Here is a 144,179-nt window from a genome sequence, read left to right on the forward strand (position 1 = left end):
ACAGGAAATAGCAGGCACAAAAGGCACACAATCATCACAGAATTAGCAGTGATTTGGGCGAGAATCGCCACAAACAAAGTCTTAGGAGTTTCTGGCTGCTGATCTGCTGCCAGTTTTCGTTGAGCCGTGGCGACCAATGCTTTTACTGCTTCCCATGTTACGGGCTGGCTTGGGACGTTACGCCTCCTCCGTTTCCGTCCCGCCGTTGTCGACTCGGGGGGCAACGCGGTCTCCTCCAAGGTCAGCTGAAACTCTGGTATGGGATTCGACAGCCCCTGGTGCCATGCCATGTTGTTTAAGTGCCGGTCGCACACACCGGGCTGGAACCCACAACGGTCCTGCAGGGAGAGACACAGCAGCATATCCCCGACCCCAAGTGATTAGAGGTGCTGGGCCCAGCCACTGTGGATCGGGCAGCTGACGGTAAAAGACACGCGGTCTTTCCAGTACCTCAGATTTGTGAAAATGCCGATCCGCAGGGGTCTGCTGATCTGCATTCAGTGTTAAATTATTTAAAGTAAACAAGAGGATATGCATTTGTTGTTGAATGTCTCCTAAGGTTCGGAGACACAGCTCCCCTTGTTTTAATTGTTTATCTAGCAAGGTTTTGAGTGTGCGATTGGCACGTTCAACAATGGCTTGGCCCGTGGAATTATAAGGGATTCCGTGTTTAAGACGGACGTCCCAGCGGGCACAAAAGGTGGAGAGGGCTGCAGAGCAGTAGGCTGGGGCATTATCTGTTTTAATTTGGCAAGGGCGACCCATAACAGAAAAGCAGGCCAGCAAATGGTGAATAACTTTGTTAGTGGCTTCCCCACGTTGTGGGGTTGCCCAAAGGAAGCCTGAATAAGTATCAACGGAAACATGTAAAAATGAATAGGGGCGGAATTGTGGCACATGAGTAACATCCATTTGCCACAGCTGATTTGCTGCGGTACCTCGGGGGTTAACGGCATAAGAGAAAGTAGGAGCAGCAGCAGCACAGTGGGGGAACAATGGAACGAACAATGGAATGTGCATGATCAGCAGGAATGTGAAACTGCCGGGCCAAAACAGAGGCAGACTGATGAAAAAAGGCATGGCTTTCAATGGGGTCAGAAAAAAGGGAATTTACCTGACCACGCAACGCGCGATCAGCGCGTGCATTGCCCTCAGTGAGTGGCCCAGGCAGAGGGGTATGACTGCGAATATGAGCAACAAAGTAAGGGAAATGACGAGTGGCAAGAAGATGCTGTAAAGACAAAAACAGGTGAAGGAGGTCTGCATCAACCTGAGGGGTAATGAGGGCAAGGGGTAAATGATCAATTACCTGATAAACATAATGGGTATCCACAATTAAATTAAAGGGACAATCAGCAAAAGGTTGAAAGGCCAAAATAACAGCAGCTAATTCTAAGGGCAAAGGGGGATGGTAAAAAAAAAATCTTTAAAATCTAACACACAAAGTTGATCGGTTTGAGGAATTAAATTTGGATTTGGTAAGCCAAATTGCAAGGGGCCCATAGGTTGGATGCGTTTATTTATTTCCCTTAAATCATGTAACAGCCGCCAAGCACCTGATTTTTTCTTAATAACGAACACCGGGGTGTTCCAGGGACTGGTGGAGCTCTCCAGTCGTTGTGCTTGCAAATGCTGCTGCACAAGTGAATGAAGCGCTTTTAGCTTTTCTAGAGGGAGGGGCCACTGGTCAATCCATACGGGCTCTAAGGATTGCCATACCAAGGGTAAGGCGGAGGGCACGGTGGGTGAGGGAGGGTTTTGGGCCATCAGATGTTAATATCGAGGGTGGTGTCTAACTTTGTAAGTAAATCACGGCCCCAAATATTGAGGTGGACAGGGAGCACAAAAGGGCGGATTGTAGCAAGGGCACGGCCTCCTGGTTTAGAGACCGTGACCCAAGACAAACTTTGGCGCCCGGGTTTGCTACCCCCAATCCCCCACAACTCTTTAGAAGGAACTGTAGGCCAACTAACCGGCCACTCCAAATCACGAATCACTGTAACGTCAGCTCCAGTGTCCACCAGCCCTGTAAAAGGAACATCATTTAAGAGAAGTGTTAACTGAGGTTTCGAGGGGCGGACTGACATTGTCAGAGCAACAAGTGGAGAAGACGCGCTGTGAGACGGCGAGTGAGACAACGTCGATCCAAAGCCGCCTCCGCCCCGAGTTCGATCCTCAGCAGCTGGCACCTGATAGGGGATTAAAATCAACTGTGCAATTGACCGTCCACGCGGGAGTGACTGTGGAAGATGAGTCCACACCTGAACCTTAATAATGCCAGTGTAATCAGCATCAATGACCCCTGGAATGACAAAAAAGCCCTGTTTCCCAGCATGTGAGCGAGGGAGAACAAGACCTACAAAGCCGGCAGGGAGAGGTCCCGTCACCTGTGTAGGTATGGCACAGACCTCCCCTGGCAGCCGAAAGTCAGTGTCCTCCTGCATGATCAAATCAAGCCCTGCACTTCCAGCAGTCGCTGCCCTCATAGAGTCTACGGATTCCAAGGCAGAGGAGCGATTGCCTGAGTAGGAAACACCCCCGTTTGGCCCTGGGTTCGGGGGGGACCCGTCGCGCGGTTTCCCGACCCGCTACGACACTGATTAGCCCAGTGATAACCTTTCCCACACTTGGGGCACTTCTTTGAGGGTCGGGCTGGTGCCTTAGATGAGCGGCACTCCCGCTGAAAATGACCCTCCTTACCACAGCGGTAACAGCGCTTCCCCTCCTTCCCAGTTTTTCTGAGGGCGGCAGCCAGAACTCCAGCCTTGTGGGCTTGTGTGCCAATGTTCTGGCACGCCCGTAGCATGTCTGAGAGCTCTAAAATACCAGAGGCTTGTGCTGCCTGGAGAGCACGGTGGCAATCCTCATTTGCATTTTCAACTGCCAATTTTAACAGGAGCTCGTGAGCTGCCTCAGTGTTATCCACCTGTCGGAGGATAGCCTCCTGCAATCTGTTGGTAAAATCCAAAAAGGACTCTAAGGCACCCTGACGGATACTGACAAAGCTTTTGGTAGGCTTGCCTGAATCCGGGACCTTCTTGAAAGTATGCTGGGCACAGGTGGAAATAATGGGGAAGACGGCCTGAGGGAGTTGAGACTGCATCTCAATAGTAGCAAACTGGCCCTCCCCTGCCAAATGCTCATAAATGATACCTTGCTCTCTATATACCTGGGCTTGGCGTTCTGCCATCTGCCGATACTCACTAAGCCAAATAACATACTGACTGGGTGACAACATCATGCGCAGCAGCGTTTTCCAATCCTCAGGGATTAGGGAGTACCCAGTACCCATCCCTTCAATGAGACCATGCACAAAGGTGCTAGTCAGGCCAAATTCACGAATTGCTTTCTTTACCTCTCTAACCACCGAGTATGGCAGAGTGGTCCAGGTGCCCACGGGGTTGCCCTGGTCATCATTCTGCCAGGTCACCGGGCAAACGGAGACCAGATCAGCCAGCTCCTCTGCCGTAAGATCTGATCGAGCTTTCGCTGCGTGAACCATTTGTTGCACCAGCGAAAGCTTCTGAGCAGATGCAGATGACCCTCCGGGGGGCCCCACGGGGGGAGGGTGATCACACACCGGCTCCGGTGGGGAAGGCCAGGGAGGCGGTGGTAATAGAGGCACTGGGGGCGAAGCAGGGGGAGGGATGGCTGCAGGAGCGGACGGGGGTGGCAGGATCGGCAGCTCCTCTGTTGGTGCTGAAGAGGGCCTTTCCGAGGCGACACGCTGTGTCGCATCGCCAGGAGGGGGGATGGCTGCAGGGGCGGACGGGGGCGGCGAGAGCACCAGCCTCGCGAGGGAGGGTCTGTCCGAGGCGACACACTGTACCACGTCGCGGCAGAGGTGCCAGGCATGTAAAGCCTGCACGGGCGCCCGAGGCTCTTCGTGCAATGTCTGGCCCAATCGCTCCCAGTCCGCTAGCTTAAGGCTTCCGGCTTCAGGATACCACGGGCACTTGGCACGCACCTCCTGTAGCAGGAGAGTGAGTTCTCGAGCCGGGCAGTCATGCTGAGCCTTACGCAGCAAATACTGCAGCTCATTGCGGTGTTGCACTTGCAAAGCAGAGAGGGAGCTTCCCATACTTACCACAATGAAAAATACTCACCGGGATCCACGAAGCGGATGAGTGACGCGTCTGAAACCCTTGCCGGGCGAGGTGAGTGCTGAGGACCCCACGTTTGGGCGCCAGTTGTTGCGGTTCAGTGATGAGACAGAACACAGCTTTATGCAAGCAAACAGGCTGGTCAGCGGAGATGGGCTGTTCTGCCCCCAGCCTTCCACCTTCTCCTTTTATTATATTTCTCCCCCTAAGCATTACACACTGCTACACAAAGGAATGTATGACGTTGATTCATATGCTTAGTTACCATCCTCTATCTACTAAAATCCTGGTTCTCAGGCCTTGAGCCCAGGCTAAAAAAACCTCCCACAGTTGCTGTCCAAACAATCAAGTTCTCAGGGTTCATATCTAGCCCTTGTCCTTGGATAGAGCAATGTGTGCATTGCTCCTAGGAAACAGTCAGGGTGTGCCCCGCCTGCTTCCAGGTGGAATAGCTAGACATTAACCCTTCACAGTCCTGCAATTGGGTGCTCCAGAGGAGAAGACCGACCCCAGCCCTTCCTGTTGCAACAGGAATTGTTGGCCAAGGTTCCTCCCTGTTTGTGGGCTGAGCATACCAACCAGGTAGGCTGCATCAGGACTGCCCGACCAGTTCAAATTTGCCTAGATCCGGCAAAACCCCTTCCTAGAGTTCAGCAATACCCTCTCTCAAGGGAGGTCGAGGAGGGAATCTTCCCAGGAATTACCTCCCTAATTAGGAAGGGAGTTATTATTCCCACAGTCAGTAAATGTAACACCCCCATTTTATCCTTAAGGAAACCTGGCAAGCAGACTTGGTGCTTTGTCCAGGATCTCCGTGCTGTCAATACCACTGTTCTCCCTACCTACCCAGTTGTCCCGAACTCTGCTATTATTCTCTCCTATATTCCTCCCTCTGCCATTTATTTCTCGGTTGTTGACCTCTGCTTGGCTTTCTTCTTTATCTCTGTCCACAGAGATAGTCAATATCTGTTTGCTTTTACCTACCAAGGGTGTCAATACACTTGGACCAGGTTACCCAAAGGTTACACCAAATCGCCCACCTTGTTCTCACAGATCCTCAAAAGGGATTTGGATGACATTGAGTTCAAAATGGAGTCCACTCTGGTCCAGTGTGTAGATGACCTGCTGTTGGCATCACCATCTTTAGAGGCCTCCAAAACTGATTCCCTTACGCTATTGTGAGCTCTAGCCGAGAAGGGTCATAAGGCCTCCAAATCCAAACTGCAGCTCTGTCTGCCCAAAGTCCACTATTTGGGACATGATAATTCAGCTGGAGAGAGAAGCTTGTCCTCTGCACAAATGCAAGCCATCCTCCAGGTCCCTAAACCAACCACTAAGGAACAAATGCATGGCTTCCTAGGTATGACCGGGTATTGCCAACAGTGGATCCTTGGGTATACAACTATTGTTAGGCCCCTGCAAGAATTAACCCTTGATAAGTTCCCTGAACCCCTTCCATGGACCCCAAAAGCCGAGGAAGCATTTACTAGGATTAAGGAAGCTCTTACCAGGCCCCCTTGGGCCAACCTGACTACCAGAAGCCCTTCACTCTCTATTGCCACGAAAATGAGGGAAAAGCCTTGAGGGTCCTTACTCAAACTCATGGTGACAAACGATGCCCCGTAGCTTATTATAGCTCACCTTTGGGCCCTGTGGCTGCTGGACTCCCTCCTTGTCTTCAGGCAGTAGCTGCAGCCGCTTCCCTTGTGGAGGCTTCTGCTACTCTCATCTTGGGTTCCCCCTTATGTGTTGCCGTCCCACATGCTGTGACCACCCTGCTTCTAAAAAGCAAAACCCAGCATCTCTCTAACTACAGACTAACTAAATATGAAATGCTGCTTTTAAATGCTTCAAATGTAACTCTTACTCGCTGTCCTGTCCTTAACCCCACTTCCCTACTTCCCACGGCAGCTGAAGGAGAACCCCATGACTGTTTAGCTGAGACAGCAGAACTCTCCACTCCTAGAATTGATCTAAAGGATACCCTGCTTCATAATCCTGATCTACTATTCTATATAGATGGGTCCTGCCTCAGAAATCCTGCAGGCCTACTTGTGGCCGGCTATGCTGTTTGTTCCCAACACAAGCACGTGGAGGCCCACTCCCTTACGGGAGCACACTCAGCCCAAGTCGCAGAACTTGTCGCCCTTACCCATACTTGTACTTTAGCCAAGGACAAGTCTGTTACCATCTACACAGACTCTTGATATGCCTTTGGGATGGTTCATGATTATGGGCAACTGTGGAAACACCGAGGATTTCTCACTTTGGGGGGGGCGGGGGTGCAAAGATTAGTAATGGGCCCTTTGTTGATGCCCTTCTCTCTGCTCTTCAACTCCCTTCTGCCATTGCCATTGTAAAAATGTACTGCTCCCCAGAACCCTTATGATGATGTTACCAGAGGAAATGCACTGGCAGATGCTACTGCCAGACAGGCGGCCCTTTCTGGGTGTCCAGCTCCATTTGATTTTATTTTCTTCAGTTCACAGTTCCCCTCCATGCCTGCCTCTCTCCACGATTTAGCTCTTATGCAAGATTCATTCCCAGAACCAGAGAAGGACAGACGGAGGCGGGATGGATGTACTTTGCATCCAGATGCCTTTTGGCACTCCCCAGATGGCCCCAAGGCTATGCTCCCCTACCTCACTCGTGTGTCCCATGGATTGGCGCATGTGAGCAAAAGGGAGATGATCGCTTCAGTACTGCGTCATTGGTATGCCCCAAATTTCTCCATTATGGCACAGCAGTACTGCAATTCTTGTCCGACCTGCCTAGCCCACAATACAATACCAGTTCAGACAAAACCTGCTGTGCACCCGACTCCATGGGGACCTTTTGTAAATATCCAGATCGATTTTATCAATATGCCAAAGTGTTGTTCTTATGAATATGTTCTTGTTTGTGTCTGTATGTATTCTGGATGAGTAGAGACCTACCCTTGTGTTAAGCCTGATTCTCTCACCGTAGCAAAAAAATTGTTAAGAGACTTTATTCCTCGGTTTGTCTACCTCTTTCTATTAACAGCGACCGAGGTACCCATTTTACAGGCCAAATCATGCAACAGATTTGCAAGACTCTTAACATCACCCAACACTTGCATTGTGCCCATCACCCCCAGAGTGCAGGGGCGGTTGAGCGCAAGAATGGGGAACTAAAAAACAAAATCTCTAAGATCTGTGCTGAAACCAGCCTTAAATGGCCTGATGCCCTATCCCTTGCTCTCATGTATATGAGGAGCACACCTACACGCAAACATGGCCTGTCCCCATATGAAATCCTTATGGCCAGACCTATGCATACGCCAGCATCCCCTCCCCCACTGCCTCGCCAATTGGACCTGCAACTAAACGATGATACTGTTATAACATACAGTCAGACGCTAATTCGTTGTGTTAGGTCTATCCACTCACAGGTCCAAAGTGCCCTGGTAGAACCAGCTGACACACCGTGCCACCCCCTTCAGCCTGGAGACTGGGTTTATATTAAGGTTTTTCAGAGAAAGACTTATTTAGAACCTTGCTGGAAGGGCCCCGACCAGATCCTACTGACCACCCATACAGCGGTCAGGTGCATGGGATTTGTCAGCTGGATCCACGCCTCCCACTGCAAGAAAATAACTCCACCCTGGAACCCAGACTCTGAGGATTTTCAACCACCAGATCCAGTTCCCAAAAACAACCGGAGTGATCATGATGGCAACCCTGCTTCAGGCCCCAAAAGGGAACCTAGTACAACCTCAGGAAGAGAAAGTGATATCTCCGGTGATTCGCGTTTATAGCCAGCTAAGGCTTCAGGCCTGCTGGTAAAGGGGACTCTAGAGATCAAAGGCCAGAATAAAGCCTTTAGAAGTCCAGTGGAGAGCCTAGAGCCTGCTGGCACACAGTTGCCATGACCAATCCCGTGGTCAGAATAAAGGAATCAGCCATGGTGCAAAAATGGCTTATGCCTTCTGTTTGGTTCCTATGCATAATTATGTTCTTGCTACTATTGCTGAACTTTCATGATACTGTTATGTTCTTTTGGATGCACAAAGACACCAGCAGTTTGCCAATAAAAGACCCCTTTGAAGAATCGGATGCAACACCTGTAACTACTCCCTTGTATGATGCTAAAACAGGGACGTTCCAAGAAAGGAAAAGGAACATCTGCTCCGCTGGAGCCAAGGTACAAGAATTCCTGACCACAAAAGACACTGAGAACTGACCCTGGTGGAAGAGATGGAGTGTTGTACACTGGCAAGGAGGAGGTTGTGGATTCTTTGCTTGGGATTTTGGTGTTACTTGGTATTTAGGGTTTCTCCTGGGGGCCGCACAATGCGCTGTTGTGCAAGTACCCTGGGGATGTACTGCTCTCCCTAATTGGCTTCCAGACAATTAATATGAAAAACGCCTTGCTACCACAACCATCACCCCCACCATCCCTTCCCCCATTAACCTCACCACCACCCCCCATAACCTACCCAAATATAGACAATACCATATATTCAAATGAAACCCAATGGCCAAGACCTTCACATTTAAGTGATTTATGGAAATTTTGCTCAGAGAAATTATTTTTTAAGGTTCAGGACCATTCATATGAGCAAATGACTGAGTGGAGAACAGATGGGTTGGTGGAAATAGAAATATGTGATATCCCTGCAACTGAGCCACAAAAGTCAGAGATTGAAATTGATGGGGCCCATAGCGGGACAGATATGGCCATTCCTGGAGTTTGTAGCATGATAAGCAAAAAGGGCCCGTATTGTTATTTGGTCACCCAACTGATAAATAACCAAACAAATACAAAAAAAGTTTGCTCTTCTGCTAAAAAAATTACCAGTACTGAAAGTGTCCCAATAACTGATCATTTAAACTGTACCATATTGCAGTATGCCCCATCCTATGCTATTGATGCTGAGGCCTCTCAAAAATATATTAGAGTGTTCAGCCATCAAAGCTGGTACAATAGTTCATCAAAAAAAAAAAGGGTTGGAGTTTTGATGGACTGTAATTAATGCTACACTAGGGACTGTAAAATTTACACTATCCTTATCTAGTTTTCAGATTACCTCTATATATCCTAATTGTTCAAAAGGAGCTGCCATCAGGCTAGCAAAGCAAAGGGCCTGGGTTTCCTCTAGAAAGAAAAGGGACTTGACTGGACACATATGGGATGGTGCAAATAGTATAACAGCAATCTGGGATATCCATAAAGGCCAGCAACATGAGGAAAAATTGGGACAGTTGGAAAAAGCCACGGGCCTTATTACTGGAGCACAGCTAGCCCAGGTTCAGGCTGGTGTTGGTGAATTATCTGTTATCTCCACCCTTAGTTCAATGACCCAAAAGCTGTTAACAGAGATGGTACTGGGCATCGCGAATGCTGGAAAGACGTTGCAGTGGGATCAGGCTTGTTCAGAGGTTCAGGATTTTCTGAATGACCAGCTTATGGCCATTCAGAGGGATCTTGAACATCAGGCGTGGCCTACTGCCCTTATAGGTACCTCAGAAGTTCCATCTAATCTGTGGCCATGGAGACATACTTGGAAATTTTCTGAGTGGAAATATAGATGTTCAAAGTGCTCCTTCCAAGCATATGGGCCGGTCCATGGGGAGGATGCATGTGGGACTGGATAATTTGCTGAGACATTTGGGAACTTAAACTGCCTGGTATGCCCAACCGATTTGTAGTCAGTGCTCCTGAAGTAATGTCCGACATTTGAATAGGGATTGGAAGCCAATGGACCCTCTGGCCATTGGAACCCCCCCAACTTCAGTGTGTACATGAACTAAAACCAGGAGACATTGTCGCTGTTCATGACAACATTTGTTGGGAGGGTATGGGACACGGGACTACCCTGACAGGACACCTACTTTTCCAGGCTAATAATAGTTGTGTGCATGTTGAGATCACTACCCTGAATGATGTACATTTTAATCTCACCACAGCCGCAGGCAATCATATCATTTATTGGCCTGCGGATAAAACTCTACAATTAGCCCTCAGTTTCCAGATACCTTTAACTGGACTGCTTTAGTACCTGACCAATTCCAAAATTTTCTTCAATCTTACCTGAAGTTCAGAAAATTTCCGAATTACAGGGACAAATTCACATGCTCCAAAATATATATCAAGCCAAAAAATGCCTTTTATACTGCCTATTGAATGTCTACTTTGTGTACCAAAACTGATGTATTGTGTTTTCTAACTAAAGCTATTCGACAATCCCAACCACATCATATTATCGCCATGGGCATGTTGTTGCCTTTATTGCTGTTTAGCAAAGGATTGTGTTATTGTTACTATAAAAGATGTATTTACCATTGCCTGTCCAGCCCTAAACCTGCCAACCTCGATTCAAGAAAGCAGGTGGCACTAAAGATTGTAAATGAGATGTATGACACAGTTTGGGCAGAAGAACAGGAGAATGAAAAGGAGGAAATTAACAGGCTTATGGCTATGGAAATTTAGGCCCAATTAGTGGTGCCAAAGAAAGGCACCAAAGGGGGGAATGTGGAGGAAAAATCTAGCAGGCCTAAACTTATAGGCCTAAAACTTTGGTCAAGCTAACTGTGTAAACACAGCATAAGAAGAGGGTGAGGAAAATTCTATTGTAGGGCAGTTACAACAGCACAGCTTAAGAAACGTAACCACAGCAGCTAGAAATTAGGAAAGACCGTTAACCTCAAAAGAACAAACCTGTCAATAACAGGAAAAGCTTGTTTTGCTGTATTCCAAATAAGGCAGAGCAACTGTCAAAAGCTTACATTATATGCCAAATAAGGGAAAACGCAGTTGGTGCAAATGTGCTTGACCAATTGTGGTTTGGGGACAGAACAAATTTGCAATAGTCAAGCTTATGAAATATATAGCCGCAACAGTTGTGTTAGAAAGGCTGCTGACCGCAAAAGAACGGACAGTGAATAACAAGAGGGGCCTAGTGAGGGAGACGCTTGTTTTTGCTTTTGACCAGTGTTAATTTTGCAATGTATTCCAAATAAGGTAATTAATACAGAAGTATGTGTAATTTGTCTGTGGTTTTAAGCTTTAAAAAGCTGTGTGTGCTTTGCATCGGGGGGCAGCTACTTCGAGCTGTTACCCCCCTGCTCTTATAATCAATAAAGGGGCCTCAGGCCTGTTCTGATCCAAATACAAAGCGTGGTTAATTTTCCACCACACTGCCCCCTTACCATACCACTCAGAGCAGCATGTCTGGCAGCCATGCTGCCCAGCCAGAGCCAGCCATGCTGCCAGGCAGTGGTCTGCGGGGGAGGGGAGACAGCAGGTGAGGGGCCAGGGGCTAGCCTCCCCGGCTGGGAGCTCAAGGGCCGGGCAGGACGGTCCCGCAGGCCGGATGTGGCCCACAGGCTGTAGTTTGCCCACCTCTGTCCTAAACACTCATTTAAAATACCCCTAACCAACCACTTGTTGTTTTACTTCCCTTCATATTTTTGGTGTTGTCACTTGTTTGTTTGTAGTTTTGTTTGCTGTCTGTGCTGCTTTATTACTTACTTTTACTGTTTTGTGTGTGTGCAGTGTTACTCAAATTAAGAGTTGACATCCCAGAGAAATTGTATAAGCCTGAGTGAATACCTTTTACTCTCCTCTCCAGTATCAGAATATATTGTATTAATATTTGTGATGAGAGCATGACTATTTCTAGATTTCATAGATTTGTTTAGCATCTTAAAGCTGAGCTATGTGTGCAAATAATATGTCTCTGTGCCAATACATCCTGAGGTTGCATCTGACATCATATAAATGAATTCCCAGTGAAATAGTTGGTGGTACAACAGTGTGGCTCAATAGTTAATTAATTAATGTTTATAAAGCACTTTGTAGAAGAAAGCTGCTATATACATGCAGTATTATAGATTGCCAGTCTTTTTGCATATTTCAGCAGTGCAAAAATGAAGCAGGTGGGAATGATGAGTAGGTATACTCACTGTGGAGTCATTTACAAAACACATAATAAAGCAGGCACTCATAAAGTCACCCTGCTGAGTAGGAAACCCATTATGCATTACCACAGTTCGTAAATAAAGAAGCTATAAAAAACCAAAAATACCCAAATCCCTTAAATACATCATTAAGAAATGTACTTTGTTCATTTCTTTTGACAAATGTAATTCAGTTTCAATTATTTATAATACTTTTTACCAGGATAGGTGTAAATTTACTGGAGTATGTTTTGCCTAAGCAATGGAATTGTGGCAATACAAATCTGCATGACAGCAGCTGCCATTAAATCTTTGCTGAGAAGTGCCTAGACCTGAGAGCTGACTTTTTCTTTTAAGTGGATATTTATAGTAGCTGAAGATGAGCAAAATTAAAATTCAGTGAGGTTGTATTGTAGCTAGTTCAGTGTTGCCAACTCTCACACTTTTATCATGAATCTCACTATATTATTTTTCTTGAAACCCCAGCTCCTAGAATTATGTAATTGTGAGTAAATCTCATCTTTCTTTTTTTTAAAAAAGTACATTTCTAGCCTTCATGGTTGTGGAGAAAAGCTTGAAAACATGACCCAAGTGCAACCTCAATGTTCAAAAACCAGAAAGCATATAAAAACAACCTAACAAAACATATATTATTTTTTTAAACAGTTATGATTTTTTAAGCCAATCTCATTATTTTTGGGGACCTGGCTCATGATTTTTTAATGCTTCGAGTTGGCAGTACTACAAGTTTTCTTATAGTAACATGGAATATGAGAGGGAGTGAGCTATGTGCATACTAAATATTTCTTCCATGTATAGAAATTTGCTAGTGAAAAAATAATACTAATGCATTCTAGAAAAAGAGGGAGTGTTTCAGGAAAATCACTAAGGGGCAAATTTTGGAGGGCTCCTGTGAAGCAGAATGGGTGTGGGTTTGGTTTGCTGGGACAGGGGTTTTTGAGCTACACTGATCCTCCCTTTCCTCATCAGTGTGGAATAAGGGCCATGGTTGTAGTTAGTAGAGCTGCTGAGAATCAGAATTGCTGTCCCCCAAGAAATTCTGGTATTTAGACATCTGTTTCTGTCTCAAATTGGGATGGGAAGCAAAATATCAATTTTTTTCATGGAATGGAAAGCTCTGAAAATTTTTGATTTGAAACAGCTTGGTTTTGCTTCAGCTTGGTTTAACGTTCAACTGCATCAGCTTGATATGCTACAGTGCCTCACACCCTCATTCTCTTCTAAGGGCTGGGATCCCATGATGCGGTGTGGCAGTTCAACCAGAGGAGAGACCATGGCACATCACAGGAGATGCAGTCCAGCCTGGAAGCCTAACCCACAGAGAAGAATGAAGGGCTTGAGGCACTTGAACTACAAGTCTCATGAGGCACCATGGCAACTCATGCAGACACAGATTAAGTCAAACTAACCTGAAATGGAACATTTTATTTTGATTTTCCTGGGGGAAAATCAAAAAGATTCTGCAGAAACTTTATTTTCCATCAAAAAATATTGTGATGGAAAATTAGTGAGCAAACAATGGGGAATTCTGAGACTAGTAGACAGTCAGAGCACAGGAATTTATGGTAACTAATCAGAGCACAAGGGTGAGACGAGGTAGAGCCTTTTTCAGAATAATACTTGTGTGCCCCATGTTCCTTTTGTTCATGGGGCAGAGGTGTGACATTCCCCTCTGGTGTTGTCTAGACCGGTGATCTGCTAGGTCACTCCAATCCTTGACTCTGGGAGCCAGCCCTACCCTGCTCTGCTGTGAGAACCCCCACTCCTGGGCTGTTCAGGCACAGCCTCTGGCATGTAAGCTGCTCCTTGCATTGTGCAACTGAATGACACTAGCCAATACCTCCGGTTCCAAACACAACCTTAGGAACCTCCGTCTTGCAGTGTCCAGTTATACCTGCTCGATGCTGCAAGCTTATATGAGTTCATCAATTTAACAAAGAAATTGATATGCACCAGCTTGTTATCACAAGAGGAGTCTCTGTCGTGCTTCAAACCAAATGCACTGCTTCAGGTAGAATCAACAAACAGATTTATTAACTATAAATATAGATTTTAAGTGATTATAAGTCAAAACATAACAAGTCAGATTTGGTCAAATGAAATAAAAGCACAATGCATTCTAAGCTGATCTTAACACTTTCAATGCCCTTACAAACTTAGATGCTTCTCACCACAAGCTGGCTGGTTGCTCTTCAGCTGGGCTCTCTCCTTTGATCAGCATTTCAGCCGCTTGGTGTGGTGTCTGTAGATGTAGGTGGAAGAGAGAGGAAGAGCATGGCAAATGTCTCTCCCTTTTATCATGTCCTTTCTTCCTTCTTGGTTTTGCTGCCCCCGCCCCTTCACAGTCAGATGAGCATTACCTCATTGCAGTCCAAAACTGACCAGTGGAAGGGGGGTGAATCACTCAGAGACTAACAGATCCTTTTGTTGTTGCCTAGGCCAGCGTCCTTTGTTCCTGTGAGGCTGGGCTAGGTTTGTCCCACACATGCTTTGATGAGGTGTGAACTGCCTCTCTGTTCTTGGAGAGTTTTTGCCTGGGCTTGCTTTAAGCCATGAGGATACATTTTCAACCTCATAACTATATACATGAAATTATAACCTATAACCTTACTGTAACAATTACTATAACATCTCTATAACAATCATGCTCAGTGCATCATGAGCCTTCCGAAGATGCCCAATATGACAAACTTTGCATTGGATACCACACAATCATGTTATAAAGATGAACATGGGGATGAAGGGTGTTCCCCTGAGGTACAGAGCGTCACAAGAAGTGAGCTGAAAACCATAAATTTAGCTGAAATAGGGCACGATAGGTGGAAGAGCTATCTCAGTCAAAAGCTCCATAATTCCCTGTAACGCTAAGAAAGGCACACCATGAGACCCACACATTGTGAAGCAACTGAAACTGGTTGTTCCATCCTTTATCCTTCTCCCAGTTTCACAGAGCCAGGGAGCGAATGAGGCCAGAAAGCAGTGTGGAGCCATAGGGTTTCTTTGCTGGTGACCCTAATCAGTGGCAGATCTTAGGGGAAATCAGTTGATTTTCAGGGTGGAATTTTAGCTTTCCACATAGAGAGAGAGGATTTTGCTCTCCAAATAGAAGAATTAAAGGGGAATATAGAGGCCATGTAACTTGAAGGTGTACCCTGTAAACTTGGGTAGAAAGAGTATACTATCCTGGAGTAATAAACTCTGAGGCCCTTATTATCTCACAGGTAGGAATGTCTGAAGCTATTGTTTAAATACCAGCAACCTCGTATAACTGCAGAAATTATTGCCTACATTTGCATCAAGCTATCTGTTTATTAATCAAGCAGATTTACGCATTTAGCAGCTCATTTGGGAAAAAAAGTTCATTATTCTGAGATAGATAGATTAGGTTAGATTAGATTAGATTAGATGTTTATCCAAATTATTCTCAGGAACCCAGTGTCATATTTTTTTTCTTTTCCTTCCTTTTGAGATTACTTGATAGATACTTGTATATAGTGCAATTTGGCTGTATGAAGACTGAGCCCTTCCCACTGTGTAAAATTTCAGCTTGGGTTTGGTTTTTAAGGCTTAAAAATGAAGGGATTTTAATGAAAGTGCTGGCAGACACTTAATTATACAGCTAGAATAATACCTACAGCTATAAAAAGAAGACACATCCATAATAATATTGCAGCTGAAATCTCACAGACAAGACAGAAAGCAAATGCAATTTTCTACTGAAGTAACTTTGTACTGCAACGGAATATGTTTATTGACACTGACAACATGTAAAATTAAATGGCAGTTGTTTATTCAGCTGCTCTGTGTGTCCCACATCAACACAGGAAAAAGGCAAGCATGTTATTTTGCTTACAGAGCAATTTAAATGGTAAAATGAATTTTTAAAGCCTAGTATTCACTTGAAGCTGGCTAGGGCAGTGCACACACAAAGAGTCTTTTTTCTTGTCAAATCTGATTGTCTTGTTCATAGAATCAGAGAATCAGAGAAGATTAGGATTGGAAGAGACTTCAGAAGGTCATCTAGTCCAACCCCCTGCCCCCAATCCCCTGTTGTGTTAGTAGCCTGCAGGACCTCATCTTCGGTGAGCTTAAACACAAAAAGGAAGCTTACAAGAAGTGGAAACTTGGACACTAGGGAGGAGTATAAAAATATTGCTCGAGCATGCAGGCGTGTAATCAGGAAGGCCAAAGCACAATTGGAGTTGCAGCTAGCAAGGGATGTGAAGGGTAACAAGAAGAGTTGCTACAGGTATGTTAGCAGCAAGACGAAGGTAAGGGAAAGTGTGGGACCCTTACAGAATGGGGGAGCAAAACATGATTCCAATTTCCTTACCCCCATTCCCTGTTCCCATTTCCCCCTTTAGCAAAACATGATTCCAATTTCCCCACCCCCATTCCCTGTTCCCATTTCCCCCACCCACACACACCCCCACTTTGTGATTGACTGCAGACTATATAGTAAAACTTGAGTTCTGCTTTGCTATACCTTAACCAATCATTTTCCTGAAATTTAACTAACCAATCCTAACATGATTATGTAACCAATTATAGCCCACCACCTTAATTAGTTTACACCCAGCAAAATTAATTATACAGCAGACAGGAACAATCACAGAACCAGACAGAGATTATATAGAGACAAACAATAGCAAAGTAGGAACTATAATGACAAAACAATACAGAAGTGAGGATTTCACATCCCAGCTATTGATAAGTGAGTTCTTGCCAGACAGGATGCTATCAAACTAAGTTTCCTTTTACATCTTCTAGGCACTTCCCTTTCTCTGGAGGTGATAGGCATTATCAGGACAGGATTGTATTCCTAACAGCCCAATAGCACCTTCTTTCAATGTGACTAGTTTGGAATGTGAGGATGTGACCGTTCACTTCCCAGCTTATGGCTGCCTCTGTTGCTTAGCCAAAGGCCTTAATCTAAGAACAGGGCCTCAGACTGTCACAGTCAGAGAAGGACCTTACACTGGCAGACAGTGATTTTGATTCTTTCTTTTATACCTCTAACAAGCCAAATGATAAGAATACACCTAAATTCTTCGAGTACAGGCCTTTACTGACAGGCCTGAATATCTATATCCTAACAGCAACCTAGTGATAGATGATGTGGATAAAGCTGAAGTACTCAATGCTTTTTTTTTCATAGAATCATAGAATATCAGGGTTGGAAGGGACCCCAGAAGGTCATCTAGTCCAACCCCCTGCTCAAAGCAGGACCAATTCCCAGTTAAATCATCCCAGCCAGGGCTTTGTCAAGCCTGGCCTTAAAAACCTCTAAGGAAGGAGATTCTACCACCTCCCTAGGTAACGCATTCCAGTGTTTCACCACCCTCTTAGTGAAAAAGTTTTTCCTAATATCCAATCTAAACCTCCCCCACTGCAACTTGAGACCATTACTCCTCGTTCTGTCATCTGCTACCATTGAGAACAGTCTAGAGCCATCCTCTTTGGAACCCCCTTTCAGGTAGTTGAAAGCAGCTATCAAATCCCCCCTCATTCTTCTCTTCTGTAGACTAAACAGTCCCAGTTCCCTCAGCCTCTCCTCATAAGTCATGTGTTCCAGTCCCCTAATCATTTTTGTTGCCCTTCGCTGGACTCTCTCCAATTTATCCACAACCTTCTTGAAGTGTGGGGCCCAAAACTGGACACAGTACTCCAGATGAGGCCTCACCAATGTCGAATAGAGGGGAACGATCACGTCCCTCGATCTGCTCGCTATGCCCCTACTTATACATCCCAAAATGCCATTGGCCTTCTTGGCAACAAGGGCACACTGCTGACTCATATCCAGCTTCTCATCCACTGTCACCCCTAGGTCCTTTTCCGCAGAACTGCTGCCTAGCCATTCGGTCCCTAGTCTGTAGTTGTGCATTGGGTTCTTCCGTCCTAAGTGCAGGACCCTGCACTTGTCCTTATTGAACCTCATCAGATTTCTTTTGGCCCAATCCTCCAATTTGTCTAGGTCCTTCTGTATCCTATCCCTCCCCTCCAGCGTATCTACCACTCCTCCCAGTTTAGTATCATCCGCAAATTTGCTGAGAGTGCAATCCACACCATCCTCCAGATCATTTATGAAGATATTGAACAAAACCGGCCCCAGGACTGACCCTTGGGGCACTCCACTTGATACCGGCTGCCAACTAGACATGGAGCCATTGATCACTACCCGTTGAGTAGTTTTTGCCTTGGTCTTCACAGAAAAGGTCAGCCCCCAGACTGCTGCACTGAACAACACAGTATGGGGAGGAGGTGAGCAGCCCTCAGTGGTGAAGGAACAGGTTAAGGACTATTTAGAAAAGCTGGACATGCACAAGTCCATGGGTCCAGATCTAACGAATCTGAGAGAGCTGAGTGAGTTGGCTGATGTGATTGCAGAGTCATTGGCCATTATTTCTGAAAACTCATGGCAATCAGGAGAGGTCCTGGATGATTGGAAAAAGGAAAATATAGTGCCCATCTTTAAAAAGGGGAAGAAGGAGAATTCAGGAAGAAAGGAAAGAAGGTGAATACAGACCCGTCAGCCTCACCTGGGTCCCTGGAAAAATCATGGAGCAGGTCCTCAAGGAAACCATTTTGAAGCACTTGGTGGAGAAGAAGGTGATCAGGAACAGTTGACATGGATTCACCAAGGGCAAGTCATGCCTGACCAACCTGATTGCCTTCTATGATGAGATAACTGGCTCTGTGGATATGTGGAAAGCAGTGGACATGATATATCTTGACTTTAGCAAAGCTTTTGATACAGGGCGAAGGATAGCTCACTGGTTGAGCATTGGCCTGCTAAACCCAGGGTTGTGAGTTCAATCCTTGAGGAGGCCATTTAGGGATGTGGGGCAAAAATTGGGGACTGGTCCTGCTTTCAGCAGGGGGTTGGACTAGATGACCTCCTGAGGTCCCTTCAAACCCTGATATTCTATGATCTCCCACAGTATTCTTGCCAGCAAGTTAAAAAAGTATGGATTAGATTAATGGATTATAAAGTGGATAGAAAGCAGGCTAGATCGTCAGGCTCAACAGGTAGTGATTAATGGCCCGATGTCAAGTTGGCAGCCGGTATCAAGCAGAGTGCCCCGGGGTCGGTCCTGTGGCCGGTTTTGTTCAATGTCTTCATTAATGATCTCGAGGATGGTGTGGAATGCACCCTCAGCAAGTTCACGGATGACACTAAACTGGGAGGAGTGGTAGATACGCTGGGTAGGGATAGGATCCAGAGTGACCTAGACAAATTAGAGGATTGGGCCAAAAGAAATCTGATGTGGTTCAACAAGGACAAGTGCAGAGTCCTGCACTTAGGACGGAAGAATCCCATGCACTGCTACATGGGACCGACTGGCTAGGCAGCAGTTCTGCGGAAAAGAACCTGGAGATTACAGTGGATGAGAAGCTGGATATGAGTCAGCAGTGTGCCCTTGTTGCCAAGAAGGCTAACGGCATATTGGGCTGCATTACTAGGAGCATTGCCAGCATATGGAGGGAAGTGATCATTCCCCTCTATTCGGCTCTGGTGAGGCCACATCTGGAGTATTGCGTCCACTACAGAAAAGATGTGGACAAATTGGAAAGCATCCAGTGGAGGGCAACAAAACTGATTAGGGGACTTGGGCACATGACTTATGAGGAGAGGCTGAGGGAACCTGGCTTGTTTAGTCTGCAGAAGAGAAGAATGAGAGGGGATTTGATAGCACCCTTCAACTACCAGAAAGAGGGTTCCAAAGAGGATGGAGCTCGGCTGTTCTCAGTGGTGGAAGATGACAGAACAAGGAGCAATGCTCTCAAGTTGCAGCGGGGGAGGTTTAGGTTGGACATTAGGATACACTATTTCACTGGGAGGGTGGTGAAACACTGGAATGCGTTACCTAGGGAGGTGGTGGAATCTCCATCCTTAAAGATTTTTAAGGCCTGGCTTGACAAAGCTCTGGCTGGGATGATTTAGTTGGTGTTGGTCCTGCTTTGAGCAGGAGGTTGGACTAGGTGACCTCCTGAGGTCCCTTCCAACCCTGATATTCTATGAGTCTATGGAAAAGATGGAGACTATCGTCTGAAGGCTCTGCTGATGGAGGCAGCCCTCAGACCATCCTTGGAGCCGTCCTGCTCTGAATTGGCACTGATAACTTCAGTTTCGGTGTGTAGTGCACCACCAGCACTGTGCCCTTCTCAGCACCATTCTCCATCCCCGGTGCCAAGTAAGACACACAAGAAAGAGGGCACTTTCCGGCACTGAAGAGGGAAACAAGGGGAACTACTGATGTGGTGAGACCTGTGCCGGGCTACTCATCCTCCCCAGAGACATTATCAGCTCCAGTGGCTCTGGCGAGGGCACCGACCGCAATTCAGGACCCACCTCTGACTCCTGGTAACAGTTGTGGTTCCTCACGCCTGTGGGCCCCCTCAACTTCAGAGGTCTTCCGGGTTGCAAATGACTTAATGTACCTCTCGATACTGCTCATTCCCCAAGGGCCCATACCAGCCAAGGCCACTGGGGACCTTTAGCAGCACTGGCAGTAGCAGCACCTTCCAGGAGGTGCATGGCCCAGCTTCAGCAGTCCCTGACCCAGCATTGGTCACTGAGTCCCTGACACCAGTCCCTGACAGGCAGAACTGGGCACAGTGCCTCCATGGTCTCCAGCTGGAGAGTCCTCGTTGGGGTCCGAGGTGGAGTCCTTCGTGCCGTGGAAGAAGAACCAGTACCTAATTCACGTACTGGAGTTTGACACCTGCACCACAACTGCTGCTTTGCCACTGGGTTACTGACCTACACAATGGCAGTATTGGAACACATGGGGGTTTTCCCTGGCACCAGGGCCACCCTTCACAGCAGTCATACTCGGTTGTATCTGAGAGGCAGACCACAGCACTATTCCACCCAGCACCAGATACTGATTATGGCACTGATCTCGGCCCCAAGGTCACCAAAATGGGCCAGATGGAGACAGCACAGGTTGAGGAGGAAGTAACAGGCCCTCCAATAGTGCTAGCCTCCTCATCGTCATCAGAGGAGGCAATGACAAGTCCCTTGAACCCACTCCCACCAGATGATATCAGAGCTTGCCTGAAGTGGGTCACCAGAGACTTGGGACTGGAGATGAAGGAATGGGTCAATGAGGTGGTATTGGGACCAGTAAAGACATTTTGCCAGACCGCTTCCTCTCTGCGTCCTACCTTCAAAAGGATGGAGAAAAAGTACTATGTGCCATCCACTGGGTTTTTAGTACTTATATTCCCATCCCCCTCCTAGATCCCTAGTGGTATGGGCAACCAATGAGAGGGACAGGCAGGGACAGCCCAACACCACCCCAAAAAATAAGGAGGCCAGGAGACTGGATTTGTTCAGGAGGAAAGTTTATTCCACAGGCATCTTCCAGCTCCATATCTCTAACCAGCAGGCCTTGCTGGGGAGGTACAACTTTAAATTGTGGGATTCACTGGCCAAGTTCTGGGACTCCATGACACAGGAATAGAGGCAGGAGTACTCTGCCATCCTGGAGGAGGGCAAGATGGTGGCTATGGCCTCCCTTCAGACAGCGCTGGATGCAGCCAACTCGGAAGCCAGAACAATGGGGTCAGAGGTCATCATGAGGTGCTGTTTGTGGCTCCAGTCATTGGGCCTCTCCCACAAGGAGCAGCAGTCGGTCCAAGACCTCCCCTTCGAAGACAACGCTCTGTTCTCTGAACAGATGGATGCCAAGCTGCATGGCCTTAAAGATTTGAGGACCACACTCTGCTCTCTGGGCCTACCCTCGGCCTCCAGGAAGCATTTTAGGCCACAACAACCTCCCAGGTTTTCAGGGCTCCTGAAGCAGGAATTCTATCAGAGAAAAGGGAAGGACTATAACCTTCGCCAGCCCCTGCCTTCTACATCGGCCTCCCAGTCGGGCTCAAGTAGATACCCCGGAGACCTTTTGAGGGTACGCCCAAGAACGGCTTACCAGACTTTGTCCAGGATCCTTCCCCTTTTTTATTTTTGGACTGCCTGTTTCCCTTCCACACTGCATGGTCCCACATAACATCGGACTGTTGGGTGTTCAGTACTGTGACTATTGGGTACACCTTGCAGATTTCCTCCACCCCTCTTTCCCACCCCCAACCTCATCCCTCCTCAGGGACCCTTTTCATGAGCAACTTCTCATCCAAAAGGTGGAAGCCCTTGGGATCTGAAAGGGAAGGGGTTTTACTCCTGATATTTCCTCATTCTGATGGCCAAAGAGAACCTATGGCCCATCCTGGACCTGCATTCCCTCAACAAATATCTCAAGAGATTGAGGTTCTGCATGGTCTCCCTGGCCTCCATTATTCCCTCCCTGATTCCGGGAGACTGGAACGCCACCCTTGGCTTAAAGGACACTTATTTCCACATTTCTATTTCCCCTGGATACAGGAGATTTCTCTGATTTGTGGTGGGCTGATGCCACTACCAGTTCACTGTGCTTCTCTTTGGCCTGGCTGCGGCCCCAAGGGTTTTTATGTATGGCAATGGTTGCAGCTTACCTGAAATGTCGAGGTGTACAGATCTAACTGTTTCTCAATGATTGGCAGATCAAAGGCCGTTTGCAAGATTAGGTTTAGTGCAGCGTGGATATAATATGGGCCAACTGTTGGGCACTGGGTCTGTTGATAAACAAACAGAATCAACGTTAGTCCTGGTACAGAGAATCGAGTTTATACGGGCAGTGCTCGACTCTACTCATGCCTGGGCCTACTATTCTGTGCCTCAGTTACAAAACAGGATTAATGGTCACAGTTTGTACTTTTAAAATAATCACTATCACCTTACTTTGTAAGAACAATTAGCCCTATAGTCCTGGTTCTGGACTATGTCAGATCTGACCCCCGCATCACAAACCAGCTGCTTACCATCACTCAGGTATTGCCTCAAGCTGCTAGGTTACATGGCAGCATGTACTTATGTAGTTCAGCACATGAGGCTAGGCCTCAGACCCCTACGGTTGTGACTGGTATCTGTCTACTCCCTGGGCAGACACCACTTGGACTCAATTCTCATGATCCCGCCAATAGTCTTAGCATCTCTGTCTTAGTGGGTTGACCCACGCTTTGTGATGAAGGGGGTTCCTTTTGTGGCAAGATGCCAGTCAGTAACCTTGGTTTTGTATGCATCAGACCTGGTGTGGGGAGCTTACTTTGGCAGTCTCAGAACCCAGGGTCTCTGGTCTCAGGAAGAGCTCTTCCTGCACATATACATCAGGCAGCTCAGGGTGATATGCCTGGCCTACCAGGTGTCCTTTTTCCAGCTGTCAGGCAAGGTTCCCCCATGGGACTTAAACATGGTCTTGTCAAGACTCATGGGCCCCGCTTGAGCTGTTAGCGTCTTGTTCTCTACTGCTCCTCTTGTGGAAGGTTGCCTTTCTCGTGGCAATTACTTTGGCCAGAAGGGTTTCCATAAACAAGTCCCTGATTTCAGAACCCCCTTATACTGTGTTCTTTAAAGACAAGGTCCAGCTGCTCTCCCACCCGGCCTTCCTACCAAAGGTAATGTCACAGTTCCATAACATAGTTTCTCCCTGTCTTCTTTCCAAAGCCCCAGAGCACCAATGAGGAATGTCAGCTACACACGTTAGACAGGCCCTAGCTTTCTATGTCAAAAGGACTAAGCCCTTCCACCAGTCAATGCAGCTTTTTGTGGCAGTGGCGGACAGGATGAAAGGACTTCTGGTGTCATCCCAGAAGATTTCGTCCTGGATAACCACCTGCCCCCAAGCTTGCTACGAGTAGGCAAAGATTCCACCTCCAGCCATTGTGACAGCTCATTCTACCAGAGCCCAGGCTTTGTCAGCAGTGTTCCTCACACAGGTACCAATCCAGGACATCTACAGGGCTGTGACATGGTTGTCCATCCATACTTTTGCATTCCACTATGCCATCACCCAACAGGCTCATGACAATGCCAGTTTTGGGAGAACAGTGTTGCAATCAGCACATCCATAAACTCTGAGACCAGGGATACTGCCTGTGATTCACCTAGCATGGAATCGACATGAGCAAGCACTCGAAGAAGAAAAATGGTTTCTAATCTTCTGTAAATGTTGTTCTTTGAGATGTGTTGTTCATGTCCATTTTATGACTCACCCTCCTATCCCTCTATCGGAGTTACCAGCAAGAAGGAACTGAGAGGGTGCGGGGCTGGCAGCACCCCTTATACCACCGCATATGCATGGAGCTCCAAGGGGTGATAGGGCTGGTCCTACAGATACCACTAATGGAAAAATCTCCAGCAACTGTGCACATGGCACATGCACAGGTAGTATCAAATGGACATGATTTAGTTGGGGATTGGTCCTGCTTTGAGCAGGGGGTTGGACTAAATGACCTCCTGAGGTCCCTTCCAACCCTGATATTCTATGATTCTATGACATGAGCAACACATCTCAAAGAACAAAAATTAAGGAAGGTTTGTAACCCTTTTATCCTGTTCCATCTCCAAGAATATGATCCCAGCAGCCCCTCTGTACCCATCAACCCTTAAGGACTGCTACAGATAAACACAGAGAATGGGGGAATTATTGCCAAACCAAATATACCCAATTTATAGATCTTCATTTTTCTGTTATTTTAAAGCACTACAAAGTAAATGTAGAAGAGAATGGAATGGAATGGACTGGGAGGGTAAAAATCAGCATGTTTCCTGCTGCCTTTGATTGAGTTATTAGGTGTTTAATTTAGCAGATGATCTTCACATTGGACTTCTGTGGGTTTAGAAGCTAAAAAATAGCAGAGGAACTTGTTCTCATCAAGGCCAATTTACCATGACTGGAGTTGACTTCACTAATTTAAAGAGGAGTAGAGTTGAGTTTATCAGTTTAATAGTAGCCATAGTGATTCTAGCAACAGGAAGAAGTGTTTTGGCAGAGGACTATCATATCGTATTTGTTACCATCAAAACTGTCATTTTAAAACTATTTTAATGTATTTCTACTGCAAACAATCAATTAGTAATATTCAGCCATAACAAAGCCCTTGTCACACAATTCTTATTGCAGCTTTGTACAGCACAGCAATAATAAAGCCAAAGAAAAATGTTTTAAAGCAACATAATCCACAGTTACAGTTAAACACACATCTGGCAGACAAATACTATACTCAGTGCAAACTCTTAATATCAAATCATTTGTGTTCAGAAATCTTAAACTAAGATTTGTTTAACTTCTGAATGATGAAGATGAATCCTTGTCACTTTTGGCCCCTGTACTGTGGCTCTCATCTGTGGTCTTTCCATGATCAACCATGAATTGTAATAGTATTGTTATTATTGCCTAATTCTTAAATATAGTGCTTTTTCTCAGTAGAGCTCAAAATGCTTTGGATTATCCCTATTTTGCATATTAGGAAACAGAGGCACAGACAGATAAAGTGACTTGGCCAAGGTCACCCAGCAGACTAGTGGCAGAGCCAAAATGAAAACCCAGATCTCCTGAGTTGCAGGCCAATACTTTATCCATGAAACAACACTGCTCCTCCGCACCCTGTCCCCTTTGTACTAACTGTAGCCCTGGAAATAATTACTCTCTTATGAAACAGATTCCTCTGGTCCTTGATTTTCAGCCAAGCATCATGTGCAGAGTTGGTTCCAGATCTTGCCTCCTTTTGTGATCTTTTCTTAGAAGCCAATAGTTTATTTAGGTCTATGGGACATACAACATGAATTTTCACCCCACAATCTCTAACCACAAAGATCTCAAATAAAACCAAGTTTTATAGAAAGAGAAAATATCATATCAAAATAAAGTGTATGAAAAGAGTACCCTTACCTCAGTAAATCTAGACAGCTACACAAAAAACTGTTGATGATAGAGAGATAAGAATAAAATGCTTACACCTTTAATGTGTTTTATTGGTCCCTCATGGTCTGTTAAAGGCTCACTATTGCTTAGGGTTACCATACGTCTGTATTTTCCTGGACATGCCCAGCTTTTTGGTTCTTAAATCGCTATCTGGGAGGAATTTTTAAACATCTAAAAACGTCCAGGATTTTGCCATTATTATTTTTCCCCAAAGAAGAGTTGATCATTCAAGAAAGAGAGTGAATGCTGATCATTTGAGAAAGAAAGTGAATGTTGATCACTCGAGAGAGTGCCCACTTTTCCCCAGCTCCCAGCGCTTGCATTGCGAAACAGCTGTTTCATGCAACTGGGAGGGAGGGGTGAGGAGGGGGAACACGGCGTGCTCAGGGCAGGAGGCAGGGCCAGGGCAGGGATTTCGGGAAGGGGTCCAATGGGGCAGGGAGGGGGCAGAAGAGGGATGGAGTTGGAGCGGGACTGGGGGGGGGGTGTGAGCACCCACCGGCGCCGGGGAAAGTTGGCACCTAAACCTATGGTTCCAGACAGGTATGATCATTTTTCGATAGTGGTGATAGCGCAACATCGACAATTTCAGTGTCTTTTCTGAGTTCGTACCATGCACGGTAATGTTTCCTCAAGCGCTCTTTATTTGATATTTTATTTTACTACCCCCAAACACAATGCCAAAATGAAAGTGTGTAAATTCACTGCAGAACTAAAGATGAAATTCCCGTGTTTTTGACGTCATAGAGAAGAATGGGAATCTGAGTGCTTTGTATGTAGACCTGGTACTTATGTCTCTGTGAAAAATAAAGGCGCTAATGATTTACAAACTTATGTGGACTCAGACAAGCACAAAAAAGTAGTTTGAGGAGAGAGCTCATCAAGAAAATTGACAGATTATTTTGTAAAACCAGGCAGCAAATCAGAGGATGTTGTTACTGCAGCAGAGGGTGCTTTTGCATTTCACACCATAAAGCATCATAATACTGTGACGAAGCTCTGTCCTTGCCTCCGTGGGTCCCGCGTTTCCTGGCGGATTTCGCTAGCCTCAGAGGCTCACTGTGACCCTCCACGTAACCCTTCTCTCTCTAAAGACAAGGGTCACAGTCTACTGAGCCATTTTCATCATAAGCCAGTGAGGGAGGTGCAAGGAATTATCCTTCCTTGCACAGTCTCTGTTGTCTCCCAGTCTCAGTGATTAATCAGGGGACACAGCGGGGTGGGGGGGAGCCTGGGCCCACCCTCTACTCCAGGCTCCAGCCCAGGGACCCTAATAGTATCAGCTATGGTAGCTGACCTTTTAGAAACATAACATGTACAATTCCCTGAGCTATGATATAATTGGGGATCGGTCCTGCTTTGAGCAGGGGGTTGGACTAGATGACCTCCTGAGGTCCCTTCCAACCCTGATATTCTATGATTCTATGATACTTTCCCCACAGCAGCCCTCACTTCCTCAAGCTCCACTTCACCCTTACCTCAGGGCCTCCTTCCTTGTGCCTGATATGGTGTGTACTACTCAGTCTCTCCAACAGCGCAACTTCCTCCCACAGCTGCTGACATGCACACCCACCTGACTCACTGGGAGGCTTTTAACTAGTTTCAGCCAGCCCCTGATTGGCTTCAGGTGTCCCAATCAACCTAGCATTCTCCCTGCCTTCTGGAAAGGTCTTAATTGGCCCCAGGTGTCTTAATTGACCTGGAGCAGCTGTCATTTCACTTATCCTGGCACCAGGGATTTGTTTAGCCTGGAGCTAATATATCTATCTCCCAGTACTTTTCTATAGCCATCTGGCCTTGCCCCATCGCAATAGCTTTAAGTCAATGGATTGCACATCTGTCTTATTGAAGAAGACATTCCCTGATTCTGAAGTAGCATGGAAATTTTCAAGTGCTAGAACCAAGACAAAAGCAATTGTTATCTCTGTGCTTACACCACATTCTGTTGATGTTGTTCTGAAAATGTTTGAAGAAAATGACATAGCTTACTGTGGAGTTGCTGCAGATGGAAGCAATCATGGGTCAGTGAAAATATTTCCAGTAATTATTCAGTATTTTGATAGGAAGAATGGCAGTTTGCAGTCAAAACTGATTGAGGTCCAGAACACACCTAATGAGACTGCCGACACGATTGCTCATTACGTAAAAGAAACACTTGAAAAAATGGTTTGTTCGAGAAATGTATTGCATTTACAGGTGACAGCTGCAATACAATGTTTGGAGGACTCCGGCATGATGAAGATGGAAAGAATGTGTTTGCAAACTTAAAGAAGTTGTTGCAGAAGAGAACATTAATTGGTGTGGGTTGCTCAGCACACATTTTGAACAACTGTGTTCACCATGCAGCAGAAAGAATGACAGTTGACATTGAGAACATTATTTTTAAAATTTACCAGTACTTTCATATCTCCACTGTCTGAACTGAGCAGCTGAAGGAGTACTGTGAGTCTGTTGATGTTTAATACAGAAAGCTGCTTTCTCATAGCAAGACACAATGGCTGTCATTATTTCCAGGCATTACAAGGCTGATACAGATGTTTCCAGCCTTGAAGTCATTCTTTCTGTAACAGGACAAACCACCCACAGAGCTTAAGACATTTTTTGAGTATGAATTAAGTGAGATTTACCTCTGGCACATGCATTCACTCATGAGTGTATTCCAAACTTACATCCAAGAAATCGAAAGGGAAAGCAATTCTGTTGTGGAAGTGCTGAAAAGTTTGAACTCGGTTCATACTATCCTTCTTGAACGCAAGACTCACAACTTTATGTCCCTGAAAGTTAAGGGACTACTGGCACAAAAGCGCATGGAAGGAATTGATGAAGAGTGTGACAAATTCTGTGCTGAAGTAGATAATATGTACAGCCAATGCTTGGAATATTTGGAGAAGTAGCTTAGACCCCTGGAAGACTTCTCTTGTTTCAGGTGGATTATCCTGAGTGAGACACCGAATTGGAGTGATGTGGAACCTTGTATCAAGTACCTGATTGATAAGGGGGTGCAAATTGATGACGTGAAGTGTTTTGATCATGTCAGCAACCTGAAGAAGTTTATGGAAAGTTGCAACAGTGATGAAGAGTTCAGTAATTATTTGCTATCACACCAGAAGTGGACCAAATATTTTGAGAAATCCAAAAACATTGAGTGTCATTCAGAACTGTTAAAGATTGCACAGTTCTTCTTTGCTATTCCTTCTCACAATGCAAATGTAGAGTTAATTTTTTCACTGATGCAAAGCCAGTGGACAAAGGAAAGGAAAAACTTGAATGTTGAGTCGCTGAAAGGAATTCTACTGGTACAGTACAACTTCAGATAAACTTCTTGTAAAGATTTTCATGCCTTCTTAAAGAGCAATCAACCACTGCTGAGAAAAATGCGATCTGCAGAGAAGTATGTGTGGGCACATGAGGAGAAAGAAAACTGAAGAACTAGTGAAAGGAAAGGACTCACTACATATAAAGAAGTACAGTAAACTTTAAATAATTAAACTTCACTTTTGAGGCCATACCACTTTTTCTTATATATACACTCAATATGGACATGTAGCGCAAAGCATATATAACAGTATAACACCACATTAATACAACGCGAGTTGGTAGATACTGGTGCAAATACCTCCCCCCATGGAGTGTGCTCTTTTTTGAATGTTCAAATATGGTAACCCTCCTATTGCTCCCTCACTGGTAAGTTGTGGTTGAACCTGTGAGTTTCTCAGTGTGCCATGGCACAGTGAGCTCCCGTGACTTCTTCCTATCAGACTCATGCAGCCTGAAATATCCCAGAGTACATTTGACGTGATGGTGTTAAGATGTATTGCCATATTAATCATTAGGGTCGTGGGGACCCTAATGTTTGTGAAGGTGCACTTAATATTTGTGGAACTGGAGTAATCTCCCTTTCTGGGCAATTCGGGGTCCCTCTTCCATCCCAATACCCAATAGTATGTGCCATTTCATTCAATATTATGTAGAATTCCATTTCCATGTATGAGACATATGGAAATATTTGAATTTACATGACCATGTCTGAAGCCCCACACCATTAACACTAACAATATAATTAGCAGTAGTGTCTTCTTTGAACCTGCAGCTCTGCGGAAGCTGATTCTGTTAACATGTAAATAGTTCTTACTCATTGGGGCTGAGATAACATGCCACCTCTTCCCTCTTTCCCACTGACTGTGTCTTGGCCAAATTGTATTGACATCTGACTTTATCTGACCTCTCTAGGGTTTCAGTTTAAAGATATTAGGTCCTATTTTCCAGTAATTGTATTTTAATAAAAAGAAAAGGAGTACTTGTGGCACCTTAGAGACTAACAAATTTATTTGAGCATAAGCTTTCGTGAGCTACAGCTGTAGCTCCCTCCTCCCTCCAGGCCAGTTGGGTTCAGCAGAGTAGTCCTATTGGGATCCGAGAAGTGGGCGGGCAAAGCCTGCCCACTGCTAAAGGATTTCCCCCCCCACCCCCCAGCCTAAGAGGGGGATCCACAAGACCTGGACACCAAATAAATACGGGGGACAACTAATGAAATAACAGGGACAGGAGTGCGGTTAAAGGGTCAGATGAAGGGAACTGGACAGGGACATCGAGCAGAGAACCCCGGACAGCGCCCACTGCTCCTCAAAGGCGTCAAGGGAGTCAGTGGATGCTGCCCAGAGGAACTCTGCTCGGATACAGGAACGGACGGAGGATCGGAAATAGGCCCTACAGTCACAGGAGACTCCCTCGACCAACCTCCTCACCCTGGTTTTATAGATGGCCACTTTAGCCAGGGCCAGGAGGAGGTTGACCAGGAGGTCCTGTGACTTAGTGGGGCCAGAGATAGGGTGTGCACAGATAAGGAAGTGAGGGGAAAAGAGCAACCAAAATCTTAACAAAAGGTTTGCAAGAAGCCGGAATAGGGGCTGCAGCCTGGCGCACTCCAGGTATAAATGCGCCAGGGTTTCCCTCATGCTGCAAAAGGGGCAGGTGTCTGGGATTGGGGTGGACTGCACCAAGTACACGCCCGTGCTCACGGCTCCATTAAGGAGCCGCCAACTGATATCCCCGGTGGGCCTCGGGACCAGGGTGGAATATAGGCTGGCCCACCAGGGCCCCTCACCCTCTAGAGGTAGCAGGAGGTACCGCCACTTTGTGGCAGGGTGGGACGTGAGGGTGAGGATGTGAAGAGTGTGGCGCACGAGCATGTATAGATGTTTCCTTGGTGCGGTCCGGAAACAGACCAGCTGCAACTCATGCAGCCAGCTCATGGTGAAGGGGCGGGAGGGTGGGGGTCAGTCAGGTCCACAGGGCAGGGGCCCGATGAAAATTTACGGAGGGCCCAGGGTGGAGGGTGGGTGGGGCATGCAGGACCCGGTCAAGGTAAACTCGAGCAGCGGGCAGCAAACCGGCCCTCACCTCCTGAAGTACGCACCAGGGAGTACGAGGTCTGGAAAGCCCCATGCGCTGAGCGAGCATCAGGGGATCCAGCCAGCCTCCCCAGACGTAGTCCAGGAGGTCTCTGACTCTGGTGACTTCTGCCAGGACCAACCTCTGGTGCACTGAGGGGGACTCCGCCACCTGCACACTGAGCTGGGGGTTGTGTACCAGGGGCTCCGTGAGGAGATCTTCCACCACAGTGGCTACCATGGACCTGGTCATGGAGAACGGTTTCCAGGTCCGGAGGAGGTCCTGGTTAGAAGACCGGCAGCCTAGAGAGGTCTCGCGGAACACCTCTTGGATGGAGATAAAGGAGCTGCCAGTCATAACGGAACCCTCGGAAGTGGCACAGGAAGGCGTGCGCCAGTACGCTCCATGCCGGACTACCTGCACCATAAAGGAGCCTCTGCAGGGCCTGGAGGCGGAAGACATGGACCTGAGTGTGGAGACACTTCAGGCCCTGCCCTCCCTCCTCTAGGGGTAGATGGAGAACCCCTGCAGAGAGCCAGTGCAGTCCTGACCAAAAGAACTCCAGAATCGATGTCCAGAGGGTGGCCAGGACCAGGGTGTTGAGCCAGTACCAGAGCATGGACAGGACTAGTTGATTAAGCACCAGTGCTCTCCCTCGAAGGGAGAGGCACCGGAGTAGTCCTGTCCATCTCTGGAGCTGCTCTATCACCCTGCCGTCTAAATTTTGCCAGTTCTCCAGTGGAGACGGATGCGTGGCAGAAAGGTAAATGCCGAGATAGAGCAGCGGACCCGCGCTTCACCAGATGGCCTGAAGTGGGGGTGGAAGGGAGCTCCCCTGCCACCAGTCCCCTACCACCAAGCCAGAGCTCTTGACCCAGTTGACCCGGGCGGAGGAGGCTGCCGAGTAGATGGCCTGGCAAGCCTCCACCCGTGCCAAGTCACCCAGGTCCTGGACCACAAGGAGCACATCGTCAGCGTACGCCAACAGGACCAGCCGCAGCTCCTGCTACCGCAGCACCAACCCTGTCAACCTCCTGCGGAGGAGACAGAGGAAGGGCTCAATCGCCAGAGCGTACAGCTGGCCCGAAAGGGGGCACCCCTGCATACTCCTCACCCAAAGGTCCAGTTGAGCGTGACCAGACACTCTGCGGAGGCATACAGCTCCTGGAGAAAACACACAAACTGGGGTCCCAAGCCAAATGCTCTCAGAGTGCTCAGGAGTTCCGTGGTTCACCTTGTCAAATGCCTTCTCCTGATCCAGGGACAGGAGGGCGAATGACAGACCATCCCTACACCTGAGTTCCAAGAGGTCCCGGACCAGATATAGGTTGTCAAAGATGGTGCGGCCCAGGACAGTGTTAGTCTGGTCTGGGTGGATCACGTCCGCCAGCACTGACCCCAGCCGCAGCGAGATGGCTTTCACTACGACCTTCTAGTCCGTGCTGAGGAGCGAGATGGGACGCCAATTTCATAAATTGCGGAGGTTCCCCTTCTTCGGCAATAAGGCGAGCATGGCTCGCATGCACAAAAGAGGGAGGACCCCGTTCTGCAAAGACTCGGCCCAGACAGTAACTAAGTCTGGGCCGAGGACGTCCCAGAACGCGTGGTAGAACTCCACGGTCAGCCCGTCCATGCCCGGAGATTTATTGGTGGGCATGTGACAGAGGGCTTCCAAGAACTCGGCCAGAGTGAGAGGCAGCTCTAGCCGGTCTCAGTCGCCCTCGTTGACCGTCGGGAATTCATTCCAGAGCACTCTGCAAGCATTAGGATCGGTCAGAACTGGGGAGGAAAGGCCTACGTAGAAGGCCCTGGCCCTCCTGCACATCTCCGCCAGATCCGTGAGGGGGATGCCGTCCTCTGCTAGGAGGCAGGTGACGTGCTTCTTGGCCCCCTCTTTTTCTCCAGGGCGTAAAAGAAGTGGGAGTCGCGATCCATCTCCCAAAGGAGGCAGATGCGGGATCGAGCAAAGGCACCTTGGAATCGATGGTTCTCGAGGGCCTGGAGCTCCTCCTGCTTCTCCCGGCATGCCCCGCAGAGGGATGGATCCTCAGGGCTGGCAGCCAGACTCCGCTCCAGCTCTAAGACCTCCCATTCCAACTGCCCTATAGCCGCATCCCTCCCTCGGCTGGCGCCCCAGGTGTAGTCATGGCAGAAGAGCCGGGCACGCACACCTTCCCCAGGTCCCACCACCACCGCGCCGAGGGAAAATGCATATCACTGACCCCGCCAGGCCAGCCAGAACTCCCAGAAGGACGCCACGAAGCCCACATTCTCCAACAAGCTGTTGTTAAAATGCCAATAGGCCGGCCCCAGCCTCTCTGCGCAGAGAGAGGCTGTCACGGTGGCTAAATGTTGATGGGAAAACAGGGCCGGCCAGATGCTGGAGGAGCGGGCCCGTGAAAGGTGGAAACGTGATAAGTAGATGCAGTCCAACCAGGAGTGGCGCAACTGATGGGCCTCCACCCGGATAAAGTTGAATGTCGAGATGTCGTCCGGGTGGTGGTCGCATAGGACGTCCACCAGGGAATGATGGTCGACTATCTCCCAGAGGACATCCGCGGCGGCTGGGCACTGCTCGGTTCCCAAGTGGTCCCGCTCCTCGAGGGTAGTATTAAAGTCCCCGCCCAGGACCAGGCACTCTTGAGGATCCAAGGTGCCGAGGAAGGCGGACGCCTGCTGAAAGAAATGCAACTGCCCCAGGCCTGATGTTGGGACGTGGACGTTAACAAGGTTGACCAAGAGCCCCTCCACACGGATCCGGAGGTGCAGCAGGCGGCCCGACACAGCCTCGGTGACCCCCAGCACCTCGGGCCTTAGGTCAGGGGAGAACAGGGTCACCACTCCAACCGTACAAACTGTGAGATGGCTAAAGTAGACCCTGTCCCCCAATTCCAGCCACCAGCTGTCTTCGGTAGCCGGATCCGTATGGGTCTCCTGCAGGAAAACCACAGAGTACGCCCCCCCCCCCACGAAGGAAGGGGAGCACCTGGCACCTGCAGAGACCCATCCTACAGCCCCAGGTGTTCAACGTTGTGATGGTGAGAGGTGCCATGAGGAGGGCTGGGGGGATCCTCGCTGGCAGGGACGCTCGCGGCTCTCAACGGACGGCACAACAGTCTATGACCTACCCCATAGGTGAGTAAGGAATCACAGAAGAGGCAGACCCGCTGGTAGGCCACGGTGGCCTGCTTTCCGGCCCTTTTACCCTTCCCCATGAGGGCCCTCGCGGCCCGGAGGATTTGAGGGAAGTCCCCCCATCACTGGAGAGTGAGCTGCACCCTGTTATGGGAGCCACGGACGTTCTCAAGGAACTCCCGCAGCTCCTCTCGCAGTGTATGGGGGGCCGGGGTCACTAGCCCCTGACTTTTTTCCGGAGGGACCACTGACACAGCCCCATGGCCCACCAAGATGGGCAGGCAAGGGGCGGACACCCGACGTGGCGCCCGATGGGCTGGCGCCTTGCGGCCCCCCTCAAACCCTGGCTCAATTGGGGTCAGCAGAAGGAAGATAGCACCCCTGGCGAGTCAGGAGAGGGAAATACAGAGGCCGCTCCCTGGGGGCTATCCTCTGGGAGTGAGGAGATGACGGCCCCATGGCAATGGTATCACGGGAGGTGGAGGGGACAGGGACGGGGTTGGCATCAGGGGCAGGGCAGGGATCCAGAGTAGGAGCAGGGCAGGGGTCGGGAGCAGAGTCAGGGAGAGGGGCAAAGGCAGGATCCTGGTCCCCAGTAGCCAGGCCGTTGGAAATGGCCCCTCTTGGTCAAGCTCAGGAATCTGGGGGATGGGAAGGGGTCCTCCATGATGCCGGGCTCTGGCTCCATGGCCAGCGTAGTAGCTATGGCATCAAAAGGTGGACAGCCTTCAGTGGAGTCCCCGCCCAGGAAGGAGGTTGGTTGCCCCACGCCCATGAGAGACATCCCATGAGGGCTCGGTTCCCAGCCGCATGGCACCGGCCATCACCTAAGTAGGCTCGGCAGCCATCAGCAGGGTGCCACCCATGGACGGGCAGATGAAGGAGCCCAGGGAACCCTTGGAGGCAGGAATGGAAGCAGCGGTTAGGGGGAGGGAGCATGGAGAAGGGGGGGGCCGGGGTGAGGTAGCTCAGATTGAGGCCCGCTGACAGAGGGTCGTCCTCCCCCTGGGTGACTGGGGTCAGACCGAGGACCTCAATCTCCTCATAGATGGAAGGGAGCTCACCTTCCACCACCCCGGAGTTCTCCCTGCCAGTGCCAGGAGCAACGCTTACCTCAGGGCTCACAGGGGCTCCAGATGATAACGGGGCAGGAGGGGCTCCATTTGGGGCCTTGGAGGGAAGGGACTCCAATGGAGGGATGGTACTGCCCTCCCATGCTGCCACGTCTTCCCCAGCTGGTACTGGTGGATGGAACGCACCCAAGGGCAAGGCAGAAGGCTCGGCATCGGAGCCCCATTTCTGGTCTTCCAGGGGGCTTCCGCATCGACGGAAAGGAGCGGAGCTCGAGCCTTCCACTTGCCCCGCTTCCCCTGGACTAGGGCCCAGCCCTCCATGGCATCATCAGGGGGCCGATTAACAGGGATTGGGTCAGGGGGCAGGGGCGATGGCTTGGGGACTGTGGGAGGCAGCGGCGGGGAGGTATGAGGGAGGGAAGATTACCCCTGGGGCGGGCCCTCTCCCATGATTGGCGGTATCCCTGCCGCACCCTCCTCTGGGGACCCCGCCGGATTGCAGGCAGCAGAGGCAGGGCTCTCCCGCTCATCTGGGCATGCTGGGGGAAGCACCCCTTGGGCCCAAGCGGGAGCACTGGAGGACTGAGTAGGAGGAGGGGCAGCTCCGGGCACTGGGCAGCCACGGGCACCGGCGATGACGGGGCCGGTGCCCTGCCAGGACTTCGGGGTCCCGGATGTCCCTCCTTGCTGGGCCAAGGGGCAGTCCCTCTGGACGTGCCCCATCGCCCAGCAGAGGCCCCCTCCGCCGTGGAATAATACACCCCAGTAATGGGCCCCTGTTAGGGGACCAAGAAACCCCTCAAGCACCTCTCCGCCACGTGCCGCCAGCGGCAGTTGAAGCTGCACTTGCCAGTGGAACGAGAGGACGTGACGGAGGGTGGGGTCCTTGCAGCCCAGTGAGAGAGGGCTCACGACAGAAATGGGCTTCCCCAGGGTCAAAAGGGCAGGTAATAGGGCAGCATTGGGAAGGACGGGAGGGACGAAAGTCAGGACCAGGCAGACGCCCAGGTCCTCTAGCGGCTCCAGGAGAACGAACACCCTCCACCCCCCCGGCCACTGCCAGGCCCTTCTCCACTGCCTCCTGGGCAGCGGCCTCTGATGCTAAGAAGAAGACGACCTTGCCATACATTTTGGAGGCTGCCACAATGGCCATGGGCCCCAGCACCCTCACCAACGCCTGCACATAGGTCTCCACATGGGGCAAGGTGGGCACCAGGAGGCAACGGACACCGTGCTTCTTGGTCATGGTGGGAAAGGGGCCCCGGCCGCTATAGATGGTAGCAGAGGTGGTCGGTGGGAGAGATGACGTAGCGGCAGGCGGGGTGGGCTGCCGCCACTTGGGTATATGCCCTGGGGGCCGGGGGAGGGGCACCTGCAGATTTGGTGGAGGAAGCAGTGGGTAGGGATGCCGTGGCAGTGCCTGCCATGAAGGGCCTGGCTTTCTTAGTGGGGCCCTTCCTCTTCTTCTTACCCTGGCCCTTCCTGCCAGTTGGGAGGGCTCCCCCAGAATCTGAGGGGGCGAGGGACGTGGCAGCAGCAGAAGTCACCCCTGTGCCTGCCGCTGCTGGCACCCCAGAGGGGGCAGTGGCAGGTGGTTTGGCAGCGGCGGTTGAGGTAGAGTCTTGGGGGGGTGATGGAGGGGCAGGCGAGGGAGGGGCAGCTGGGGCTGCTGGAGGGGCCCCACCTGCCATGTCCCCCGCCATAATGAGCGGGGAGGGAGGGGAAAACACCAACACCAGAGAGGAGGGGAAAGGGGAGGCAGGTCAACCACTTCTCCACACTAGGCTGCAGGCAGAGGAGAAGGGCGCCAAAAGGGGTGGGCTGGACAGGGGGGCTATCAAGGGATTGTAGGGGACAGTCACTGACTCAGGATAGGAATCCAACTCCTCTAGCTGCACTAGGGGTGGGGGATCATAACGTTAGGGGGATGCAGTGAGATAGGGGCATACTCAAACAGGAGAAGGGCACAAGCGCATGGAAGGGGGCACGGGCGCACTGAGTAAGGGGCCAATCAGGGTAGGGGTACCACGTGGGGAGGGGGGAAACAAGGCTGGAGGTAGGACAGGGAACCAAGGAGATAGCTTCAGAGGCCAGGGTGGGGCAAACAAACAAAAGCTGCAGAGGGAAAAGGGCAGGGCAGGTAACAAACTGAAGCTAGTGAGGTGCTGGGGTAAAAGGGAGGGCAAAAAGGCAGCAAGGGGCAAAATGGGGCAGGTAGCAAGGGACAAAGCTGGGGACTTGCTGAAGGGGGCCAGTCTGTGGGGGGCACGTGTGCCCACGTGCGCTTGCAAAGAGTCAGTGCAGGCTGGCTGCTGCTTCAGGCCCAAAAGGTAGTGAAAGGGCATGGCAGGCCAAGCAAGCAGCAGAGTCCCAGAGGCAGGAGCTTGAGGCAGATGGTAAGTGTCCACTGGGAGTGGTGGAGGGGGCAGCGATGACGGTGGTGGTGGAGGTTGGGGGGGGACACACAGATGGACTGGGGGGGGGACACAGATGGACTGGGGGGGGGCAGGCTCCATGCCACACCCCCTGTGTCCCCACAAACACAGACAAGACCCCCACCACAAGAGCACAGTTCAAATGTTACTCAGCCTTAAGGCCTCCTCCAGAGTGGTCTGCAGAGTCCTTGTGTGCTCCCCCAACAACAGATGGCCTCCTCCCCTCCTCCTTCAGGGTCCAGCAGCTCCCAGGTAGCAAATGCAACAGCAGCCCCAGGCAGCAGCCCAGTGGCCAGCCAGGCAGAAAGGACCCCTCACAGGTGGTGGTGGTGGTGTCCACAGCAGCAGTAGCAATAGCTTGGGTAGGGGTCCCTCACTCCCCCCCCTGGGGAGCAAAGCAGCCCCCCCAGGGGCTGTAGTTAGAACCAGCAACCAGGTAGCAGAGAAGGGGGGTGGGGGGTGTCTGGCCCAGCCAGGGGAGCAGCTGGAGTGATGACGGCAGCAGCAAGAGCCCAAGGTCCAGCAGCAGCAGTCTCCCTCCTTCCTCCAGGCCAGTCAGGTTCAGCAGAGGAGCCTTATTGGGATCCAGGAAGTGGGCGGGCGAAGCTCGCCCACTGCTAAAGGATCCCCCCCAGCCTAAGGGGGGGGATCCACAGGATCTGGGAAACCAAATAATTACGAGGGACAACTAATGAAGAACAGGGACGGGAGTGCGGTCAAAGGGTCAAATGAAGGGAACCGGACGGGGACACCGAGCAGAGAACCCTGGACAGCGCCTACCGCTCCTCAAAGGCGTCAAGGGAGTCAGTGGACACCGCCCAGAGGAACTCTGCCTGGAGGCGTGAACGGACAGAGGATTGGAAATAGGCCCCGCAGTCGCAGGAGACTCCATCGGCCAACCTCCTCACCCTGGTTTTATAGATGGCCACTTTAGCCAGGGCCAGGAGGAGGTTGACCAAGAGGTCCCACGACTTAGTGGGGCCACGGACAGGGAGTGTATAGATAAGGAGGTGAGGAGAAAAGTGCAACCAAAATCTTAACAAAATATTCGTGAGGAGTCAGAATAGGGGCTGCAACCTGGCGCACTCTAGATAGACGTGCGCCAGGGTTTCCCTCACGCCGCAAAAGGGGCAGGTGTCCTGGATTGGGGTGAACCACGCCGAGTACACGCCCGTGCTCACAGCCCTGTGAAGGAGCCACCAACTGATATCCCCGGCAGGCCTCGGGACTAAGGTGGAATAGAGGCTGGCCCACCGGGGCTCCTCACCCTCTAGAGGTGGCACGAGGTCCCGCCATTTTGTGTCAGGGCGGGACACGAGGGTGAGGACATGAAGGGTGTGGAGCACGAGCGTGTAGAGATGTTGTTTTGGCGCGGTCTGGAACCGGACCGGCTGCAGCTCAGGTAGCCGGCTCACGGTGAAGGGGTCGGTCGGGTCCACGGGGCAGGGGCCCGATGAAAAGGTCCGGAGGGCCTGGGGTGGAGGGTGGGCGGGGCATGCCCTCTCGCAGGACCCGGTCGAGGTAAACCCGAGCAGCGGGCGGCAAAGTGGCCCTCACCTCCTGAAGTACGCGCAGGGCAGTATGAGGTCTGGAGAGCCCCATGCGCTGAGCGAGCGTCAGGGGATCCAGCCAGTCTCCCCGGTTGTAGTCCAGGAGGTCTCTGACTCTGGTGACTTCTGCCAGGACCAACCTCTGGCGCACCGAGGGGGACTCCGCCACCTGCACACGGAGCTGGGGGTTGTGTACCAGGGGCTCCGCGAGGAGATCTTCCCCCACGGAGGCCGCCACGGACCTGGTCGCTGTGAACAGTTTCCAGGTCCAGAGGAGGTCCTGGTAGAAGACCGGCAGCCTGGAGAGGTCTCACAGAAGACCCCTCGGATGGAGATAAAGGAGCTGCCGGTCATATCGGAGCCATCGGAAGCGGCGCAGGAAGGCGTGCGCCAATATGCTCCACGCTGGACTACTTGCACCATAAAGGAGCCTCTGCAGGGCCTGGAGGCGGAAGACATGGACCTGAGTGTGGAGACACTTCAGGCCCTGCCCTCCCTCCTCCAGGGGAGGATGGAGAACGCCTATAGAGAGCCAGTGCAGTCCTGACCAGAAGAACTCCAGAATCAATTTCCGGAGGTTGGCCAGGAAATCCGGGGTCAGAACCAGGGTGTTGAACCGGTACCAGAGCATGGACAGGACTAGTTGATTGAGCACCAGTGCCCGCCCTCAAAAGGCCAGACACCGGAGTAGTCCTGTCCATCTCCGGAGCCGCTCTACCATCCTGCCCTCTAAACCTCCTTCCACCACCCCGGAGGTCTCCCCGCCAGTGCCCGAAGCAACACTCGCCCCGAGGCTCACGGTGGTTGCAGATGGTAACAGGGCAGGTGGGGCTCCATCGGGGTCCTTCGAGGGAAGGGACTCTAAGGGAGGGACAGCACTGCCCTCCCGTGCTGCCACGTTTTCCCCAGCCAGCACCAGGGGATGGTGTGCACCCACAGGCAAGGCAGAGGGCTCGGCATTGGCACCCCCCATTCTGGTCTTCCGGGTGGCTTCCGCATTGGTGGAAAGGAGCGGAGCTCAAGTCTTCCGCTTGCCCGGTTTCCCCTGGACTAGGGCCCAGCCCTCCATGGCATTATCGGGGGGCTGGCTAACAGGGGTCAGGTCAGGGGCAAGGACGATGGCTCAGGGACCGTGGGAGGCAGCAGTGGGGCGGAATAAGGGAGGGAAGAGTCCCCCTGGGCGGGGGCCTCTCCCACGCTTGGCGGTATCCCTGCCGCACCCTCCTCTGGGGGCCTCGCCGAATTGCAGGCAGCAGAGGTGGGGCTCTCCTGCTAGTCTGGGTATGCTGGGAGGAGCGCCCCTTGGGCCCGAGCGGGAGTAGTGATGGACTGAGTGGGAAGAGGGGCAGCTTCGGGCGCTGGGCAGCCAGGGGCGCCGGCGATGACGGGGCCAGCGCCCTGCCGGGGCTCGGGGGTCCCGGATGCCTCTCCTTGCCGGGCAAAGGGGCAGTCCCTCCGGACGTGCCCCATCGCCTGGCAGAGGTAGCACCGGGCCTCCCCCGTGGAATAATGCACCCGGTAGCAGGCCCCCTGGTAAGGGATCAAAAAGGATCCCTCAAGCGCCTCTCCGTCATGCACCGCCGGCGGCAGATGCAGCTGCACTTGCCAGCGGAACGAGAGGACGTGACAGAGGGCGGGGTCCTTGCAGCCCAAGGGGGGAGGGCTCAAAACAGAGATGGACTTCCCCAGGGTAGAGAGGGCAGGTAACAGGGAGGCATTAGGAAGGAAGGGAGGGAGGGACAGAGGTCAGGACCAGGCAGACGCCCAGGTCGTCCAGCAGCTCGAACTGCCCCCCACCGCCAGGCCCTTCTCCACCGCCTCCTGGGCGGCGGCCTCCGATGCCAGGAAGAAGACCACCTTCCTGTACATTTTGGAGGCCGCCACAATGGCCGTGGGCCCCACCGCCCTCATCAACGCCCGCACGTACGTCTCCACGTGGGGCGAGGCGGGCACCAGGAGGCAATGGACGCCGTGATTCCTGGTCATGGTGGGAAAGGGGCCCCAGCCGCTATAGCTGGTAGCGGAGGCGGCGGGCGGGAGAGATGACGTAACGGTAGGCGGGGGGGCTGCCGCCACCTGGGCGTATGCCCTGGGGGCCAGGGGGAGGGACACCCGCAGAGCTGGTGGAAGGAGCAGCGGGGTGGGAGGCTGCAGCCGGTGTCGGGGTCGCGGCAGTGAGGGCAGTCCCTGCCATGGAGGGCCTGGACTTTTTAGCAGGGCCCTTCCCCTTCTTCCTACCCTGGCCCTTCCCACTGGCTGGGGGGACTCCCCCAGAATCTAAGGGGGGGAGGAACGTGGCAGCAACGGAGGTCACCCCGGTGCTCGCTGCTGCCGGCACCCCGGTGGGGGCGGTAACAGGTGGTTTGGCAGCGGCGGCTGAGGTAGAGGCTTGGGGGGGTGACGTAGGGGCAGGTGGGGGAGGGGTAACTAGGGCTGTTGGAGGGTCCCCCCCCGTCTTATCCCCCGCCATAATGAGCAGGGAGAGAGGGAAGGACACCAGAAAGAGAAGGGGGAGGCAGGTCAACCACTCCTCCCCGCTAGGATGCGGGCAGGGGAGGAGGGCGCCAAAGGGGATGGGCTGGACAGGGGGGCTTTCGAGGGCTTGTGGGGGACAGTCACCGACTCAGAGTAGAAAACCGGCTCCTCTAGCTGCACTAGAGGAGGGGGGTCATAACATTCAGGAGTGCAGTGAGATCGGGGCAAACGCAAACGGGGGAAGGGCACAAGTGCATGGGAGGGGGCATGGGCGCACTGAATAAGGGGCCAATCGGGGCAGGGCTATCACAGGGGGAGGGGGGAGAACCAGGCTGGAGGCAGGACAGGGAACCTAGGGGCTGACTTCAGAGGCAAGGGCGGGGCAAACAAACTGAAGCCAGCAAGGTGCTGGGATAGAGGGGAGGGCAGAAAGGCTGCAAGGGGAAACTTGGGCAGGGATCCAGGGACAAAGCTGGGGGCTGCTAGAGGGGGTCAGTCCAGGATGGGGCGGGGGGCATGTGCGCCCACGTGCGCTTGCGAAAAAAGTCAGTGCAGGCTGGCTGCTGCTGCAGGCCCCAAAGGTGGTGAAAGGGGCAGCAGGCCAAGCAAGCAGCGGAGTCCCAGAAGCAGGAGCTTGAGGCAGATGGTGAGTGTCCACTGGGGGTGGTGGAGGGGGCAGTGCCGACGGTGGTGGTGGTGGTGGTGGGGAGGGGGGGACACACTGATGGATTAGGAGGCAGGCTCCACACCACACCCCCCGTGTCCCCGCAAACACAGTCAAAACCCCCACCACAAGAGCACAGTCTGAAAGTTACTCAGCTTTCTGGCCCCCTCCACAGTGATCTACAAAGTCCATGTGCGCTCCCCCAGCAGCAGATGGCCTCGTCCCCTCCTCCTTCGGGGTCCAGCAGCTCTCAGGCAGCAGCAGCAGCTCTAGGCAGCAGCCCGATGGCCAGGCAGGCAGAGAGGACCCCTCACAGGTGGTGTTGATGGTATTCACAGCAGCAGAGGGGCAACAGCTGGGGTAGGGGTCCCTCACTCCCCTCCCCCCGGGGAGCGGGCCAGCAGCCCCCCCCCAGGGGCTGTAGTTGGAACAGTAGCAACAGCACCCAAGGGTGGGTGGATGGGGGGGGGAGGCCAGCAGCTGGCCAGCAACCAGGTAAGGGGAGATGGCGTCCAGCCCAGCCAGGGGAGCAGCTGGAGCAGGGGCAGTGGCAGCAGCAGTCTCCCTCCAGGTCAGTCAGATTCAGTAGAGGAGTCGAAGGCAGGGCTACTGGATGAGCAGGTTTCTGTTCCCTGACTGACCAGAGCAGGAGCTGCTCCAGGCTAGGGTGGACACCTGACTCCAATTAATCTGCAGAGACTCAGGTGAGGCCATTAAGTTAATGTGAACACCTGACTCTAATTAAGGCCCTTCCAATACTATAAAAGGGCTCACTCTAGCCTCAGGCTGAGGAGAACCAGGGGAAAGGAAATGTGACTGGAGGGTTGAGTAATGAATAGACTCTCAAGTCATCAGTAAGGGAGCCCTAAGGTAAGAGAGAAGCAGGAGAGCTGTGGGGAAGTGGCCCAGGGAAATGTAGCAACTCTGGCAGTGAAAGGTTGGCTGCCAACAACTGCTACCATTAGGATCCCTGGGCCAGAACCCAGAGTAGAAGGCAGGCCTGGGTTCCCCACAACCCATCACTACAGAAACATCTCCTGGGAGGAGAAGATAGGCCCCTGTCAGGACAGGAGGCTAAACTATTATGGAATAAGCCCATAGGGACAACAGAGACTGTGGGAGTTCTCTCACCAATCTCCTTGCTGGTTTATGATGAAAAGGGCTCAGTAGACTGTAACCCTGGCCCTAGAGAGAGAAGGGCTATGTGGAGGGTCACAGTGAACTAGAAGCATAGATCTCAGAATTTTAAAAGGACACATTTTTCCTTTCAGCAGCCTGCAAAGCCAGGGAGGTGGTTTCTTTCTTTTCTTTGCTTCCTGAGGGAGAACAGGCACACAAAGTGTTCAGCCTGCCAAGCCAGGGAGTTCAACAAGTAATTTATTTTTTTTCTAGCTTCATGGCCATGAAATAGCTATGCTAGAGTAGAGTAGGGCAGCCCTCTGCATGAGGTTGAGGTTGGGCACAGAAACCATAGAGAAACCAGTCTTCCCAAAGTGGCATGCCATGGAGAAGACAGACCCAGATGAAGCCCAGCCATCCAGCTCCATGATGGAAATGCAGGAAGGGGATGGGGGAACGGATACTTCCCAGGAGGGAAGGGTCAGCCTTCCCGCAACCATGATCCCGGTGCCAGGATGGAGGGATACCCTTAACTCGGGCTGAGTCCTAACTGAGGAAGAAAGGAATTTCTTCATAGAGGTGAGGCACTTGGAGGCGGAAGCTGAGGTGAAGCGCTGGAAGGAGGAAGCGGCAGTAAAGTGCTTGGAGGTGGAAGCAGAGGAGAGAAGAGAGGCGAAGCGCTTGGAAATGAAGCACTTGGATGTGGAAGCAGAGGAGAGAGGCAAAGCACTTGGAACTGGAACTGAAGCACTTAGAGCTTGAGAAGGCTAAGCTGGATCAATCAGGTAGCCCTAACAATCCTTCTCCAGGTACCGCTTCCCATTACAAAAAATTCCCCTCATACAAGATAGGCAATGATACAGAGGCCTTCTTAGAAAATTTTGAAAGGGCCTGCCTTGGGTACAGCATACCTACAGACCAGTATTTGGCAGAGCTGAGGCCACAACTCAGTGGACCCTTAGCAAAGGTGACAGCTGAAATGTCTAAAGAACACATGAACAAGTACCAACTTTTTAAACAAAAGGCCAGAGTTCAGATGGGACTAACACCCAAGCATGCCCGTCAGTCGTTCAGAGCCCTAAGGCAGAACCCAGATGTGGCATTTTCCTGACACGCCTACCACATTGTAAAAAAAATTGGGATGCCTGGATATCAGGAGCAAGTGTTAAATCTCTGGACGACCTGTCTCTTCTAATACAAATGGAGCAGTTCTCGGAGAGTGTTCCTGAAGAAATAGAAAGGTACATCCTAGATGGGAAGCTCAAAACCGTAACTGAGGTGGGGGAGACCGGAGCGAAATGGGTGGAGGTGGCAGAGAAGAAGAAAGCTAGTAGCAGTTGGTGCGGATACCAGAACGGGCAACCTGAGATGACACCCCCACCATCGGAGTCAGCCCAAGGTCCCACCTCGCAAGGAGGAGCCCTTCACACAGCCAGGGAAACCCCAGATACACTCTCGTCCCACAACCCCACTCTCCAGCCACCCACCTCATCCCAGCCCACAGTCAGCTGGGTGATGCTTTAAATGTAATGAGCTGGGGCATGTGAAGGCCAACTGCCCCAAGAGCACCAGCTGACTGCAACTCATAGCCCCAGGGTCCCACCAAGAGCCTTCAGGCCCAGATGCCTCACAAATACCCCCAGAGCAAAGGGAAACTGAGTATGGGTGGGAGGAAGATTACTGTGTGGAGAGACACTGGACCACAGGTGTCAGCTGTCCACCAATCCCTGGTGGACTCCACATTCATTGATCCAGAGGCCCAAGTGATGGTGCAACCTTTTAAGGCCAACTCTTAACTTGCCTACAGCCAGGTTGCCTGTCCAGTACAAGGGCTGATCAGGAATATGGATTTTTACAATCAATTATCCCATTCCATGCTGCTGTGAGAAGACTTAACCTCACATGGTTGGCTAACAAAAAGGGTGGGGATGGTCACCTGCAGCCAGGCTAAACAGGCCTGCACACCTAACTCCTTTCCTGAGCCCCCTACAGGGACCCAGGCAGAGGTGGTGAAAGCAGACCCCAGACCAAAGTCTATGGCAGCAGTTGTAGATCCAGTTCCTGAGACCCAGCCGGAACCAACCCAAGAATCGGAACTGGCAGAGCAGTCAACACCAGAGACCCATGCTTGCAACCCTACCAGAGTCAGGGGAGCTAGCCCCAAAGGGCACCACAGAGCCTGCACCTGCAGCAACACTAAACCAGTGCAAGAAGCTCAACCGGAGCCTGAAATACAACCTAGGGCACTAGTGGAAAGCAGCTCACAATCTATGGAGACAACCCCATCACCTGCATCACTTCCAGTGGGACCAAGTCCACAACCCAGCAAGGAACTAATGTATCCAGCATCAAGGGAGCAGTTGCAGGAAGTGGATAAAAGCCTCAAGGGAGCATGGAGTGACCCACTGCCTCTCAGCTCTTCCAATAGGTCCAGGTTTATTGTAGAAGGACTCCTCCTACAAGGAAACCCTTCTTGTGCCCACCAGAAAGGACTGGCATCCTCAAAGACAGTTGGTAGTTCCAACTAAGTATAGGGAAAAGCTCTTGAGGGCCCATGATTACCCTAGTGGTCATGCTGGGGTGAACAGGCCCAAAGACCACTTGGGGAAGTCATTTCACTAGAAGGGACTGGGCAAGGACGTTTCTACCTACGTCCGGTCTTGTGAGGTGTGCCAAAGGGTGGAAAAGCCCAAAGACCAGGTCAAGGCCCCTCTCCAGCCACTTCCCATAATTGAGGTTCCATTTCAGTGTGTAGCTGTGGATATTCTGGGTGCTTTCCCTAAGAAGACACCCAGAGGAAAGCTATACATACTGACCATCATGGATTTTGCCACCCGATGGCCAGAAGCAGTAGCTCTAAGCAACACGAGGGCTAAAAGTGTGAGCCAGGCATTGGCAGACATTTTTGCCAGGGTAGGTTGGCCCTCCAACATCCTTATGGATTCGGGAACTAACTTCCTGGCAGGAACCATGAAACGTCCTTGGGAAGTTCATGGGGTGCAACCACTTGGTTGCCACCCTTTACCCCCATCAAACAGCCTTGTGACGAAGTTTAATGGGACTTAGTGGGCCATGATATGCAAATTTGTAAATGAGCACTCCACTGATTGGAACCTAGTGTTGCAGCAGTTTGGGGTTTTCACCCTTTGAACTTGTTTATGGCCATGAAGTTAAGGGGCCATTACAGTTGGTGAAGCAGCAATGGGAGGAAGTTACATCTTCTCTAGGAACTAACATTTTGGATTTTGTAACCAACCTGCAAAACACCCTCAAGGACTCTCTAGCCCTTGCTCAAGGAAACCTACAGGATGCTCAACAAGAGCAAAAGGCTTGGTATGATAAACATGGCAGAGAGTATTCCTTCAATGTAGGTGACCACATCTTGGTCCTGAAAGCACTCCAGTCAAATAAGATGGAAGCATCGTGGGAGGGGCCATTTAAGGTCTGAGAGTGCCTGGGAGATGTTAATTACCTCATAGCATTCCCAGTCCCTACCATAAAACCTAAAGTATACCATGTTAATTCTCTAGACCCCTTTTATTCCAGAGAAATCAAGGTTCTCCAGTTTACAGCCCAGGAGAGAGATGACGCTGAGTGGCCTGAAGGAGTTGATGATGAAGGAAAGCCACGGTGGCATAGAAGAGGTGAGCCTTTCCATCACTCTTCGGTGTAAGCAGTGACTGGAAATCCAGGAGCTGTGCACCAGCTTTGTGCCAATGTTTTCAGCCACCCCAGGATGGACAGAACAGGCATACCACTTCATTGACAAAGGTGATGCTCACCCATTTAGAGCCCAACCCTACCAGATGGCTCCAAACCCAAACTGCAATAGAAAGAGAGATTAAGGACATGTTACAGATGGGTGTAATCCGCCCCTCTGAGAGTGCATGGGCCTTCCCATGGCTTTGGTTCCCAAACCAGATGAGGAAATCTGCTTTTGTGTGGACAACCGTAAGCTAACTCACCCAGAAAACTATCCAATGCCATGCACAGATGAGCTATTGGAGAAACTGGGACATGCCCAATTCATCTCCACCTTAGACTTAACTAAGGGGTACTGACAAGTGCCACTAGATGACTCAGCCAAGGAAAGGTCAGACTTCATCACCCATGTTAGGGCTGTATGAATTTAGTGTGCTCCCTTTTGGACTGCAAAATGCACCCTCCACCTTCCAGAGACTGGTGGATAACCACCTGGCTGGATTTGGGGAAATTGCAGTAGCTTACCTTGATGATGTGCCGATATGCCAGGTGTTCCCCCCATGAATCTGAGAACAGGTCCATGGGTCCAGATCTAATGCATCCCAGGGTGCTGAGGGAATTGGCTGATGTGATTGCAGAGCCATTCGCCGTTATCTTTGAAAACTTGTGGTGATCAGGGGAGGTCTCGGACAATTGGAAAAAGGCAAATATAGTGCCCATATTTTTTAAAAGGGAAGAAGGAAAACCCAGGGAACTACAGACCAGTCAGTCTCACCTCAGTCCCTGGAAAAATCATGGAGCAGGTCCTCAAGGAAACCATTTTCCAGCACTTGGCGGAGAGGAAGGTGATCAGGAACAGTCAACATGGATTCACCAAGGGCAAGTCATGCCTGACCAATCTGATTGCCTTCAATGATGTGAGAACTGGTTTTGTGGATATGGGGAAAGCAGTGAACATGATATATCTTGATTTTTTTAGCAAAGCTTTTGATACGGTCTCCCACAGTATTCTTGCCAGCAAGTTAAAAAAAAGTATGGATTGGATGAATGGACTGTAAGGTGGTGTGACGAGGCAAGGCCAGATGGCTATAGGAAAGTAATGAGGAACAGGTATGTTAGTTCTAGGCTAAACAAATCCCTGGTACCATGGTAACCAAATGGCAGTTGCTCCAGGTTCATCAAGACACCTGGGGCCAATTAAGATCCTCCTAGAAAGCAGTGGAGATAGCTAGGTTGATTGGGACACCTGAAGCCAATCAAAGGCCAGCTGGATCTAGTTAAAAGCTCCCAGTAAGTTAGTGAGGCACACGTGTCACGAGCTGTAGGAGGAAGCAGCTCTGCTGGAGAAACTGGGCAGTACAAAATCTAACCAGCACAAGAAAGGAGGCCCTGAGGTAAGGGTGAAGTAGATATTGAGGAAGTGGGGGCTGCTGTGGGGAGTGGCCCAGGGAATTATACTTGTCCTGTTTCAGAAAGTCAGCTACCAATAGCTACTACTATTAGGGTCCCTGGCCTGGAGTCCTGACTAGAGGGTGGGCCCAGGCTCCCCCCCCCCACCCCACTCTCCACAATTAATCACAGAGATGGTGAGACAATGGAGACCGTGTGAGGGAGGGTTGCTTCTTCTGACCTCCCTTGCTGATTTATGATGGAAAATGGCTCAGTAGGCTGTAAGCCCTTCTCTCTCTAGAAGTAAGGGTACGTGGAGGGTCACAGTGAGCCTCTGAGGCTAGCCTAAATCTGCCTGGAAGTGTGGGACCCATTGAGACAAGGTCGGAACTTTGTCACAGTGGATAGAAAGCTGGCTAGATTTTTGGGCTCAATGGGTAGTGATCAATGGCTCAATCTCTAGTTGGCAGTCAGTATCAAGTGGAGTGCCCCAGGGGTCGGTCCTGGGGCCGATTTTGTTCAACATCTTTATTAATGATCTGGATGATGAGAGAGATTCCCCCCGGCTTAGTGTCATTCGCAAATTTGCTGAGGGTGCAGAGGTAGATATGCTGGAGGGTAGGGATAGGGTCCAGAGTGACCTAGACAAATTGGAGGATTGGGCCAAAAGAAATCTGAGCTTCAACAAGGACAAGTGCAGAGTCCTGCACTTAGGACAGAATAAATCCATGCACAGCTACAGGCTGGGGACCAACTGGCTAAGCAGCTCTGCAGAAAAGGACCTGAGGATTACAGTGGATGAGAAGCTGGATATGAGTCAGCAGTGTGCCCTCGTTGCCAAGAAGGCTAACAGCATATTGGGCTGCATTAGTAAGAGCTTTGCCAGAAGATTGGGGGAAGTGATTATTCCCCTCTATTTGGCACCAGTGAGGCCACATCTGGAGTACTGCATCCAGTTTTGGTCTGCAGAAGAGAAGACTGAGGGGGGATCTGATAGCAGCCTTCAATTACCTGAAGAGGGGTTCCAAAGAAGATGGAGTTTGGCTGTTCTCAGTGGTGGCAGATGACAAAACAAGGAGCAATGGTCTCAACTTGCAGTGGGGGAGGTCTAGGCTGGATATTAGGAAACACTATTTCACTAGGAGGGTGGTGAAGCATGGAATGGGTTACCTAGGGAGATGGTGGAATCTCCATCCTTAGAGGTTTTTAAGGCCCGGGTTGACAAAGCCCTGGCTGGGATGATTTAGTTGGGGTTGGCCCTGCTTTGAGCAGGGGGTTGGACTAGATTCCCTCCTGAGATCTTTTCTAACCCTAATCTTCTATGATTCTATAACACCTCCAAGCTGTCTTCCAACACATAAGGGAGGCAGAAGTAACCATTAAGGCCCAAAAATGTCAAATAGGCCTAAACAGGGTAACATACCTTGGAGACCAGGTGGGTCAAGGAACTATCAACCCCCTACAGGCTAAAGTAAATGGTATCCAAAATTGGCCTGTCCCTAAGTCAAAGAAGCAAGTCCAATCCTTCTTGGGCTTGGCTGGGTATTAACAACGATTTGTATCACACTACAGCCAAATTGCCACCCCACTGACAGACCTAACCAGGAAAACACAGCCAAATGCAGTTCAGTGGCCTGAAAAGCATCAAAAAGCCTTTGATCAGCCTAAGGCAGCCCTTTCGTATGACCTTGTACTAAGAGCCCTAGACTTCGACCAACCTTCTGTCATAACCACAGAGGAGTCTGACCATGGTGTAGGAGCAGTTTTATTGCAGGAAGGACCAGATCAACAATTCCATCCTGTCATGTTTCTCAGCAAAACTTTCTGAGAGGAAAAGCCACTGGTCAGTCTCCGAAAAAGAATGTTACACAATGGTATATGCTCTGAAGAACCTACGCCCATACATTTGGGGACAGCGTTTCCACCTGCATGCCTCACTAAAGAGGCTTCACGCAGTCAAAGAGATTAACAAAAAACTTATTGTGGTGGAGTTTAGCTCTGCAGCACATTTCAGGAGCGTCTAACAAAGTGGCTGACGCACTCTCCTGGGAAGGTTTCCCAGAATCAGCCAGGTAAAAATGTCCTGTATTCTAGAAATGTGAAAAATACTCTAGTCCTTCATGTAATTAGTAGTAAAATTAGAGGTGCACGTATCTTATTAACTCTGTTTCCTAAACCTCCAGGAAGAAAACCCAGCTTGTGTGGACCCGACCTGAACCAGGCTGGCCAGCACTGTCTGTGATTTGGGGGGCGTGCGATAAATGAAGGGCGGGGGGTTGCTCCTTTTTATGGATACCCAGCCAGCAAGTTAGCTATAAAATCCCTCTTGGTAGCTGTTCTCTACTTGCTTTATCTGTAAAAAGTTAGTCTGACTGCATGCATAGATAAAAGGAAGTGAGTGGGCACCTGGCCAGAAGAGCCAAGGGGAAGGCTAGAACTTTTTAAAATTGAAACAAGACTCCCCTTTTGTCTGTGTGGCTCTTCTCCCGGGGAGCAGGGACTGGGCTGGACTATGCTGTAAGAGCTTGCACCAGGTATGAAAAGTCATTAAATCATACCTAGAAACTACTCATTTGAAACCCCAGATATCTAAGTAGATTAGGAAATGTCTAGGAAGACGTGATTAGGTTTCTCTTTTATTTCTTTATGGCTTATGGACTTCTCTGTGCTAACCCCCAGATGCTTTTGTTTTGCTTGTAACCACTAAGTTGGACCTCAAGAAAACCATTCTTGATGCTTAATTATTGTTTGTTTTTTTTAAATCTAGCAGTAGCCTAAGTTCCAGATGTAGTTTCTTTCTTTTTGTTTTTAATAAAATTTACCTTTTTTAAAAACAGGATTAGGATTTGTGTCCAACATGCACAAATATTTTAGTTTAATTAGCTGGTGGCAACAGCTGATTTCCTTTGTTTTCTTTCTCAGCTATTCCCCAGAGCAGGTGTGTGAAAGGTACCTTACAGGGAGGAATTCCCAAGTGTGCCTTCCTGGCTTTAATGGTTTTTTGGTGTTTTTTTTTTTTCCACTTGAGTGGTGGCTGGATCTACCTATCCAAGGTCAGAGAAGCTGTAACCTTGGGCGTTTACTACAAGCCTGGAGTGGCCAGTATTAATTTTTAGAATCTTTGTGGGCCCCCACCTTCTGCACTCAAAGTGCCAGAGTGGGGAATCAGCCTTGACGATGACAACAACATGTCATGTTTATTATTGTAATAAATTTCACAGTGCTAGTGCTGCTGGAAAAAAAAGGTAGAATGTAAAATAATGGTACAACTTGTACCAGAAAAGTGTTCCCAGAATAAATAGTTTAACCTGTTTATTTGTATTCACGCAATTTCATAGCCTGCTTTTGCACACACCTCGTTTATCATATAGCTCACAGAGATTTATAAATAGCCCACATTGCATAAACATAAATTGTATACTTGTACAGCTCTTGGAACATTGCAGCCCCAAGCTCTACCATAATGCATATAAAAGATTAATAGTAATAGCAGCTTTTTCAGAGGGAGTCATGCTGAATAAACTGCCCCAGACAGTGCTGGTGCTAGTCCATTGGGGACCACAAGTAGGAATATTCTGGGGGGGGGGCCCACATAACAATAAGTGAATAGGGGGCCTCTTGAGCTGCATAAACCCTAAGCAATTGCTTAGTCTGCTTATGCTTAGCACAAGCTTTGGCCCCAGATCACAATGTACCTGTTACGTGCACATTCTACTGAGGGTCTCCAAAACAGCAGCAGGAAGACTTCATTGAACAGACTGGCTGCCACCCTAAGGACTTAGAAACATGTCAAAAAAAAATTTTAAATTTTTAATGAGCACGTGTGCTGCTAAACTGAGTTACGGTAACTCATCTAACACTTTGATGGAGAATTACCAATGGTTATTTTCTCTGGAGTTGACTTAGGTATAGTAAAGGTATAAGGGAATGAGACAATATTTATTTGATCTCAAGATAGTTTAATATGTAGTGATTCACTGGGTTTAATTTAATTAGCACTGTGGATGCTAACTACATTTCTCAGTATTTCAGAGAATGTTCTACTAATTTCAATAATACAGCACATAGGATAGCATAACAACTATGATGAATATACAAATAGTTTCAATCTTCAGGAAATTCTCCGGGGGATAGTTCCTGTAGGATAGTGGGGAAACTGTCTAATTGGGTGTCTGATTTGCAGGTATAGACTGTTACATGTTTCTTAGGAAAATTAATCCCTGGTTTTAGTTGGCTGAATTATTTAATTGTATCATCAGAAACTTTCTTCTCTAGGAGCTAAATTCACCTTGGGAGTTCTATTCAGTTACACCATTAACACTGATGACCTCTTTGTGACAGAAGTAAAATTAGCCCCTGGTGTTTGTTTTGTTAATCCAATTCTTCAAATCTCTGAATATTCACACATTTCCACATGGTGGTACTGGTAGGCAGTAACTATTCATTCTGTGCTGTCCATATAACTTGTCAGTATTTTAGGAATTGTGTGTTCATTACGTTACATTCAAGTATCTCAGAGAATTTGTAGGAAATGTTGGATAGAAGGAGCCATGGTAGTCTTATTTTTAGCATATTATGCTAAAAGTCCAGCTACCCAGTGATCCAGTTTACCTAGCGGTATTTAAAATTTAGGCAGAATGGCCCTATACTCATTCATACAGAGTGAAATGCTATACATATTGATAAAGAAAACTGTTAATTTTAATTCTATTAAATATAAAATCACCTTGATAAAAATATCCAATAAAGGAAAAGAAAAAAAATTATAGTTTGAAATACAACTTTAATTTTAAAAAATCAATATGCTGTGTACAATGTTTTGTTACAAGATTATCAGCTTGATTTGTTTTGTACTTATATTGACTGAACAAAATGATATTTTGAATTAAGAATAATATTGATTCAAAGTTATTTATAAATGATCAAAATGATAGCTGAATATCACTAATGTCAGTAATTAGAACTGTTGGTCAGCAAAGAAAAATACAGTTAAAACAGATATATGGAAACTGGTACTGTAATTGAGTATTATGTCATATCAAGTAGGCTTAACTAAAAGGAACACTTGAAAGCATTTTTTTTTCAAATGTCATCAGCTTTGTACACTTTAGTGTTTCATAAACTAGAAACACAGCAGCTTGGCACAACAATTAATGGAATGCATTATCAAATTGCTCTCTACAGAAGGGCAATAGAAATGGCAGCTAGAGAACTATCCACAATCATTACAGGGTTTCTAAATGGATATCCAGTAACAATCAGTTTCCTCTCTTGTTCTCTTTCCTAGATGAACCACACAAGCATTGTAGGATGTTTATTTACAAGCCCCAAGAATTTTCTGCTGTGCATTTTTGTCCATAACTACTACTATTTGTTTCTCTCTATTGTTAGAGACCCAGATCCAACTCCCATTTTGTCAAAAATTTCCATTGACTTCAATGGAAGTTTGACTGAGCACATAACTACAGTATGTCAAGTGCTCATCACACATAATAATGCTGTGAGAAGAAATCCAGCTTGTTATCAGCTGCTTGAGAAAACAGAACTGGTGTACCTGTTGTAAACAAACAGATCTAAAAATTTTATTAAGCTAATGTTAGAAAAATATATATAAAATACATAGGTTGGGAAAAGAGTGTTTGTACATCTGGGTATAGTGCTTAGATTCTCCACAAATATAAAATTTGTTTTTAAAGTCATATGATACATAGAGTACATAATCAGCAATAACCCAAATTTAGGTGAATAGATTTAACAATACAGTTTAGATATTAGAATCCGAATACTTGGGTACATCACTCATGAAAAGTTGTACAGAGATTTGGTTGTGGAAAGCAAAATATATCAATGAGTGGAGACTGTCACTCAGTAATTGAGAATTAAGTTGGTTGTCCATTTAGAAAATGCAATCCATAAAGGAAAGTGTTTGTTACTTTCCTGACTGTGCTTCTCATCAGCACTCCAGCTCATCCCTCCTGGTATTGCAGATGTCCAGTGATGTGTTCTTTGTAGATGTCCCTCGACCACCTGATGGCGTCTGACACCATGAGTTGCCGCATCAGCCGAGTGTAGGGTTGACCGATTCTGCATTCTCACAGCACTTGCTCGTTACTGGGGTCCCATGCACCTAAGGCTCCGACGATCAGTGCATTTGTCTGGACTTGGTAACCCTTAGCTCTCAAGGTTTTGGCCAGAAGGACATATTTCTCTACTTTTTGAGCTCGGGCATCGTGGAAGGCTAGGGTCCTGTTCTCAAATGGCACTGTGATATCCACCATGATGATCTTCTTCCAGTCTTTGTTGGTGATGACAATGTCCGGTAGCAGTTGGCTGTTGGTTCTGGAGATGACAGAGTTTATGGCAACCTTCCCCATGGGTGATGGGATGGCTGTGGCCAGGCGATTTTGGATGGTGTTTTGTCGCAGCTGAATTACACTAAGAAAATACCCTACTCTGCATCAGTGATTTCTGCTCCAAATGTAAAACTGACCTGCAAGATCTCAAAATTCTGTTTCCACCTGGCAAAGAAGCAATAGTAATTGCTCTTTGGTAATGTTATTAAATGTTGACATTTTAAGTGAACAATGTAGTTGGATGAGTTTAAGTGCCCACAGCATTAGCTAGAGCCGAGCATAAGGCAGACATGCTGTGCTAGCTTCCCCATACAATTCTGTCAACATAATCAGTGATGACTTGTGCTTCCAGTCCTGAGAAACTGTTGAGTAAACACTGATCATCATGTATGATTATACAAGTGGTCCCTAGTGTGTATTCCCTCCAGCCCCAAGCCACATATGAACCAGGTAGCTTCAATGGACATTTTAAAACAATTAAGCCTTAAAAAATCAGAACTTTGATCATAACAAAATAAAGCCAGACCAAAAAAAAATCTGATTAAAAACCACAAAATTCCTGAAGGATATAAATCCCTAAAGCCTGGTATATAAATATAACCATCAATTTTCCTCTGTAGCCAATTCCTTTATAGATGGCAATGTAAGAAAAAGTCTTACTTTCTCTGTATGTTTACATTCCCCTCTGCCTTACAGTTCAAGGCAGTGATGCCATACAGGCTCTAGTTTCAAACCAACATCTGGAACTTGAGTCTTGAAAGACATCCACAAAAAACAAAGGGTAGTGATTAGCCACTTTTATAACTCATAAGGCCAGATGTCAACTGGTGTAAATTGGCAAAGCTGCATTGAACTTAATGGAGCTACGCTGATTTATGTCAGCTGAGGGTCAGGCCCTGTTCACTCTCCGAGGCACTGAAATAGATTAGCCTCACCTTGGCATGGGAATTTCAATCAAGACTGTCTGAGACTTTGCATTGAACAATCCTAGAGGAAACAGTGAGAGAGCAACATTTACAGCCCCTGGAGGGAGAGAATTAGGAGTTTTATTCCTGAGGAAGTTCTCTCACTCTACGTTATGTGGAAACTCTTAATGGGAAATAAGCGTATGCTTGTGCTGTTCACAAACATGGAGACGATCATATTTACAAACTACATTCAAATGTGCAACTGATCCTGCTGTACCCTACCCAGGTTTGTGCCATAAGTATTTTGGATGTTTTTATTGTTAAATATCGATATGGCAAACAGACAATTCTTTTAGAATAGTAACAGTTCTCAACATGGAGCATGAGACCGTTCACAAGTAATAGGTACTTTGCAGATAAATATATCACAATCTGTACACTAAGGGCTCAGTCCTGCAAACTTACAACTGTACAATCAGTGCTTACTCACACCAGTAATCCCATACTGGGCTGCACACTTGAATTAAGGCTAATTACATGACTAACAATTTGCAATATCAGACCCAGAAGCATTACAAAAATTGTGAACAGTGGATTTTCAACTGCTGCATTTATTATACACTAGATCAGGGATCTCAAACTCAAATCACTACGAGGGCCACATGAGAACTAGTACATTGGCCCGAGGGCCGCATCACTGAAACCTTTTCATACAATGATACAAAAGTATAGTCAAAAATGAAAAAAATGAAGAGTAATATAGTATGCTATTAAAAGTCAATGTATTAACTTTTTTAAAACTGTAATGCGAAGAGGGGTTTTAATAAAATATAAACACTCAGTAATGCACTTCACTCAAATGACAAAACACGCATTTACTTTTAGAATTACTTCAGTTAAAGCCCCCCACTCTGCCCCCAGCCCTGCCCCCACTCCATACCTTCCATGAGGCCTCTTCCCACCCTACCCCCATTCCAACCCCTTCCCCAAATCCCTGCCCCAGCCCTGCCTCTTCTCCGCCTCCTCCCCTGAGCGTGCCATGTCCCCAGTCCTCCCCCCTCCCTCCTGGAAAGTCCAAACAGCTGTTTGGCAGCAGGAAGCACTGGGAGGTAGGTGGAGGAGTGGGGACACGGTGCGCTCAGAGGGTGGGGGGGAGGAGAGGCGTGGGGGAGGGGAACTTGGCTGCCGGTGGAGTTGGCGCCTCCTAGTGGGCCACAGGAAATAATTCTGCAGGCCATATGTTTGAGACCCCTGCACTAGATCATTGCACTTTTTCTTACAATAACAAATATTTACTATGGAAATTAATTCCCACTAACATTTTCCTCCATTTTTTTCATATTTAAAGAACACGTAACCATGTATTACAAGTGCCTCGTCTCCCTTTACTGCATTAGGCAGGTGCTAGCCTTATCTGGGTCTTCTCCATCAAGCCTGATCCACTTCTTTTCAATTTCAACCTATGGTTAGAAAATATACATGTACAACATTAGCAAATGACTAGGTATTAGAAGCATGACCATGCATTACTGAAGTCAATGGGATTTTTAACATGGACTTCAGTGGGTGCAGAATCAAGCCCTAGAGGTAGAGGCCTGAAACACAGGACTCAAGATCCAATGAATTTCAAATCACCACACCCAAAATTTGTTTGGTAGGGAAATGGGAAGTTGGTTTATCAGGTCTGGTTTGGGCCCCATCTCTAAGAATCATGTGTTCAGATCAAGGATATTCTTTTATTAAATAATTACTGTGTTCAAAGCCATTAAGCCAACAAAAAAAATGCATGCAAGCTCATATGCTTCAAAAGTAAATCACACATGCTAAGGGCCTGTCAAGGTTCCTTCCCCACTCTGAACTCTATGGTACAGATGTGGGGACCTGCATGAAAGACCCCTAAGCTTATTCTTACCAGCTTAGGTTAAAAACTTCCCCAAGTTACAAACTTTGCCTTGTCCTTGAACAGTATGCTGCCTCCATCAAGCATTTTAAACAAAGAACAGGGAAAGAGACCACTTGGAGACATCTTCCCCCAAAATATCCCCCCAAGCCCTACACCCCCTTTCGTGGGGAAGGCTTGATAAGAATCCTCACCAATTGGTACAGGTGACCACAGACCCAAACTCTTGGAGCTTAAGAACAATGAAAAATCAATCAGGTTCTTAAAAGAAGAATTTTAATTAAAGAAAAGGTAAAAGAATCACATCTGTAAAATCAGGAGGGTAAATACCTTACAGAGTAATCAGATTCAAAACATAGAGAATCCCTCTAGGCAAAACCTTAAGTTACAAAAAGACACAAAAACAGGAATATACATTCCCTCCGGCACAGCTTATTTTACCAGCCATTAAACAAAAGAAAATCTAATGCATTTTCTAGCTAGATTACTTACTAACTTAACAGGAGTTGAAAGGCTTGAATTTCTGATCTGTTCCCGGCAAAAGCATCACACAGACAGACAGAACCCTTTATCCCCAACCCCCTCCAGATTTGAAAGCATCTTGTCCCCTCATTGGTCATTCTGGGTCAGGTGCCAGTGAAGTTACCTTAGCTTCTTAACCCTTTAGAGGTGAAAGAGTCTTGCCTCTGGCCAGGAGGGATTTTATAGCACTGTATACAGAAAGGTGGTTACCCTTCTCTTTATATTTATCACAGGGTCTTACCAAAATCACTGTCCATTTTGGTCAATTTCATGTTTTTAGATGTTTACATCTGAAATTTCAGTTTTTTAATTGTGAGGGTCCTGAATGAAAATGCAGGCATGGAGGGGTCGTAGGGTGAGCACGGGATTGCCACCCTCACTTCTGCACTGCCTTCAGAGCTGGGCAGCTGCAGAGCTTCCTGCAGCTGTGGAAGATAACCAGAGGTGGGTCTGATCTCCCCGCAAGAGTGGCCGTGCAGGGGAAGAGGAAGTCCTGTCCCTCCCCAGCCCATGAACTGGCAGCTGGAGCCTGGTGAATGGTAGGAGCACCTGGCTGGGGCACCCACCCTCTCCTTCCCCTCCAAAAACTACATTTCATGGGGGAGGTCTGATTTCACAGTCCATGGTGCGTTTTTCATGGCCGTGAATTTAGTAGAGCCCTACACATACTTTGTAAATGGTGTATTAGAACAAAAAGATTGCAAAAAGCAAAGAAGTGAAGAATACCTGGCAGTTGTAGCAAGTTTTCTGGTTCAAATGTTTCTGGGGCTGAACATCACACTCTATGCCCAGCGATTTTACTTCAGTCCCTGAGGCACACGCATCAAGCATGACAAACTGTACAGTTGCAAATGGATACCAGTCAGAAGGTATTTCCTGGTCTGATCCAAGTTCTAGTTTGTAAGACAGACTGTATGGATGATATGGGCCTTTGAAAGGAAAAATCACAGTTCATTATTTTCTCTCCATTTTTAATACATGGTTAATCTGTTAACTGGGTATGGTAGTGCTATCTTTTAGTAAACTGTAGTTATTACATAATGCAAGATTACTCTATCATCTGTCTAGCTATTTATAAAGTGCCTAATCACTTGGTATCTAGGCACAAGATTATACCGGTTATCATTTTCTGCCTATTTCAACACATTTCTATAGCAGTCATCATAGTTTTTTCAAATCAGTTTTCACAAAAGTCACCACATACATTGAGAGCTGGATGGACACCATAAACCTGGATTTAAATGATTACATTAGAATCTCAGCTTTCATTTTTAAAATAATTCAATTTCTATCTCGCATGGGTGTGAAGAAAAGCTTGAAAATATGACCCAAGTGTAACCATGCTGTGCTGTCTGCCAACAGTCTGAAACAATAGCCCTCAGATGGATGAATTACCCCATGTATCTCAATGGAGTGTTAAACTCTGAGGCTTGGTCTACACTTAAAATTATATCAACATAGCTATGGCGCTCAGGGGTGTGAAAAATCCACACCCCTGAGCGCCATAGCTATGCCAACCTACTGCTCAGTGAGACACAGCTAGATCGAATGCTCCCAGTTGCTGGAGGACATGGAATTCCTACAGTGGCAGAAAAACACTTTCCATTGCTGTAGTCTGCATCTATGCTAAGAGTATACAGCAACATAGCTATGGTGCTGTCACTATGCTTCTGTAGTATCTATCGGGTAGACATGGCCCAAGACCCACTGCTCTGGGCAACTTGCCAACACTGCCCTAGCAGATTATAATGTGCGTGGCAGGAGGACAAGAGTGAAGTACAGAACACCACCCATCCAAGCAGGTACACCCCAACTGCTGAGATAAATGTGTGGGGACCTGCTGCTACCCTGGCCTCTCCAAGATGTGGGGGAGCTCCAAAAATCCAAAATTGGGGGAGGAGGAATCTCATGCCACCATCCCTGACTCTTTTCAATTGCATGGGGCCCCCAGCTGCTGCATGGGGGTAGAGCCATGGTGGGGAGGGGGCATGTGTTGCAGTATGCCCCAAATTGCCTTAATCTGGCTCTGGATCCTATAAATTCAGTTTTTTAAAATAACTTGGGAGAGGCAGGGGAGTTCATTTTTCCATCCATTGGCACACAAGCACTTCAGGGTGAGCAGCTAGATTTCCAAAGACATTGAAATCAACAAGTTTGCTTTGTGAGTTCAAGCAAAATATTGGAATGAAAAGAATCTTTTACATCACAGCTTCCTCTGCAAAGTCTTCAGAGCAAACTAGGTGGTAGTGCTGCCTCTTCTTCCTCCCCAGTGCTTGTTAAAGCACGTGCAGTGTCAGTATAGAGAGGAACTGTGTACTTTAACCACAGCTTGGCTTCAGGCAGGAAAGCATTGTTACAAAAAGGACTGACCATACTTTGTGAATGGGACTGTAGGTTTAGATTTCATCCATGACAGTGAATGACATATCACCCTGCAGCATAGAAGTGCTTATTCTTTATGAATTTACATTTCTCAATGGCAACCACTAAACAGGGAGGATGAAATCAAATTTATGTGAAGGTAAAGAAAAAGATGATATGCTTAGCATTATTTGTCATGTGGATGTCATCAACACATAGAGCTTACATTCACAACATCATCAACAATTCATAGGGTAAAAATGGACCTTTGAAAGAAAGGAGTCAAAGCAATTACCTACAGTATCAATGCATTGTGAGAAGGTAAATGAAAACTGATTTACCTATCTTAATAAAATAGGAGGAGGGGAAATAAAGTGACCTTTACTTTCTAAAAGTAACCACAGTCATCAGGAAACAGAGTTTCTCTCTTGTTAGTTCTGAATATCTAGTACTTGTATTAATCAGTTCTTACAACCTTAGACTGTCATATGGAGTATAGATATACTTAAATGTAACATTTTTAAAGTATTTCAGAAATATTTCAGATATCTTGAAGCCTTACTCAAGACCTTGTTGTTAACCAACTCTTATCCCAAATCTTTTATTGAGATCAGTAAGATCATTATCTATATTTATGACACTATAATTAAATCTCAGTCAGAACTTCCACTACGAGCCCATATTTTCAGGGTGTTTAGTTTGGTGTGAACAAAATCCAGCATGAAATCTGGCATATAAAATAGGATTTTCAAAGGCACTCAGCACTGGCCTAACTCTGCACTCACTGAAGTCAATGGTAAAATTCCCAAGGAATTGAAAAGTCCACCCATAATGTCTCTAGCAAGCCGAACATCTTAAAATAATTTTTAGAAAATAACATGTATTTGACCAATTTTGATGGTCTGAAGGAGTCACATTTATCTATAAAGTATATACATGTATTTTTATTAAAACTACTTAGCTGCAAATTTCCCAAAAGAAAAATCTAGTTAAACCTACCGCTCCCTCATTTTAACTCCAGTTTGAAGTAAGAATATTAATTAAAATATTTCTTGTATATCTATTTTCCTTGCATATGCATATTAATTTTTGATACCACCATTCCTGAAGGCATTGTATGTCGGGGGGTGGGGGGGGTGGCAGGTATAACCTGGTCCTTTGGTGAATAAGGAGTTATCCTCAACTCAACTTGCCCATTCCCTCTTTAGGTGTTGTGGGGATGGGCTATTTATTGGCTGCTTGGGAGAGAAGAGGGGAAGGGGATGGGAAATGTCTTCTGGAAGATTGGGATATACCATGAAGATCATGTGACTGAGCTGAATCCCAAATTGGGGAGGTTTCCCTTTGTTCTCCTCTCCTATGTCCCGTCCCCTACTTGGGTTAATTTATTTTGCTTTTTTGCTATAAAAATAATCTGTTGAGAAAAAATCCTGACTACAGACAGCTTTTCCCCCATGCTGATTCATTCCAATACACATAGAATCATAGAAGATTAGGGCTGGAAGAGACCTCAGGAGGTCATCTAATCCAACCTCCTGCTCCAAGCAGGACCAACCCCAATTACATGGAATGCAAACACATCCTTGGGCCAAATGTTCAGAACTGCAGGTATGCAATCACACTGGTAGGGCATGTGCTCTCCTTGATTGTTTGTACCTTGTAAAATATACATTAATATTTTAAAGTGTTGTTTTATATGTAATCTTTTACTAAAAGTTATCTTTGCTCCCCTTGATATTGTGTTTGAATCCTTATTTGACTAAATGCACATGTAGCATAAACCAGGTTTAGATTATTAGATCTTGTCTAAGTGCAGAATTCTGAGGACTGCCATCCAGAAGCAGCACAAGAAATTCACTGCTAAGTCCACTCTCAAACTTTTCAGATTTCTTTTAATGAGATTTGTATCAAGGCAGATACCCATCAACCAACCAGATAATACATATAACTCTCTAATTCTTTCTTTGGTGTCTTGTTTAGGCATTCTTCCATTCATCTTGTTTGTATTTTTACTTTATAAAATACACAGCTTTAATCCTTACCAAATACCATAACAAGATATTAGTTGTATAAATAGTGCAAGGGGGAAAAAAGTCTTGTATCTATAATTGTAGGTGCTAAACAAAAATACCTAGTTCCTAAAAATTTCTCTCTCTCTCAAAAAAAAATCAGACCAACAAAATAATGGGAGGAAATTTAAAGTATTACAAAAGACATCTATAATTTATATAACATTTTATAATTAATTAATTAAGGGTCTAATTCTGCAGCACTTAATACTAAGTAGCACTTACCAACTTATCTACATGCTACTCAGTATGAAGAAGGCCTGCAATATCAAACATTTTAGGCCTGGTCTATACTTGATATATGGACAAGTAAAACTATTTTTGTTGTGTGATTTAGCAAAATAGTTATACTGATAAACTGGACACTGGTACCCCACCAGAAAAAACAATCATTTCTCCCCAGTCCATCAATATTCTCAATTCTCTCCACAAGCTTTCCACCTTACTGTCCATTCTTTCTTCTTTATCAGTTCCCTTCACCTTTGCATTCTATTATTTCCCTTCTTCCTCCTTCAGTTTCCATTCCCCCATACTCCCATCATTTTTAATCTCTTGTTTGCTATTTAGATGTTAATTCCTGCCTCTGAACTGCCCAGCTCCCAATTCCCACTTGTTAAATTTTTGAGCTTTCTCCCATGCTGCCCTTCACACTTTGGAGGATCTCCCCATAAACACCCACAAAGCTATCTCATTATCATATTTCAAAACCTTGCTTAAAACTCTCCATTGCCATGAAACCTATAAAAAACTTGACAATGGTTAGGCCACTAGTGTGCTGAGACTAATGCCTGTTACGGGGGCCCTATCAAATTCACAGTCCATTTTGGTCAACTTCATGGCCAGAGTTTTTAAATTGGTCAATTTCACATTTTCAGGTTTTACATCTGAAATTTCCGTTTTTTAACCAGGGGGGTCCTGACCCAAAATGGAGGCGTGGGCTTGCCACCCTCTGCTCTGCCTTCAGAGCTGGGAGGCTGCAGAGCTTCCTGCAACTAGGAGAGAGACCTGGAGGTGGGTCTGATCTCCACCGAAGAGCGGCTGTGCAGGGGAAGAGGAAGTCCTATCCCTACCCAGCCCAGCAAACTAGCAGCTGGAGCCCGGTGAATGGTAGCCCCAGGCTGGGGCACCCCAGCCCTGCCCTCCAATAGCTATATTTCATGGGGGAAGTCTGATTTCACATTCCGTGACATGTTTTTCACAGCCATGAATTTGGTACGGCCCTACCTATCATAGTGGCCAATATTGTCTCCTTGTTCTCTCATGTCAGTCTTTATTCATCTGTTGTCTCTTGTTTTATACTCGACTGTAAGCTCCTTGGGGCAGGAGCCATTTTTTGCTCTGTGTTTGTACAGCACCTACCACAACGGGGTCCTGGTCCATGACTAGGGCACTTAGGTGGTACAGTAATACAAATAATTAACAATAATTTTTATCCCTCCCTTTTATGTCTCTTTCCATCTTCAGTCCTTTCTCACAGCCTGACCTGAGCTGCTTCCTCATCACCCATAGCATTTGCTGATGTTGCAACTCCTTCCCTCTCCCCTTGTCAAGTGCTCAACACTCTCTAGCCCCAGTTTCATCCCTCAGTTTCCTCGGGGTCTCTCACTTGAAAGCAGGGAGGCTGCCTGAATGGCTGGAAAGGCAGAGAGGGGAGTATCTGTCATGAACCCTAGTTATTCTGGAAGATAGTCAAAAGCAAGGCAACTGAAAGAGGATGCCAGGATGGAACTATAAACTACGAGCCACAGATCAAAGACAAAAGTTAGGCACTTCTAGTAGAAAATTGCTTCTCAACCCTGTATACCTTACTAGAATCTTCTATGTGGTAGATACAAGCTACATTTTGGACCAACTGTAAAAATCAATGTAGTACTTTACTGCACTTGTACTTTTGTCATCCATACACTGATAGACCATTCTAAGCTGGTGAATAGATTCATCACACCAAGTAGTTGCTGTCTATCTGCAGAGTCTTTTCCTCAAGAGTTTATAAAACAAAAGAAAAATAAGTTAACAAATTGAAAAATTGCTCAGGAGATATTCAGTCCAGTCCTGTGACCTTTGGGCATGAAGCCCAGCCTTCTCAAAAGCACCATGTGTCATGTCTTTCCAGCCAGACACTCTTATGGCCTTTCCCTACTCAAAGGGAGTGGTAAGCTGGGCTGGAACGAACCTGATAGCCTCCCTGTACCTGAGTTTGTGGGTCAGTCTTTCTATAGTGGGTATCAGTGCCCTGTAATGGATGAAATGCCAGAACTACTCATGTGTGTGAGATCTCATCCTTTAGTGACTGCACTCTATAAAGGATACAGCCTCTAATTCTACCAAATGTGCAAGAGTATTTAATGCAATGTCATTAGTTAATATATTTTTTAAAACAATATACTAATCTGATTCTTATCTGCTGGTAACACTGTGAGAACACACATTCTCACAGTGACTTTACTGCCATAGGACCAAATCCTGTGCACCTTATCCATGCAAGGAAGCCCATTGTCTTCAATGGGATATAGCACACTAATTACAGTAACCAGAATTTTGTCCACATTTAACTTTTTTCACTGGGGGGGGATAGGGGAGGGCATATTTACTAGAAATCTATTTGTACATTGTTTTCTCAATGTCATCAGCACCTTTATTAAGAAATGGAACACATTTTTTCATTCATTCTATTCTACTCCATTTTCAATGGGTAGCACTTTGGAAGAAAAGAGCTATCCTAAACAGAAAAAGTACATTTAGAGATGAAATTTCAAACAGTAGGCAGGTGCATATGCAGTTCACATACTGGTTGAAGCAATTTAAATGTAATATTTCCCTTCTTTGTGTGTCTGTTCTATATTTCCATTACAAGAATCTCTCTCTCCCTCACACACACACACACACACACACAATATCAAACTGGGAAAATTTAACATCCTAATTATTTTAAACCATGAGCATGCTTATAAAGGGCTATAGATATAGGATATAAAAGCTAAAAATGGGAAAGAACTACATTAAAGAGTTTATCTGCTTTTTTAAAAAACAGTTTAGAATTTAAACTTTTGAGTGATGGAGGGTCTAACAGGGAAGGCTGTTGATTGGAGGTGGTGACTTTGTACTAAAGTATAAATGAAAGCTGCACTTAACAGGGTTAAAGTTTTGCTGGGCTTTTTCAAGATGTAATTTGAACTGCTAGGTGGTAAAATATAAGATATCTTGCTATTTTGATCCATTTGTTAATCTACCTTCTTGCACCCATATTTCTAGAAGGTATAATTTCTGAAAATGGTGTACATACAAGAGAATGTAATCGTTGTCATTGCCTTGCACAAAATATTCCAAAAGCCTCACATACACAATGCATATCCAAGGGGCCTTCATTCTCCAGCACTTACTAAGACAGAGCAAGATATTTTTTAGTCTTTTTTATGCCTCATGAAAATAATGCATTGTTCTATTAATCTGAAACTGTCACTAAAAATAAGGTTTTTAAAAATGAATCTTTATTCATATTTTTCTCTTTTTAAAAAATTCTATTTTTCCTGAATGAAATAAAGTTAACTGGTTTCCCCAGTGGAAAAAATGAACAATTTCTATGTGTATGATTAAAAGTAGGGCTGTCGATTAAATGCAGTTAACTCACACAATTAACTCAACAAAATTAATCGCAATTTAAAAAATTTATTGCAATTAATTGCAGTTTTAATTGCACTGTTAAACAACAGAATACCAATTGAAATGTATATAAATTTTTTTGACGTTTTCTACATTTTCAAATATATTGATTTCAGTTATAACACAGAATACAAAATGTACACAGCTCACTTTATATTATTTTTATTACAAATATTTGCCCTGTAAAAATGATAAAAGAAATAATTTATTTCAATTCACCTCATAAAAGTACCATAGTGCAATCTGATTATTGTGAAAGCGCAACTTACAAATGTAGATTATTTTTTGTTACATAACTGCACTAAAAAACAAAACAATGTAAAACTTTAGAGCCTACAAGTCCACTCAGTCCTACTTCTTGTTCAGCCAATCGCTAAAACAAACAAGTTTGTTTACATTTGCAGGAGATAATGCTGCCAATTTCTTATTTACAATGTCTCCTGAAAGTGACAACAGACGTTCGCATGGCCAGCGTTGCAAGGTATTTACATGCCAGATATGCTAAACATTTGTATGCCCCTTCATGCTTCGGCTACCATTCCAGAGGACAGGCTTCCATGCTGATGATGCTCATTAAAGAAATAATGTGTTAATTAAATTTGTGACTGAACTCCTTGGGGGAGAATTTTGTGTCTCCTGCTCTGTGTTTTACTCGCATTCTGTCATATATTTCATGTTATAACAGTCTCAGACGATGACCCAGCATGTTGTTTGTGTTAAGAACACTTTCACTGCAGATTTCACAAGACACAAAGAAGGTACCAATGCGAGATTTCTAAAGATAGCTACAGCATGCAACTCAAGATTTAAGAATCAGAAGTGCCTTCCAAAATCTGAGAGGGATGGGGTGTGCAGGATGCTTTCAGAAGTCTTAAAAGAGCAACACTCCGAAACTATAGAACCCGAATCACCAAAAAAGAAAATCAACCTTCTGCTGGTGACATCTGACTCAGATGATGAAAATGAACATGCGTTGGTCTGCACTGCTTTGGATCATTATCGAGCACAACCCATCAGCAGAATTGACACATGTCCTCTGGAATGATGGTTGAAGCATGAAGAGACACAAAAATCTTTAGTGCATCTGACACGTAAATATCTTGCAACACTGGCCACAACAGTACCATGCGAATGCCTGCTCTCACTATCAGGTGACATTGTGAACAAGAAGTGGGACCATTATCTCCTGCAAATGTAAACAAAACTGTTTGAGCAATTGGCTGAATAAGAAATAGGAATGAGTGGACTTGTAGGAATCCAATTACTTTTGGACATAACTCTATATTTGTAAGTTCAACTTTCATGATAGAGTTTGCACTACAGTACTTGTACTAAGTAAACTGAAAAATACTATTTCTTGTATTTTTACAGTGCAAATATTTATAATAAAAAATAAATATAAAGAGAGCACTGTACACTTTGTATTCTATGTTATAATTGAAATCAATATATTGAAAATGTGGAAAACATCCAAAACATTTATATAAATGGTATTCTATTATTGTTTAACAGCACGATTAATCATGCTTAACTTTTTTAATCGCACGATTAACCACAATTAATTTTTTTTAATTGCTTGACAGCCCTAATTAAAGCTTAGTTCACTTTTTTTTTTTTTTTTGCAGTGAGCATTTATTTAAGGTATGACGACCACAGAGAAGGAATATAACCGAAGGCACTGTGGTGTCAGTGTTTATATTTTTCTATGAATACAAACTTAGAATATTAGTTAGTTCACAAACGTGGTACTAGATGGCTGTGCTTTCACAAGGAAAGCAAACATGTCAATGTTGAAACTCAATAGACCTCTGGACACCAAGGGAGATTGACTACATCACCTTCTAACTACACTGACACTAAAACTTGGCAAGAAGATGCAATAAACTTAAGAGTCCGAGGTTCTAGTCCCAGCTCTGCCACTGACCAGCTCGGTGATGCTGGTCTGTTTTTGATTCCCATCCCACCTTTGTCTGTCTTGTCTCTTTAAATTGTATGATATTCATGGGCAGGAACCATTTTTTAATATGGGTTTACAGAGTGCTGAGAACAATGGGGCCCTGGTCACAGTTACGGGCTCTAGGCACTACTGTAGTACAAGTATTGAAGAAGAAGCTACCACCATCAAGATGAAATTGCACATTAGAAAAAACATTTAAGGTCAAATTCTCCTCTCATTAAAAGGCCCAGTCCATCTCCCATTGAAGACAATGGGAGTTGCATTGGGACTGGGCCCTTACACTAGTGTAAATTAGGAAAGTCAGTGAAGTTACATAAGATCAGCATGAGAGAAGAATCAGGCTCCTCCAGTAGAAGAGCTGTACCCAAAAAATACTATTTTGATAATGCAGAATATATTTACTTGAGTTTTTATCCGGAAGTCTGTCTATCTTCCACACTACAGCCCTATAGGCACTTTCATATTTTGCTGTTCCAATTGAGACCTGAATTACAGGATCAGATTCAACTTCATGTAAAGAACCAAGGCATGTTTTTCTGTTCATTTTTGCTTTTAGGGACTTCTGTCTTTGGAGATTCATGGTCCAAAGTGCTTTGATCCACTGTGCAGGAACTGGAAAGCATATCATGACATTTTCACAGTATTTCATGGAATGCAAACGTGCTGGAATCAGAGAAGTAGAAGACATGTTTATAAAAGCCTGAAGTTCTATGTATGCTCCCTGAACAACTACTGCAGCCTTTAAAGAAAATGGAAGGTCTTGCCCAATATACAGTGTCTTGAAACGCATCAGTTCTAACCTACAGGCATCCAATGGTGTAAACTTAATAATTCTAGTTTGCTCAAATTCATGTGTTTTGACACACTTATGGAAATGGTAGTCAAGAATATCAATCCATTTCTTCTCCAGGTCCTTGTCAAAATAAAATTCATCTCTTTTCTGGAGTGCTAGATCATTTAAAGTAAAAAAGCATTCAGTATTGCCATTCACAAAACACATACAATAAATGTGTGTGATGACAGCACTTTCTACAAGTTTTCCTTCTGTTTTAGTGACTTTCCCCCAAAACTTATCCACTATTTCTAGTATAATTTCTTGTTCCTCATAATTTCTCTTTTGCTTACAAATGGCAGGAAGCTTCATTAACTCTTCCTCAACTGTTGCAAGGAAGTCAGTGAAATCATTGTAATCCATGGTTCCTAACTTTAGCATCTGCTCCACCTCTGGTTCATGGACCACTTCTGCTTTGGGGTGGTATTTTCTTTTCTCTGTATAAGACACATATTCAATCTTCACGGTATGGATTTTTCCTGAAACACTACAGTTCTCTAGCTTGGGTTCTGACAGTTTACAGTATGGTTGGAGCTGGAATTCTTTAAAAGGTTTTTCAAGGCCCTTCTCATAGTACATTTGTAAAATGCCTCCAGGTAGGACTTTAAGATAAATAGGACCCCACTGCCGAGATGACATCATATTCTTCTTCTCAGGAATTCTTAGCATGAAAGGCCAACCATCTTTTTTCTGGCTCCTGAAGAGACTGTATGGAATGAAAGGAGAGAAATTATGCCATGCATGTAAGCTGGAGGCAGACAGGCTTCCCAAAGTATCAGTTTGCAAATGTTCAAGCCTTTCACAGATATAACTGAAGGAATTCTGATTGAGACTTTTCTGATCATGGCAAGTGTCTTTTTCTTTAGGACGGCAAATACTTCTGCAAAGCTTTTTATCCTTTCTTTGTGTGTCAACATTATAGGGAGACATGCTAGTTGAACACCCCTCTTTCCAAAATAGACTTGAAAAAGCACAGTCATTCTGAAAATATTGGAAGCGTTCCAATTCCAACTGATCTTCTAATTTATTGCAGCTTTCTTGGTAAGTAGGATTTATTTCACCCGGGACTCCTTGTTTAGAGACTAAAATCTTAGGTGGATTATCATTAGGTGCAGTGCTCAGTTTCTGAAAAGCTAAGGAAGAACAAGTCCCAGGTGGTGGGTGAAGGTTAATGTTTGATGACAGTTCAGGAATAGGATAAAGGATGTGAATTCCTGATTTGGGGATACAGCGACTTCCTGGATATTCTCTGGTAGGTGTAGAAAGTGGAGAGTTACGAGGAGGTCCAGGATTTAAGTAAAAGTCAGCTACAGGAGAAGAAAGTGGAGTTCTGTTTGTAGAAGTTGACCTACTTGAAGATTCATGCATATTAGCAAGATTGAGATTAAGACCATTTGCTTTACAGGTATTACTATTTTCCACTGATTTTTGAGGAGATTGAGACAGGGGTTCATCATCAAAAGTGACCCAGTTTGTTGGATATGTGGAACACATCTTGTAGGAAAAAACTTGAAACACTTATACAGGTATCACCTCTGAGTCATCTGTTGAGAAATAACACAAAACAAGAACAGACGTAATAAGAAATAAATGCAATTACTTTTGAAAAAAACTTACAACATTCAAATTTCATAAGGCCTAAATTTTCATGAGCATCCAGTTTTGGGTGCCTCAATTTCTGGATGCACAACCTGAGTCACCTTAGGCTTGATTTTTAAAGTACTGAGCAGACATTTTTAAAGTACTGCCACAGACCTCCAATTGCTGTCACAAATTGGGCACCCAAACTTAGCGGACAGCTTTGAACATTTGATACACACACACACACACACACACACACACAAACACTGTAAGTGGAGCTGACAGAAATACCTATAGGTAAGGTTGCCTAACATTTTCAATTAGAAGGTTCTGTTATCTTTGGCAAAATAACTGTTTGAGCTGAAATTTTCATGCTGGGTATCTGCCTCATGATGAATTTTTTGGGAAAGTTCAGCAAAAATGGCTCATCTGTTTCCAAGATGGAGGCTAGGAGAAAAATGCATTGCTTTGCCCATGTTAAAAAATTCTTACAACTGTTTTGCTGAGAAGCTAAGGCACCTCCATGCTCTGGGGCAGAGACTTAACATTTGTAGATGGGCATGTGTGTGCATGGAGGAAGCTTCATTAACTCTTCCTCAACTGTTGCAAGGAAGTCAGTGAAGTCATTGTAATCCATGGTTCCTAACTTTAGCATCTGCTCCACCTCTGGTTCATGCCCTATGCTCTTTTTCTGTCTCTGAAATTTCACCCAAATTTGGCTGAGTTATAAGCCTCTGAAAATATAAATTTACATATCTCAGAAGTTTGTTGTGGCTGGCAGAAAAATTCCCTGAACATTCCATCCATACTGAGTCTGATCTACCCACACAGAGTTCTGTGCCAGCCACAATTCACATGCTCCAACAAGGGGTTGAGCAGATTTGAGGCCAGTCAGACTGATGCCTCGGCAGTATGGAGGAGGAGGAAACCGTCGAACTCAAATGCATACGACTAGGTGCAGAGGGACAGGACGGAAGGGTCCTATGGAGGAAAAAAGTAATTAATGTAATTAAAGACTGTCATATTACATAATCATGGGGGGGGCATATTAAGGTTGAACAGGCAACTTGAATTCTGGCATTTCCTAACTTTTGAGTGCTACACTTTACAACCTTAAAACATTCTTAACATAGGGATGTGTGCATGGAGGGTGTGTGTGCTATGTATAATTTTATTTACAAACAAATACCTAAAAGTTATGCTCACTCCACTAGACTTTTGTGCTGGCTCTTTTTCTGATGATAGTTGTTGGTAATAGCAGTAGGAAGAAACACATCCAAAGTGTGGGGAACAAACATATTATTCTTGCCCTTTGCACCTGTGATGTTGAAAGCCAGCTTTGAAGGAAATACTACGATTTGTCCCCACTTAAGTTTAGTATCCATGCCTTTTTGTTCTTCAAGACAGTTAAGAATAAATAACTTAAGCAAAACTACAAGAAAGTAAGACTGAAGCATTCAGACCAAATTGTGGTGTTAGAAAGTATCTTCATTGTCTATGCTATGGTGAGCCAATTTTTCCCAAACCACACAAAGTTTTCTATTCTGTAAGTACTGTAAATAGATGTGGTCACCTTAGGGCTTCTTACCATCAGGATGTGCACATTGTTAGCAAGATATGACTGAAAATTCCACATATAATTTGTTCTGTGGTTGTCTGAAATGGTTCACATTAAATTTGCTTTTGTAGTAGTGGCATGAAATGAACATTTCAGAAGTATAAATACATTTCTAATATTAAAAGTATAAAATGACATTCTGTATACCATATTTTTGTGGATACTAAAATTTATTGTAAATAGAGCTAATAACAACATCCTTTATGGGGAGAGCTGGCAGAAACAGCTCTAAGAAAGGCCATCTAACATTGTCCATTTACAAGCAACTGATAACAGACCTTATATTTGCCAAACTTTAACGATCCAGGCTGAAATTTTCCATGAAGGGTGTCTAACTCAGACAAAATTATTTTTTGAAAATTTTAGCTAAAACAGCTCTGCTATTTCTCAGAGCAAAGCTAGAGAAGATTATGTTGTTTTGCCCTTTTTTAAAAAAAATCTTACTACCATTTCATTGAGAAGCTCTAGGACCTTCATGCTTTGGAATAGGGACTTGAAACTTGGCAAGAGTGGGAGTCAGCTTGATATCAGGAATGTGCGTTTTGCTGTCACCATAAAAATCCACCCTAATTTTGCTGAATACTGGCATTTCCTAACTTTTGAGTGCTAGGCCTTACAAACTTAAAACATTCTTAACTAGGGCTGTCAAGCAATTAAAAAAAATTAATCGTAATTAATCACGCAGTTAAACAATAATAGAATACCATTTATTTAAATATTTTGGATGTTTTCTACATTTTCAAATATATTGACTTCAATTACAACACAAAATACAAAGTTTACAGTGCTCACTTTATATTTTTTCTTTATTACAAATATTTCGACTGTAAACAAAAGAAATAGTATTTTTCAATTCACCTAATACAAGTACTGTAGTGCAATCTCTTTATCATAAAAGTTGAACTTACAAATGTAGAATTATGTACAAAAAAAAAGACAGGTTTCAGAGTAACAGCCGTGTTAGTCTGTCTTTGCAAAAAGAAAAGGAGTACTTGTGGCACCTTAGAGACTAACCAATTTATTTGAGCATGAGCTTTCGTGAGCTACAGCTCACTTCATCGGATGCATACCGTGGAAACTGCAGTAGACATTATATACACACAGAGACCATGAAACAATACCTCCTCCCACCCCACTGTCCTGCTGGTAATAGCTTATCTAAAGTGATCATCAAGTTGGGCCATTTCCAGCACAAATCCAGGTTTTCTCACCCTCTGCCCCCCCCTCACAAACTCACTCTCCTGCTGGTAATAGCCCATCCAAAGTGACCACTCTCTTCACAATGTGTATGATAATCAAGGTGGGCCATTTCCAGCATAAATCCAGGTTTTCTCACCCCCCCCACCCCCATACACACACAAACTCACTCTCCTGCTGGTAATAGCTCATCCAAAGTGACCACTCTCCCTACAATGTGCATGGTAATCAAGGTGGGTCATTTCCTGCACAAATCCAGGTTCTCTCACTCCCTCACCCCCTCCAAAAAACCACACACACAAACTCACTCTCCTGTTGGTAATAGCTTATCAAAAGTGACCACTCTCCCTACAATGTGCATGATAATCAAGGTGGGCCATTTCCAGCACAAATCCAGGTTTTCTTACCCCCCCACCCCCATACACACACAAACTCACTCTCCTGCTGGTAATAGCTTATCTAAAGTGATCATTAAGTTGGGCCATTTCCAGCACAAATCCAGGTTTTCTAACCCTCCGCCCCCACCCCCCCACACAAACTCACTCTCCTGCTGGTAATAGCCCATCCAAAGTGACCACTCTCTTCACAATGTGTATGATAATCAAGGTGGGCCATTTCCAGCATAAATCCAGGTTTTCTCACCCCCCCCCACCCCCATACACACACAAACTCACTCTCCTGCTGGTAATAGCTCATCCAAACTGACCACTCTCCCTACAATGTGCATGGTAATCAAGGTGGGTCATTTCCAGCACAGATCCATGCTTTCTCACCCCCCCGGGTCCCCCGGGAACACACACACACACACATAAACTCACTCTCCTGCTGGCAATAGCTCATCCAAACTGACCACTCTCCAAGTTTAAATCCAAGTTTAACCAGAACGTCTGGGGGGGGGGTAGGAAAAAGCAAGGGGAAATAGGCTACCTTGCATAATGACTTAGCCACTCCCAGTCTCTATTTAAGCCTAAATTAATAGTATCCAATTTGCAAATGAATTCCAATTCAGCAGTTTCTCGCTGGAGTCTGGATTTGAAGTTTTTTTGTTGTAAGATAGTGACCTTCATGTCGGTGATTGCGTGACCAGAGAGATCGAAGTGTTCTCCGACTGGTTTATGAATGTTATAATTCTTGACATCTGATTTGTGTCCATTTATTCTTTTACGTAGAGACTGTCCAGTTTGACCAATGTAAATGGCAGAGGGGCATTGCTGGCACATGATGACATATATCACATTGGTGGATGTGCAGGTGAACGAGCCTCTGATAGTGTGGCTGATGTTATTAGGCCCTGTGATGGTGTCCCCTGAATAGATATGTGGGCACAGTTGGCAACGGGCTTTGTTGCAAGGATAGGTTCCTGGGCTAGTGGTTCTGTTGTGTGGTATGTGGTTGTTGGTGAGTATTTGCTTCAGGTTGCGGGGCTGTCTGTAGGCAAGGACTGGCCTGTCTCCCAAGATTTGTGAGAGTGTTGGGTCATCCCTCAGGATAGGTTGTAGATCCTTAATAATGCGTTGGAGGGGTTTTAGTTGGGGGCTGAAGGTGACGGCTAGTGGCATTCTGTTATTTTCTTTGTTAGGCCTGTCCTGTAGTAGGTGACTTCTGGGAACTCTTCTGGCTCTATCAATCTGTTTCTTCACTTCAGCAGGTGGGTATTGCAGTTGTAAGAATGCTTGATAGAGATCTTGTAGGTGTTTGTCTCTGTCTGAGGGGTTGGAGCAAATGCGGTTGTATCGCAGAGCTTGGCTGTAGACGATTGACCGTGTGGTGTGGTCAAGGTGAAAGCTGGAGGCATGTAGGTAGGAATAGCGGTCTGTAGGTTTCCGGTATAGGGTGGTGTTTATGTGACCATTGTTTATTAGCACTGTAGTGTCCAGGAAGTGGAACTCTTGTGTGGACTGGACCAGGCTGAGGTTGATGGTGGGATGGAAATTGTTGAAATCATGGTGGAATTCCTCAAGGGCTTCTTTTCCATGGGTCCAGATGATGTCATCAATATAGCGCAAGTAGAGTAGGGGCTTTAGGGGACGAGAGCTGAGGAAGCGTTGTTCTAAATCAGCCATAAAAATGTTGGCATACTGTGGGGCAATGCGGGTACCCATAGCAGTGACGCTGATGTGAAGGTATACATTGTCCCCAAATGTAAAATAGTTATGGGTAAGGACAAAGTCACAAAGTTCAGCCACCAGGTTAGCCGCGACATTATCGGGGATAGTGTTCTTGACGGCTTGTAGTCCATCTTTGTGTGGAATGTTGGTGTAGAGGGCTTCTACATCCATAGTGGCCAGGACGGTGTTATCAGGAAGATCGCCGATGGATTGAAGTTTCCTCAGGAAGTCAGTGGTGTCTCGAAGGTAGCTGGGAGTGCTGGTAGCGTAGGGCCTGAGGAGGGAGTCTACATAGCCAGACAATCCTGCTGTCAGGGTGCCAATGCCTAAGATGATGGGGCGCCCAGGATTTCCAGGTTTATGGATCTTGGGTAGTAGATAGACTATCCCAGGTCGGGGTTGTGTGTATATAATGTCTACTGCAGTTTCCACGGTATGCATCCAATGAAGTGAGCAGTAGCTCATGAAAAGCTCATGCTCAAATAAATTGGTTAGTCTCTAAGGTGCCACAAGTACTCCTTTTCTTTTTGCAAAAAAAAGACAGTTACCTTTTCTGTAACTGGTGTTCTTCGAGATGTGTTGTTCATGTCTATTCCACGTGCTCGCCGTGTGTACCAGTGCCGGAAGTTTTTCCCCTAGCAGTATCGATAGGGGAGTGCCCCAAGCGACCCCTGGAGTGGTGCCTCCATGGCGCGGTAAAAGGGGTGCTGCGCGCTCCCCCCACCCTCAGTTCCTTCTTGCCAGACAACTCTGACAGAGGGGAAGGAGGGCGGGATAGACATGAGCAACACATCTTGAAGAACATGAGTTATGGAAAAGGTAACTGTCTTTTCTTCTTCGAATGATTGCTCATGTATATTCCATAATAGATGATTCCAAGCTATATCTGTTGGAGGTGGGTAGGAGTTCACAAATTCTCGGGGCAGAGCACAGCTCTTCTGAACCCGGCGTCTTCCCTTGTCTGGTTTCAGAGTAGCGGCCGTGTTAGTATGTATTTGCAAAAAGAAAAGGAGTACTTGTGGCACCTTAGAGACTAACAAATTTTTTTGAGCATAAGCTTTCGTGAGCTACAGCTCACTTCATCGGATACATTCAGTGGAAAATACAGTGGGGAAATTTGTCTGGGAGACGATCGCATAATGTGAGGTGAACATGTGAACTGAAGACCATGTGGCAGTCCTGCAAATGTACTGAATGGGGACATGGGCTAAAAAGGCAGCTGATGGGGCTTGTGCCCTAGTCGAGTGTGCTCTCACAATCGACAGTGGAGGGATTCCTGCTAGGTGATAACAGGTTTGGATGCACGAGGTGATCCAGTTGGAGAGCCGTTGAGTGGAGATCGACCAAACCCTCATGCATTTGGCCGAGGCGATGAACAGCTGCGAAGGCTTCCTGAACGGCTTAGTCCGTTCCAGGTAAAAGGCCAGAGCCCATCTCACATCCAGCGTATGGAGGCAGCGCTCCTCACTGAATGCATGGGGCTTGGGGCAGAGGACCAGCAGGAAAATGTCCTGACCCATGTGGTAGACTGAGACCACCTTCGGAAGGAATGAAGGATGCAGTCGGAGCTGGACCTTGTCCTTATGGAACACTGTGTACGGGGGCTCAGAGGTCAGGGCCCTGAGTTCCAAGATCCATCTAGCAGATGTGATCACCACCAGGAAGGCTACCTTCCACGAGAGATGCGACCAGGAGCACGTAGCTAACGGCTCAAACGGGGGACCCATCAGCGGGCCAGCACCAAGTTCAGGTCCCACTGCAGCACTGGAGGCCTAACATATGAGAAAAGGCGATCCAACCCCTTTAAGGAATCGGCCAGTCATAGCATGGGAGAATACCATGTGCCCCTGCACCAGCGGGTGGAATGCCGATATGGCCACCAAGTGCACCTTGACAGACAAGGGCGCCAACCCTTGGGCTCTAAGGTGAAGGAGATAGTCTAAAATGAGCTGGATCAGGGCAGCCATGGGCAAAACGCCCTGCTCAGCTACCCATCAGGAAAATCGAGACCACTTTGCCAAGTAGACTCGATGCATGGAGGGTCACCTACTTTCCAAGAGAATGTGCTGAACCCCTTCTGAGCACGTTCTTTCCTCCTGGCCTAACCATTGAGCAGCCATGCTGTGAGGTGGAGTGCTGCTAGGTTGGGGTAGAGGAGGCGGCCCTGGTCCTGGGAGAGCAGGTCTGAGTGGGGCAGCAATGGCCACGGCGGGGCGACTGCCAGGCTCAAGAGGGTCCCGTACCAATGTTGCCTGGGCCACACCGGGCCAATCAGGAGGACCTGGGCCCTGTCCATCTTTATCTTTTCCAGGACCTTGCCGATCAGTGGGATCATGGAGAAGGCATAGAGAAATTGGCCTGACCAGGATAGGAGGAAGGCATCAGAGATAGCACCCATTCCCAGCCGCCCCCACCCCCCGAGCAGAACTGGGGACACCAGCGGTTCTGCCGAGACACGAACAGGTCCACCTGGGGAGTTTCCCACTCTTGGAAAAGTCTGTGCACCACCTCTGGGTGTAGAGACCACTCATGCTGAGAGGAGAAGTCTCAGCTCAGGCGATCTACCCACGAGTTCCAGGCGCCTGGTAGGTGGTAGGCTTGTAGGCAAATGTCGTGGGCTATACAGAAGTCCCACACCCTGAGGGCTTCCTGCCAGAGGAGCAGGCCATGCCTTGCCTGCTGATGTAAAACACCGAGGCCGTATTGTCTGTGAGAACTCTGACCACTCTGCCTTCCAGGTGCGAGCGGAAGGCCATGCTCGCCAGCTGGACCACCCTGAATTCCTTAACGTTTATATGCAGGGCAAGGTCCTGTGCAGACCACAGACCTTGGGTCTGAACATCCCCCACATGGGCTCCCCACCCCAGGTCCTAAGCATGCGACACCAGCTCCACCAATGGGGGCCTACCCCTGAACGGGCCCTGAGGAGGACCACCATTGTAGGGAGGCAATCACCGGCTCGGGAACAGTGAGGACCTTGTCCATCCTGTCTCTGGCCTGGGAGAAGACCAAGACCAACAGAGCTGGAGAGGCCTCATCCTGAGTCTGGTGTGGCAAACCACATATGTGCACGTTGACATGTGACCCAGGAGCTGGAGACATGCTCTGGCTGTCATCACTGATAACCTTGTGACTGTGTCAATTAGCCCTTTCAAGGTCTCGAACCTGTCTGGTGGGAGGGAGGTCCTGGCCGACATGGTGTTCAGGACTGCGCTAGGATATCAGGACTGCCAGATAAACTCTATGCGCTGTACCGGGACTAATGTGGACTTGGTGTCATTCACCAACAGGCCTAGAGTGGCGCATGTGGACAGGAGGAGCGCCACGTGATCCCGCACCTGCGAGCGGAAGCTTGACCAGCCAGTCATCCAATAAGGGAAGATCTGGACCCCACAACGTCTGAGGTAGGCTGCCACCACAGACATGCACTTTGTGAATACCCTGGGAGCAGTGGACAGGCCAAACGGGAGGATCATAAATTGGTAGTGTTTCTGCCCAACAGTGAAACGGAGGAAGCGCCTGTGCCCCTCGAATATATGGATGTGGAAGTACACGTCCTGCAGATCAAGGGCGGCGTATCAGTCCCCGGGATCCACGGAGGGGATGATGGGGGCCAGAGAGACCATGCAGAACTTGAGCTTTATCATGTACTGGTTCACGCCTCGCAGGTCCAGGATGTGCCTGAGCCCCCATTTGGCTTTTGGGATAAGGCAATAGCGGGAGTAGTACCCCTTGCATTTGAACTCCGCTGGCACCACTTCCACCGCTCCTAAGCCAAGGAGCTGCCCCACCTCCTGCTCAAGCAGGGCCCCGTGAGAGGGGTCCCCCAGGAGGGGCGGAGGGTGGTTGGGTGGGGTAGAGGTAAACTGGAGGGTGTAGCCCCAGGAAATGGTGTTGCGGACCCATCGGTCCGAGGTCAGCTGTGACCACTCTGGGAGAAAAGCACCGAACCAGTTGGAGAAGGGAAGCTTTATTGCGGGTGGATCTCTGATGTGAACTGGTAGGTTGCCCACAGGCAACCTGTCAAAACTGCCATTTCCCCGCCTGTTTGCCCTTGGAGGACCCAGGCTGCGGGGCAGACCGGGACTGCCTCTGCGGGCGTTTCATATAGTTCCCCGACTTTTTATAAGGGGGCTCATATTTAGAGTGGGTGGCCTAGCCAGAGCCGGAACATAGAGGCCAAGTGTCTTAAGCATAGTGTGGGAATCTTTTAGGCCGTGTAGTTTTATGTCCACCTGTTCTGCAAACAGGGCATTGCTGTCAAATGGGAAGTCCTGCAAGGAGTTCTGTGCCTCACTGGACAGCCCAGACAGCAGGAGCCACGACACTTTCCCCCACCATAGCTTTGAGCTCATTCCTGTCACGCTCCTGGAGGGAGTCCTTGAATTTGGGCAGAGAGCCCTATAGATTGAACTCATACCGACCCAGGAGAGCCTGATGGTTCGCCACCTGTAACTGGAAACTTGAGGACTGTCAAGGTTCCTCCCCCACTCTGAACTCTAGGGTACAGATGTGGGGACCTGCATGAAAAACCTCCTAAGCTTATCTTTACCAGCTTAGGTCAAAACTTCCCCAAGGTACAAAATATTACCCCCGTTATCCTTGGACTGGCCGCTACCACCACCAAACTAATACTGGTTACTGGGGAAGAGCTGTTTGGACGCGTCCTTCCCCCCAAAATACTTCCCAAAACCTTGCACCCCACTTCCTGGACAAGGTTTGGTAAAAAGCCTCACCAATTTGCCTAGGTGACTACAGACCCAGACCCTTGGATCTTAAGAACAATGAACAATCCTCCCAATACTTGCACCCCCCCTTTCTTGGGAAATGTTGGATAAAAAGCCTCACCAATTTGCATAGGTGACCACAGACCCAAACCCTTGGATCTGAGAACAATGGAAAAGCATTCAGTGTTTTACAAGAAGACTTTTAATAAAAAATAGAAGTAAATAGAAATAAAGAAATCCCCCCTGTAAAATCAGGATGGTAGATATCTTACAGGGTAATTAGATTCAAAAACATAGAGAACCCCTCTAGGCAAAACCTTAAGTTACAAAAAAGATACACAGACAGAAATAGTTATTCTATCCAGCACAATTCTTTTCTCAGCCATTTAAAGAAATCATAATCTAACACATACCTAGCTAGATTACTTACTAAAAGTTCTAAGACTCCATTCCTGTTCTGTCCCTGGCCAAGACGACTACAGTCAGACCCAGACCCTTTGTTTCTCTCCCTCCTCCCAGCTTTTGAAAGTATCTTGTCTCCTCATTGGTCATTTTGGTCAGGTGCCAGCGAGGTTACCTTTAGCTTCTTAACCCTTTACAGGTGAGAGGAGCTTTCCCCTGGCCAGGAGGGATTTCAAAGGGGTTTACCCTTCCCTTTATATTTATGACAAGGACGAATAAAGTTTTCTCCCAAATAAATCCAGCCTGAATCTTTATTTTTTGGAATAGGGGCTGGTTGGCCCTGCCACTCCCTGTGGTTGATCGACACGACCACCAGAGAGGTAGGGGCAGGGTGGGTGTACAGATATTCATGGCAGGCACAAAGTACTTGCGTTCCGCTCTCTTAGAGATGGAGGGAAAGGAAGCCAGGCAGTTGAGGTTTTTGCCACCCCTTCGTGGAGTGGAAGGGATGCTCTGCCTGGTACCGAAGCAGATAAGAAGTTGAAGAGGGAGTCTGAGAGCTCCTCCACCTCCTCAGCCTGAAAGTTGAGGCTTGATGCCACCTTTTCAATAGTTCCTGGTGGGCTTTAGAGTCCTCCTGTGGAAAGGAGGCAGGAGGGGCCGTAATTGCCTCATCAGGGGAGAGTGAGGAGGCAGGCGCGGTACTTCGCGTGTCCACCGGCACCGACACTGAAGATGCACGTCCCACCAACTCCTTCCTTGGAGGCTGGGAAAGGGATGCTGACAGCCGTTCCGAGGCTCTGGCTAACAAGCAGGCCCCCACCGGGGGCTGCATCGGTAGCCAAGGGGCCCATTGGTACCATTGGGTGCCAGCCATGGAGCCTGGGGCCACTGCACCTGCACCTGCTGTGGCACCGGCGGAGCAGGCTGTTCAGCCTGACTGGCCTCTCCCGTTGATTGATGACTACGAAGGGAGGCCAGGCTGGCATGCAACCTGCCACTGTCCCTGGACCTGGAGGAGTGTTGGCATCAGGAATGGTGCTGACCACAAGACCGTGATCCCGATGTGGAGGAACGGTACTGTCGGTTGCAGCTGCTCCACAATCGTCTCTGGCAGGTGGATCCGTGATGGGAAGGTGCTGGTAATTGACTCCCAGGACTGCAGGAGCGGTGCCATGGTGGGGTCCTGGAACAAGATGACGAATAGGAACAGCATCAACGTTCATGTTACAACTGGCTAAGATAGCACTTTGGAGATGAGGACCTTCGGTGCTGTCTGCCTTGGTCTTGATGGTATGCACTCTTCAAGGCGGAGCAGTGCCTGGAGCCCCTGTCAGTCGGAACCCAGCCAGACAACCTGGTGGGGGTTGACAGTGACCGCCGTGGACTACGCACGGGATGGTCACTGAGCAGCGAATGGTGTTGGGAACATTCCCTCGACTGCGAATGGTACCAAGCCGGGGGCAACTGCAGAGATCCCAGAGGTGGCTTGCCTCTGGACCGTGGAGCCAGATTTGGCAGTGCCTCTGGTATCAGCATGGACTTAACGTCCTGGGCCGCTTGCAGGGGCTCCGGAGTGAAGGGCATCCGGACATCTGGAGAAGCCTGGACCTGAGTCCGAGGCCTAGAGGCCGATGGGGACCTAGAACTGCCCAATATGGGTCTAGCCTCTCCCCCGGTGCCACCGCAGAGAAGGCCTCTTCTTAGCCTTCTTGGCGTGCCCCGCGGACGGGGAGTGGTGCTGACTGGTAGATGGCGCCAGGGGGTCGCCACACACTGACACCGTGGTATCTGGTGCTGACTCGGAGCGGCGCGTCGGAGTCAGGGTCAGCGCCAACCCCATCAGGATGGCCCAGAGCTGAATGTCTCTTTCTCTCTTGGTCCGAGGCTTGAACGACCTGCAAATCTTGCAGTGATCGCTGAGATGGGTTTCACCCAAACACTGTAAACAGTCTGCGTGTGGATCACTCACAGGCATCGGCAGCCTACAGGTGTCACATGACTTAAAACCCGGGGCACGGGGCATGTCCAGCCCCGGGCGCACTAAACTAAACTAAACTAATCTAACTACTTCAACTACAGGTACTACTACACTGAACGAACAAGCGTCCTGGAGGAAAGCTGCAGACAAGCTGGAGCAGAGCAGTTCCGAAGCACCTTCATTGGTGACAAGAAGGAACTAAGGGTGGGGGGAGGGCACAGCGCCCCTTATACCATGCCACGGAGATGCCACTCCAGTGATCGCTAGGAGCACTCCCCTACGAGTACTGCTAGGGGAAAAACTTCCAGCACTGGTGCACATGGTGAGCAAGCACACCTATTGTGAAATACACATGAGCAATCACTCGAAGAATAACTGCATTCCAAAATAAAACAATGTGAAACTTTAGAGCTTACAAGTCCACTCATTCCTACTTCTTGTTCAGCCAATTACTCAGACAAACATATTTTTTCCATTTGCAGGAGATAATGCTGTCTGCTTCTTGTTTACAATGTCATCTGAAAGGGAAAACAGGCGTTCGCATGGCATTCTTGTAGCTGGCATCACAAGATATTTATGTGCCAGATGCGCTAAAGATTCATATGTCCCTTCATGCTTTATACGTCCATTCCAGAGGACATGCATCCATGCTGATGACTAGTTCTGCTCAACAACGATCCAAAGCAGTGCAGATTGATGCATGTTCATTTTCATCATCTGAGTCAGATGCCACCAGGTTGATTTTCTTTTTTGGTGGTTTGGGTTCTGTAGTTTCTGCGTTGAAGTGTTGGTCTTCTAAGACTTATGAACGCATGCTCCACACCTCCTCCCTCTCAGATTTTGAAAGGCACTTCAAATTCTTAAACCTTGGGTCAAGAAATCTTGATCAGATAAAATCAGATTTTATCAAGAAATCTGATAATGGAAGCTTCTTTGTGTTTTGTCACACTGTAGTGACAGTGTTTTTAAATCAAACAACATATGCTGGGTCATCATCCGAGACTACCATAACACAAAATATATGGCAGAATGCAGGTCAAACCATGGAGCAGGAGACATATAACTCTCCTCCAAGGACTTCAGTCACAAATTTAATTAACACTTTTTTTTTAAACAAGCATCATCAGCATGGAAGCATGTCCTCTGGAAAGGCGGTCGAAGGATGAAGAGGCATATGAATGTTTAGCATATCTGGCATGTAAATATCTTGCAGTGCCAGCTACAAAAGTGCCATGCAAATGCCTGTTCTCAATTTCAGGTGACATTGTAAATAAGAAGCGGGCAGCATTATCTCCTGTAAATGTAAACAAACTTGTTTGTTTTAGCGATTGGCTGAACAAGAAGTAGGACTGAGTGGACTTGTCAGTTCTAAAGTTTTACATTGTTTTGTTTTTGAGTGGTTATGTAACCAAAAAAAAAATCTACATTTGTAAGTTGCACTTTCATGATAAAGTGATTGCACCACAGTACTTGTATGAGGTGAACTGAAAAATACTGTTTCTTTTGTTTATCATTTTTACAGTGCAATTATTTGTAATAAAAAATAATAAAGTGAGCACTGTACACTTTGTATTCTGTGTTGTAATTGAAATCAATATATTTGAAAATGTAGAATAACATCCAAAAATACTTAATAAATTTCAATTGGTATTCTATTGTTTAACAGTGCAATTAAAACTGCGATTAATCACAATTAATTTTTAATCGCAATTAATTTTTTGTAGTTAATTGCGTGAGTTAACTGCGATTAATCGACAGCCCTATTCTTAACATAGGGTTGTATGTGTGGAGAAGGTGTGTGCTACGTATAATAAAAAAAATGCAACTTGCACCTCCTCAGTAGACATTTCATGAGGACCTCCAGAACCTTCCAAAGACCTGTCTGAAATCTCGCAAGCCTTTTTGGGATTGCACTAAAGTTCCTAAAGCATCCTCATGCAATTCTGAGGCACTTTGGAAAGTTTTCTAGGATAATGCTAATGTCTAAAACACACACCTAATTGCCAACTCTGAAAAACAACTTCGAACCTACCCCAGAAACAATGGTCTGCACTGAATATTTTAGAACATTGCATGGTAGATGCTGTCATCTCTTACATCTTTGGAAGATGAGAGACAACACACAGCGTGACTGTGGATACCACCAAAACTATGGACCATGTTGTAAATCAGTGCCCGCTTTGTTTGCCAGTGGCATCCCAGATTTACATCAAGCCACTCCCGAAGCTACCAATCAGCTCACTAATCTGGACTTGGTTATTTGAACATTGTTAATCTTCTTCTTTCATATGGCAAGAGAGGTGAAGTGGTAGAACAGTTACAGGTTGGGAGCTAAATTCTCCAAACTAACATACTAGAGGAGCTAATCAGGACTTTCCCTAAAATTGCTCCTTCTCTCAGCAGGGGGCCGCTGTTGTATGAGACACAGAAACCAAAAGCAGGGAGGACACCTGTAACATAATGTACCTCAAAAGAGCACCCTGTAACTCCCATTTCATCATTCATATGTGGTTGTGATATTTCATGCAAAGCATGCCATGTATGATATTATATGAAATGTCATGATCTGCTGAAACCCACTGCTCTGTACCAGTATGTATGTCATTAATGTGTATGAAGTTATGATATTTTTCTGTATGGTTGTTACTGAAATATGTTGTCAGTTTGAGAGTCTCTATTACAAGGGTGGTGTTCCCCACCCAGGAGGGTGTTAACCAACCATTAATCACCAGGGGAGTTGTAATCAAGGGATTTACAATTCAATGACAGTTGCACAAGACCACAACAGGGACTGCTCAATCCAGTGACTCAGCAAAACTCACCCGGACATGTCTGGGCAAGTGTCTTCTAGGCACATGAACTAAGGATATAAAATAGCGGAGAGTGGCATCATGCTTTTTCCTTTCTCCTCCCCCATCTACGCTGGAAGCAACAAGAATGCTGAGAAGATGAAGACTTCAACTGAGGAAACTGGTTGTATTGAGACCTGTGTATTAAGAACTGTAACATCCAATGGGGTAAGAAAATTGCTCAATCTAAATACTGCCTAGTGTAATAAGGTTTAATATTTAGATTGTGCACTTATCTTTTATCTTCTGTGTGAACTCTCTGACGTCTTATGCCTACCACTTATAATCACTTAAAATCTATCTTTCTGTAGTTAATAAATTTGTGTTATACTTTACTTAAAAACAGTGTATTTTTCTTAAAGTGCTTGGGAAATCTCAGCTCAAGTTAAAAGGCTAGGGCATGATCTCTCCACATTGAGGGAGGGGTGGACTGGGTAATAAACTTACACTGGTTGGGCTTCTGACCAGGGCAAGACAGTACAGCTCCAGGGTGTAAGGCTGGGGAACTGGAGGGAATTAGCTGGTGCCTTTCTCTGAGTAATTTGTGAATGGCTCTGGGAGCATTCATGCAATCTAGCTGGGTGTGGGGATCCACATGCTGTTGTGCTGAGTGATAACAGCACCTGGAGGGTTTTGCTGCTTGTCACTAGCAAAGCATTGTATCTTCAGGGAGAGGGACATGGGGCTGCAGAGAGACAGGGACAGGTTGCTGGGTCAGGGAAGACACAGGCTATGCCTGAGGTGACAGGGCTTGAATTCTGGTGGAGATAGGTGCAAAGGGGTATGGAGACAGGCTGAGGGGGTAAGGTGCGGGACAAAGACAGGCAGTTGGTGTGGCATAGTGGCAGGGGAGAAGAAATAGGTAGGTGCATGCTAAGGGACAGGGAATGAAGGGCAACCATTTGAGCACACTTCCCCTCCAAAACCTGGAATGGAACCCAGGATTCCTGAGTCTCAACATTCCTTTGGTGTCAGCAAAGAGCTGTGAATCCCACTAGCAAAATGTGTCCCATCAGCCTCTGGCGGCTGGTCCACAGTGAGATAACAGCCTCATACAACCATCTGTTACTCCATTAGTGTGCTGGGGATCTACAGGTCCAAACCCTGCGAATGACCTCTGGGTCAGTGGGGAGGAAAGACAATATAGTAGATACTTTTGACAATTTTGGCCTTAATCTCTCTGTGCATCAGCTCCTCCATTATAACACCTACTGGTGTTGTGAACATACATTCATTCATGTTTGTGAAATGCTCAGATACTATGGTAATAAGTGCCACAGAAAAGCCCATGAGAAAATTAATAATTCTGTATTCAATGCAGGGTTTGGATGGTGAGCAGTAAATAAGGCCTGAAGTCACATTTTGGCTAAAGAGAAATAATTAATAACTACTTTTGTTAGTCTCTAAGGTGCCACAAGTACTCCTTTTCTATTTATTTTGTGTGTAGATTATATTTTGCTTGTAATATGTGGGATGACTCTTAACTAAAAGAAGTGAAGATCAGATACAGGGAACTGAAGATGATGAAAACACCCAAAATACTCAAAATTATTTCAGCTTCTGACTTAACCTGTCAGACTGCAGACATGTGGGCACATAGAAGAAACATTTTAGATTAGCAAATCCAAACCCTTTTCAGGGTGGTTTATAGGCCTCGTTGTTTATAAAGAGACTCTTTTACACTTGACTTTAGGCACAAGTCCAAGAAGTAGTGTAATATTCATGCTGCTGAGCATTGATTTGGCTGGGAGTCTGGAAAAGTACAATTCATTCAATCAGTAAATAAATTAGGTTTAACTGAAATATTCCTCTGATATAAGCATTAGTATGCTTATCTGGATGATGGGATGGATTGCACCCTCAGGAAGTTCGCCGATGACACTAAGCTGCAGGGAGAGATAGAATCATAGAATATCAGGGTTGGAAGGGACCTCAGGAGGTCATTTAGTCCAACTCCCTGCTCAAAACAGGACCAATCCCCAATTTTTTGCCCCAGATACATAAATGGCCCCCTCAAGGATTGAACCCACAACCCTGGGTAGATATGCTGGAGGGTAGGGATAGGGTCCAGAGTGACCTGGACAAATTGGAGGATTGGGCTAAAAGAAATCTTATGAGGTTCAACAAGAACAAGTGCAGTGTCCTGCACTTAGATGGAAGAATCCCATGCACCGCTACAGACTGGGGACCGATTGGCTAAGCAGCAGTTCTGCAAAAAAGAACCTGGGGATTACAGTGAATGAGAATCTGGATATGAGTCAGCAGTGTGCCCTTGTTGCCAAGAAGGCTAACGGCATATTGGGCTGCATTAGTAGAAGTATTGCCAGCAGATTGAGGGAAGTGATTATTCCCCTCTATTCTGCACCGGTGAGGCCACATCTGGAGTATTGCATCCAGATTTGGGCTCCCCGCTACAGAAAGGATGTGGACAAATTGGAGAGAGTCCAGCGGAGGGCAATGAAACTGATTGGGGGGCTGGGGCACATGACTTACGAGGAGAGGCTGAGGGAACTGGGCCAGTTTAGTCTGCAGAAGAGAAGAGTGAGGGGGGATTTAATAGCAGCTTTCAACTACCTAAAGGGGGGCTTCCAAAGAGGATGGAGCTCAGCTGTTCTCAGTGGTAGCAGATGACAGAACAAGGGGCAATGGTCTCAAGTTGCAGTGGGGAAGATCTAGGTTGGATATTAGGAAACACTATTTCACTAGGAGGGTGGTGAAGCACTGGAATGGGTTACCTAGGGCGGTGGTGGAATCTCCGTCCTTACAAGTTTTTAAGGCCCGGCTTGACAAAGCCCTGGCTGGGATGATTTAGTTGGTGTTGGTCCTGCTTTGAGCAGGGAGTTGGACTAGATGACCTCCTGAGGTCTCTTCCAACCCTAATCTTCTATGATTCTATGATCATAAAATGTAATCTGTATGAGAATTCAAGCAGTAAACCAGTGTGGAAGAAAAAAACTACTAAGGTCCTTTGACCTAAATCTTCCTATTGCAGAATTACTGTATGCGCTATGGAAGAATGAGAAAAGGTCATATGAGTATACAAGTGGGTGGCCAAGAGATGCTATGACAGCAGAGGGGTTTCTAAAAGCCCCTGACTATCCAGCCAGTTCTGCTTAAAAAGACCCTAACTGCAATATTGCAATATACAACCCATGGCCTACAGTCAACTGCACTTGGCTTAAACTAGAAAAGTTGCTTATTGATGCAATATGTATGATATTGTCCTTATAAGGCATAATTGATAGGGTCTGTTGGAAAACTACCCATGCGGAAGTGTATTGTTCAAAATGCCACTGAAAACCCTATATAAGTTTGTTGAAGTATATGGAAAATAGAGCAGCTCCTGGCTAGCTGTCTCTCCCTTCACGCTTGTATTACAATAAAGGAATCTCAGGCTGTTCTCATTCAAACACAACGCGTGGTTAATTTTCCACCTCACCAGTGATACTCAGACTGAGGCTCGCGAGCCACAAGCGGCTCTTTAATGTATCTCCTGTGGCTCTTTGCAGCATGTTATTAAAACATTGGTTAATAATTAAATCACACAAGCTACGTTATTAACCAATTGTAGAATACTTGGTCAGTTATTTTATTGAGAGAATAATTATATATATATATATATATATATATATATATATATATAGTGACAAAGTTCCTGCTCTACCTTGGTGGGTCTTGCACTTATTGGCGGATTTGCTCGCCTTGGAGCTTCACAGCAGCCCTCAGCTTGGCCTTTTTTCTGAATTCACAGTCCAGGTCAACTCCTCCTGTGTCTGATCAGGAGTTGGGAGGATTTGGGGGGAACCCGGGCCCGCCCTCCACTTCGGATTCCAGCCCAGGGCCCTGTGGAATGCAGCTGTCTAGAGTGCCTCCTGGAACAGCTGTGCGACAGCTACAACTCCCAGGACTACTTCCCCATGGCCTCCTCCCAACACCTTCTTTATCCTCACCATAGGACCTTCCTCCTGGTGTCTGATAATGCTTGTACACTTCAGTCCTTCAACAGTCCGCGTTCTCACTCTCAGCTCCTAGTGCCTCTTGCCTCCATCTCCTCACACGCACACCACAAACTGAAGTGAGCTCCTTTTTAAAACCCAGGTGCCCTGATTCGCCTGCCTTAATTGATTCTAGCAGCTTCTTGATTGGCTGCAGGTGTTCTAATCAGCCTGTCTTAATTGTCTCTAGAAGGTTCCTGATTGTTCTGGAACCTTCCCTGTTACCTTACCCAGGGAAAAGGGACCTACTTAGCCTGGGGCTAATATATCTGCCTTCTATTACTCTCCTATAGCCATCTGGCCTGACCCTGTCACTATATATATATATATATATAAATAAAATAGTGTATATATAGTTTATATATATAAAATAGTAAATTAAACAATGAATTCACACTACTATGGTTCTTTTGGGTAATGCTGATTGCTAATATGGCTCCTGAACCCCTCAGATCTGAGTATCACTGAAGTAAAGAGTTAACCTGGACTTTAATTTTTAATGTATAATTTAAAACACGAAACACATAACATTATATCCCTATATTAGATATAGTGTCCACAAAGAGTTCTCCCCCCTCCACTCCTTGTGGTTGATGAAGAAACAAGAAATAAATCTCTAATTATTATAAGGAAACAAAATACAATGAAACACCACAGGGCTTGTACAAATGCTGTTCATTCTAGAAAGGATATCCTCATTATGTCAGTACACATTCATGTCTGCATGAAAGCACAAGAATGGGAGTGTTCCTACTCATTGTACCACCTGCATGTATATTTCTATATAATTTAGGATTAGACAACAGTTACTTGGAAGCATTTTCCCTTCACAGCTATATAATCAATTTGTTTATCTGAAGTATGTGTCATATAGCCATACAAGCCATTCCTAGTCTGCAAGGATTAGAAAACCAGTTTGTTTCTAAAAAGGAAAGAGTTCAGCCAAATGAATTTGTATGTTGTGCCATAAACTTTGCAATTTCTTTTGGGCCATCTTAAAATTTAGGAATGCATCCTGGACTATGACAAACTTTGTGCTCATTTTATTGCTGAACAAACAAGAATTTAGAATGGAGTTGTTTTAGTCTCTCATTATTTTTTGAACTCTAAACCTTTTTCTTCACAAAAAATATTTGCAGTACAGTAGTTACTTTTAGTAAGATTCCTCCTCCACCTCTCAAAAGAGAGGGAGTTCCAAATGGTTGCATTGTAGTTAGGATCCATTAGAGTCTCTATTATCCACTCAAACACTGCATATAAGTTTGAAGTTTAGCAAATGGACAGAAAACCTGGGTCATTTCCTCCCCACATCATTACCATTTTTTCTACTGTTTCAGCCACTCCCCTTTAGTTGCCAGCCTTCTTCATTCACCTCTTTTCCCGTCTCCCCTCCTATCATCTTACTCCTGCAATCTCAAAATTACATGGTCTGTTTTCCACAGACAAGATGGCATCATCCCAAAATACCTTGCTACTTTTTCTTAAATCGCAGGTGGGGTAGTACTCACTCAGAGCATCACTTTTGCTCTGAAAATCAGGAGCAAAGCATCCTGGGGCACATCAACAAGTTGGAGGGTGGTGGGACTGGGCACAGAAGTTCTGCATTAGAGCTCAAAGGGAGGTTACAAGAGACAAGTAAGTTATGGGAGCAGGAGAAGATGATGAATGGGCAGAAAGGAAGTGATCGAAAGAGAAATTCTATTGAAACACTCAGGAGAGTGCAGAGACAGGTCTTGAATTGAGTAGGACAAAGCATAACCCTTTCATTTAACTATTTTGACACACAAAAGTTGTTAAACACGGACTAGCATAAGTGAAAAAAATGACAAAATATAAAATGTGACTGTAAGTACATACATATATATTACATAAAACAAACATATTTTTCCCAAACAGCACTTTGTGAACTATTCCCCTTCCCATCACTGACACTGCATCTTTTCAATGTCAGTTATTCCACATGTTAATGTTTGTATCTATTCTTCTATCCACAGTTATTGCCTTTCCACACATTTTTTCTGTCTGAACATGAAGTTACAGCTTTTTCCACCAGATTTTGTTTTAAAGCTCCAGTCTTTTTACCTGTGAAATATTTAACTTCAGTCAATAAATGTCTATGAAGAAAAACATTTTTCCACATGCATCTCTCTCTCATCTGTATTTATGCCATTCATATGCCTTTCAGCATGAATGCAGCTTTTCCTTATTACTTTTCGAGATATTGGAAATAAAAATACTACATATATACAAAATAAAAAGGAAATATTCATATATATATAGTACAGTGAAGCCTCAGAGTTATGAACAACAGAGTTATGAACTGACCAGTCAACCACATACCTCATTTGGAATTGGAAGTACTCAATCAGGCAAAAGCAGAGACCAAAAAAAAAAACAACAAATACAGCACAGTATTGTGTTAAATGTAAGCTACTAAAAAAATTAAGGGAAAGCAGCATTTTTCTTCTGCATAGTAAAGTTTCAAAGCTGTATTAAGTCAATGTTCAGTTGTAAACTTTTGGAAGAACAACCATAATGTTTTGTTCAGAGTTATGAACATTTCAGAGTTACGAACAACCGCCATTCCTGAGGTGTTAGTAACTCTGAGATTCTGCTGTAGTTCATTTGACCTCCACTTATGGAACTCTAGATCTGACCACAGCACCAAGAAAAAAAGAATTTTTTAAAAAATTAATAATATAGTAATAAAAGGGAATTCACACCCTGCATTTGTAATGGGTAGTGTTAGTGCCATTCCATTTGCAGCTTACAAAATAAGCAGTTGCAGTCTTACATTGCTGTATCCCACTGCTGTTACTTCTCTGCTGCCTTCCACATGCAGAGCTCAACAAATTAATCTTTCTTTAAAAAACAACCTAAAACGAAGTGCTTCAATTCACTCCTTTTGAGGAATTTTAAGAAACTTTTCCTTGAAAATGGCAATGAAGCAGAGCTTTAAATATACCAGTTCTCACTCTTGAAAAACTAGAATGGGATCCATGTAAATGTAACCCACAAGTTCTTAATCACAGGAAAACTGTACACAAAGACATTGACCTTATATTAGTACATATGCTGTGCAGCTCATAACATCTAAATCACAAGCATGTGTGATATTTAATGCAGAAATGTGACAGGAAATACCATTTGTAGAATACTAAAACCACACCAAAAAAAATCTGTGTTCAAATGATAAGGGTCTGTCAAGCCTAATTCCCCACTCTGGCACTTGGACTGCACAAGGTGGGAGCCTGCAAGGATTCTAAAAAATAATAAGAAAAAGAGTACTAGTGGCACCTTAGAGACTAACCAATTTATTTGAGCATATGCTTTTGTGAGCTACAGCTCACTTCATCGGATGCATTCCTCATGAAGTTGATAGATTTCCACTCCATACGGCTAAATGCAGTGCCTTGCATAATGACAGGTTTCAGAGTAGCAGCCGTGTTAGTCTGTATTCGCAAAAAGAAAAGGAGTACTCGTGGCACCTTAGAGACTAACCAATTTATTTGAGCATAAGCTGTAGCTCACGAAAGACACAAAAATCCAATTCTGTTCTTAAAAAACTTAAATTTTATTAACCAAAAGAAAAGAAAATACATCTGGGAACTCAGGTTATTGCTAGATTTTAAAAGAGGAACTACAAGGATTAAGCACCAAGAATAGCTTTCTTGAGGTCCAGCTTAAAGGTTACAAGCAATACAAAAGCACCTGGGGTTAGCACAGAGAAGTCCACAAGCCATAAATAAATAAAAGGGATAAACCTAATCACGTCTTCCTAGACATTTGCTGATCTACTTACATATCTGGGGTTTTAAATGAGTCGTATGATACTGATGATTTTTTTCATACCTGTCCCAAGCTTCTTACAGCATAGCTCTGCCCTGTCCGCCTTTCCCAGGGGGAACAACAACAGACAGACAAAAGAAGAGTCTTTTCTCCATTTTAAAAAATTCTAGCCTTCCCATTGGCTCTTTTGGCCAGGTGTCCACTCACTTCCTTTTACCTATGCGTAGCAGAGAGACGTTTTAACCATTTACAGGTAGAGCAATTAGAGAACAGCTACTAAGAGGGATATTACAGTTACTGGTTGGCTGGGTGTCCATAAAAGGGAGCTCCTCCTGCCCTTCAATAATCACAGGGTCTCACTTAAATACATTAACATAAATTTACTCACTCATTTTTAACTCACCCTAATCAACCCAAGTAAATCCTTAGTTTTATCAGATTGAATCCAACCTGTAGCATTTTCTGAATAATTGTTGTAATTTAATTTCTTGGTTTTTAATATTACTAAAAAAGAAAAGAAAAAAGGGAATGATACTTGACATCCTGGATTATCAGAGGCTGGACTTTATACAGGATGATCCTGATATCCTCTCAGTAGCTGGAAAAGTGAAAGAGGGTTTTTCAGGATAGAATAAGAAAACAAGCAGCATAAGGGTTCTCTCTCAGCAATGCATTTTAAAGGATAGACTGAAAGAACTGTTAGCCCTGGTCTACACTACGAGTTTAGGTCGAATTTAGCAGCATTAGGTCCATTTAACCCTGCACCCATCCACACTATGAAGCCATTTTTGTCGACTTACAGGGCTCTTAAAATTGATTTTTGTACTCCTCCCTGACGAGGGGATTAGCACTAAAATCAACATCGCTGGATCGAATTTGGAGTAGTGTGGACGCAATTTGACGGTATTGGCCTCCGGGAGCTATCCCAGAGTGCTCTATTGTGACGGCTCTGGACAGCACTTTCAACTTAGATGCACTAGTCAGGTAGACAGGAAAAGCCCTGGGAGCTTTTGAATTTCATTTCCTCTTTGGCCAGGATGGTGAGCTCATCAGCACAGGTGATCATGGAGTCCCAGAATCGCAAAAGAGCTCTAGCATGGACTGAACGGGAGGAACTGGATCTGATCGCTGTATGGGGAGAAGAATCCGTGCTATCAGAACTCCGTTCCAAAAGACATAATGCCAATATATATGCCAAAATCTCCAAGGGCAAATGCAAGGTGTTTACAATCCTCACAACTGCAGCAGTGATTGAAGCGGGCTCCCGCTTGCAGTGCTATAGTGTATGCGCGGGCAATCCAGGAAAAACGGCAAGAAATGATTGTCTGCTGTTGCTTTCATGAAGGAAGGGAGGGAATGGTCACTGACGACATGTACCCAAAACCACCCACGGCTACCTTGTCTGTTATCTCAATTTTTTTTAAATTAATAAAGAAAGAATGTATGGTTTCAAAACAATAGTTACTTTATTTCGAAGGAGGGGAGGGTGGTTGGCTTACAGGGAATTAAAATCAACAAAGGGGGCAGGTTTGCATCAAGGAGAAACACACACAACTGTCACACCGTAGCCTGGCAGTCATGAAACTGGTTTTCAAAGTCTCTGTGATGCGTAGCACGCTTTGCTGTGCTCTTCCAATCGGTGTCTGGCTGCTCAAAATCGGCCGCCAGGCAATTTGCCTCAACCTCCCACTCCGCCATAAATGTCTTCCCCTTACTCTCACAGATATTATGGAGCACACAGCAAGCAGCAATAACAATGGGAATGTTGGTTGCGCTGAGGTCTGACCAACAGCGCCAGTGAGCTTTTAAACGTCCAAAGGCACATTCTACCACCATTCTGCTCTTGTTCAGCCTATAGTTGAGCTCCTTACTACTGTCCAGGCTTCATGGGCCATGGGAGCAAGGGATAGGATGAAGTAGGTCCAACCGCGTGGTGCTGCCGGCTGGGAGAGCAGCCTGAGACAGACGCCTCCAGCTCGCAGGAGATCAGGATAGCAGAGTGGCAGCAGAAGCGTGGAGCGAGCAAAACACCACTGATGAGGATGGCTATCAGTCCTACTGCACTGTCTGCTGCAGAGTTGCAGCAGATCAGGATAGCAGAGTTGCAGCGGAAGCAGTGGAACCATTCACCATTGATGCAAAGGCATTGGGAGCTCAACCCAGAATTCCAATGGGCAGCAGAGACTGTGGGAACTGTGGGATAGCTACCCACAGTGCACCGCTCCGAAAGTCGACGCTAGCCACGGTACTGTGGACGCACTCCGCCGACTTACTGCGCTTAGTGGGGACGCACACAATCGACTGTATAAAACCGCTTCTGAAAAATCGACATCTAGAAACTCGACCTAATTTTGTAGTGTAGACATACCCTTAGAATCTTTCTAGAAGTAAAACTAAGCTTTGCATTTTTGTTTCATATCCAAACTTCCCCAAAACTTAATGGTATTTGGTCTTCAGTATTCTGGTTCTGGTTCCATTTCTAGTTCTTTCAGAGATTTCATTCTCAACCCCAACTTTTTAAGTTTTAGTTGGACTATAAAAATATATTCCAGTGAAGTATATTGTAAGTCCTTGTGCAGATAATGATTAATATATCATGCACATTTTCTTCCGCACTTTTCAAAACCTAATAATCCTTGGCCCTGATTGGAGGGTACACTGTGCTAAACACACAAACAATTTCAGGGTTCCACATAAGATTTTGGACCAAGTTCTGAATCTGGCTCATGAGTTGAGGTGTCACCCAGGCCAAACTTTAATTGGGGATCAGTCCTGCTTTGAGCAGGGAGTTGGACTAGATGACCTCCTGGGGTCCCTTCCAGCCCTGATATTCTATGATTCTATGATTCTCTCCCTGGCAGCCGCAGCCCTGGAGCTGGGGAAAGTCATCTCTTTCGCTGGCTGCTGCAGCCCTGCACATCCCAAATTCCCCCCACCCCTTCTTCTCACCCCACTGCCCCCTCCCACCTACCCCCTATTCCTCCCAAGGCCACCACCTCACCTTACATATGCATCTTCTCCAGGGTCCAGGCACCTAATTAGTGGAGCCACGCCTGCGCAGCTCCACTAGTTAGGTGGGTGGCCCTCCATCCTCTCATGTGCAGCCACCCAGGCGTGCACCTTAGAGGGAACTATCCGTGGACCACCTGAATGGAGCTCGCGGACCACAGTGTGAGAACCTCTGCCCTAATGTTTTCTAGCTATTGTACTGTCTAGGCACAATACGGGAGATTTAGAATGGAATTTTCACCTTCGCTCTGGATATTTAAGCACCAGGTTTTAAAGATGTATTCTTGGTATCGTAGTTTTGTTTATAAGAAAAATTGAACAGGGCTTAAAGGACTCCCTCTTCAAAAAATGCTTCTCAATTTACATGTATTTTTCTTAGATTTTATTCCTAAAAAGAAAGACAATTGCATTGTGTTTTGCTTGTGACTAGAGGGTTGCACTCTTTGCCTCCTTGCTCTAGATACAAATAGATTATTCCCTAGTGGAAACTTACAGAATGTACATCTAAACAAAAGGCAGAGGCAGCTGGAAAGAGAGAAATTTCTTTTTTTTACCTGCATTTGTACTATTTACAGATTATTTCCCCTCCCCAATATTACTTGTTTCACTATATTTAGAAAAAAAGAGTAATTGTTGCAATATCAGAAAAGATACTGAGACAACAGAGTCATGTGAATTTGTAGTATATACTGCATTTTCTCCTGGTTATTAGCCGGTTTTCAGGAACTGTCATGCTTGCAGCTAATCTCTTTAATTTGGAATTTTTGACTATTGGCACCAAGAGCCATGAGAATTAAAAGCTTTCAATTTTCAGACTGCGTTCATACTAATGCACTAAAGGAAAAAAACCTAGGCAGAGTCCCCCCCATCACATAAAACTGTCTTTATAATTCTTCTTTGTCCCACCTCAAAAGGAAAGCTTGCCCAGTAATATGACTGCAACTTTCATATGAAAGATGTGCATGGGAATGATCTAAATTCTCATTGCTAGAATTTGTCTACACTGGAAAAATCAATAGCAACATTACAGACATTGCAGCTGCACTGGTGGCAGCAATGAAAGCATGGACTATATCATAAAAATCTCCTAAAGTCTCTCACCTAGTCCAAATGATCTAGAAAGATCACAGCAGTTTACATTAGTCTGGGAGCAGCCTTTCAGGACCTAACTAGCACCTTTCAGGACTAACAGCTAGGCTGCTTTGTGAACTTTCCTCTACTGCACTTCCTCACTCGAAAATCACTGCTGGAAGGGCAATTTTCATGAGGACCTCCTGACTTTCTCCCTGGACCAGCAGTGCCAGGAATTTTAGGTTCTTATAAGGTCCATTGGCACCACAGTCAATGTGAATGCAATCCAATTTGATAACTCTTCTGGATACACACCAAAATTTATCTTTCTTCTTGGAATAAGGACAGGATAAGGGTTGGACAGGATTTTTAATTATCATGGTATAAAAGTTATAAGGAGGAAGGGGATTATGACTCTGTAGGTAGGCAACAGTGGATAGAAGCAGATCAGCATGATTACTGTACAGTTTAAATATTGGAAGGAGCACCCAGTGCTAGGATGAGTGCCTCTGACATTTCTCATTTAGAAACCTAAATAAATAAGTAAACAAACATTGGCCTAAGGAAAACTTTGCTTCTAGTACATTTTTCAAAGAACTAATCTAAAACTGTTAAGGCTATAAACCGTCATGAAATTCACATGGAATTGAAAATATACAAGAATATCTCAAAAGGTAATACGTAGACATTGGTAGTCTACGGCCAGATTCCCATCTATAATATCTATCCTGTTCTTTCTAGCTGCTGCTGAAGTAGGCCTCTCATTCTCAGAAGAAACATCACCTCTTTTAGTTTACAACAGAAAGAGATGAGACACTCCCTTTTGGCTTACATCAAAGCTTACTGTGTTCAAAACAATTGCCATATTTGCTATGGAATAGTCACACAAAACACAGCCTGGTCTGTTTTGAAAAAATATATTTTCCTGTTTCTGAATCCAATCTATTAGGCTTCCCCTAACGCTCAGATCTGAAGTAATTTCAAAATTTACTTAAAAGGAAAATAAACCCACCAGACTTGATTGGAAAAGCAAAGATACTCTGAGGCATCTCATCAATAATAAGCAAGAATGTAGACTGGAGAATCTATGTATGAAATATGGTTTAATCTGGTCTCCTTTTATGCCATATGATCAATGAGACACTTTAATAAACTGATGCTATGGCATGCATTAGAATATGACAGACCTTGCCCCAGAAGATTTTTTGCGGAGTTTAACATCAGAAACAAAATTTACAGAAATATCTAATATTTAAAGAATATTACATAGGCAGCCACTGTTAAGCACTACATTTTGAGGCATTAGGATGGAGAAGTGCTGGTAGATGCTGAGTCTTTCAAAAACCCTCCTCTACTTCTGCAACCCATATCCCACGTCTGAGCTGCAAGAGGCTGGAAGATGAACTTCCACTCCTCGTAAAGGGGAAAGCTCACTCTATTGATGTGGAAGAAACTAAAAAGTTATTTGTCTAGGACCCCAGTTCACATCTGTTCACTGTCCATAGTCCAGTTTTAGGCATGTTATAAAATTCATATAAAGCAATTAAAAAAGGGCCTATACCCATAGATCATACAAGAAAAGAAAACACAGACCTGTTTGCTATCGTCTGAACGCCAAACAAAATTTCTCAACTCAGTCTTTGCAAGTCCATCTCTCCCAAAGAAAAGCCTATGTAAACAGGTAGGTCATGCAGCCTATTCTGAAGGTTGCAAAAGTGGGGCTGTTCTGGTCAAAAAAAAGAAGGAAAAAAAATCTCTTGGTAAGAAAAATATACATAAGGCTAATACCATGACAACAGTTCTCAAACTATGGAGCAGGCCTCCCAAGGGAGGCATGGGAATGGATCAAGAGAGGTGTGAGCTTTATGCTTTTTTGGGTTGTTGGTTTTTTTTTTTTGAAGAGCCCTAGCTGTCAGTCCCAGCTGGGGCTCATGAAGAAGGGCCATGCACACCCAGGAGGTGGGGGATAAAGGGGATAGCTGAAGCCCCTCCACCTGCCATCCTCACCCCCCCAATCCCTCACCGGGAGGCAGCCCAGGCTCAGGCTCTCCTTCCTTTTCCCACTTCCCCCGTCCCGCACCTGGAGGCAGCAAAGCTTCAGCTGTCAGCTCCGGGGGGCAGCTGGAGCACAGAAGGGTGGCAATGGGATGCTAAGTCTGCTGTGAAAAGTGCCATTGATTAATATCACTTTTCACATTGCAACCCTTACTTCTATGCTGCTGCTTGCATGTAGCTGTCTTCAGAGCTGGCACCCAGCCAGCAGCTGCTTCTCTCCATTTGCCTTCAGAGCTCAGTGGCGGTATATGTACTTGTGGGGGAAGAGGGGGCGTAAACGACTACAGACACAAAGAAGGGGGGGCCTGATCAAATAAGTTTGAGAACCACTGCCATATAATAATATGTATATCATTAAAACTAACTAGGAGAATGAATTACAAATGACTAGCTGATGGTACATAGCTGTACTCTTAATACAAGACCAAATATTTTTCTCTCTCTCTGCTGCAAGTTCTTGACCAGTGGTACTGAATCCCAAAATGCTACAACAGGCATCCTCTCTATGGAGAGGAAATATTGAAGATATTTCTCCCAACCAGATCATGAAATTATATTATTCTTTTCTTTTACCACAGTGAATAACTGTTGGACTGTCTATTTTAAACATAAGTGCTATATCTTCTGATATCCCTCTTTAGGACCCCTTGACTAAATTGTACATCTCTGGACTTGAGGTTTATAACTCAGAAGCAAATGAGGCAGGATGTATCCATGGTATCTAGGGCTGTCAAACGATAAAAAAAATTAATCGTGATTAATCACGCAATTAAAAAAATTAATCGCAAATAATCACACTGTTGAACAATAATAGAATGCCATTTATTTAAATATTTTTGGGTGTTTTCCATATTTTAAAATACATTGATTTCAGTTATAACACAGAATACAAAGTATACAGTGCTCACTTTATATTTATTTTTGATTACAAGTACTTACACTGTAAAAAACAAAAGAAACAGTATTTTTCAATTCACCTAATACAAGTACTGTAGTGCTATCTCTTTATCATGAAAGTTGAACTTACAAATGTGGAATTATGTACAAAAAATAACTGCATTCAAAAATAAAACCATGTAAAACTTTAGAGCCTACAAGTCGTCTCAGTCCTATTTCTTGTTCAGCCAATTGCTCAGATAAACAAATTTGTTTACATTTGCTGCCCGCTTCTCGTTCACAATGTGATGATGTCACCTGGTACGAAATACCACCTGGGACACTGCCAGCACCCAGGAGACATAGGGTGACAGTGAGCTGAGCGGACTTCTTGCGGGCTGACCTGCATAGCTACACAGCAGCAGCTCATTGCCTTTTGGCAGCAGACGGTGCAGTATGACTGGTAGCCATCGTCACCGTACTCCTGGGTGATCTTTTAGCCAACCTCAGTGAGGTCGGTCAGGGGCGCCTGGGCAGACATGGGAGTGACTCAGCCAGGTCATTTCCCTTTTTAAGTTTCGTCTCATGGAGATTCAGTCCTGCCAGCATTCGTACTGCACCGTCTTCTGGTGAGCAGCCAGGAGATGACGATGGCCAGGAGTCATACTGCACCATCTTCTGCCGAGCACCCAGGAAATGACGATGGCTAGTCGTACTGCACCATCTGCTGCCAGCAAGATGTATAAAGATAGATGAAGTGGATCAAAACAAGAAACAGAACAGATTTGATTTGTATTCATTTTCTCCTCCCTCCTTCCATGAAATCAATGGCCTGCTAAACCCAGGGTTTTGAGTTCTATCCTTGGGGGGGCCATTCTGTTTCTCCTTGATGCAAAGCCATCCCCTTTGTTGATTTTAATTCCCTGTAAGCCAACCCTGTAAGCCATGTTGTCAGTCGCCCCTCCTTCCATCAGAGCAACGGCAGACAATAGTTTTGTGCCTTTTTTCAGCACAGACGCCATAGCACTGGGAACATGAAGCCCACTCAGATCACCACGGCAATTATGAGCACTATAAACATCACGCACATTATCCAGCAGGATATGCAGAACCATAACCTGCAAGAAAAGTGAAACCAGGCGAGGAGGAGGTGACTGCAGCACGGTGACGAGAGTGATGAGGACATGGACATAGACTTCTCACAAAGTACGGGCCCCTGCAATGTGCACATCATGGTGTCAATTAGGCAGGTTCATGGCGTGGAATGCCGATTCTGGGCCTGGGAAACAAGCACAGACTGGTGGGACTGCATAGTGTTGTGGGTCTGGGATGATTCCCAGTGGCTGCGAAACTTTCGCATGCATAAGGGCACTTTCATGGAACTTTGTGACTTGCTTTCCCCTGCCCTAAAGTGCAAGAATACCAAGATGAGAGCAGCCCTCACAGTTGAGAAGCGAGTGATGATAGCCCTCTGGAAGCTTGCAATGCCAGACAGCTACCACTCAGTCGGGAATCAATTTGGAGTGGGCAAATCTACTGTGGGGGCTGCTGTGATGCAAATAGCCAACGGAATCACTGAGCTGCTGCTATCAAGGGAAGTGACTCTGGGAAATGTGCAGGTCATAGTGGATGGCTTTGCTGCAATGGGATTCCCTAACTGTGGTGGGGCCATAGACGGAACCCATATCCCTATCTTGGCACCGGAGCACCAAGGCAGTGAGTACATAAACCAAAAGGGGTACTTTTCAATGGTGCTTCAAGCACTGGTGGATCACTAGGGACGTTTCACCATCAACAACGTGGGATGGCCGGGAAAGATACATGACGCTCGCATCTTCAGGAACTCTGGTCTGTTTCAACAGCTACAGCAAGGGACTTACTTTCCAGACCAGAAAATAACCACTGGGGATGTTGAAATGCCTATAGTTATCATTGGGGACTCAGCCTACCCCTTAATGCCATGGCTCATAAAGCCATACTCAGGCAGCCTGGACAGTAGTCAGGAGCTGTTCAACTATAGGCTGAGCAAGTACAGAATGGTGGTAGAATGTGCATTTGGGCATTTAAAAGCGCGTTGGCGCAATTTACTGAGTCTCTTAGACCTCAGCGAAACCAATATTCCTATTGTTATTACTGCTTGCTGTGTGCTCCACAATATCTGTGAGAGTAAGGGGGAGACGTTTATGGCGGGGTGGGAAGTTGCGGCAAATCGCCTGGCCATTGATTACGCGCAGCCAGACACTAGGGTGGTTAGAAGAGTACAGGAGGGCATGGTGCGCATCAGAGAAGCTTTGAAAACCAGTTTCATGACTGGGCAGGCTACCGTGTGACAGTTCTGTTTGTTACTCCTTGATGGAAACCTCCACCCCCCCCCCACCCCAGGTTCACTCTACTTTCCTGTAAGCTAAGCACCCTCCCCTCTCACTTCGATCACCGCTTGCAGAGGCAATAAAGTCATTGTTGCTTCACATTCATGCATTCTTTATTTATTCATCACACAAACAGGGGGATAACTGCCAAGGTAGCCCGGGAGGGGTGGTGGAGCAGGGAAGCACTGGGTGGGGTGGTGGAGGAGGGAAGGACAAGGCCACACAGCACTTTAAACTTTAAAACTTATTGAATGCCAGCCTTCTGTTGCTTCGGCAATCCCCTGGGGTGGAGTGGCTGGGTGGCCGGAGGCACCCCCACCGTGTTCTTGGGCATCTGGGTGAGGAGGCTATGGAACTTGGGGAGGAGGGTGCTTGGTTACACAGGGGCTGTAGTGGCGGTCTGTGGTCCTGCTGCCTTTCCTGCAGCTCAACCGTACGCTGCGTTCAAGCATTAGTTTGAACCTCCAGCAGCCTGAGCACTGACTCCTGCCTTCTTTCAGCAAGCTGATGCCACCTACTATCTTCAGCCTGCCACCTCTCCTTGCGGTCATATTGTGTTTTCCTGCACTCTGAGATTGTCTACCTCCAAGTATTTTGCTGTGCTCTGTCAGTGTGGGAGGACAGCATGAAGTCAGAGAACATTTAATCGAGGGTGCGTTTTTTTCGCCTTCTAATCTTCGCTAGCCTCTGGGAAGGAGAAACATATTCAGCTGGTGGAGGGAAAAAAAAGGGAGAGTGGTAGTTAAAAAGACACATTTTATAGAACAATGGTAAACCTTTCTTTCACGGTAAACCTTGCTGTTAACATTCATAGCACATGTGCTTTCATTACAAGGTTGCACTTTGCTTCTTATTGAGGGTATGCCGGTTTGGTGTGAGAGATCACACACGCAGGGCCTGGTAGCAGAATTCGGCTTGCAGACAGCCATGGTAAGCCACAGTCTTTTGGCTTCTTTAACCTTCATAACATGTGGGAATAGTTTCAAACAGCAGCGCCCTCATTTCCTATATGAAGTGGCTGTGGGGTTGGCCATTTAAAATGGGTTGGCAATTGAAAAGGAGGGGTTGCGGTTTCCGGGTTAATGTGCAGCAGAAACCCATCTAACACCCCACACACACACACACAATTCTCTGGGATAATGGCTTCACCCCTCCCCCCACCGTGTGGCTAACAGCGGGGAAGATTTCTGTTCAGCCACAGGCAAACAGCCCAGTAGGAACGGCCACCTCTGAACGTCCGCTTACTAAAACCACCCTATTTCAACCAGGTGACCCTGAATGATATCACTCTCCTGAGGGTAACACAGAGAGATAAAGAATGGATGTTGTTTGAATGCCAGCAAACACCGGGACCATACTCTGCAATGCTTTGTTCTGCAATGATTCCTGACTATGTGCTGCTGGCCTGGCGTGGTGAAGTGTCCTACCATGGAGGACAGAGTAAGGCTGCCCTCCGCAGAAATCTTTTGCAAAGGCTTTGGAATTACATCCAGGAGAGCTTTATGGAGATGATTCTGGAGGATTTCCACTCCATCCCCAAACACGTTAACAGATTTTTCCAATAGCTGTACTGGCCGCGAATGCCAGGGCAAATTAATTATTAAACACGCTTGTTTTTAAACCATGTATAATATTTACAAAGGTACACTTACCAGAGGTCCCTTCTCCGCCTTCAGGGTCTGGGAGCCCACCTTGGGTGGGTTCGGGGGGTACTGGCTCCAGGTCCAGGGTGATAAACAGATCCTGGCTGTTGGGGAGACTGGTTTCTCCGCTTCCTTGCTGTGAGCTATCATCTTCCTCGCCCCCAAAACCCGCTTCCATGTTGCCTCCCACTCCTTGGCCAGAGTCAAAGCACAGGGTTGGGGTAGTGGTGACTGCACCCCCTCGAATGGCATGCAGCTCATCATAGAAGCGGCATGTCTGGGGCTCTGAACCAGAGTGGCCACTTGCCTCTCTGGTTTTTTGATAGACTTCCCTGAGCTCCTTAATTTTCAAGCAGCACTGCTGCGGGTCCCTGTTATAGCCTCTGTCCTTCATGCCACTGGAGATTTTTTCAAATATTTTGGCATTTTGTCTTTTTGAATGGAGTTTTGCCAGCACGGATTCTTCTCCCCATACAGCGATCAGATCCCGTACCTCCTGTTCTGTCCATGCTGGAGCTCTTCAGCGATTCTGGGACTGCATGGTTTCCTATGCTGATGGGCTCTGCATGGTGACCTGTGCAGGTGAGCTCACCACGCTGCCCAAACAGGAAATGAGATTCAAAAGTTCGCGGGCCTTTTCTTGTCTACCTGGCCAGTGCATCTGAGTTGAGAGCGCTGTCCAGAGTGGTCACAATGGAGCACTCTGGGATAGCACCCAGAGGCCAATACCATTGAATTGCGTCCACAGTACCCCAAATTCGACCCGGCAAGGCCGATTTCAGTGCTAATCCTCTTGTCAGGGGTGCAGTAAAGAAATCGATTTTAAGAGCCCTTTAAGTCGAAAAAGAGGGCTTTGTCATGTGGACAGGTGCGGGGTTAAATCGAGGTAACGCTGCTAAATTCGACCTAAACTCGTAGTGTAGACCTGGCCTAAGACTCATTGTTTTACTTCTGTTTAGTATGTAGTCAAATAAAACATCTAAATTGTCTTTAATTCACCTTTTCATACAAATGTATGTTTCTCTCATTTATACAATACACCTCTCCGCTGGATCTGCCTTTTTCTATAAATAAAAATCTTCAGTTAAAAAACACAGCTGGGGGAAAAAGCACACATAATGAGGATGAAGTTACTATTCTTCTCAGCATGGAAAAGAATTTCTGAGTATTCTTTAAAGTGCTTTCATTCTACAGTTTTCACTGAGTTTAGTTAATCAGTCCTAGTTTGCATCTTTTCAAACACACTACTCCTCAGCATTACCATAGTTACTGCAAAACTTACACTTTATGGCCAGATTTCAGGAAGTCAATAGACAGAGAAGAGTTTTGCATGAACTGTTCGTTGACACCAGGTGATGTTTTACTTTACTTTAAAGAACCTCGATGCACTTTGGCCACTATCGGAAGACAGGATACTGGGCTAGATGGACCTTTGGTCTGACCCAGTATGGCCATTCTTAACATTCTTCCTGTAGAGAAAAGCTGTTTTTATTTACAATATTGTTCTATTTAGGCCATTAAGCTAATGTAATGCTTTTGAACCTAACGAACTAATTTTAAACTTAGTTTAGAAAACGTTACCACTGTGAATGTAGTTTTGCCATAAGAGGACTCTGTTCATCTTATTGTTAAAAAGGACACTAGCAGATAGTTTAGCCCACAAAATTAGTTGTTTCTTTGAGAGGGTGTGGGAGAATTTTATAATACCAAGCAGTAAAAATTAGTCATGTGGGCCTTCTTTGTTTTTGTTTTTAACCTCAACAGACTATTTTATAGATTCCAAGGCCAGAAGGAGGAGAAGTACATATGCTGGAGGGTAGGGATAGGATACAGAGAGATCTACACAAATTAGAGGATTTGGCCAAAAGAAATCTGATGAAGTTCAACAAGGACAAGTGCAGAGTCCTGCACTTAGGACGGAAGAATCCAATGCACCGCTACAGACTAGGGACTGAATGGCTCGGCAGCAGTTCTGCAGAAAAGGACCTAGGGGTTACAGTGGACGAGAAGCTGGATATGAGTCAGCAGTGTGCCCTTGTTGCCAAGAAGGCCAATGGCATTTTGGAATGTATAAGTAGGGGCATTGCCAGCAGATTCAGGGATGTGATCATTCCCCTCTATTCGACATTGGTGAGGTCTCATCTGGAGTACTGTGTCCAGTTTTGGGCCCCACACTACAAGAAGGATGTGGAAAAATTGGAAAGAGTCCAGCGGAGGGCAACAAAAATGATTAGGGGACTGGAACACATGACTTATGAGGAGAGGCTGAGGGAACTGGGACTGTTTAGTCTACAGAAGAGAAGAATGAGGGGGGATTTGATAGCTGCTTTCAACTACCTGAAAGGGGGCTCCAAAGAGGATGGCTCTAGACTGTTCTCAGTGGTAGCAGATGACAGAACAAGGAGTAATGATCTCAAGTTGCAGTGGGGGAGGTTAAGGTTGGATAGTAGGAAAAACTTTTTCACTAGGAGGGTGGTGAAACACTGGAATGCATTACCTAGGGAGGTGGTGGAATCTCCTTCCTTAGAAGTTTTTAAGGTCAGGCTTGACAAAGCCCTGGCTGGGATGATTTAATTGGGGATTGGTCCTGCTTTGAGCAGGGGGTTGGACTAGATGACCTCCTGAGGTCCCTTCCAACCCTGATATTCTATGATTCTAAGGGACCACTGTGATCATCAGCTCTGACATCCTATATAATACAGGCTACAAAACTTCTCCAAATTAATTCCCAGAGCATATCTTTTAGAAAAACATCCAATCTTGATTTTAAAATTGTCAGTGATGGAGAATCCACCATGACCCTTGATAAGTTATTCCAAAGGTTAATTATTGTTAAAAATTTACACCCTATTTCTAGTCTGATTTTGTCTAGCTTCAGCTTTCAGCCATGGGATCATGTTATACCTTTCTCTGTTAGACTGAAAAGCCCATTATTAAACATTTGTTCCCCATGGGTATAGACTAATCAAGTCACCCCTTAACCTTCTCTTTGTTAAGATAAATAGATTGAGCTCCCAGTCTATCGCTATAAGGCATATTTTCTAATCCTTTAATCATTCTCATCACTCTTCTCTGAACTCTCTCCAATTTATCAACATCCTTCTTAAGCTGTGGGCACCAGGATACAGTATACCAGCAGTATAACCTCTCTACTGCTACTCAAGATAGCCCTTTTGGCAACAGTCACACTGCAAGCTTATGTACATCCGCTTATCCACCGTGACCCCCAAATCTTTTTCAGAGCCATTACTTCCCAGGATACAGCGCCCCATCCTCTAAATAAGGCCTACATTCCTTGTTCCTGGATGTTTACATTTAGCCATATTAAAATGCATATTGTTTGCTGATGCACAGATTACTAAGCAATCCAGAATGCTTTGTATCAGTTACTTGTCCTCTTCAATCCTTATCACTCCCCTAATTTTTTCTCATCTGCAAACTTTAACAGTGATGATTTTATGTTTTCTTCCAGGTCATTAATAAAAATGTTAAATAGCCTACGGCAGAGGTTCTCAAACTGTGGTCCACAAGCTCCATTCAGGTGGTCCACGGATAGTTCCCTCTAAGGTGCGTGCCTGGGCAGCCACGCACAAGAGAATGAAGGGCCACCTACGTAATTAGTGGAGCTGCGCAGGTGTGGCTCCACTAATTAGGTGCTTGGACCCTGGAGAAGACATACATGTAAGGTGAGGTGGTGGCCTCGGGAGGAATAGGGGGTAGGTGGGAGCGGGCAGTGGGGAATTTGGGACGTGCAGGGTTGCAGCAGCCAGAGAAAGAGGCAACTTTCCCCAGCTCCAGGGCTGCGGCTGCCAGGGAGAGCTGGCCCTCCTTCCCAGCCTCAGCTCTGTGGCAGGAGAGATACCCCCCTTCTTCCCAGCCCGGGGGCTGCCATGGCAGGGAAGAGACCCCCCTTCTTCCCAGCCCCAGCTCAGGGGCTGCCACAGTGGGGAGAGAGGGCACATCCATTGCATTAGAAAGGCAAGACTACTGATATTAAAATATGAGTTGTGTGCTTTTATTTGTAGAACAAAAAAACTTTAATTTATATTAAGGATGCTTTTTATAGAGAGCTTTTATCCAAAGCACTTTACAATGGCTAGCTAATAGTACAAATAACATTTGGAAAGATCATTAACTGGTCCGCCGAGACCCTCAGCAATTTTCAAGTGGTCTGCAAAAAAAAAGTTTGAGAACCACTGGCCTAGGGCCAAGAACCTATCCCTGCAGGACCCCTCCAAAAACACACCCATTGGATAATGGATTTCAGAGTGGTAGCCGCGTTAGTCTGCATCAGCAAAAACAATGAGGAGTCCTTGTGACACCTTAGAGACTAACAAATTTATTTGGGCATAAGATGCAGTGAGTTCTAGCCCACAAACGCTGATGCCCAAATAAATGTGTTAGTCTCTAAGGTGCCACAAGGACTCCTCGTTGTTTTTTCCATTGGATAATGATTCCCCATTTATAATTACATTTTGAGACCGAGCAATTAGCCAGCTTTTAATCCATGTAATGTGTGCCATGTTAATTTTATATCTAATTTTTTAATCAAGAAGTCATGCAGTCCCAATTCAAATGTCTTACATAAATATAAGTATATTTCATCAACACTATTACCTTTATCTACCAAACTTGTAATATCACAAATATATATATATATAAATATAATATATATATATAAAAAATATATCAGCTGAGTTTTCCATAAACCTATGTTGACTGGCATTAATTTTATTACCCTCCTTTAATTCTTTATTAATCAAGTCCCATATCAGCCATTCCATTGTCTTTACAATTAAACATTCTTCTAGAAGAGGGAAGGCAAACTAGGGCCTTCAATCCGGCCCACGGGATTGCCAGACCCCAGTGCAGCGGGACTAAGGCAGGCTCCCTGCCTGCCCTGGCCCCGCGCCGCTCCCAGAAGTGGCCGGCACCACATCCCTGTGGCCCCTGGGGAAGGGGGGCAGAGGGCTCCCTATGCTGCCCTCCTCTGCTGGCACTGCCCCCCGCAGCTTCCATTGGCCGGGAACAGGGAACTGCGGCCAATGGGAGCTTCGGGGGTGGTACCCGCAGGTGAGGGCAGTGCACAGCAGAGTCGCCTGCCCCACCCCGCGCCAAGGAGCCACTGCCGGACATGCTGGCCACTTCCAGGAGTGGCGCGGGACCAGGGCAGGCAGGGAGCCTGCCTTAGCCCCACTGCACGTTGCTGCCACCCTGGAGCCGCTCGACGTAAGTGGAGCCAGGTCGGATCCGCACTCCAAACTCCTCCTGCAGCCTGCACCACAACCCCCTGCCCTGAGTCCCCTAACCCCCTGCCTTGAGCCCTCTGCCGCACCCCTCCTGCAACCCAACTCCTGCCCTGAGCCCCCTCCCACACTCCACACCCCATCCTGCACCCTAACCCCCTGCTGCACCCTGCACCCCAACCCCCTTCCCTGAGCCCCTTCCTGCACACCACACCCATCCCACACCTCACACTCCCTCACACACCCCAACCCCTTACCCCAGCCCTACATTTATGGCCCTGCATACGATTTCCACACCCAGATGCAGCCCTCAGGCCAAAAAGTTTGCCCACCCCTGTTCTAGAAGAATATTAAGGACCCAAACACTTAAACACCAGTGTAGTGCATGAGAACCAGTAATTGATAATTGTGGAGGGGGAGGGGGGGACAACAACTATAAAACTGGCCTTTCAGCTGGTATTTGTACTGTCCAAGCTGAGTGATGTGCAAAAGGTTACAAACAGAATAAATGACGAAAAGGATGTTTTTAAATGCTTCCATCTTTAATAATCTACAGCAAGCTGTTATTAATAACAAAGGTAAGAAAACTATTTATAATATGGCTCTGAACTGGACAGTGTTCCTGTAGTAATGTAATATGCTACTTTCTCATGCTATACAATAGTCAGTTTTTGAACCAGCATTTCAAACTATGCCACATTTTAGCAGCCAAGAGGAAAATGTAAAGTGCTAATATATTTTTACTGGCTAATACACTATTTCATGTTTGTGCAGCTCTTTCAGTGTGAAAAGCATTGTATGTGGGCTATAATTAATATTTTCAACAGATCAATGCTCTCTCCTAAACTACACAGGAACACCACAAGTGCCTTCCTTAAAGCCTTTAAAACAGTTATCACAGGGTATACCAGTGTGAGAGGAAATCTGCACAATTATATTGTTATATGTTTAATTAGATAAATGTATAGCACAATATTTTTACATTTACTGACAATGGCTTCTTCATAGCCTTCACTCAGACCAAATTTTTGATGAGTGCACTGTCAGTAACTATCAAAACTGGTCCCTGGAAGAGCCTAATTTGGATTCACATCCAGATGTATAATTTGCTGTTTTAGTTGGGGTGGAGATGTGTATGTTTTTAAGATACATGTTTGCTGCACTGACTGGCTTAAAGGCGGTAGGGAGAGTGATATTTATACCTATCAAGAAAACTTTAAAAACTGTGGGTGACTGATAGTGTTGCTCTTATACCCTTGAAGTGCTTTGAAACCCCTAAATAGAAAATACTATTGAAGTAGAAAGAATTATTTGGAGCAATAAAATCTCATTTCTCAACTATATGAAGCAAGGGGAAGTTCATTGTGGAGTTTTGCTCTTTAACTTGCTTAATTAAGTAAGTCTGCCACTAGGCTTATATTCATACGGGCTGCAAGTTCAATGTCTAAATACGGATTTAGAAGCCTAGATTTCGGCAGGCCTGCCTGAAAGTTCAGTCCATTAAGATTGCAACAAGCCAAAAAACTCAGAGTCACAGAAATTCTGTGTTCTTGTTATTGGGGGCGGGAAGGGGAGGGGAGTTCATATGTGTATGTTAATTAAGGGCAGAATATCTGCCTTAACTTGGAATTTCCTGTTGGCTTGATTTATAATCCTAATATTGCTCCAGTGTAACTTCTGGCCATACTCTATGATGGCCAAACTATTTTTATGCTCTCAACCACAGCTATTTATACAGTATAATATTAAGTGCTCATTTCCATCAGGGTATTCATGCAAATATTCAAAGAAGTAGTTTGATTTTATGTTGTCACATGAAGGTCACAAAATGTTTTGTTGCTGTATACATACTTTCAATGCTGTAGACAATCAAAAGTTTATTCTTATCCAAAAACCTACTTTTTCCCTCCCTTAAATTGTAATAATTTTATAAGAGGCTCAGCCTCCAGATGGGGAAAGAAGGCTCTTTCCCTTAGTTTCCTCTGATGTAAGATATGTCTTCACTACCAACGTTAAAGCAGAGTGCTGCTGCGGCAGCGCTTTAACATGGCTGTGTACTCGCGGCACCATAAAAAAAAAATAAACCCATAAAAAAACCACCCCCACAAGGGGAGTAGCTACCAGCTCTGGGAGCACAGCTTCCAGCACTGGTGCACTGTCTACACTACCACTTTACAGCGCTGAAACTTGTATTGCTCGGGGGGGTGTTTTTTCACCCCCGAGCAATACAAGTTAAAGTGGCAGTGTAGACAAGGCCTAAGCAGAGCTCCAAGGTTCAATACTAGCAGGCTTAATAGGGCTAAAAGTAAACGGAGCTGTTGTTTGTAGCAATGAAACAAGTTTCCAGCAGCCTTTGACCTTCAGAATCTTACTATCTCCTGTTTGTTGGAAGAGCAAGCCACCATCAGTTTTCCAACAAAGGGACGATAACGCCACTTACTCAGTGTCTAAATATAGACTTAGGAATTTAATTCTAGGCATTCATATTTGAAAGATTGTATCTAATATTTTTTCCAACAAGTTTAGGAAACTAGTCTTTTATTTCCCACAAATATCAGAACACTATATATACATACATAAGCAGAAAGAATATCCCATCTTAAGCATACATACATAAGCAAAATGAGCATTCCACCTTAAACCAGTAAAACTAACTCTCTGGACCTGATTCTGCAAGGTGCTCAGCACCCAAAGTCTCATTGACTTCCACAGGAGTTGAAGATGCTTGGCACTGAATGTAATCAGGACTTTTTTCTTTACCTTTCTGTAATAAAAGTGGTAGAACAAAATCTCTTAAAAATAAGGTTTTTAAAACTAAACTAAATAAACCCTCATGCCAGAACTACTGGCTACATTTTAGCCACTGTGAAAATTTCACTAATAATGGAAAATGTTGACAATTTTAACTACAGCCAGTAGCACGAACACTACTGTGCTAAACCTTGTTTCTCTCAAGGCAAGCTGAAAAAAGTTAAACATTTAGTGAATACTGAACAGGCAAGAAAGAAACCAAGGAATTTGATCAATCATTCTCCAAGTATGTTAGTGGGAAGTCTAGGCTCCCACATTACTTTGCTTTCATAATATTCTCCAGGAAGCAGCCTCCTTGAACAGTGGAAGACAAATTCCCTGCTGATGTAACTCCACTGACTTCAGTGGAGTTATCCCAGCAGAAAATTTGGCCCTGGAATTTTTAATTTGAAGTCCAGAAGCTGGCCTCACATAAACTGCAGTATTTGTTTGTTCCCCACAAGTTTGGCACTCTGGTGTAGTTCTTATAAAACAGCACAAAAATAAAGAATTTGGAAAATTTATGCCAGAGCTAGCAATATGGCAGATAAGCAACTGGTTAACATATTTTAAACTTTGGACCACAATTAAGTTCACCATCATTTAAAATAGGAGAGGTTTAAGAGTGACATCCTTTGGCAAATGTAAAGACGGGACAGGCAGAAAGCTCTGCCAAGGGCATCAATGAGGGGGGACAGGGAAAGGCAGAACCCCCTCCCCCGAGTTTCATACAGAAGGTATGCGAGCTCCCAGGTGGAGCTCTTAACTACAGTACAGCATTAGAGCTAGCCTACACTGGCCATGTTAAAGCGCTGCCGTGGCAGCACTTTAATGTGGCTTGTGTAGTCGTGGCAGAGCTCTCCCAGCGCTCTAAAAAAACACCTCCACGAGGGGCGTGGCTCCCTGCGCTGGTGCACTGTCTACACTGATGCTTTACAGCACTGAAACTTGCTGCACTCAGGGGGGTGTTTTTTCACCCCCATAAGCGAGAAAGTTGCAGTGCTGTAAAGTGCCAGGGTAGACAAGTCCTTAGTGTGAAATGTAAGTTCTGCAGAGGAGAGATGCCCCTGAGGCAGGGAGTCAGTATTGTGTTTACAAACAGAGACAGGGTGATTAAGGTAAGAAAGGGCTGGTGATTAAGGATATGGAAGTTTAGCCTGTAAAAGAGGCTCAGATATTTAAGTATGGCGTGTATAGTTATTGACCACACATGTTATCACATGTTCACTGTGATGTTTACATCTGAGTGGAGGCACTGATAGCAACACAAGTTTTAGTTGATTAAGGACTAGAAGATTTGACCCTCCAACTTTCCTTCTAAAGGAAGAGCTCCCCAGATCTCCTCTGCCTGTTTATTTTCTTTTCCAGCCTGCAGTGGCCCTGATATACCTCAGAAGTCTCAGTTTTTTTCTCAGCTTTAAAATATAAAATGTTCTTGGTGTTTGGTTTTAAATATTCTCCTGTGAGAGCTGCAACCCCCTGTAGTGTTGTGTTTAAGAGGCTTCTGGAAAGAAACTAGCTTTTAAACAGAAGTAAAAGCAGCGTTTCCAACTCTCATGATTTTGTCATGAGTCTCATGATAATTGTAAAGCCCCAGCTCCTGGAGTCAAGTGGATATGTGATGATTTCAGCCTTCATTCTTAAAAAAAAATGAAGTTTCTAGTCCTCCACAGTGGCTGTGGAGAAAGTTTCAAAATGTGACTCCAGTGCACCTTAAAGGCTCAAAAAGTAGAAGGCAAATAAAAAGAACTCCAAATCTGTTATTTTCACATAATCTCACGATTTTAAAACCAATCTCATGATTCTGGTGAGCCTGATTCATGATTTTTGAACATTTGGGATTGGCAATACTGTGAAAGTGACTTGAAAGTGTCAGTTTCACTCCTGTTTAAGGTTAGTTTCTAGTCTGTTATTTGTCATAAGGTGACACCTCTAGAGCCCCAGGCAGGTGCAGTATAAACTCATGGGGGACTTGCCCTAGTAAGATGTTTCCAAAGTTAAATGATCTATTCCAAATTTGTTGAACTGCAAAAAAGTGATAGAAACTAATCTAGATTTTTCTGTTTCAATTTTGCTTCAATTGTTATATTCAAGAGTTAGTAACAAAGAATATACCTAAAACATTTAAACCTAATCAGTGTTACTTAAGTGACTTGACACAAGATGTGAGAACATGTGTTAGTATTAGACCTGAGTGGGTCTAATATTCATTAAATCCTCTTTTTTATATAGGAATTAGATACAGTGCTCTTATCAGGTAACCCCCCTTTTTATATAAGAATTAGATACAGTGCTTCTCTAAGGTAATTTCTAAGTTATCTGCAAAAAAAAAAAAAAACCTAGAGTTGTCAGATGCCTAAGGAGGCCTTGGAATCACGGTTAAAGTTGCCCTCTCCCTCCAACCAAAATCCGAAATGGCGCCCCTGAGCTCTGACTTTGGGAACAGCAGCATTCAGAAAGAAACTGTCTGGCATTTTCCACACAACCAGGGAGGAGGATAGTAGTTAGTGCTGTTCCTGTTAGTACACAAGCTACACTACACTTCTCAACAGCTGCTGCGAGAGTTTGCACTTTGCATGAAGTTCAACTTGCTGCAAATGACAATTTTCAACTTTGTGAACAGAAGCACACGACTTGCCTGACTAGCCTGCAATTATTCAGCGAACGCAAGAAGCCTAATCATAATCAACTAGTCCGAGCCAGCAGCGGAGGGGACCTTTCCCACTCCTAGGGTCCTAAAGCTCCAGCTCCCGCCCGAGCCCCACCGCCTCCTTCCCACCCTGGCAAAGGGCGTGGAGTCCAGTGGGAAGCCCACGCAGGAAGGGTGGCCCAGGGCCAGGGCCCGGGCCCGGGCCCGGCAGTGATCAGCTCAGCTGCCGCGCACAGCAGCTCAGCCCTGGCCGCAGTCTCTCCCCAGCCCTGCTGGCCACGGCACAAAGTAACTCACGCCGGAGGTCTCCCGAGTGCCCCAGGGGGCGAACAGCCCAAACTCGCAAGGGGACTGACGGCTCCCATCTCCCCCTGCCCGCTCCGGCTGCAGTCGGACCCCATGCCGGACAGCTGCTCCCTGCCTCAGGCCGGAGTCAGTACCCCCTGCCCGGCGGGGCGTTGCTGCCTCTGTTGCGCCGGGACCCCCTTACCCGTGTGCACTGCGCGGCGCCCGGGATCGCAGCCTTAGCTAACGTCGGCCACCGCCCGGGAGGACACGCTCTAGACTGGCGGAGGAGGAGGGAGTGGGGGCCGGCGCACAATGCAGGAGGCCGGAGCTTCCTCTGCTCTCAGCCCTGATGCAGGGAGGGCCCTAGGCGCCGCGGCTGCAGCCCCACAGGCCGGGCTATAGGCCAAGCTCGGAGCCTGGATCGCAGCCGGGGAATCTGAGCGTCTAAGATGGAGCCAGCCTACGGAAGAAGACGCAATGATCATAGGCACGCAGCGTTTTTACACATTTAATTTGCTCAGGAGGTAAAGTAAGCCGATACAGGCTGGTACAGCGTACTGGTAAAAAGTGGCCGCCAGTACTGGCTTGTACCCAGCTGCCTTTAGAGCGCTGCCCCTTTTGCGCCCCCTGTCAGCTACTCTGCTAGGTCCCTACAATCTTAGGACTTCAGTAAAGTACTAAAACAGTGCTGCTGTTCAGGTGAGACTATGTCAAGGTCTGTTCGGCCCATCTCTGGCTAATATTCTGATGGAAGTTAAAGAGGTTATTGCAGGTTTTATAGACTAAATTGGTGTAATGATTAATATCCCCTCTCTGTAAAATAGATCAAAACAGCATCCACTTGAAAATCGTATTTTCTGACAATTTTTTATTTCTACCATACCAAGTAACACCTACTATTGGTGTAACAGAGAAGTTAGCCAAAAAAGACTTTTTTCACTTTACTTTGTTCTTTTGAAAGCACTTTGTGTATTCACTTTCATTGGTTTGTTGATTATTTTCACTTTCTGTCACTTTCATGATGACATCACTCTTACTCTTTGTTCTGGGATGCCTTTAGGTATGTGATTTTTTTGCCCTGCCCTCGAAGAGGGTGTTTTTCAGGAACACAACAGCAGATCTGCTGCTGTTTCTGAGCTTGGAACAAGATGGTAGCTTCCCAGGATTCCTGACTCCTGAGAGCAACAGAAGCTGATGGGATGACCAGAATAAGACCCTGTTCCCCAGACTCTTTGATGGGACTGGGGATCGATGGCAGCCTGAAGGGTCAGGGAGCTCTAATCTTCCCTCCCTAAATAGAGTGACTGTAATCTGGTGTGACCACGCCTCAGTGGGTCAACCACTGAGAATACCAGATTCAGGAAAAACTGCTACCCAAAACTGGTGGTTATTCTTCCATAAGATATACCAAACCAGGAACAAAAGTAAACTTCTGTCTCATCACACTGGTTGTCAAGAAATCAGAAATGCAGTCTCCTTAGGTATCCCAGACCTGGTTTCACCTCCCGGACACTAGACTTAATGATGAGTGGTTATTTAAAACCAATTTCATCAACTAAAGTGTTCTTCTGATCCCAGAGGACCAGCCACATACCCAGGTCAATATATAACTCGGATCTTACACAATAATCACACTGTTGCCAATCCTTTAGTATCTAATATCTAAAGGTTTATTTATAAGAAAAAAGAGAGGTGAGAGTTAAAATTGGTTAAAGGAATCAAATACATACAATAATTGCAAAGTTTGTGGATCAAGCTTGAAGCAGTGATGGCATAAACTGCTGGCTCATTAAGTCTATGGTTGCTTCCGAATGATTGGAAGGACCTCAGTTCCTTGATTAGAATGTTTCCATAAATCCATAGTCCAGGGATTAGAGAAGGAAAGAGGCAAAATGGAGATGTTTCCAGGGCCTTTTATACTTTCTGTCATATGGTGGGTGTGCTCTCAGTTCAGTCAGTGGAAAAGTACAGGCACAAGATGGAGTCCAGTGTCACCTGAGCTGGTCACATGCCCTTGCATGCTTCAGTGAGTCATAGCAGGAGCCATTCCCCATATTCTGACTGCAACATCCACAGGAAAGTCCGTTAGGTGGGGATAAGCTTCTTCCATGGCCCATTGTGTTTGTTGATGTGTCATCAACTTGAATAGTCCATTCACAACATGCTGACTAGAGTGGATGTAAACTACCTTGTGAGTGTTACCCAGGAGCAAACACATTTGAAATACAGGTATATAGTCAATATTCATAACTTTAGATATGAAAATGATACATGCACACTAATAATCATATTCAGCAAATGATAACTTTTCCATTGACACCTTGCATGACATACCTTGCAACAATTTGTTGCAATTGTATAGCAGTGGTAGCAACAATGATATACGTGGTCATATTTTAATCAATAATATCACACCTGGGGATTATGGGGTTTGGTACGTCTTTCACTAGATCCCTTCATGGACCAGGGAGCAATGGGAACCGCAGTGAAAGTGGGACACAACAGCCCAGTTGTGGTTCCCTCTCTGTCAGCATCTCTTATCAGGCCTGACATACTCACTAAATCTCATGTACAGGTGTCATAATATTTATTTAAAAGGTGACATGTACTATATTGTTTGAAATGTAATAATACACTGGTCAATAATGTCACTGTGAAATGTGTGTAACAAGTTGCTAGGAGAAATTTTGGATACTGTCAGTTATTGTGTCCTGGAGACCGTAAACAGACAAAACTGACAAAACAGGTTGTTTCTTTACACAGGGGAAAGAAAATATGGTGGCAGATGCCTTGCTCAGGAAAGAGGGCTCTGATCTGCTACCTCCAGGTCAGCCTGTGGCTAACCCTCCTGCAGCTTTGTAAGGGGGTGGGTGGGAGGTGTGACCCTAAGGGCATCCCAATGCCAGAGGACAAGGGGCTCACTGATATCCGGTAATGAGTTTCAGCTGGTGTGACCAATTCAGCGTACCCAACTCACTATGGTTATAATCTATATCTAAAAGGTGTCATGTAAGATATCATTAGAAAACTAACAGCTTACTGATCATCGATACTCTTGCATGATATATGCACAGAGTGCATACAAAAACTTATGAATAGGCACTAGAATTATATTGTTAAAAATTGTTTGTTTGGCAAGCAATGCATAAGCAGTCTGGCCTAGGCAAAGGAAGGTGTATTTGATTCTCTGACCAGCAGGATCTTCAGGCAAAGACAATGAAGGTCGATTTTTACACAATAGGTAAACTAAGCTAACAAGTTGGGGAGGAGACAGGCGAGAAGCTTGGTCGGGGTTTTACTTTTCAAAAAATATATTGCAAATGTTTACTGATCAATAAAGATGTGGGGGCTGAATCTCAACTGATAAGCAATTGAATCAACTGATTGTATAAAATATTACTGTATTATAAAGTATATTGTGTGAGGTCTTTTATGAAAGCCTGTGACACACTGGTGATTAATATCATTGTGAATTGTATGTATTATTACTGCGCAAGGAATTGTGGGTACTCATTCGTATGAGGCTTTACAATCTGTGATCAAACAAAGGGGGAAACATGCATTCCCCAGACATCAACCTGTCTCCAGTGAAATTAAACAAGGTGTGACGAGAAACAATTGAAGCTCCATTTACACAGAAATCAGCAGGGGGGTGGAAAAGCCACAGGAAGTGAAAAACAGCATGAGGTCATCTTGCCTTTTGAAACCAAGAAATTAAACTTTGGAAGATATAAGCAAGGACAGAAGCCACCTTTGGCATCTATCACTAGACAGACACAAGGGAACAGAGCTCTTGCAAGCTGAGAAAGATGGGTCCTTCAGCCAAAGGGGGTTGAAGTCTCTGGGAACCAAACATAGGTAAGAAACCTGCTTAGGCAAAGATCTTTCTCCTAGACAGACAAGGGAAGCCAGACCCTTGTACTTCTGTGAAAGGTTCTGACTGAGAGAAAGTCAGCCATGGATGGGAAGAAGGAAGATTGGTAAGAGAAACTGTCTTGAACAAAGTCTGTACCTTGCTAGATTAAGTTTTAGACTTTTAGATGCGTGTTTTCACTATTATTTGTTTGTAACCCTTTCTAACTTTATTCCTTTTATTTGGCATCATTTAACCTATGTCCTATTATTAATACATTTGTTTTAGTTTTAATATAAACCAACTCAGTGGTGTTTGAAGGGAAGGGTGTATTTACTCCACTTGAGTTAATAAGGTGTGATTTTTTTTTTGGTCTTTTTAAAGGCACAATAAACCTTATTGTTTCTCTGAACTATCCAGGAGAGGGCTGGATGTTGCAGAGCACAATTTTAGAAAAATTCAAGACTGGGAGTATGTTGGTGTCACCTTTCTGGTTGTAACCACAGCTGGTGGAAGCCACAGTGGAGCTGTAGACTATCTGCTGGGGTCAGAGCTGATGAACAAGGGCTGTTTAAAACATAGACACTCAGGGTGTAGGCTGGTTGGGAGCATCCCAGGTTGGGAACTACAGAAGCAAAGCATTGTGAGACACCCCGGGCTGCAGGGCAAGTAGTGACACAACTCTTACTGGTCTGGATTGCATCCCAACACCCATGTCAGAGGGGAAGAAGAATGGGAGAGAGCCCTTCACTCTTCAGGACATCTCTGTATGTCATAGAATCATAGAATATCAGGATTAGAAGGGACCTCAGGAGGTCATCTAGTCCAACCCCCTGCTCAAAGCAGGACCGATCCCCGACTAAACCATCCCAGCCAGGGCTTTGTCCAGCCTGACCTTAAAAACTTCTAGGGAAGGAGATTCCACCACCTCCCTAGGTAACGCATTCCAGTGTTTCACCACCCTCCGAGTGAAAAAGTTTTTCCTAATATCCAATCTAAACCTCCCCCCCTGCAACCTGAGACCATTCTTCCTTGTTCTGTCATCTGCTACCACTGAGAACAGTCTAGAGCCATCCTCTTTGGAACCCCCTTTCAGGTAGTTGAAAGCAGCTATCAAATCCCCCCTCATTCTTCTCTTCTGAAGACTAAACATCCCAGTTCCCTCAGCCTCTCCTCATAAGTCATGTGTTCCAGTCCCCTAATCATATTTGTTGCCCTCCGCTGGACTCTTTCCAATTTTTCCACATCCTTCTTGTAGTGTGGGGCCCAAAACTGGACACAGTACTCCAGATGAGGCCTCACCAATGTCGAATAGAGGGGAACGATCACGTCCCTCGATCTGCTGGCAATGCCCCTACTTAAACATCCCAAAATGCCATTGGCCTTCTTGGCAACAAGGGCACACTGTTTACTCATATCCAACTTCTTGTCCACTGTAACCCCTAGGTCCTTTTCTGCAGAACTGCTGCCGAGCCATTCAGTCCCTAGTCTGTAGCGGTGCATTGGATTCTTCCGTCCTAAGTGCAGGACTCTGCACTTGTCCTTGTTAAACCTCATCTGATTTCTTTTGGCCCAATCCTCCAATTTGTCTAGGTCCCTCTGTATCCTATCCCTACGCTCCAGCATATCTACCACTCCTCCCAGTTTAGTATCATCCGCAAATTTGCTGAGAGTGCAATCCACACCATCCTCCAGATCATTTATGAAGATATTAAACAAAACCGGCCCCAGGACTGACCCCTGGGGCACTCCACTTGATACCGGCTGCCAACTAGACATGGAGCCATTGATCACTACCCGTTGAGCCCGACAATCTAGCCAACTTTCTATCCACCTTATAGTCCATTCATCAAGGCCATACTTCTTTAACTTGCTGGCAAGAATACTGTGGGAGACCGTGTCAAAAGCTTTGCTAAAGTCAAGGAACAACACGTCCACTGCTTTCCCTTCATCCACAGAGCCAGTGATCTCGTCATAGAAGGCAATTAGATTAGTCAGGCATGACTTGCCCTTGGTGAATCCATGCTGACTGTTCCTGATCACTTTCCTCTCCTCTAAGTGCTTCAGAATTGATTCCTTGAGGACCTGCTCCATGATTTTTCCAGGGACTGAGGTGAGGCTGACTGGCCTGTAGTTCCCAGGATCCTCCTTCTTCCCTTTTTTAAAGATGGGCACTACATTAGCCTTTTTCTAGTCATCTGGGACCTCCCCCGATCGCCATGAGTTTTCAAAGATAATGGCCAATGGCTCTGCAATCACATCCACCAACTCCTTTAGCACTCTCGGATGCAACGCATCCGGCCGCATGGACTTGTGCACATCCAGCTTTTCTAAATAGTCCTGAACCACTTCTTTCTCCACAGAGGGCTGGTCACCTCCTCCCCATGCTGTGCTGCCCAGTGCAGTAGTCTGGGAGCTGAACTTGTTCGTGAAGACAGAGGCAAAAAAAGCATTGAGTACATTAGCTTTTTCCACATCCTCTGTCACGAGGTTGCCTCCCTCATTCAGTAAGGGGCCCACACTTTCCTTGGCTTTCTTCTTGTTGTTAACATACCTGAAGAAACCCTTCTCGTTACTCTTAACATCTCTTGCTATCTGCAACTCCAGGTGTGATTTGGCCTTCCTGATTTCACTCCTGCAAGCCCGAGCAATATTTTTATACTCATCCCTGGTCATTTGTCCAATCTTCCACTTCTTGTAAGCTTCTTTTTTGTATTTAAGAGCAGCAAGGATTTCACTGTTAAGCCAAGCTGGTCGCCTGCCATATTTACTATTCTTTCGACACATCGGGATGGTTTGTCCCTGTAACTTCAATAAGGATTCTTTAAAATACAGCCAGCTCTCCTGGACACCTTTCCCCCTCATGTTATTCTCCCAGGGGATCTTGCCCATCAGTTCCCTGAGGGAGTTAAAGTCTGCTTTTCTGAAGTCCAGGGTCTGTATTCTGCTGCTCTCCTTTCTTCCTTGTTTTAGGATCCTGAACTGTCCTAAGGAGAAGTTTAGAATCTGGGGAAGCCTTAGGTCAGTGCCCCTGTGGAAGAGAATGGCAGGCAGAAACATTCATGGAGGAGGTGCAGAAGAGGTGGGCACAAGCAGGTCTGGAGAGAGTCCAGCAGAGGGCAATGAAAATGATCAGGGGGCTGGGGCACATGACTTAAAAGGAGAGGCTGAGGGAACTGGGCTTGTTTAGTCTGCAGAAGAGGAGAGTGAGGGGGGATTTGATAGCAGCCTTCAGTTACCTGAAAGGGGGTTCCAAAGAGGATGGACCTTGGCAGTTCTCAGTGGTGGCTGACAACAGAACAAGGAGCAATGGTCTTAAGTTGCAGTGGGGGAGGTCTCGGTTGGACATTAGGAAACGCTACTTCACTAGGAGGGTGGTGAAGCACTGGAATGGGTTACCTAGGGAGGTGGTGGAATCTCCATCCTTAGAGGTTTTTAAGACCCGGCTTGACAAAGCCCTGGCTAGGATGATTTAGCTGGTGTTGGCCCTGCTTTGAGCAGGGGGTTGGATTAGATGACCTCCTGAAGTCTCTTCCAACCCTAATCTTCTATGATTCTATGGCAGTGCTGCTTCCCCCAACTATCTGAAAAAAACAGAAGATTCTGATCAACAGCAACAGAGAAGAAATCTTTATTAAACCTTTTATAAATTGGAGGAGATGCTACTTAAAGGGTGCTCTATTGCCAACTGGAAATTTGGGGGATTAGTCCATTTTACAAAAGTCAAGCTCAGTGTCCCTTTATTAGGGTATTATTTTCATCTTTGAAACCAGTGATCAAAGTGACCTCATCTGCATTATAGGGTGGGCCTATCTCCTGCAGTTTTAGGACATTTTCTTGTTAGTTCATTCAGTACTTGAGATAGGATGGGATTAGACCGTATTTATCCACAGGCAAGATACCACATATAATGGAGAAAGCAGTTAATCTCTGGAAATAAACATACTTTCTAGTGTTACTCAGCACTGCCCCACAGGTCAAGTCTTTTGTAGGTGCAAGATAATTTCTTTCTTACACTGTATGCATCCCAGAGATTCCTTTAAACAATTTTCTCCGTTCCTGAGAGCCAAACAACAGAACTGGATCTGCTGAAAAGTAAAACCAGCAGAGCCATTAATCTGTAGTTACAGCCTAATCTTGTTTCATTTCCTGTATTTTCTCCAGTTTACAATAAGTGTACAAACCACTGAACCATCAAGTTTCTAAATCTTTATGGTTTTAAATAAGTCTTTTGGTGAAATTACAATTCTATTCTAGTTAAGTCTCCAGCGTTTAACTAATTTCTCCAGAGGATATAGGCCCCTTTTCAGTGGGGGGAAAATCATTTATTTATTCTAGCATGCATAACTTTTTTTAATTTAAACAGAGGAGTTACTTTTAGACTTGTTTGTTAGAAGAACAATACCAGTGCCTTTCTCTACCCATTTTTCTTTTTAAAGATGATGTAGCTTTTGCAGTATAATGCTTCATCTCTATTTTTGTATGTTGTTGTAGTGAGGCCTTAGTGGAAATCCTGGGAGGTGAGCCGGTGCAAGCCCACCAATGTCTAAAGGCCCCTTCCCCAGCCATGCAGGAGGGACCACTGGACCAGGGAATCAACTGAAAATGGGGGACAACTAATGAATAACAGGATCAGGAGTGAAGGTCACTGGTCCAAAACTAGGGATCCAGAGGGGGACACCAAGCAGAGAACCCTGGACAGTGCCCACTTCTCCTCAAAGATGTCTAGGGAGCCAAAGTGTAGAAGAAGCGGGAGCCGCGATCCATCTCCCAAAGAAGATGGATGAGGGATCGAACGAACACAAGGTTCTCCAGGGCCCAGAGCTCCTCCGGCTTCTCCTGGCATGCTCCGCAGAGGGATGGATCCCTGGTGCTGGTGGCCAGACACTTCTCCAGCTTCAAGACCTCCCGCTCCAACTTCCCTATCACCGCATCCCTCCACCAACTGGCACCCCAGGTATAGTCTTGGCAGAAGAGCTGGGTACACACCTTCCCCACATCCCATCACTGCCGTACCGAGGGAAAGGCATGCCGCTGCCCCCACCAGGCCAGCTAGAACTCCTGGGAGGATGCTATGAAGCCCACATCCTCCAGCAAGCTATTAAAGTGCCAATAGGCCAGCCCCGGCTTCTCCAAGCTGAGAACAGGGCCAGCTGAACAGTGGAGGAGTGGGCCCATTCCAGATGGAAAAGTGATAAATAAATGCAGTCCAACTGGGAGTGGCGTGAAGGTGGTATTGTCGTCTGGGTGGTGGTCGTGCCACACGTCCACCGGAGAGTGATGGTTGATGTTCTCCCTGAGGACAACCATGGTGGCCTGGCTGCCCTCGAGCCCTGAGCGATCCCGGCCCACGAAAACTGCCCCCGGTACACGAAAACTGTAAATCCCGAAATCACGAAAATCCCGGTACACGAAAACTGCCCCCGGGGGTTGTCCAAGGACAGGGGAAATGAGACAATCCTGGGGGCAGCAGCAATATAGGGAGTGGAGGGGAAGGAGGTGGGTGACGCATCGGTGGGAGCAGGGCTGGGGTCAGGGGAGGAACAGGGGCAAAGTTGGTAGCGGGATCCCCGGTAGTCATGTCACTGGCGTGCAGCACCTCTCGACCGGGTTCAGAGGCTGAAGGGGCAAGGATGGGAAGGAGGCCCTCACCCACGCTGGGCCCAGGCACTTCAACAGGCTCTGCACCCTCAACCACGGTGTAGGGCATGGTGGTGTCAGTGGCAGGGCCCCCCCACCCGGGAGGGAAGGCTGCCACCCCAACTCAGAAAGGGCCGGGGAGGCCCAGCCACTCAGCACCGACCATCGCCACCAGAGACTCGGTGGCCTAGGGCAGGGTGCCATCTGTGGCTGGGCAGATGGATGAACTGAGGGGTGCCCCAAGATCGAGAGCAGGGGCAGCAGTCTGGGGCAAGGGGGAAAGAGGAGGAGGGGATGGTGTTACCAAGATCAAGGCCCACTGGCAAAGGGTTGTCCTCCCCCTGGGTGACTGGGGTCAGACCCAGGGCCTTGAAATCCTCAAAGATGGAGGTGAAGTCTCCCCCCAGCACCCCAGAGTCCTCTCCACCTTGCAACCAAGGCAGCAATCACCTCGGCACTGATGGGGAGGCACAGTTGACAAGGGTCCTAGGGGGTGCCATCTGAGGCCTCCTTGGGGAGAGACTCCAAGAGGGGGGCCTTCCTTTTACCATGCTTGCCCTGCACGAGCACCCAGCCCTCCAAGGTGGAGGCAGAGGGCCAGCCAGCAGGGGCAGGGCCAGGGGACAAAGGCAATGGTGTCATGGGGTGGCAAGGGGGCTGGCCCTGCTGGGCTGCCCATGATTGAGGCGGGGCCCATCCGCTCATCTGGGCACACTATGGGGGCTACCCCCAGGGCCCGAGCGATGGCAGAAGGAGGAGGGGCGACTACAGGAGCCAGCTCACCAGCGATGGCACGGCTGGTGCCCTCCTGGGTCTCAGGGGTCCCAGACACCCCCTCCAGGCCAGGGGGCAGTTCCTCTGGACATGACCTATTGCCCAGCAGAGGTAACACCAGGCCTCCCCCAAGGAGTAGTGCAACCAGTAATGGGCCCCCTGGTGGGGCACCAAAAAGGACCCCCTTGAACGCCACCCCATCACACACCGCCAGCGGCAGTTGGACTTAGACCTGGACCTGCCTGCAGAAGGACTGGATGTGACAGAGGGCGGGGTGCTTGCAGCCAAGTGGGAGAGGGCTGATGATGGAAATGGGCTTCCCCAGCGTGGACAGGAAGGGTAAAAGGGCAGCATAGGGCAGGATGGAAGTAAAAACCACCCCTATGCCCAGGGGTTCAATAGGTACATAGATGCCCCCCACCGCCAGGCCCTTCTCCACCGCCTCCTGGGTGGTGGCTTCCGATGCCAGGAAGAAGATGACCTTCCCGTACATCTTAGAGGCCATCACCATGGCTGTGGGCCCCACCACCCACGCCAACGCCCATACGTAGGTATCCACGTGGGGCGAGGTGGGCACCTGGAGGCACCGGATGCGATGCTTCCTGGTCAGGATGGGAAAGGGACCCCTGACAGTGGTAGGGGCAGATGATGTGGTGGCGCACACAGGGGCTGTGGCTACCTGGGCGTATGCTCTGGGGGATGTTAGAGAGCTTATTCCTTCACTCTCCTACTTCCCTGGTCCTTCTCGCATGAACAGAGAGCAACAATACCCGAAGTCCGAAGGTGCAAACAATTCGATGTTTATTGGGGTGAACTTCCAGCAAGCTTAAATACAAGTTCCTTTTTCCTTATTTTCGAATCCCAACTTATTTCCTGTTTGCCCCTAATTTATATAGTAATATTCTTAGCTATACCTTAACCAATCATTCTACTGAAATTTAACTAACCAATCCTAACATATTGTAACATGATTAGCTAACCAATTATATCCCACCACCTTAATTAGTTTACACCCAGCAAAATTAATTATACAGCAGACAGAAACAATCACAGAACCAGACAGAGATTATACAGACAAACAATAGCAAAGTGGGAACTATAATGACAAAACAATACAGAAATGAGGATTTCACATCCCAGCTATTGATAAGTGAGTTCTTGCCAGACAGGATGCTATCAAACTAAGTTTCCTTTCACATTTTCTAGGCACTTCCCTTTCTCTGGAGGTGATAGGAATACAATCTTGTCCTGATAGTGCCTGACAGCCCAATAGCACCTTATTTCAATGTGACTAGTTTGGAATGTGAGGATGTGACTTTTTGCTTCCTAGCTTATGGCTGCCTCTGCTGCTTAGCCAAAGGCCTTAGCCTAAGAACAGGGCCTCAAACTGTCACAGTAAGAGAATGCCCTTACACCAGCAGACAGTGATTTTGACTCTTTCTTTTATACCTCTAGAACTAGCCAAGTGATAAGAATACCCCTAAATTCTTAAAGTACAGGCCTTTGCAGACAGGCCTGAATATCTATATCCTAACAGGGGCCAAGGGTGGAACACCCCCAAAGCCAGTGGAGGGAACAGCAGGGGAAGGGCAGGTCACAGCAGATGATGGGGCCGTGGAGGGGTGGGCGGCCCCAACCACAGTGGACTGTGCCTTCCAGGTGGGGCCCTTGCCCTTTTTAATCCCCTGGCCCTTTTTCCCCAGCCAAGAGGGCTCCCCCTGAAGTGGAGGGGGTAGTGGCCATGGCAGTGGCCATAGCAGTGGTGGAGTCCGGACCAGTGATTGAGAGGTTGGCCGCTGAGAGAGACAGGGAAGTTGGCGGAGGCCCAGAGTCAGCGAGAGGGGCTTCACCGATAGTTTCCCCCGCCATCATAGCAATGGGCAGGAGGCAACACCAGAGGGAGAGGGGAAGGGAGGCAAAAGGGAAAGCCCTACCACTCCTTCCCGCATGGCTGAGAGCAGGGGAGGAGGGTGTCAATGGAATAGCCAGGGAGAAGGGAAAAGGCCAACCACTCTTCCCTGCTAGGCTGCAGGCTGGGGTGCCAATGGGGCGGGAGTGTGGGAGGGGGCCGAGAGAGGAAGGGAAAGGGGGCGCAAGTACTGGCATGGAGTAGGGATACTGGCTCCTCTGGCTGCACTGGGGAGGGGAGGGACTACAACATCATTGGTAGGGCTGTGAACAGTGTGGGGGCAACTTAAAAGGGGCACAAGCACTTAGGGAGGGGGCATGGGTGCACAGGTGAGATGGGCAGAGCTGGAGGGGGCAAAGAAAGGTAGGTGGGAAAGGGGAGCAGGCTGGGAACGGGCCAGGGGCAGGGCAGGCAAATCACAGGAGGGAACTGCAAGTATGAGGGCAGGGCAGGCCAGGCAACCAAACCAAAACCCAGAGTTCAGGGCGGGATAGGTGAGGCAGCAAACACTGAAGGGCAGGGCAGGCAAACTTGCAAAGCTGGAGGGCTGGGGCAGGGCAAGCAAACTAACACAAAGAAAAACTCCCAGGAGGTCAAGGCAGCAAGGGGCAGGCAGGGCTAGCTGCAAGGGGCAAACTACCACAGGGAGGCTAGGGGGCACAGCAAAGTGGGAACCCCCACCAGCCAAACGCAGCAAGGGAGGGGAGGATAAGTCCGGGGGGGGGTCACATGCACCCACGTACATCTGTGGAACTCAGTCTATTATGCTTGCTTGTAAACAGTCCCAGATGGATACAAGGCCGAAGCAGACAGTCGCATTGAGGGGTGAAGAGCAGGTCCGGGTGGTAAGTGGGGTGGAGGGGGAGCAGATGGGCGAGGGGGAGGGCTCCACGCCTCTCCCCCTTGGTCACCACAACAGCAACAGGAGTTACCACCATCCCAGGAACGAAGATGTTAAAAGTCACTCAGGTCGTGAACAAACTCCCTCCACAATGTCCCACAGCAGGGATCCTTCTCTTCCTCCTCCTCGATGTTAGCAGCAGGCTCCGACACAGCAGCAGCCAGCCAGGGGAGACCCAGGGGTGGTGGTGGTGGCGCAGTCAGGCACTCTCCTCCAGAGGCGGGCAGGCTGGCAGGGAGTTCCAGCCAGCAGCAGCAGCCCAGGGGGAGATTTCCAGCCAACAGAACAGCACAGGGAGGGAGCTCCAGCCAGCAGCAGCAGCACCCTCAGAGGATTGGCCAGTCACTGTAGTGGGGTGGATTGGCCACCCACAGACTTGGAGGGAGAGAAGTCCCTCATTGAACCTTGGTGGGTAGAGCCACACCAAGCTCAACCGTCCCGCCAGAAGTTAGTGGGTGGGACATGAAGTACAAAAGGCAGGCTAGAGAACTTGGGAGGCAGCTGCCAAAGGTGCCAGACATCTCCTGTGAGCTTTCGAGTTGGGGGGCTGCTGCAGACCCCAAGGGAGCCGAGGACTGGCCAGGACCATTTACAGACCCAAGCACAGAGGAGCTGTAAGCGCTGACAGAGGCCTTCTTCCCCGACGATCAAGACAACCCTCTACAGAGCCAGGTACACCATGAAGGGAAGTTGAGAAGTGGCCCGGGGTAGCCGACACATCTTGCTGCAATGCTGACAGTGAGTGAGTCAGACAGTTGCAGTCAGGATCCCCGCTGACCCAGTGGCAGACTGCTCTGCCATTGCTAGGACCCTGGGCCAGGATGTCGTGGAGTTGGTGGGCCTGTTCCCCCTGCCACCCCAATCTGTTGATGGCAGTCTCCCCCTGTCTTAGGCAAGAAGCCTGTGCTTGTTGGCCCTCTGCCAGAGCTAGGAGGCCTGACTGCTGCTCAGCTTGAGTGCAGGCCTGAGCCCTCAGACTCTCTATTGCTGCGCCCTGATCAAGGGCCTGGGCTAACTGACTGGTTGCTGCCCATCCTGAGTACAGGCCTGAACCAGGGACTCTTTGCTGCCCTGCCCGGCTGGAGCTCATAACTGACTGGCTGCTGATCACAGGCCTGAGCTCATGTCTCCCATCACCCCACTGATTCCCCAGGTCAGGAGACCCTCCCCCAGAGACTTAGTGGGGTGGATTGACCACCCACAGACCCGGAGGGGAGGAGCCACTTACCTCAATGGACTACAGTTGTATAAATTTAGAATAATAGGTAGATGCAGAGGCTAATGAAAATCCTTGGTCAATTTTTCAAACAAAATAGGTTCCCTTTTTATGTTCCTCTCAAACTTCCTTTATACTGGTATAGAGGGAAGTTTAAATTTATTTATCATATTTATTTCAATGTAAATAAAAAGTGAGGAAGCTATCCCTGGGTAAGGTGATATGGAGTTTGTGAAGTGTAGAAAGGAAGGAAGAAAAAATGCTTAGTAACCTTTCCATAACTGTTGTTCTTCGAGATGTTGCTTATGTGCATTCCAATGCAGATGTGAGGGTGTCGTGTGCACGGTTCCTGGAAGTTTTTCCCCTAGTGGTATCCATCTGATCGACTGTGGTGCCCTCTGGAGTGGTGCCCCCATGGAGTGGTATATAGGCATCTGCTGTTCCACTGCCCCCTCAGTTCCTTCTTGCCAGAAACCCCAACAGAGGGGTTGGCAAGCGGGTTTTGGAACAGATATGACACATCTCTAAGAACAACAGTTACAGAAAGGTTAGTAACTGTTTTTCTTCTTCAAGTGCTTGCTCACAGGGGTGGCAGGTTTGTATAATTTTTGGTGGTGCCCAGGATGGGTCCAAGTCCCGCCCACCCCCACCTGCCTTGTAAGCCGATACATACTTTTTAAAATAATGTAAAAATGTGAGGGCTCTGAAAATGAGGGGTTTGGGGTGTGGGAGGGGCTTGGGCAGAGGGTTGGGGTGCGGGGATGAGGCCTGCAGGGTGGTGCTGGGGATTAGGGGCTCACAATGCAGGAGGGGGCTCAGGGCTGGGGCAGAGTGTTGGAGTGTGGGGGAGATGAGGGCTCTGGCTAGGGGTGCGGGCTCTGGGGTGGGGCAGGGCTGGAGATGAGGAGTTTGGGGTGCAGGCAGCTGGGGCCAGAGAGGAGGACTCCTCCCAGCCCTCTCCCTGCTGGCAGCAGTGAGCTCTGGGAGTGGGGAGCCCCCCCACTCTCTCCTGGCAGCACACTCACCTCGCACCACTGTGACTGCACGTGCTCCTAGGGCCCCTCTTAAGTCCAGGAAACCCCTTCACCTCCCCTGTAGTGGATGCGGGGGGGGACTGCCATCACATGTGCACCTCCTCCCCTGTTGCTGCCCCTCACTGGGGGTGGGGAATGGGGCTGCCCCTTGCCCGGAATGGGGCAGGAACGGTGACTCCTGGCGGACGGGGGGGAGGGCCCTGTACTGGTGGAGGGTGCTGCCGGAAAAGGGAAGGGTCCATCCATTTGAGGCAGAAGAGTTGGGTCAGGGTCAGCCTGCCCTGGCACTAATGGTTGCGGGGCTAGGGGGGGTTTGCTAGGACTCTGCAGCAGCAGTTGATGTTGGGAGCTGGCAGAGAGGAGTGCAGCGCAGAGCTGCAGGGGCAGCCATCTGTTGCCCAGGGCGCAGGCAGGGATGCTCAGGGGAGGCATGCAGGGGTGGCAGGTGAGGCTGGGGGAGAGACTCAGCCCCCAAACATTGGTGGAGCCAGGCCCTGAATATTGCTGGAGCACAGGCACCACAGACCTATGTAACTTGCTGCCCCTGCTTGCTCATGTCCATTCCAATATTGGTGATTCCCAAGCAATCAGCTAAATGGTGGGATCAGAGTTTTGCTGAGACGCAGCCTGGAGGACCACTTGACCAAAGGTTACATCACTTCTAGCTTGTTGTGTGATGGCATAGTGTGTGGTGGCTGTGTGGATAGATGACCAGATCACCACCCTGCAGATGTCCAGGATTGTGACTTGAGCCATGAATGCCACTGATAAGGCTTGCAATCTCGTGGAGTGCACTGTCAAGCAAGGCGGTGAGACCTTTGCCACGTAACAGCACTTGGTCATAGCTGATGCAGGATGTGATTCAAGAAGAGATCCTCTGGGCCAAGTCAAAGTTTCCTTTCATCCTGTCTGCGATAGCAATGAAGAGTTGAGTGGTATTCTGAAATGACTTGGTCCTTTTGATGTAGAAACCCAGTGTCTGTTTAACGTCCAGAGAGTGGAGTCTCTGTTCCTGCTTATTAGCATGAGGCTTTGGATAGAAGACCAGAAGAAAAATGTCCTGGCTATTGTGAAAATGTGAGACCACCTTAAGAAAGAAGGATGAATGTGGTCGAAGTCGTACCTCGTCCTTGAAGGCCATATATGGCAGTTCAGAGGTGTGGGCCCAGATCTCTTTTTGCTGAAGTAATAGCTACCAGGAAGACTGTCTTCCAGGACAGATAGTGCAAAGGACACCTTACTATTGGCTTGAAACGGGGCCCTATCAGCCTTGACAAAACCAAGTTAAGGTCCCATGGAGATAGGATGCACCTATGGGTAGAGATGCTCTAAGCCCTTCAAGAACTGGGCGCAAATTGGGCTTGAGAATGCTTTCCACCCACTGGTGAATGGCTGGTTGGCAGAGATTGCAGGTAAGTGAACTCTAATGGATGATACCGCAAGACCTTTCTTCTTCAAGTAAAGCAGATAATCTAGGATAAAGGGGCAGTGGGGCTTCCATAGGTGAGACCCCTTTCTGTATTGACCATCATGCAAACCTTTCTCACTTCGCCAAATAGGCAGTGCTAATTGACTGCTTTCTGTTGCCCATAAGGACAGCTTCCACTGGTGCAGAGCACCCCCGATTAACCTCACTCAGCCACAGAGCTTCCAAGACATCAAGTGGAGGAACTTCAGGTTTGGGTAGAGCATGCGGCCACGTTCCTGAGAGATCAAGTCCGGCACCACTGGAAGGCTGATTGACGTGTCTATCGAAAGTTCCTTGCAAGGTTGTGAACCAATATTGGTGTGGCCACACCAGAGCTATAAGGATCATCCGGGCTTTGTCCTTCCTGACCTTGAGCAATACCTTGTGTTTAAGAGGCCTGGGAGGAAAGGCATAAAGAAGTCTTCTTCCCCAGGGAAGGAGGAAGGCGTCCGAGAGTGAGCCCTGGCTGTACCCCAGGTACAAGCAAAATGGGGGAAGGGGGCATTTCCTGTTCAGCCTGGTTGAAAACAGGTCCCCACTTCCAGAAAACAGCATTCAAGATGTCCAGTCAAATGGACCACTTGTGCTGATTGGCTAAGGATCTGCTTAGGTGATCTGCCAGCTTGTTCTGAGAGCCTGGTAGATGAAAGGTGTCATAAATATAAAGGGAAGGGTAAACCCCTTTAAAATCCCTCCTGGCCAGAGGAAAAATCCTCTCACCTGTAAAGGGTTAAGAAGCTAAAGGTAACCTCACTGGCACCTGACCAAAATGACCAATGAGGAGACAAGATACTTTCAAAAGCTGGGAGGAGGGAGAAAAACAAGGGGTCTGTGTCTGTCTGTGTGATGCTTTTGCTGGAGACAGAACAGGAATGGAGTCTTAGAACTTAGTAAGTAATCTAGCTAGGTATGTGTTAGATTATGATTTCTTTAAATGGCTGAGAAAATAGCTGTGCTGAATAGAATGACTATTTCTGTCTGTGTGTCTTTTTTGTAACTTAAGGTTTTGCCTAGAGGGATTCTCTATGTTTGAATGTAGTTACCCTGTAAGGTATCTACCATCCTGATTTTACAGAGGTGATTCCTTTTTTACTTCTATTAAAAGTCTTCTTGTAAGAAAACTGAATGCTTTTTCATTGTTCTAAGATCCAAGGGTTTGGGTCTGTGGTTACCTATGCAAATTGGTGAGGATCTTTATGAAACCTTCCCCAGGAAGTGGGGTGCAAGGATTGGGAGGATTTTGGGGAGAAAGACGTGTCCAAACTACATTTTTTCAGGAACCCAGATAAAGTTTGGTGGTGGCAGTGGAAGGCCAAGGGCAAAGGGTAAAATTAGTTTGTACCTTGGGGAAGTTTTAACCTAAGCTGGTAAAAGTAAGCTTAGGAGGTTTTCATGCAGGTCCCCACATCTGTACCCTAGAGTTCAGAGTGGGGAAGGAACCTTGACAAAAGGCCTCCAGGTGAATGGAGTGGGCTATACAGTAATCCCATAATCTCAACCCTTCCTGGCACAGGGGGGAGGAATGAGCTCCCCTTGTTTGTTTATGTAGAACGTTGTTGTATTGTCCGTAAGTACTGATACGCACTTGCTCTGTAGGATGGATTGAAATGCTTGGTAGGCTAGGTGCTCTGCTCTGTGTTCTCTGACATCAATATGTAGGGTTAACTCCTCTGGTGCCTATGGTCCCTGCATTCTGATGGGTCCCAAGTGAGCGCCCCATCCCATGTCCAAAGTGTCGGTGACCAGCGTCGTCGAAGGGGCGGCCTTGCAAAGGGAACGCTGGTGCACACTGTGTCTTGGTCCAGCCACCACTGGAGAGCAAAAATCACTACTGGTGGAAGTGTTACCAACTTGTCCAGTGAGTGACATCCTGGAATATATACGAACATCACCCATGACTGGAAAGGCTGCAGTCTGCACTGCACATGCTGCACCACGTAGGTACAAGGGGTCATGTGCCCCAGGAGGTTCAAGCAGCTCCTTGCTGTGATGATGGGGAATTCCCTCAGGCCATTTAAAATCACTTTGATGGCCCTGAAATGGCTTTCTGGAATGGAGGCCCTGGCCTGGTTTGAGCCGAGGACTGCTGCTATGAATTCTATCCTCTGAATTGGTGATAAAGTTGACTTTTGTTCATTTATCAGGAGCCCCAATCTCCAGAAAGTGGACTGTACAAGATTCATGTGCCCCTCCGCCAAGTCTCTGAACTCAGCCAGTTGTCCAGGTACAGGTAAATCTGCATTCTTCACCTCCTGAGGAAGGCCGCCACCACTGCCATGCATTTTGTGAAGACTCGTGGAGCTGCAGACAGGCTGAAGGCTAGCAACATGAACTGATAATGTTCATGGCCTACTACAAACCAAAGGTATTTCCTGTGCCCTCAGAAAATGGCTATATGAAAGTACGCGTCCTTCAAGTCGAGGGCAGCATACCAGTCCCCTGGATCTAGGGAAGGGATAATTGAGGCTAGGGAGACCATTCAGAACTTCAGCTTTGTCATGAACTTGTTGAGGTGCCACAGGTCTAGAATTGGTCTGAGAAGCCTGTTGGCCTTTGGGATCAGGAAGTAGCATTAGTAAAATCCTTTGCCTCTTAACTCCACAGGAACCTCCTCCACAGCTCCCACCCTGAGGAGCAACTGCACCTCCTACGCCAGAAGTCTCTTGTGAGAAGGGTCCCTGAAGAGGGACTGGAAATGGGGGTTGGGAAGGAAGGAAGGAAAGAAATGAACTGTAGGGTATATTCCCACTTCTACCATGCGGAGCACCCAGCTATCCAAAGTGATGTTGATCCAGGCCCGGTAAAAGTGGAACAAATGGTCCAGAAACTTAGGGGCAAGATCCAGGTTCTGCTCTGGTGGTGCTGTCCTTGGCCATACCCTCAAAAGGTCTGCTTAGAACCTGTTGGATGTTTTGCGGGCACAGACATAGAGGTCAATGAGGTGTATGCCTCTTCCTAAAGCCCTTGTTCCTTCGTCGGCCGAAGTCCTATCTTTGCTGGTGTTGCAGTGGGTAAAACTAGCTCATAGGCTGTGGCTTGTAATGTTTGCACTCTGGAGTGTGAAAGCCCAACAACTTAGAGTGGCTCTGGAATCTTTTAGGCTATGAAGCCAGGCGTCCAAGAGGAGGGAATTTCCCTCAAATGGCACGTCCTGTATTGTTCGCTGGACCTCATGGGGCAGACTGGAGGCAAGACCTCCATCTCATCACTACAGCTGTGGCCGTGGCACAGGCTGCTGTATCTGCAGCATCCAAGGCCACCTGGAGAGATGCCTTGGCTACAGCCTTGTCCTCCTGTTAGGGCCGCGAACTTGGATCTGGTCTCTGATGGCAAGAGTGGACCAGGAATTAAAGTCTTAGCACCTTAGAAGTGTCTCCTCAACTGGAGGCCTCCCATGGAATATACTTTCCTCCCCAACATGTCCAGTTTCCCAGCCTCTTTCACCTTAGGTGAGGGTCCTTGCTGCCCTTGTCTTTCCTGCTCGTTCGCAGCAGCCACGACCAGGGATCCTGGCAGGGGGTGGGTGTACAAATACTCATACCCCTTCAGGGGCACATAAGAATGGCCATATTGGGTCAGACCAAAGGTCCATCCAGCCCAGTATCGTGTCTGCTGACAGTCGCTAATGCCAGGTGCCACAGAGGGAGGGAACCTAACAGGTAATGATCAAATATATAATTGTATAAGTAGGGGCATAGCGAGCAGATCGAGGGACGTGATCGTTCCCCTCTATTCGACATTGGTGAGGCCTCATCTGGAGTACTGTGTCCAGTTTTGGGCCCCACACTTCAAGAAGGATGTGGATAAATTGGAGAGAGTCCAGCGAAGGGCAACGAAAATGATTAGGGGACTGGAACACATGAGTTATGAGGAGAGGCTGAGGGAGCTGGGATTGTTTAGCCTGCAGAAGAGAAGAATGAGGGGGGATTTGATAGCTGCTTTCAACTACCTGAAAGGGGGTTCCAAAGAGGATGGCTCTAGACTGTTCTCAATGTAGCAGATGACAGAACGAGGAGTAATGGTCTCAAGTTGCAGTGGGGGAGGTTTAGATTGGATATTAGGAAAAACTTTTTCACTAAGAGGGTGGTGAAACACTGGAATGCGTTACCTAGGGAGGTGGTAGAATCTCCTTCCTTAGAGGTTTTTAAGGTCAGGCTTGACAAAGCCCTGGCTGGGATGATTTAACTGGGAATTGGTCCTGCTTTGAGCAGGGGGTTGGACTAGATGACCTTCTGGGGTCCCTTCCAACCCTGATATTCTATGATTCTATGAAATGATCTCTATCCTGCCATCCATCTCCAACCTCTGACAAACAGAGGCTAGGGACACCATTCCTTAGCCATCCATAGCTATTAATGGACTTAACCTCCATGAATTTATCTAGTTCTCTTTTAAACCCTATTATAGTCCTAGCCTTCACAACCTCTTCAAGCAAGGACTTCCACAGGTTGACTGTGCGCTGTGTGAAGAACTTCCTTTTATTTATCTTAAACCTGCTGCCCATTAATTTCATTTGGTGGCCCCTAGTTCTTATATTATGGGAACAAGTAAATAACTTTTCCTTTTTCACTTTCTCCACACCACTCATGATTTTATATACCTCCAGCAAATCCCCCCTTAGTCTCTTCTTTTTCCAAGATGAAAAGTCCTAGTCTCTTTAATCTTTCTTCATATGGGACCTGTTCCAAATGCCTAATCTTTTTAGTTGCCCTTCTCTGAACCTTTTCTAATGCTGGTATATCTTTTTTTTTTTTTTTTTTTTAAGATAAGGAGACCGCTTCTGTACGCAGCGTTCAAGATGTGGGCGTACCATGGATTTATATAAGGGCAATAAGATATTCTCCATCTTATTCTCTATCTCTTTTTTAATTATTCCTAACATCCTGTTTCCTTTTTTTGACTGCCGCTGCACGCTGTGTGGACGTCTTCAGAGAACTATCCACGATGACTCTAAGGTCTTTCTCCTGATTAGTTGTAGCTAAATTAGCCCCGTTCATATTGTATGTATACTTGGGGTTATTTTTTCCAGTGTGCATTACTTTGCATTAAATTTCATTTGCCATTTTGTTGCTCAATCACTTAGTTTTGTGAGATCTTTTTGAAGTTCTTCACAGTCTGCTTTGGTCTTAACTATCTTGAGCAGTTTAGTGTCATCTGCAAACTTTGCCACCTCACTGTTTACCCCTTTCTCCAGATCATTTATGAATAAGTTGAATAGGATTGGTCCTAGGACTGACGCTTAGGGAACACCACTAGTTACCCCCAGAGGTGAAAGTAAGCCAGTACACCCTGGTACCGCGTACCAGCAAGAGCCCGTGCACCATACCAGGGTGGATCGGCTTCCCCAGGCGCAATTTAAAGGGCCTTGGGCTCCCAGCAGCGGCTGGAGCCCCCGGCCCTTTAAATTGCTGCCAGAGCCCCACTGCCGGAGCTCTGGGGAAGCGGCGGTGGGGCTCCGGGGACAATTGAAAGGGCCCAGGGCTCTGGCTGCCGCTACTGCCCAGGGCCCCCAGCTGCTGCTGTTACCCCGGGGAGGGGGAAGGAAGCACTTGAAGGTACAGAGTGGGCCGGGGCTGGCTCTGACCTCCTCCAGCCCCGCCCCTTCCTCCTGAGGCCCCTCCCCTTCCGGGGGCCACAGCCAGCCCCAGCCCAGACCCGTACTGGTAAGTCCCTAGACTTACTTTCACCCCTGGTTACCCCTCTCCATTCTGAAAATTTACCATTTATTCCTACCCTTTGTTCCCTGTCTTTTTAACCACTTTTCAATCCATGAAAGGATCTTCCCTCTTATCCCATGACAACTTAATTTACTTAAGAGCCTTTGGTGAGGGACCTTGTCAAAGGTTTCTGGAAATCTGAGTACACTATGTCCACTGGATCCCCCTTCTCCATATGTTTGTTGACTCCCTCAAAGAACTCTAATAGATGGTCTCCCTTTACAGAAACCATGTTGACTTTTGTCCAACAATTTATGTTCTTCTATGTGTCTGACAATTTTATTCTTTACTATTGTTTCAACTAATTTGCCCGGTACTTACCCATCTGTAATTGCCGGGATCCCCTCGAGAGCCCTCCTTAAATATTGGTGTTACATTAGCCATCTTCCAGTCATTGGGTACAGAAGCTGATTTAAAGGACAGGTTACAAACCATAGTTAAGCGTTCCGCAATTTCACATTTGAGTTCTTCCAGAACTCTTGGGTGAATGCCATCTGGTCCTGATGACTTGTTACAGTTAAGTTTATCAATTAATTCCAAAACCTCCTCTAATGACACTTCAATCTGTGACAATTCCTTAGATTTGTCACCTACAAAGGACGGCTCAGGTTTGGGAATCTCCCTAACATCCTCAGCCGTGAAGACTGAAGCAAAGTACTTCCCCTCCACCTCCTTCATCATGGGGTGGAGGGATGCAGGGGTTTGGCACAAGGTCCTAATGGACTGTAAGATGGCCTCATTCAATGGTAGGGCAACTCTTGCCAGTCCTGAGGGTATCAATATGTCCGCCAGGGCTGACTCCCCTATCTCTTCCACTTGGATGCCCAGATTCTGTGCCACCCAATGCAAGAGCTCCTGATGAGTCTTGTAATTGTCCTGCATGGGCAGTATGGCCATACCCATCTCTGCCTTAACAGAAAAAGAGGATGAGGAGGCTTGGACTGCCCCTGGGCCCTGCTCATCCTCCATTGCTGGTGGTTCCCTCTTGGGGGTATCTTGGGCTGCCTCCAACTTCTGCCCCCCTCTCCAAAGGGAAAGGTGGGGGAACTCATGCCTCTGAGGGTGCCAAGAGGGATCACCCTGTGTGGGAGCCTTGAAACAGTTGCACCTCCCAGGGAGTCCACATTGGCCACTGGAGTGGCATTTGCCATTGGGCTGGAGGCCATGCTGGCTGGACTAGCCCTTGAGTCGGAGGTACAGGACACCTAATCATAGAATCATAGAATATCAGGGCTGGAAGGGACCTCAGGCGGTCATCTAGTCCAACCCCCTGCTCAAAGCAGGACCAATCCCCAATTAAATCATCCCAGCCAGGGCTTTGTCAAGCCTGACCTTAAAAATTTCGAAGGAAGGAGATTCTACCACCTCCCTAGGTAACACATTCCAGTGTTTCACCACCCTCCTAGTGAAAAAGTTTTTCCTAATATCCAACCTAAACCTCCCCCACTGCAACTTGAGACCATTACTCCTTGTCCTGTCCTCTTCTACCACTGAGAATAGTCTAGAACCATGCTCTCTGGAACCACTTCTCAGGTAGTTGAAAGCAGCTATCAAATCCCACCTCATTCTTCTCTTCTGCAGACTAAACAATCCCAGTTCCCTCAGCCTCTCCTCATAAGTCATGTGTTCCAGACCCCTAATCATTTTTGTTGCCCTTCGCTGGACTCTCTCCAATTTATCCATATCCTTCTTGTAGTGTGGGGCCCAAAACTGGACACAGTACTCCAGATGAGGCCTCACCAATGTCCAATAGAGAGGGACGATCACATCCCTTGATCTGCTCGCTATGCCCCTACTTATACATCCCAAAATGCCATTGGCCTTCTTGGCAACAAAGGCACATTGCTGACTCATATCCAGCTTCTCGTCCACTGTCACCCCTAGGTCCTTTTCTGCAGAACTGCTGCTTAGCCAGTAGGTCTCAGGCCTGTAGTGGTGCATGGGATTCTTCCATCCTAAGTGCCGGACTCCACACGTGCCCTTGTTGAACCTCATCAGATTTCTTTTGGCCCAATCCTCCAATTTGTCTAGGTCCCTCTGTATCCTATCCCTGCCCTCCAGCGTATCTACCACTCCTCCTAGTTTAGTATCATCCGCAAATTTGCTGAGAGTGCAATCCACAGCATCCTCCAGATCATTTATGAAGATATTGAACAAAACTGGCCCCAGGACCGACCCCTGGGGCACTCCACTTGACACCAGCTGCCAACTAGACATGGAGCATTGATCACTACCCGTTGAGCCCAACAATCTAGCCAACTTTCTACCCACCTTATAGTGCATTCATCCAGCCCATACTTCTTTAACTTGCTGACAAGAATACTGCGGGAGACCGTGTCAAAAGCTTTGCTAAAGTCAAGAAACAATACATCCACTGCTTTCCCTTCATCCACAGAACCAGTAATCTCATCATAGAAGGCGATTAGATTAGTCAGGCATGACCTTCCCTTGGTGAATCCATGCTGACTGTTCCTGATCACTTTCCTCTCATGTAAGTGCTTCAGGATTGATTCTTTGAGGACCTGCTCCATGATTTTTCCGGGGACCGAGGTGAGGTTGACTGGCCTGTAGTTCCCAGGATCCTCCTTCTTCCCTTTTTTAAAGATTGGCACTACATTAGCCTTTTTCCAGTCATCCGGGACTTCCCCCGTTCACCACGAGTTTTCAAAGATAATGGCCAATGGCTCTGCAATCACAGCCGCCAATTCCTTTAGCACTCTCGGATGCAACGTGTCCGGCCCCATGAACTTGTGCACGTCCAGCTTTTCTAAATAGTCCCTAACCACCTCTTTCTCCACAGAGGGCTGGCCATCTACTCCCCATGCTGTGATGCCCAGCGCAGCAGTCTGGGAGCTGACCTTGTTCGTGAAGACAGAGGCAAAAAAAGCATTGAGTACATTAGCTTTTTCCACATCCTCTGTCACTAGGTTGCCTCCCTCATTCAGTAAGGGGCCCACACTTTCCTTGGCTTTCTTCTTGTTGCCAACATACCTGAAGAAACCCTTCTTGTTACTCTTGACAACTCTTGCTAGCTGCAGCTCCAGGTGTGATTTGGCCCTCCTGATTTCATTCCTACATGCCCGAGCAATATTTTTATACTCTTCCCTGGTCATATGTCCTACTTCCACTTCTTGTAAGCTTCTTTTTTATGTTTAAGATCCGCTAGGATTTCACTGTTAAGCCAAGCTGGTCGCCTGCCATATTTACTATTCTTTCGACACATCGAGATGGTTTGTCCCTGTAACCTCAACAGGGATTCCTTGAAATACAGCCAGCTCTCCTGGACTCCTTTCCCCTTCATGTTAGTCCCCCAGGGAATCCTACCCATCCGTTCCCTGAGGGAGTCGAAGTCTGTTTTCCTGAAGTCCAGGGTCCGTAACCTGCTGCTTACCTTTCTTCCCTGTGTCAGGATCCTGAACTCAACCAACTCATGGTCACTGCCTCCCAAATTCCCATCCACTTTTGCTTCCCCCACTAATTCTTCCCGGTTTGTGAGCAGCAGGTCAAGAAAAGCTCCCCCCCCCCCGCCCCAGTTGGCTCCTCTGGCACTTGCACCAGGAAATTGTCCCCTACATTTTCCAAAAACTTCCTGGATTGTCTATGCAATATCTGCCTAATGCTTGCTACTCCATGAGGTAAATTAATCCGCCAGTGATTCAGAGCCCAAGGACCCACTCCTGGGTAACCATGGAGGTGCAGTACCCGTCGGAACTAGTGGTACCGCAATGGTGATCTGCTCCTTGCCTGCAAGTGGTGCCTGGCCCATGATCAGTGCCGGGGGGGATGAGTAAGGACATGGGGTCAAGCCCCAAGAGGAGTGTGAGACAGAGGGTGGTGTCTCACCATCATTGCTGTCTTGCCCAGAACTGGCAGTTGCTTCCGTGGGACAGGGTCCTGTGGTGCTGGGGTGTTCCCTGGTGGACCACGGTTCAGGGAAGGTGGCAGTGCTGGAGGAGTCAGGAGCTTCCTCACAGCCTCATATGCCTCTGGCGTTGATTGGTACAGCCAGGGCTGTGTCCCCTCCCTGGCTCACCATAGGTGGGGAGTCCATATGCACCAGACTCAATGGACCCCTTCCCATGGAATTTATTGGTCTAAGTCCATCTGAGAATGGTCCTGCATGGATCTCCCTCTCCCTGTAGCCTTTTTCAATGGGAATCACCCCACAATGGTCTGTTTTCTTCGGTACCAGGGATGGGGAGTGGTGCCGTCCAACTGGTACTGACTTCTTGGTAGCGGAGAAGTGTGCCAGTACTGGGTAGTCAGTGCTGCGGAACTCAGGCTGCACTGATCCTTTCTAAAGGAGGCCAGGTGCTCCTGTTGGAGGAGGTATTTGTTGCCGGGTCAGGCAGGTGCTCCGATGAGGGGCAAAGTGCTGCCTTCACAAGGAGAAATTCGAGTCTACTATCTCTCTCTTTCTTAGTCCTGGGTTTAAAGTTCTTACAAATCTGGCACCACTCCTGAACATGGCCCTCTCCCAGGCACATGAGGTAGCTGTCATTCAGGTCACTTACAGGAATGGGTTTGTGGCACACTACATGCTGTTTGAAGCCCTGGGACCGAGGTATGTCCCAGAGCCCTGGGTGGGCTAGCCCCGCAAGGCAGGAGCTTACAAGTACCTTAAGCTATTGAATTACTTGCTAACTTACTCTAATTGAGCTATTTACACTCTATTTACAAAAAGAAAAGGAGTACTTGTGGCACCTCAGAGACTAACCAATTTATTTGAGCATAAGCTTTCGAGAGCTACAGCTCACTTCATCGGATGCATACTGTGGAAAATACAGAAGATGTTTTTATACACACAAACCATGAAAAAAATGGGTGTTTATCACTACAAAAGGTTTTCTCTCCCCCCACCCCACTCTGCTGCTGGTTATAGCTTATCTAAAGTGATCACTCTCCTTACAATGTGTATCATAATCAAGGTGGGCCATTTCCAGCACATATCCAGGGTTTAACAAGAACGTCTGAGGAACAGTGTGGGGGGGGGAATAAACAAGGGGAAATAGGTTACTTTTTATAATGAATCAACCATTCCCAGTCTCTATTCAAGTCTAAGTTAATTGTATCCAATTTGAAAATTAATTCCAATTCAGCAGTCTCTCGTTGAGGAGAGTGATCACTTTAGATAAGCTATTACCAGCAGGAGGGTGGGGTAGCGGGAGAGAAAACCTTTTGTAGTTATAAACACCCATTTTTTCATGGTTTGTGTGTATAAAAACATCTTCTGTATTTTCCACAGTATGCATCCGATGAAGTGAGCTGTAGCTCACGAAAGCCTATGCTCAAATAAATTGGTTAGTCTCTAAGGTGCCACAAGTACTCCTTTTCTTTTTGCGAATACAGACTAACACGGCTGTTACTCTGAAACCTGTCATTATGCAAGGCACTGCATTTAGTCATAAGGAGTGGAAATCTATCAACTGCATGAAAAAACTTGTACAGATACAGACAGACATCATCTTCCTTTCCAAATGCAAACAGATGGACATCATACCAAAAGGACTGAAGGTAAAAAATCCATTACAATCTACATACCACACAGACTATGCTGACAGCTTGTGCCACACGCTCTCAAAGAAACTGCGGAACCACCTGATCAACATCCTCTACAGCAAACAGGGAAAGATAAAGAATGAGCTCTCAAAAATGGATACTCTCATAAAAAACCAACCTTCCACACAAACTTCCTAGTGGCTGGACTTTACTAAAACTAGACAAGCCATTTACAACACACACTTTGCTTCTCTACAAAAGAAAAAGGACACTAAACTTTCTAAACTACTACATGCCACAAGGGGCCACAGCAATGGTTACCTCAACCCACCCAGCAAAATTGTTAATCTATCCAACTATACTCTTAGCCCAGCAGAAGCATCTGTCCTATCTCGGGGCCTCTCCTTCTGCCCCTCCACCCCCATAAACATGATACAGTTTTGTGGTGACCGAGAATCCTATTTTCGATGTCTCCGACTCAAGGAATATTTCCAACACACCTCTGAACAACATACTAACCCCCAGAGACCTCCCTACCAACACTATAAAAAGAAGGATTCTAGGTGGACTCCTCCTGA

The 144,179-nt window shown here is 46.8% G+C and overlaps 1 protein-coding gene across 6 annotated transcripts; it reads right to left on the reverse strand.

The window, feature by feature from the left end:
* Positions 1 to 22,598: 22,598 nt before the first annotated feature.
* STON1 (stonin 1) lies at positions 22,599 to 115,990 on the reverse strand. 6 transcript variants are annotated; one of them, XR_012158277.2, is made up of 5 exons: positions 115,793 to 115,990; positions 68,917 to 70,890; positions 59,194 to 59,396; positions 57,365 to 57,505; positions 22,599 to 22,663 (listed from the first exon to the last, which is right to left on the reverse strand). XR_012158277.2 is itself a non-coding variant. In XM_073339231.2 (5 exons), the coding sequence occupies exons 3-5, from the start codon at positions 70,838 to 70,840 to the stop codon at positions 57,431 to 57,433; spliced, it is 2,202 nt and encodes a 733-aa protein (XP_073195332.1). In that variant the 5' UTR covers positions 70,841 to 70,890; positions 99,267 to 99,394; positions 115,793 to 115,990; the 3' UTR covers positions 57,075 to 57,430. The 6 variants fall into 6 exon arrangements, 5 of the variants coding, with proteins under 5 accessions (XP_073195332.1, XP_073195334.1, XP_073195336.1 ...); XM_073339231.2 differs by lacking the exon at positions 22,599 to 22,663 and adding an exon at positions 99,267 to 99,394 and having other exon boundaries at positions 57,075 to 57,505; XM_073339233.2 differs by lacking the exon at positions 22,599 to 22,663 and adding an exon at positions 99,267 to 99,399 and having other exon boundaries at positions 57,075 to 57,505.
* Positions 115,991 to 144,179: the final 28,189 nt, after the last annotated feature.

The sequence above is a fragment of the Lepidochelys kempii genome, chromosome 3, assembly GCF_965140285.1.
Source record: "Lepidochelys kempii isolate rLepKem1 chromosome 3, rLepKem1.hap1, whole genome shotgun sequence".
In the NCBI taxonomy this organism is placed as follows: domain Eukaryota; kingdom Metazoa; phylum Chordata; order Testudines; family Cheloniidae; genus Lepidochelys; species Lepidochelys kempii.

What these genes read in the sequence shown, in the direction of transcription:
- STON1 (XM_073339230.2), bottom strand. Translation starts at nt 70,840, where the DNA reads ATGTGTTCCACATATCCAACAAACTGGGTCACTTTTGATGATGAACCC. An exon ending in ACTTCCGGATAAAAACTCAA is followed by an intron (nt 59,397 to 68,916) that starts GTAAATATATTC and finishes TTCCTTTCAAAG; the next exon opens with GCCCATATCATCCATACAGT. An exon ending in AAACTTGCTACAACTGCCAG is followed by an intron (nt 57,506 to 59,193) that starts GTATTCTTCACT and finishes TTCTAACCATAG; the next exon opens with GTTGAAATTGAAAAGAAGTG.